Raw genomic sequence first — 112,361 nt, 5'->3', positions numbered from 1 at the left:
AAAAAGAGAAGCATGTAGCTTACTAGAAAACCAAAAACCTACAGAATCCAAAAAGAAGGAAATAACCTCATTATGTCCTGAAGTCAAATGATAAAGGCAAGGAGAAGAATTCAAAGAAACATTATTCACCCAACATTACCTCATTATGCCCCGAACACTATGGGGGTCTTGAGACTGCCTCTCAGAGTACATGGGAGGATGGTTGTACTTCAGATGTGGTCTTGCCAGAACATGCCATCTCAAACCACATAGGGGTGACCCCTTTTTCTATATATAATTAAAAGCACTAATCAGCCTTGCATTGAGGATTCATGGAAGGTAAGTTTTGCTATCACCATTTTTTGAGTGGTTACATAAAATTTAGAACCTCCCTTCTGAACCTCTTAGTTAAGAAATTCTGAGTGATAATTATGACCATGCATTTTGGTCAGATACATTGTGAATTAGTTTTTAATCCTATTTCCTAAGCTGATTTTGCATTGTGGATTGTTTTTAATGCAAATGCAACTGAACTTTGTATGCACTGTGCATTTCCCTAGATTTTGGTAGCACCAGCAAGTCTTGACACCCCCAACCTGCACATAGATAAGGGGAACAACTTTTATACTCCACTTTTTCTTTACCTTTGATGGATGGATATGGTCTATAAACTGGGTTCAGCTTACAATTGCTCTGCAGCTGAACCAGGTAGGAGGGATGCCACCACAATTTTGTTGAGAGGAGCACCAGGGCTTTCACCTTGTCAATTTAGTGAAATCATGCCAAGTTACATGTCCCTGCCTTGATATGGTGATTGTGTGAATTTTTACTTGAATGTGATACTGTTGGATGAGAGATGCTGCCAAGGGATGGGTGTGTGCAAATGGGTGCTGTGTGGTTTAATTATTATCATTGATTCTTCATGCGTGTGCAGACTAGGGAGAAAATCCACTACAGAATCAGAAACTCAAGGAAGAGTTGCATAATTTTGGGTCGTCAATAGGGAAGCCAGAGGTACCCAAGGAAGAGCATGAGAATGCCATTCATCCAGTCTTGGCTCACAAAACTGACTCATCCAAAGATGAGCAGCCAAAAACTTCTCCATTTACTGAGTTAATAATTCCTCAAAGAACAAGGCTGGTGGTGGGTGGAGCTGGAGATCCCAGGGTTAGGCTCAGACCGAATTGAGTTGAAATCTCACCCTCTTGCCATTGAAAATGCTCGAGGAAACTGAATTTTCCTGTGAAGAAATTATCTCAACTGCCTTTGCTGCAGAGGGAATTTGTAGATGCTACTTCTGCATATGCTCTGGAGTCATTGGTCATGGCTAAGAAATGATGTCAACTGCTTTTGCTCAAGCTGGAATGGATTTGTATATGCCACCTCTCTCTTTTGAAAAAAATAAATTGCAGCTACATTTGCTGCAGTGAAAATTTCTACATGCTTATAAGCACTTTATTATTGCAGGCTCCTTTTTTTTTTTTTTTTTCTTATAGTACATTTTATAGCATTGAACATCTCTACGTTCTCTTTTACATTGTGGGTGGAAATTAAATTTTGCATCTTGTTCATGTACAAATTCATGTCCGGTGGAGTTTTAATGCTTTGTTGCCATGGCTACAGGAGGTATCACCAGTCCCATGATCACACTCAAGTTATCTGGCATCCCCAAACTTTTTTCTTTCCTTCATAAAGTTCGCAAACTTTGTCTTTCTTTCCAATTCCAAGCTGCTTTCCATTCTTCAAAAAATTCCTGCATGCATTTTGTTGACACATGTAATTATATTTGGGGAGAGAGAGAGATGAAGGTAGAGGGAAAAAGAACGGAAGCTAACCTCAACTTCCTTCCATGGTGGTGCATCATAATGTTTACCAGGCAATGCAGAGTTTAGAGTGCCACAAAGGGAATGAAATAACAATTGAATGCATTATGTTCCATTCTCTTTTGAAATGCATCATAAAAATGGAAGATGTGGATCACGTTCTTGAAGATGATGAGAATAGAAATCTGGAAGTCATGGAGGTTGTTGATCTTTTCCCTTGCAAATTGCTTGTAGATTGTTTCCATGCGCAAATCTTAACATCTGTGCAAGTGCAAGCCTTGAACTTAATCCGCGTCAAAGACATTTATTAGTGTTTATTACTTTATGTTATCAATCAATTTTTGCAAGGATTTTTAGAAAATAAAAAGTGGGTACAAAAGTGGAGGAATCCCCTATATATGCACATAAATGGACACACATATTAAATTTTTAGAAAAAATTTAATACAAAAATTTCAAAAATACATAAATTTCTCATAAATATATGAATATAACCTTTGAATTTAGACACTCGATTATGTGGCCATCATCTAAGATGCATAAGATGTGTTTCTCCACCCTACAGGGAGGAGAGGAGCTGGAACCATATATATTATATATATGATTCAATGATGAATTTACAATAGCAATAGTCAGAGATAAAGAAGAATAAAAATTATACAGTTGTTCATGGTAGCAATACATCCTTAATATGCAAAAATATTAAAAGTAGGCATTGATTATAAGTTGTTACAAGCAGATCATGGATGCAACATATATGCATGCAGATCATACAACAAAAAACAACAACAATAACAAGCCTTAAAGTCCCACTAGGTGGGGTCAGCCACATCAATCCTTTTCTGCCAATTCACCCGATCGAGAGCATTTTTCTCTGCTAGCTTAAGAACTATTAAATCCTTCCTCATTACATAATTCCAAGTTGTTTTATAACTACCTCTATCTCTTTCAAACCAAAAACAATAACTAACTCACTCCACATCATAGGTGCGCAACTAGGCCTACGTTTCAAATGCTCAAACTATATAAGCTTCCTCTCCTTTATCTTGTCTTTGACCAGTGCTACTAGTACATTGTGTATACGCTCGTTCCTTAATTTATCTTTTAATGTTATACCACTCATCCACCGTAACATTAGCATTTCGGAAACTTTTACTTTTTGTACATGTCATTTCTTAGTTGCCAAACATTCTGATCCATAAAGCATAGCAGACCTTATAATCGTCTTATAGAACTTCCTTTTTAATTTTAAGGGTATTCTACAATCATACAATACGCTTGATACACTCCTCCATTTTACCCAACCCGCTTCAACTCTATATTTGACATCCTCTTCAATTTCCCCTTCCACTTGCATAATAGATCCAAGATATCGAAATCTACTAATGCCATTAATTTCTTGCTTATTAAGTTTAGTCTTCTCTCCAATACTCCTCCTTACATTACCGAAGTTACATCAGTCAAAACAAGGTCTTGAAAGGCACTAACTTCTCCTCTAATCGAAGGTATAAATAGCCACTGTACAAGGTAGGATCCTAAAGTTTAGGATCATGATAGACTAATCTAGGAAAACAATAAATAACTAGATACAAACTAATAATCATAGAGATCCTAGTCTATTATGTACAACTAACAACGAAGGAAACACAAAAAGGAAAGGAGAAAATCTTAGATTATGGACAGAGGTGCAACAACTTGGAGATAATCACTCAAAATGTCAATACTCCCCCTCAAGTTGGTGCATAGATATCACTCATGTCCAACTTGTTGAGACAGCTGTTAAATGCTTGTTTGGACACTGCCTTGGTCAGCACATCAGCAAGCTGGTCTTGAGATTGAACATGAGGAACTTCAACAAGCTTTGCTTCTAGTTTCTCCTTGATAAAATGCCTATCAACCTCAACATGTTTAATTCGATCATGTTAAACTGGGTTGTGGGCAATATCACATGCTGCCTTGTTATCGCAGTATAGTTTCATTGGACTTATCTGCTCAATATGTAACTCTTGCATTAGATTCTTGATCCATAATAATTTGCATACTGCCTTGGCCATTCCCATGTACTCGGCTTCAGCTCTCGATCTAGCAACCACCTCTTGTTTCTTACTTCGCCAAGTAACTAAATTTCCACCTACAAATGTGAAGTATCCAGATGTAGATTTGTCTATCCTTGATTGACCCAGCCCAATCAGCATCGGTATAACCTTCAATATTCAGGTTGTCCCCTTTTTAAAACAGAATTCCCTTTCCTAGAGATGATTTCAAGTAGCGCAAGATCTGGATGACAGCATTCATATGTTCTTCTTCTGGAGAGTGCATGAACTGACTGACCATACTTCGTACATAAGCTAAATCAGGTCTGGTATGTGCAAGGTACATTAACCTCCCAACTAGTCTCTAATAATGTTCCTTGTTAGCATGAACCTGATGTGGATGGGTACCTAGTTTCAGATTTTCTTCCATAGGGGTGCTGGTTGGACTACATGTTGTCATACCAGTTTCTTTCAACAGATCTAAGGTATATTTTCGTTGAGACAGAAAAATCCCTTTCTTTGATCTTGACACTTCAATTCCAAGAAGTATTTTAATTGACCAAGATCTTTCATTTCAAACTCTCGGGCAAGAGGACTCTGCAATGCTTTCTTTTCTTTAGGATCATTTCTAGTCACTATCATATCATCAACATACACAACAAGAGCTGTGATGGCTTCTTTATTATTCTTCAAGAAGAGAGTATGATCTGAGTTGCTTTGCCTGTATCCAATAGACTTCATAAAGTTTGTGAACCTTCCAAACCACGCCCTAGGGGACTGCTTCAAACCATATAGGGACTTCCTCAACTTACAACCTGTTTGCATCCTTTGGTCTGCATAATACATCCAGGAGGCAGCTCCATATATACTTCTTCTTGGAGATTTCCGTGCAAAAAAGCATTCTTTACATCGAAGTGGTGTAAGGGCCAGTCAAGATTCACAGCCAGAGATAGTCGAATATGAACAGTATTGATTTTGGCCACGAGTGCGAATGTCTCCATGTAATCAATCCCATAGGTTTGAGAACATCCCTTGGCAACAAGCCTTGCTTTGAACCATTCAGTGGTACCGTCAGCTTTGTATTTAATAGTGAAAACCCACTTACATCCAGCCGGTGTCTTCCCTACAGGTAAGTCAACCACTTCCCATGTTGAATTCTTATGGAGGGACCTCATTTCTTCATTCATTGCTTCCCTCCATCTAGGATCTTTCAAAGCCTCCTACACACTACTAGGAATAGATACAGTAGATAATTGATTCACAAATGCTTCACTTTCCTTTGACAATCTACGGTAAAACACAAAATTAACTATAGGATACTAAGACTTAGCATTAAGAAGAGGTTCATAGTTTACTCTAGGTTTTCCTCTTGTGGTTCGATTGGGTAGTACCTTTAGTTGGGTTTTAGAAGTTACCTGAGAATCGGACATAGGCTCGGCTGTTTGAAGCAATTGATCAACCGGTAAATCGTGAAAGGGGGAAGTAGTTAACTGAGTAATTGGTTGTACCACTTCTATCTGATCTTGACTATTCTCATCCTCCAAATTGTGCTCATTTGTATTATCTGGACATTCATTGCTGTTATCCAAATATTCAAGGTGTCTAGAGGATAAATAAGGGCCTGCAATTCGTTTCTATTCTCCCCATGAATTGAAGACTCGGGAGTAGAACAATACATGTTGTCCTCGTGAAATGTAAGTGACATATAGCTTGCAAGAAGGGGGGTGATAGCACCGATAGCCTTTCTGATGTTGAGCATAGCCAACAAATATACATCTGAGAGCTCGAGGTTCCAACTTATTTCTCCATGGTGTATGAAGATGCACAAAGGCTACACACCCTAATACTCTAGGTGACAGATTCGACACAGTAGGAGCACTCATAGCCTCATGAAGAACATTAAAAGGGGTCTGAAACTGTAATGCACTATAAGGTATACGATTGATGAGGTAAGCTGCAGCGGTGATAGCTTCAACCCATTAATTGGTAGGCATATAAGCTTCAAACAAGGAAGCACGTACAACTTCAAGAAGGTGACGATTCTTGCGCTCCGCATCCCCATTTTGCTGAGGGGTGTAAGGGTAAGTTGTCTGATGGGTAATGCCATGAACCTCTAGATATTGTTTTAGATCTTGATTAACAAACTCTCCACCATTATCATTGGGGAGAACCTGTATATTAGATTGATACTGGGTGGCTATATTTTGTGAAATTTCAGGAACAATGAACAAACTTCATTTTTTTTATTTCATTAAGCAAATCCAAGTCATATGAGTGTGATCATCAAAAAATGAAACAAACCAACGTTTACCACCAATAGAGGAGGTATTTGTTGGACCCCATACATCAGAGTGAATAACCATAAATGGTGATGGACTTTTATTCATACTTGTTGGAAATGGAACATGATGGCTTTTAGCTAGTTCACAAATGTCACACTTAAAATCTGAAATAGCCAACTGAGTAAAGAGCTTTGGAAACAATTCTTCAAGTATCCAAAAGATGCATGACCTAACCGTCTGCGCCACAACTAGATTTTAGAATTTTGAGTTGTTGCAGACTTATTCACTGAGAAAGCTTGAGCTAACTGATGGGAGCTTGCTGGCATTAGATCAAGATAATAGAGCTTCCCCTTTCTAGTAGTTCAGATGTCCTTAAAAACATAGAGGCTAGGCCAAAAAATCACAATATAATGCAAAGTGAGAGTTATTTAAGAAACAGACAATAAGTTATGGCTGAGGGTAGGAACAACTAGAACAGAATCTAGACTCAAATTTTTAGTAAGAGTGATAGAACCTTCTCCAACAACAGGAGAGGGAATACCATTTGCTGGGGATATAATAAGTTGTTCAGATGGCTTCATAGACTGAATATGATGATTGTCAAAGGTCATGTGTCAGTAGCACCAGAATCAATTATCCATCCACTATTACTAATAGGAGCAAAAGTATGAAGAACCTTACCAGATGTAGCAATTAAAGATGAGGCTTCCTCGGGAGTGTTGATGGAAGGTTTGGCCACTACAACTGAAGCATGGTGGTTTGGTTTTGAGTTCCGTTTGCGGGGTGCCTTGGCAGGATCCCACCATTTTGGATACCCAATTAGCTCATAGCATTGTGACTTAGTATGTCTAGTTGCACCACAATGAGTACAAATTCATTCTGATCTTGCTGTTCCAATTTCATAGCTACGATTATGTGATCTAGATGACTGATTTTGGTCAGTGATGGGACCAGATACTCGATTTAATTTAGGCTTGGCCTGGCGAGCCACCATGGCAGATGACTCAACGTGATCAGGTTCACTATTTAGTGTCGCTCTGCGAACAGAGTCACGACATACATATGCATAGGCTTCTTCAAGATCCAGTATAGGATCCTTCCTGAGAATCTCACCTTGGATTTGTTCAAATTATGCATCCAGTCCATTCAAGAAAATGTGTACATGCAATCGTTCAACTGATTTTCTATAGACGATAACATTATCATGATCTTTCATTACAATCCTATCACGATGAACCACTTCTTGGAAGATTTCAACAACATCACCATAATAGATTGATAGAGGGCGACCGACTTGTTTAGCAGAAAAGGCTCGCTAATTCAGTGAAAAAAGTTGCAATTCATTTGACCCATCATAGAAAGCTTTGGAAAGAGCACTCCAGAGTTCACGTGCGGTGCACCTTCGAATATAGCGCTTCATAATCTCTGGCGACATAGAAGTGAGCAACTATCCCTTAACCTTTTGATTTTCACCATACCACTTCGCATAGGAAGCATCAGTAGTTTGTGGAAGGGATGTTTTGCCTATAATATACTCAAACTTCTCACGTCTTGCAATCTGCATCTCCATGATTTGGGACCATACATCATAGTTGACTTCAGTTAGAATGACGCTGGTTGTGAAACCAGAGTTTTTTGCTTGAACATGGATAATTGGTGCTGAGGTTGATTCAGATTTGTCATTAGACATTGTGCAAAGCATATGAGATTCAGCAATGATATGACTTGCTTCGATACCAAGTCAAAAGAAGGTTTTGAAAGGCACTAACTTCTCTTCTAATCGAAGGTATAAATAGCCACTGTACAACGTAGGATCCTAAAGTTTAGGATCATGATACACTAATCTAGGAAAGCAATAAATACCTAGATACAAACTAATAATCACAGAGATCCTAGTCTATTATGCACAACTAACAACAAAGGAAACAAAAAAAAGGAAAGAAGGAGACCATCTTGGATTATGGACAGAGGTGTAACAGCTTGGAGACAATCACTCAAAATGTCAACAACATCTTATATATTATGTCTTATTCCTACTTATTCTAAAACCTTTAGACTCTAAAGTGGTTCTCCAAAGTTGTAACTTAGATTCCACCCCACTCCTACTTTCATCAATAAAGACAATACCATCTGTAGACAACAAAACAATGACAATGACTGATGACTTGTGAGAACCATAAATGTCGAGAATCGGAGGCGTCAAGGGGAGACTAGTGCTGACAACTACTGTGACGGGAACCAATAATCCTATCTCTCTCAATGACTCTCCTCTCGTTGAATGCATCCCCTCGCCCGTGTCCCTCTTGCCCTTGACCATGGAGAACCTCCCCTCGAAGGCTAACTCAAACTTGAAACCTGTCCTCGTTGACCTCACTCTCTCTTCTTGCCATAACCCTAATCCCTTTCTCTCCTCTTCTCTTCTCCTCTCAACCTTAATACCTTTCCTAGCCGTAACCTTGACATTCTTTCCATCTTTTCTCTTCTCCTGTTCGGCAGCCCTAATCCTTTTCCCATATCTTTTTTCTCGCCTATAGACCCTACCTTTCCTCTTCTTGCTGCATCTCTCACTCCTTACTCCTTTGCCATGGTAGTTGCCCAATGTTCTGTGTGGATTGAGAGGAAATATTTTGACCTGGTTTAAGAAGGCGAGCTTACCGACATTGTTAGACTCATGGTGTATTGTAGAGGTCGCCGCACGTCAATTCTCTAGGACCCTAAGGTGTTCGCCTGGTTATTTCGTGCATGGAAGAGTTTTGGGCTGTGAGTTGAACCTCTTCCTTTTGATTTTGAAGGATAAGGAATACAGACAAAACCCTATCGCTAAGCCTTAAGTCAAGCAAGCATAGTAAGTTCTTAACCCTTATGGAGACAAATAGCACTGGTTGGAGACATCTAGTCTTCCTAGAGGGATTCGATTTGAAGGGATGGAAGAAAAAGTGCATGATGCAGCTGCAGCCATTGGCCAATGCCTGCTCCCTCCCTCCTTCTGAAGCCCAAGGTTTCAACTTTCAGTCCCCCTTCCCTTTGCTTAAACCTAGGGATGTACAAAAATTATAGGAAAAATTGAAAATTAGACAAAAACTGAACCATATAAAATTTTGGTCTTGTTTTTAGTATTTGATTTCGGTTTTCCAATTTTAAAAAACCAATTTTCGGTTTCGGTTTCGGTTATATAAAAAAATAAAACCAAAAAAACCGAATTATGTATTTATTTAAAAAATTGCCCAATTTTTAACTCTTAATTTGTTAATTGTACTACCCACAATTATTTCATAAATTTTATTCATTATAATAATATATACAAATATTTAATTATGGTAGAAAGGGTGTAGGGATTAGAACCCTTTATGCGTGAGGATGAGAGGTTTTCTCCCATGTATTACCGATGTGCGATGGACTTTGGTTGAAATCATGTTCATGGAAGCATGCAGAGAGGCATACACTGCACCCTCACTCTCACTCTCAAACACACACATATCCCCCCCCCCCCCCACTCCCCAAAGCCAGCCATTGCCCAGTGTAACGAACAAAGCTCGTTCAAGGCATTATGCTTGCTGGTGACTGCTTGTCTCGTGTGCTTGGGATGGGTTTCCATCATGTAAATATGTAGGGTTATTTTTCAAAGATAGTTTTTCCCTAGGCTAAAAAAGAGGGTATAACTCCTCAGTCATATTGATGTTTCCTAGTGCCAGAGTGAGAATTAGCATAGAAAACTCTTTAGGGGAGGGTGAGTGTTCATCAACTTGTAAAACTCACTAGCTATTGTCATCATGTTTAGCCTACTTGCCTCCCTCGCTAGACACATTGTTAACGGGGGTGTTAATAATGAATTACATTACTTAAATGTTTACTGCTTAAGTGCCATTGCTTTCATAAGTTGCTTATTGCTTCCGCTTATATTAGCTTGAATGACAATGAAAGTGTTTCATTGGTGAATTGTGGTAAACGCTAGGTTGGCTAATTAAACAAGAGGGCTTTAGCTAGCGCCGCACGGTCCACTCACAAGTGTGAAATATTTGGCCTGTGACACAGTCCCAGCCTTCACCCTTCATCATTCCCCTTAATTTTCATGTCCCACATTGGCAGGCCATTACTTTTGGGGGATCCTTCTCCACCTGTAAAGCCAGACCTCCTCTCCCCCTCCTCATTTGCATTCCACTTGGGCTGCATGAAAACTTATTCACATGCTTGGCCTGCTCAAATTAAAGCACATTTAACAATTCTAAATGGGCCCTAAGTAATAATATTTTGGGGAGGTTCAGTTTGGTTACCAAAAACCGGACCAAAGAACCGTTATTTATTTTAAACCGAATAGTCAATTTAAGGTTCAGTAACAGTTTTCAAATATGAGAACTGACATGCTCCGGTTCAGTGTTCAGTTTTGGGTAAAACCAAACTGAAAAAAACTGAGTACACCCCCTACTCAAACCTGAAAATCAAGAAGTCTTCAGCCCCTCTTTTAGATCCTTTGACTTTGGTGAAACAAACAACATACAACTCATGCCCTCATTGTGCCTGCCCTTACTGTGGCATACCCTTTCAACTGCTCAGCAGAATCGACCAGCTGCAAGGGCCACATGCTAGGATGAAGATTGGAGGCTCACAGTCCTTTGCAAATATTGTTGAGAAGAGTAGGAGCCCCTCTGATTTTGGTATTTCTGGACTAAAGCCAGCCCGGCCCAAGCTTTTCTCTTCCTTTGTTGATCTTGGGATGGACTCGAAGGAGGGTTTTAGCAATTTTTTTGAGGGGGATCTTCTCTTTGGCCCCCCAGCCTTTAAACTTTCTCCACCAGCTGATGCTAATGCTTTTCAGTTCCTTCACTTTCCATGAAGGTCTAGCCAAGGCTGTGGAGTTGGTGGCTGATTTCTGGAATATCATTTCACAGGTCTAACCTTTTCCCTCAACTCATGGCACCCCGAGATACTGAGAAGGAGAACATTCTCTGATTATCCTTGATTCTAGTGGCCCCTTCCCCCCATGGGGCTGTACATTTCAGCCCCAACCCTGCATATATGCAGGACAGCCCCAACTTCGTGGCATTGATCGGTTCTGATCTGGAGACAACACAATATAAGAAGCAATTTTCTGATTGGGTGTTACAGAAGGTGAAATTGGTTAGAAAAACTATTGGGGTATCTTTTGATGAGTTTGAAGATAGGGCTTTGAGTTCGAGGAAATTAAAAAAAAAAAGAGAAGCGAGGAGTCACAACCCAACTCCAATAAACCATGGGCAGCAGCAGGAAATTGGAAACAAATAGGGAGCTAAACATCTGGAATATTTAGTTAATTATGATAAATTGGGAGGAAGTACAGATTTGTTGGATGCAAGTAGCAGCCGGGGTTGCAGGGTTAAATAATGTTAAGGAAAATCATCTCTTGGAATGTGAGGGGGCTAAATGACAAATCCAAATTAAGTGTAATAAGGTTCTTTCTCAAGGATTGGAAAAGTGACATTGTCTGCTCATAGGAGACCGAAGTGGAAAATATGGATCTTTTTTTAGTCAGAGATCTATGGGGACAGGAGACCTGCGGATGGGTTCCCCACCGGTGTTGAGGGTAACGCTGGAGGAATCCTTGTTAGAATCTGAATGTTTGTGAAGATGCTGGATCATTCCATCAACTCCTTTTCAGTCTTGTGTTTGTTCAAAAACCTAGATGACAACTTCCTTTGGACTCTCACCCGGGTCTATGGCCTGGGTGAAGAACCTTATAGAAACATTTTTTGGGCACAGCTCTTGGAAATTCAAAGCCGTTTGGACACTCCTTGGGTTATCGGAGGAGATATCAACATGGTGGTTTTTCCCCATGAAAGAAGTGGAGGCAGAGTGGAGAACAGTTGCATGAGAGAGTTTTTTGGACTCCATTAATGCAAATGCCCTCATCGATCTTCCACTTATGGGTGGGACTTTTACTTGGTCCAACACTAAAGAGCCACCTTCTTTCTCAAAGATCAGCAAATTCCTTATCTCTGCAAATTGAGACATTCACTTCTCCAAAGCCACTCAGGGATTCCTTCCTAGGCCCACATCAGATCACTTCCCTGTTCTTATTAACATGGGAGGCGTAAAATGGGGGCCAACCCTTTTCTGCTTTGAGAACATGTGGTTAAAGCACAACAATCTCAGGGACCTCATTAAGAACTGGTGGTTCTCGCTTCAAGTTGAGGGGTGTTAGAGCTTGATATACATTGTTGGCCCACAACCTAATAACTTAAGCTTTTAGGTAAAGTGGTAATCTAACATGGTATCAGAGATGGCTACCAAGAGGTCTTGAGTTCTAGTCTTGTTGCCTGCGTTTACTGTGTGCGTTTAAAAAATATTATTGTGTTCCATATCATGGGTGTTATTTATTGTGTGTTTATCTCTCCACGTGCTGTCGGGCTGCACATGCGGGGGAGTGTTAAAGCTTGATGTACATTGTTGGCCCACGACCTAATAGCTTAAGCTTTTAGGTAAAGTGGTAATCTAACAAGGGGAATAGCTTGCGGTAGCATCAAAATTGAAGGGGTTGAAAGAAAAGCTCAAGGTGTGGAATAAGAGCACCTTCGGAAATATTTAGGCAAAAAGGACTATCATTCTTGATGGCATCATGGGTCTCGATGAGAAGGAGATGGGTCAAGGGCTTAATGCCAAGGGAAGGGCAAAAAGGGTATTGCAAAAGAAGGAATTTTCTGAGATCATTAGCCTTGAAGAGATCACCTAGAGGTAGAAATCTACAGCCATATGGCTCAAGGAGGGAGACCGGAACACTAATGTTTCCACTAGACTACCAATGCCCATGCAGGCTGAATACCATTTCAAGCGTTGAAATCAGGGAGAACACCTTGGTTAAGGAAGGGGATATCAAAAGGGGCATTTGTGAGTTTTACAAAGTCCTTTATTCTGAAATTGAAAAATAGAGACTTGTTGTGGACAAGATTAATTTTAAATTGTTCAGTCCCTCTACTGCAGAGTGGTTCAAAAGACCCTTCGAAGAAGCTGAAATCCTCCAAGCTGTCAGAAATTGCAATGAAGACAAAGCACCTGGCCTAGATGGTTTCTCCTCATCCTTTTTCAGTCTAATTGGGACACTCTCAGAAAGAACCTTATCTGGCATTTTTGAGGATTTCTTTAGATAGGTAGATTTGTGCGCAAAAGCAACCCCATTTTTCTTACTCTGAATCTGACAAAATTTGGGGCTTTTAATACCAAGGACATCCGTCCAATCAGCCCGGTGGGGAGTATGTATATAAGATTCATGCTAAAGTCATTGCTAAGAGGATCAAAAGAGCCATTCCAGGAGTTATTAGGCATCACCAGCATGCCTTTGTGGCCGGAAGAAAAATCATGGCTGCAGCCCTCATTTCTAAAGAGGTGGTGGATACCCATTAGAGAGTTAGGACGAGCAGTGTAGTGTGCAAGTTAGACATGGAGAAAGCTTTTGATCGCATCAATTGAAACTTTCTTCTTTATCTTCTTAGAAAGATGGGTTTTGGGGAGCAATGGTGCGGTATTGCTCAAGTACTCCAAGCTTCTCAGTGCTCATAAATGGGTGCCCTTTTGACTTCTTTGTCTTCCTTCTTATTCAGTGTGGTGATGGAAGTGCTGAGCTTCATGTTGGAAAAAGCCACCGATAGAGGACTCCTTAAAGGCCTCAAAGTTGGCAGAAATGGAAGATCTTTGGAGGGCTCTCATCTTTTATTTGCGGATGACACCATCACTTTCTGTGAGGAGAGGATGACCCTTTTCACATTTTGAATCTACGATGTATTTTAGTAGCATTTGAGGCCATTTCAGGTTTGATAGTAAATCTTAGAAAAAGTGAAATTATTCCGATTGGAGATGGTTCAGGAGGACCACTCCTTGCGTGTCTCTTAGGGTGCAAATTTAGGATCCTTTCCTATTAGCTCCATGGAGCCAGATTTAAAGATAAAGGAGTTCGGGACCACATTATTGAGAAGTTCAAGAGAAAGCTAGTAGAATGGAAAAGGAATTTTTTGTCTAATGATAGGAGACCTACTCTTGCATAAAGCACCTTGAAAAATCTTCAGGTTTACTTTATGTCACTCCTCCCACTCCCGGTTTCTGCTGCCAAAAGATTGGAAGGGATTCAAAGGAGGTTTCTATGGGAAAACTTGGGGGTAGAATTCAAATTCCACGCGGTCAAATGGGGCTTGGTGAAACAACCAATTGGCTTAAGAGGCTTGGGTTTAAAAGTCCCTTCACATCTTCAATAAAGCCCTTCTAGGAAGGTCATGGAGATTCAAGATTGAGAAAGTTCAACTTTGGCAGAAAATCGCTGCAATCAAATATGGGCATGAGCACAATGGGTGGATCTCTTAGGCTAGCAGAAGACCACATGGCGCAGGGGTGTGAAATACATTAGGAAAGGCTGGAATGACTTTTGCTCCTTTATTAGATTTCAGGTGGGAAATGGAGACAAAATTTATTTTTATAAGGATGTGTGGAGTTATCTGGAGGCTCTTCAGTGTTTCATTCAACACAGCTTACGATAAAAATGCTTGCATAAGTCAACATCTTCAAGCATCAATTCAGGGGTTTTTCTGGAATATCCCCTTTCATAGAAATGTGGAAGATTGGGAACTCCACCAACTCACCGATTTCTACAGTCACCTTCACAAAATCCAGCCTCAAAACACTCACGACCTTCCCATTTGGTCCTTGGACAAGAAGGGTATCCTCACTGACGGATCCTTTTACAGGAAACTTTTTCTCTGGGAGTCAAACAACATTCACTCCCCTTGATCTCAATTATGGAAGACAGCTGCCCTAAATAAGTTTGCCTTTTTTACCTGGGGAGTAGCTCATGGTAAGAACTTGATTCCAGACAACTTGCAGAGAACAGGGTTCTCCTGGACTACAAATCTTTGACTGTGGCTTTGACTCTTATCGAACAACAGTGTGTTCCACTAGATCTGTTGGAGGGGAGCTCTAGGCCTAGAGAGGGATTTTGGGCAACAAAGGAAAAGAGGAAGGTTTTGTCTCTCATTCCTCTCGCAATTTTCTGGTGTGTTTCGCAAGAGAGGAACATAAGAGTTTTCAAAAATTTAATCTCAATGCTGCAGTTCAGCAAAGAGCAGTGGTTTATTGGGGTTACTAGTCGGCATAGTGGACTTGTTGCAATGAGTTTAATGTAATTTTTGATTTTTTTGACACCCTTCAGGGTGGTTGATTTCTTGTATTTTAGATTCACATCCCCTTGATGCCCTCTTAATATATACTTCTTTTACTGATCAAAAAAATCATCTGCAAAAATCAAACACCAAGGGGTCTTGTTTTGGATATTCCTAGTGAGTTCAATCAGTAAAACAAAAAGATACAGACTCAAAGTAGAACCTTGATGTACACATATTATGTCCGGAAAATCTCTAGATTCCCCTCCTACAATCCTAATGCTAGTTGTTACTCTATCATACATATCCTTAATGACCTCAATATATCTGGCTGCATATTCCCTTCTTTTTCTAAAACTCACCATATAACTTCCCTAGGTACTCTATTATAGGCTTTATCTGGGTCAATAAAAACCATATGCGATGAGAATCAATAAGCACCATTAAAGGATCCATTGCATGTTCTAGTTAAGCCTATCACTGGAGCAAGATCCAAGAAGATCAAAGAAGCACTTAATGGGCTGATTCAAGATATTTGGACTTATTCAAAAGCAGGGCACTCCAAGCTTGGCCCAAAGAAAGCTGAAGGCGTAATAAACTTAATCCTCCAAGTTTTTGATGGAGCTGATCTTGCTTAATTGATGGAGTTGATCTTGCTTAATTGGGCAGACTTTCCAAACAACCAAGTAGTTGGCCGATTGACTTTCCAGACAAATTTGTTGGCCATTTTACTTTCCAAGAAATTTGTTGGCTGATTGACTTTCCAAACAAATTAGTTGGCCGATTGACTTTTCAAACAAATTAGTTGGCCGATTGACTTTTAAGACAAATTAGTTGGCTGATTTACTTACCTATTTTGTAGTCTTTTCTTCAGCAATGCTTTATAAATAGCATGCAACCATTGAATACAACACTGAATAAAAATGTGAGGTTTTGTTCCTTCTATTGGTTCTTCAGAGAACTTATGAACTTATCAAGGATTCTTCCTTGTGGCGTTCAAATTTCATACCTTCGGTTCGTGATTTAATTATAATCATTGGGTTAAGGTTTGTTATTTTATACCTTCGGTTTGTGATTTAATTATAATCATTGGGTCGAGGTTCATTACATTATACCTCCGGTTCGCGTTTCATTTATAAACGTTGGGTTGGGGTTTCTATCCAAAATCTGAATTTTAGCTTTCTTGGGCAAGTATTCCAATATTATTTGTTGGGTTTCAACGCGTGTCGATGAGGTTCGCATCATTTGGTAAGTATTCCAATATCGGTTGTTGGGTTTCAACGCATGTCGATTGGGGTTCGCATAATTTGGTATCAGAGCTTGGGCTCTAAAATCAGGTTTACCATCCTTTTATCTTTTGTTTGTTGTTATCATCCTATCTTGTTCCGTTTGTGTTCATTATTAATTGTTCTTGTTTTGTGACGTGTACCAAGTGCCGGGGGGGGGGGGGGAGGGGGGAAGGCATTGGAAAAGGAAAAAAAAAAAAGGAGACGTCAAAAATAAGAAAAGAAAAGAAAAGAAAAATATTGAAGCAACAAATACTATCATTTGGTACTTATAAAAGTTTTTTTTTTTTTTTTGGTCATTTTCCTTTGATTCGTTGTTTCTATAATATTATCTTGCCGTCGATATTGGTTTAAAATACTACACGGATTCGAGGACAAACCCTTTTATAGAGAGGGGGAATGATGAGAATCAATAAGCACCATTAAAGGATCCATTGCATGTTCCAATTGGGCCTATCACTAGAGCGAAATCCAAGAAGATCAAAGAAGCACTTCATGGGCTGATTCAAGATATTTGGGTTTATTCAAAAACGGGGCACTCCAAGCTTGGCCCAAAGAAAGCTGAAGGCGTAATAAACTTAATCCAAGTTTTTGATGGAGCTGATCTTGCTTAATTGGGCGGACTTTCCAGACAACCAAGTAGTTGGCCGATTGACTTTCCAGACAAATTTGTTGGCCAATTGACTTTCCGGGAAATTTGTTGGCTGATTGACTTTCCAGACAAATTAGTTGGCCGATTGACTTTCCAGACAAATTAGTTGACTGATTAACTTTTCAGACAAATTAGTTGGCTGATTTACTTACCTATTTTGTAGTCTTTTCTTCAGCCATGCTTTATAAATAACATGCAACCATTGAATACAACAATGAATTAAAATGTGAGGTTTTGTTCCTTCTATTGGTTTCTTCAGAGAACTTATGAACTTATCAAGGATTCTTCCTTGTGGCGTTCAAATTTCATACCTTCAGTTCGTGATTTAATTATAATCATTGGGTTAAGGTTTGTTACTTTATACCTTCGGTTTGTGATTTAATTATAATCATTGGGTTGAGGTTTGTTACTTTATACCTTTGGTTTGCATTTCATTTATAAACATTGGGTTGGGGTTTCTATCCAAAATCTGAATTTTAGCTTTCTTGGGCAAGTATTCCAATATTGTTTGTTGGGTTTCAACGCGTGTCGGTTGAGGATCGCATTATTTGGCAAATATTCCAATATTGGTTGTTGAATTTCAACGCGTATCGGTTGAGGTTTGCATCAATATGCAAGTCTCTCTTTTTTTCTCTAAATTTTTTTATTAATCTTCTTAAAGGATAAATAGCTTCTATTGTCAATCTCCTAGGCACAAAACCAAATTGATTCTATGAAACCCTCATTTCTAGTTTTATTCTTTGTTCAATTACCCTTTCCCATAGTTTCATCATATGACTCATAATCTTCATTCCGAGATAATTATTACAATTTTGAATATCACCTTTGTTTTTATATAAAGTTATTAACATGCTTTCCTCCATTCCTCTGAAATTTTCATGATTTTTATGATGGTGTTGAATAGATTAGTTAATCATATACTTCTTTTATCCCCTAAACATTTCCAAACTTCAATTTCTATGTTATCTGGTCTTATAGATCTCCCACTTTCCATCTTTTCTAAAGTCATATTAACTTCAAGGACTTTAATTCTGTGAATAAATCTCCTATTTTCAATATTTTCCTCATTTTCCACCTCCAAGTTCATGCTTTCAGTTTGGTTTTCATTAAAAAACTTATTAAAGTATCTCCACCATCTTTCTTTTAGGTCTTCTTGTTTAGCCAAGACATTATCATTCCGTCCTTTATACATTTTAAATCACCTAAGTCTTTGCATTTTCTTTCTCTAATTCTAGTAAAGTTTATAAATGTCTCTTCTCCTTCATTTGTATATACTCTAGTATATAAAATATCATAAGCTCTCGCTATTGGCCTTTTTAGCATTTTTTTCTTGAATCTTTATAGTTTTCAAGGTTTTCTATATTCCTACAACTTTGCCATGTTTTGTACCTTTTTTTTTGTCCTAATGGATTTTTGGCTTCTTGATCCCACCAATAACTTTCTTTATTTGCTTAAGTATCTTCCTTTGGACTTGCCTAAAATCTCTCTTGCTATCTTTATGATAGAGTTTGTCATTCTATTCTAAACAGAATTCACATCTACCTTATCCCCTATTGTCCAATCACACTCTTTGATCATGTTATCTTTGAATTTTTTACTATATTTCTTCCTTCAAGCTCCACCACCTAGTCCTTTTGTTGATTTATGTTGCTCTTTATCTTCCTTTTTCTTTTTTGTGTGTGTGTGTGTGATGCTAGGACTCTATGTTGTATAGTCAAACTTTAACCTAGGATGAGTTGACAATCCTTACAAGATAGACGATCCCCCTTTCTTAGTTAAGAAGAAACCTATTTGCCTTTTATTTTGCCCACTCTTGAAAGTTGTTAAGTATTCTTCTCTTTTTATAAAACGAGTATAATATAAACAAATTGTAAGACATAGCAAAATTTAAAAATGTATCACCGGCCTCATTTTTTATCTCCATAACCATGGACTCCACGTATCCTCTCGTCACCTATATTGTCCTTTCCAATGTGTCCATTCAAATCAACACCTATGAGTGTCTTTTCAGATGCTGGTATCCCTTGAAAATACTACCACTATCTTCCCAAAATTGTCTTTTAATATTTTTTGCTAAGCCTATTTGGGAAGCATACTCACTAATGACATTTACTATCTCTAGGCCTAGAGCTATTTGGATTTTTATGATCCTATCTCCTATTCTTTTAAGATTTACTACATTATCTTTTAGGTCTTTGTCTATAATGATTTCCACCCCGTTTTTATGTTTCTCTTTTCAAGAATACCATAGTTTAAATCTTGACTTTTCAATTTCTCTAACTTTCACCCTTATCCATTTCGTCTCTTGAAGGCAGATTAATTTTCCTTCTAAACATTGTTTCCACTATTTCCATATTTTTTCCCTTAAGTGTCAATATGTTCCAAGTTGCTACTCTAATCCTAGTTTCTTATGCTAACTTCTTAGCCCTTTCCTATCTATATTGACCTAGTCTATTCCTTTGTCCTGGGTGGATTTGGTAAGGATCCATGATATGAGAATCTAAGAAAACTTACTTTGGCTATCAGCTACCTAACGCAACCCTACTCCTTTATCCAGGCTTAGTACCGGCTGAGTGTGCAAAGATAATTTATGTTTCATAGGCAAATTGCAAATATCAAAAGTTTATGTTTTTTTTTTCTTTTTTTCCAGGATGCAAATTTATTTCACATAGACAATAAAGCAAAAAATAAAACCCACACAACCTACTTTAAGCAATCTAAACTTAATTCAAACTAATCTACACTAAAAAGTCAACTAATATCCTCCCTTGCGTCCAGTTCACAATTTCCAAAGCACACCCTACAACTAGATCTAGAAACCACACAAACATCACAATGCACTTAAAATCTAAAGCATGCAATTTTGGCCCTAAATCAAAGCTAGATTAAAATCAAAAACTTGTGCGATAGTACTTTTGAAAAAATTGTATAATCCAAGATTTGCAAGTTTTTTCTTTAGACCCAAAAAATGATAAGTCAAACGCATATGTTAAGCCTACAAATCAAAAACACAAAATCTACTTCACTAACCAAAAATTAAGAACAAATTGAGGGGAAAAAAAGAGAGAAAATATAAAACAGATCAAGGTGGGGAGAAGATCTCATTACCAGCCCAAAAAAAAAAGCCAAACAAATCTGATCGCGATGAATAAGGAAATGCTTAAATTGAAAATCTTAGATAAAAATTGGAGAAAAAAAATTGTAGATTAATAAAAATTTCTTTTGCACGCTTTATGATGACCACATTTTCTTTTTGTAAGCTATTGAAAATCCTATATTACTATCATTCTATTTCCTGAATAGATCCCACAAACATAATCTTAATGTTTTAAGATTACTGCTGGGAACAAATGCTTCTTTATTCTATTCCTCACTTATTTCCAAAGATAAAGTAGTAGTAGTTGTGTCAAATAAAAATTGCACTCAAGTCCTCTTTTTTTTTTGAAGTACAAAACAAGGACACCTGTCGCACCAGGCTCTCAAATTGATTTAAACCAACAAGTGCTTACTGCAACAAGTTACAACATTTGGTGCAACAAAGAGTGAGTGGTCCAGGTTTAGGCAGGTTTAACCAGGTCAAATCAAAACATAGAAGACAATATTGAAAAAAGTTGAGCAAAAAACCTAGTAAAGCGACTTACCGCGCTTGTTGCAACTACACATAAATGAGAGCAAGTCTACCAATTGCCAGTGCAACACACTGCAAGATTCATGTTGTATGTTAAATACATTAAGGTTGTGTTTGGCTGCATGGAAAAAATGAAAAAGAAGAGTCACATTGTCAACCTAGAATTGGGGCTAGTCAATAATATAACAAAAAATTTCAAGCACTATAATATCAGATTGTAAAGAATAAATGAAAGCATGAGATAAATTTGTGTCTCATGCACTACTGCACATAACAGAATGTTAGAAAAACTAGGAATATATGATTGAGATTTTGTGCCCTCTGGAAATGATCTTTCCTAAAACCTAGTACCAGATGAATCATAATTGCCGCCAAATCATAGAGGAAAAAATCTCAAATCTTGAAACAGCCAATGCCAGTCTATTACATATTTACAGAATCTTGTTCTTTTTTCCTCTCCACTGGGAAGAACATGAGGTAATTCCTCGGCTTCTAAGAAAAACTTTGATTTCTTCTCTCCCAACTCAGCAGAGTAAACCCAGCTGGGCACTTCCATAAGTTCATAAGCAACAGAAGAGTACAAGTTTTGGGGTCACTTGTTTAATATTCAAGTAATGCTTCGGGCAACTATTTAGTCTGTTGAGGCTTGATATGGTAACTGAGTGGTTTCAGAGTAGTTGAGACTCCATGCAAAAGGTTGAGTCTAGAGGCACACAAGTAACTATTGATGCTTGCATCTCTTGGAGAATCATCTGCTCAAACTTTTATATGCTTTACTTGCAGATAAAAGTGTTTGGGCTCAAAATGCCACCAGATCAGGTCTGCTTTACGCCTTTACCTGGTTGAAGGCAAAAAAGAATTCTAAAAGTCATGAATGACTAGCATTTCAACTGGGTGTATGGTGTATGCAGAATAGACAAACAACATGGAATGGTATTCATGTCAGCTTGTGCTTTGCCCACTGCTACACCTCTGCTGTCTCCTCCAGTCTTAGTCACTGCCTTCTCCCTTCATGTGCATCCATAATTGCCTTATTACTAAATGGATGATCTCCGACAGCAGATGCATACTATGTCCAGCTACAAACTCCAAAACTGTATTATCAATCTCAATGGCACTACAGCCAACTTCTTTCTTTGAACCAATCATCCTCATCATTTCTTTAATTTCTTCCACGTCTCTCCATCTTCCCTCCATGGCATACAAATTTCTCAACATAACATAGTTCCCATTATTATATGGCTCAATCTTGATTGCCTTTTTTATTACTCTCTCGGCCCTTGAAACATCCTTAGAGTAACAACATGCAAACAAAAAAGAGCTCAAAATGATGCCATTAGCTTCATAAGGCATGCTCTCTATCAGCTTTTCAGTTTCATCCAGAAGCCCTGCCCTCCCTAAAAGGCCAATCATACAGCCATAGTGCTCAATTTGTGGCCTAAGACCAAATACCTCCATTTCTTTAAATTTCATCATCCCTTCCTCCACTAGACCACTATGGTTGCAAGCAGACAAAACACCAATCATCGTTATCTCATTTGGCCTAAATCCATTGTGTATCATCTCAGAAAATGTCTCCAATGCTTCCTTTCCACATCCATTTATAGCAAAACCATTTATCATAGCATTCCAAGAAGCTGCTTCTTTCTTGGGAATCTTAAAGAAAACTCTTCTTGCCTCATCAATATTGCCACATTTGGCGTACATATCAACTAGCGCATTACAGACATTGGCCTCCCTATCAAGCTTCTTCCTCTGAACAAACTGGTGGACCCAATCACCCAAATCTAGGGCACCCAGACCAGCAATAGCTGGAAGAACACTTGCAATGGTAACTCCGTCAGGTTCAAATGGTGTATTCAATTGCATCTCACGAAACAGTCTCAATGCTTCAAGGAGTTGTTTATTTTGGCAACACCCATTAATCATTGCATTCCAAGAAAGAAGATTCTTCTCGGGCATGGCATCAAATAATGACCTGGCAGAATCAACATCACCATTTTCACAGTACCCATGAATCATAGTTGTCCAAGATACTACATTTTTCTCAGAAATCTCGTCAAACAAATTCCTAGCAGAACCTATATCACCCAGTTTGACATAAGCATCAATCATTGCATTAAATGCCGCTGTGTCTTTATCAGGCATTTGATCAAAAAGCATCTTCGCATTACCCGTATCCCCAGACCTTGCATAACCAACAACAACAGCCGTCCAAGAGACTTGGCTTCTTTCAGTCATTTCATCGAACAAGTCTCTTGCACATACTATCTTCCCAAATTTTGCGTACATATCAACCAATGCCGTCGACACAAACATATCAACGCAAAAACCTAGTTTCAAAACATGATTATGCATCTCTAGACCTTCCCAAATGGCCATGTCCAAACCACAGGAATTCGTCAACCAGGTGAAAGTAAAGCTATTGGGAGCAAAGCCTGTGTCCCTCCTGAGATCTCTGTAAAGAGTGATAGATTCAGGGAATTGGCGGATACCCACGTGGGCCTTGATCATGCAGTTACAAAGGAAAGCATCATCTCTGTGAGGCCTCCGGTCGAACACGCTTCGAGCGTAACAGATGCCGATGTGTGGGTCAGCCGCAGCCGCTACGGAAGAACAGGATGCGATGAATTTAGTGAGGAGACAGACATTGGTTTCGAGGGCGTTTCGGAGCATGAAGGCATGGATTTTAAGAAGCGAGGCTCTGGAATTGATTTGGTGAAGGAGGGAGAGGCATCTTCTCTCTATTGGGCTCCAGCGGCTTCGTTTTTCCTGGTCTCTCATGGTAGAATTAGACACTGCTCTTTTTCTTTTTGGGTCATTTTTCTGAAAGCACTGCATTAGATTTTTGAACATCAGTTTTATTAGCTATGTTTCAATTCTGCAATTGGGATGAATAGCGTCATGTGTTGGACAATCAGACAATGCACTTCTCTGCGAAGTGCGAACTAATCATTGCCAGATCAAGTTGGAATTGAATAAGAAAAAAAAAATGAATGAGGAAGATAACAAATTAAGCGACAGATTTAATTTTATTTTACTCAACTTCAGTAGAAAAGTGTAAAGAAATTTTATGGTGCTTTTGATTTCTCTGACAGGCTTTTACTCGGGGGGGTTTAGTGCTTTCCTGTTTATCTATTGTAATGGCATTTGTAACTACTTCGCAATTCTATAAATAGGGAAAAACAAATAGAAGGGAAATGATATTATTTTTGAATTGGAAAAATATTTAAAGAGCATTCTAACTTGAACTCAAGCTTTGTTGTATTTTGAATAGGAAAAACATTTTTATTAGAATTGATTCTTTGTGTAGAATTTAGAACTTATCAATTATAAGATGTCAAATTAGTACTTAAACTCATACAAGTGAGAGTTATATACACTAAAATTCTTTTGGACTCAACTAAGTAGGTGTAGACCAATAGATTCATATAAGTGGGAGTTATGTACACTAAAATCTTGTTAAACTTATTTAATAAAGTCTATGCCAACCCATACTTATTAGTTGTATAGTTTTTAAGTATTAAAATAATATCTTGTAATTGAAAAGTTTCAAATACTATATAAAGGAACTATTTTTTGTAAGTATTTCTCGAACAATTCATCCTAAGTCATATTTAAATTTCAGGAAAAATGTTATATTGTTGACCTTGATTTGGAAAGTACAATGTTCAAATAGTCTAAGAAGATTATATCAACATTTTGGCATTTTAACTATAAACTAAGTTGTTCAATTTTTCAACAAAAAATTTAGGTATAAAACCGGAAAGCAAAATCATCAAAAGTTTAGGTTTCATTTTTTTTTTTTAAATGTGTTAAAAAAACATAGCATAACGAGAAAAAGAAGCAATTTTAATGCTTTCCACGTAAAATAGTTTATTAAGATGGAATTCTTTTCATCTACAACGTGCTTAAGATCAGACCCAAAGGTGGAGTGGAGATTCCATATAACAAAGTGGCAACTCATGAGGGCCTGAGAAAATATAGGACAAGTAAAATTTTCTAGGAGAACAACACAAATTAGTAAAGCTTCAGCGGCTCAAACTCTAATTTCGTCCTGAATACCTACCTTAATACAATTCTATAAATTTTTGGATAAGGCAATATTTTGTCTTGATTACAATCAGGAAATCAAACTGGGAACGAAGTCAGAGTAAGGATGGAATGTGTATACTGTTTCCTTCAGTTGAGCCTAGGTGATTCTCAATCAGGAAGAGTCATTCCCAAAACGACCTTGCCCGAGATCAAGCTTTTGCAAATTCAACCATGCCCACCCATTAACTACATGTTTAGCATGCAACAATAGAATAAAATTGAAAAAACAAAAAAAATGAATCAAATGTATTACTTAATTTGATCATATTTTTTGTTTAAACTTTTATCCATTCTGCAAACCAAACATGTCAGGAGTTGAACATGAATTGTTTATATTTTTTCCAGAGACCATCAAAATTCACTTTTATTTCATTTTTTTCCCCATAAATACATTATTTTGGAGCAAAGATATTTAATCACTGTTCATGGTGATGCTGAAGTTCCAAGTCCTAAAAATGACAAAAAGAAGATATTTTAGGATGGCAATTTGCATGCGAGGATTGAAAGAAATCAAACCCTAAAAGGAGGGAAATAGGGCTTTACGGAGACTGTCTAAACAAGTGCAGTGGGCGTAGCAGATGCCAATGAAGGCAGTTATGCAGGAGACAAATGATCAGGGGACATGGAGGGACTTTTAGACTTAAAATGAAATTATGAAATTTCATGGAGCCAACTTGTACTTTTCTCATCTTTGACACATCAAAATGTGAAAATGTGGCACCAAATCCAAAATCCTGATCCTGTTCCAACCCCAACTCACCAATTTTCCCCCCCAATTTAGCCTGAATAGGCCCCTTGCCCAAGTTGAAGTTTCGAATCATAAAAAAATATAAAACAAATATATTGGACATAAAATAAGAAATTATGTGGCAAATATATAAATTTATAAAATATATATATATATTAAAAAAAAAAAAAAAGTAGAGACCAATTCCATTCTTTTCTTGCACATCACCCAAATCATTAATTTGGGCAACCTTCACAATTACCACAAATATGAGTTGCCATATGGAGTTCCTTCCCCAATGCCAGTGGACCAAACCCCACAAATCTGCAGCAACCTAATCAGCTTGCATAGGTAAACATTGTGATTCTACACAATATTGGATGACTTCATACCAAACGCTGCAGTAGTCTATTTTGCGAAGTAGTGATTCTACACATTCTTTGTAGTGATTCTACACATTTCCAAACTACAGTTCAAAAAATTAAACCACCACTCAAAATGAAACCCTTAGGCCATGCCCAGAAACCTGTTGCACCAAATGGGACGAGCTACAAATAAGGCATTTAGGCCCCTGACCGGAACCTGTTGCAGTTGCATGCACAGGTGGGGAGAGCAAGAAAGATGACATACATGCCACCAGAAAAATAGCATAATTGATCAGGACAGTCCCATGACCCTAGCCGTCCATGTCCATGCTGTTAAAGACTCCACAATGGGGCCTGCAGTACAAATGGCTAAGATCTTAAAGACTTAACCCTAACATTTCACATTGGCATAATCCATCAATTTGATTTGCGTGCTTCAAGGCTTAATAACTCAAAAGCTATTGGAAAAGATAACCCTAATCATGACACTTATAAAAATGCCAATCCATGTATTGGAAAGAACATGGCCACCACCTTTAAAGTAAAATGATATGTTTCCTTGCTATTTTTCTTGAGCATACTCATCCATCAATCCCTACAGCTAACTTAACTTCATCTGACAACAAACCAAAAGGTGCAGATAACTGCATAAATAACAAAATAACAATTGCAAATATTAGGAGAAAAAAATTCAAACTTTTTCTTCTCCATCATATAAGTTTCTGTTCCTTCTTGCACTTTCCTCTTCTTTTTTTTTTGGACAGTTTTGGGTACCTTTTCTCCAACACAGAAGGCATAAACTTGTCCATGAAGCACCTCTCAAATTCATCTACCAATCCCCATGCTAATTGAGCAAGTGTTTCATATCTGAAACAAAGGCTTTGATGCTTGACATCTAGGATGATCAAAAAATGGTCTCCATAACCTTGCTAATACATGGCAGAATGGTGGATCTACTACTAACCCCTGCAGGTACAGCAGTACCCTACTAGTCAGAAGCAGGCTTTTGGTTCCCACAACCCTTCCGATTACATATCGTTCGAAATGGATAGTTGAGGTTGTTACATTTGCTACAGGTCCAGCTGCCTTCTGGTACACCAGAATCTGACTGGTTTGGTCCCTACAAGAATGCATGCAAAACGAAACACTAAATAAATACATGCAATTAAGTATATGTTTAGGATTAGCTATTGTTTTACAAGCTGTGAAATGAACACACTGATACAGAGTTTGTGATCTCAAGCTGCACGTTCATGTAGAAGTGTCACAAGACTAAAGTAAAACTTGATATGTTAGCAGTAACCAAACAGTGAAGCACATTATTCATCATTTTCATTTGCACCATCTATGCCATTTATACCAGTGGCCATTCTGATGCTAACTCAAAAATTTCTTCCCCACCTCACCCACAAAACCTAGAACATTTTAACTTCAATATTAATCCAGTGGGATCATTTAGATGCAACTGGATGGAATAAATGATTTCTTTCCAAATCACAACAAAATATTTGGGAAAGTTTGTGCTATTGGGAATTTGGAAGGAGAAATAAGGATGTGATTTGTTAATTAGAAGAGAAGAATCCAATGTCCATGTGATCACTGTTTTTGGGACTGAAAGGAAGGGAATGTGATAGATTGAGCACGTGGTATCCTCTCAATAATGAAAATAAATTAGGAAACGATATATTGGTAGTCATACTTTTTTCAAAGTTAGAACTATAGTGTTCATCTTCCTCTAGCTGGCTGATTCAGGCTGTCATGCTTTACAAGACTGCCTCTGTAGTACTGGGGGATTTGTTTGGACTTTTCTGTTCCCTTTAGAATAATTAAAATGAACAACGGAACTTCAAAACTCACAACAACGTATACAAATTGTAAAGCAAATGAGGAAGACTTACAAAAGATGGTCTAGGGGCACCACATTTCTTCATGTTGCATGTGGTTCTAAATGCAAAGTTAACATTGTCACATTTGGGACAAACCCAATCCCCTTCAGATAAACCATCTGGCCCTGAAATTATCACAAGCAAAAGAGAGTGTGATTATAACATTCTAGATGAATATGGAATGGCCAAGGCAATGCGTTCTGTCCAAAGGAAACTCAATATATTACCTTCTAATAAAAAATAAACTAAATAAAAAATAATATAATTCTGGCTCCAGCAATCACATAAACAAGAGAAAATAATAAACAAAAGCCAACTCAATTTTGCGATGAACTAAATCCAGCGATGAGCAAAATATTGGTTATATACATACTACATCCAAGTCTGGGAAGGCACATTGCATTATCAATGATTAGAGCCAGTGTTTTTGAAGGATGTATGAGGCGCATCATTATAGTTTTAGCTCATTATTTCATCATAAAGGTATCAGAGTCCGTGTTTCCAAAGGCTAGCTTAAGCCAATGCTACAGTTTCACACTTTCTCCTTTAGACATAAGCCCATAGCAGTAGGCATGATTCAGCATACAGGTCTACTGCTCAAAGACTCACAACTGGATGGTGCTACATATGCTCCTAATATAACTTGTTTGTGTTTTGAGGGGGAAGTACATGCTTAGTTGATGACAGGGTCAGAAAAATGACTTAGCCATCAACCATGACAAAACTGGCTTTCTATTTAGCAACCAGCCTCAATAAATCATATGATGCAGTTATTTTCGTTTTCTAATATATTGACTTTGTTTTGTGGTTTTGGGGCTTTTATATTGCCTTGGACATTTTACATTTAGATCATAATTGTTCAGATTGAAATATTTTGTTTTCTTCGGTAGTTAGATCCAATTGAAGTCATTCCCCACAAAAAAATTGAAGTCCATCAAATACATTTAAAACAAGAAAATAAGGAAGAACTCTCTCTCTCTTTCTCTCTCTCTCTCTCTCTCCCCCCCCCCCCCTCTCTCTCTCTCTCACATATATATGTTGCCTTGAAAATTTTACATTTAGATAATAATTTTTCTGATTGAAATATTTTTTTCTTGGGTAATTATCTCTGATTGAAGTCATTCTCCACCAAAAATTGATGTCCATCAAATACTTCTAAAACAAGGTAAAAAAAGAAAAGAAAGACCTCTCTCTCTCTCTCTCTCTCTCTCTCTCTCTCTCTCTCTCTCACACACACACACACACACACTATATATATATATATATATCATTTTGTGCTATATATTCACACATACATTTTACAAACTGATTTTTTATTTAATGAATTTTTACTATGTTCATAGGTTAATTATTCCAAGCACAAAATGCTCATCTCTCTCTTGAGACCTTCTGTTGCCTTTTGGGCATCAAATCATCAATTGTCTTGCAACATTTGCTAGGCTTTTACAGATACTACAATAAAAGTATCACTTGCCAAATGAAAACGGAAAACGCTAAATGATAGAACTAGAAACTAAGAAGCTAATAGGAAAGTTTATAAACCATAATAAATCACCTCCACGACGTTTACGAGAGGCATTATTATCAGGAATATCTCCTCCAGCCCATGGAGATCCTTGAAAGCCATATCCATATCCATTGATGGTGGGCCCAGAACCATAACCCATGCCTGCAGCAATTAATACACCAATTATTCACTCAAAAAGGTTGAGAGAGAGAGAGAGAGAGAGAGAGAGAGAGGAAATTGTGCTTTAAAGGACACAAACATGAATTTGTGACATCCAGATTTTGAAGAGAATATGATCAACAAGGAATTAGTAGAACGAGTTGAATATAGATTATAGTTGTTTACAATTTTATCACATTCCGAAGATACGATGATACTGTCATGAGTATTGGATAATGAATTTCCTTAGCATTTCAAGTTTGTTTCAAAAGAAAGTAATATGAACTTTTACTTAAAACCCAATATGCCTAAAAATGTGGAAAAAGTAATATAGCTTTAATTCATGTGCAAATATGTGAGTGAAGTCACAGACAGGCATATGCACACCTGGGCATCATCATTTTGATGAGGTTCCCCCAGCCCCCCATCTTCCAAATCTTAGATACTTCAAGTTGCATTGACATATCCATCATAGACACTGATGCAAGCTTTTTCCGGCTTGGATCATCATAGCCCTATGGAATTGCTCTGTTGTTTCACTTTGAACCACAATGACCACAAAAATACGAGAACCGGCAGCATAATACAATGCTTAGGCTGATTCTTAGCTTGGGATATGATCTGTGGGACAACTACCTTGCTTCAAAATACAATTCACATATTGTCTTGTTTGAAATGATCCTTTTTAATTTTTAACAGCAAAAGAACCAACAACTTTGGTTGTCCTAGAATCTACAAGCCATTCACTATCATATACATTTACAATACAAATTGTTCAGTTAGGTGTCCGGGCTTTTCAAATCAACATCCAAATGGACTGCTGGAGTGGCTTTAACTGTACAGCATGCAACACCTTTTGACCTTATCTTGCATTTGAATGCTTTCAATCAAAAAAAGATTTTTTTTGTTTCCAGCAGCATTGTAACTTTTCTTAAGTTTGTACACACATATACTCCTTCCTCTTCACAGTCATCAAGATACAGATTTACGATAAACAACCATAACTAAGCACAAAAAAGATAAACTATGTTTGCTTGGAAGGCCACAGCACACAAGCTCGTGCATGCATACTTGCCCATGCACACCCATTACTGCATGAGCATGCACACACACACACACACACAGCGAGAGAGAGAATCCATTTACCTCCCAAATTTGCAGGTGGAAATGTAGTCATCAGACCATAAGGTCCATGGGCACTCCCAGGTCCACCGTAGTCATATCGCAGTCCAGGCAGGGGTACCGGGGGACCGTACCTGCTGGAGATTCCAAGTGGCATAGGTGGAACGGCTCCAATGCCTCCATAATAATAAGGTAGAGGATTATAAGGGCTAGTAATAGGGGCAGTCTGCAACACCCAGAATAAATTACTTAAATTGCAAGTTATAATCAAACATAAAGCAACTAAGCAAGACAGCCATAATAAGCACTGTTTTTGCCAAGTTTACTGGGGAGAATATAAAAAGAAGCCTATTAGCTTTGTAGGTATCAGATTAATAATAAACAAGTACCATATTTTATGTCTCTCTGAGAAAATGAAGCACAAACATGACACATACCGGTCTATCCACTGGATTAAAATGCAAAATTGCATGTGGTAACTTATAGAATTCAATTGGAAAACTCTTCAAGATTAATCATTTTATTTATACTGTCAGAGTTTTTTTTTGGTTTTGTATGTTTCAATGGTGGTTCTTAGAAAAGGTCAGCATATTCGGGTCTGTGGTTGATGAACTTAACTAGCCTGGTATTGATCAAATGAAAAAAACTATGCAAACTAACTATTGACTTTGCCCAGGTTTTTTAGAATGAAAATGGGAAGGTGATACACCACATACATGAGCACAGTGGAAAATCACAGGGTAGGTTCTTTGAAAGCTCTTTTTTAGGAATTTATTAAAAGGAGGAATATACAAGGGGAAGAAGAAATCCTCCTCAATAAAAGAAAGAAAGTTTATAAAAAACAGAAAAAAAAAAAAAAAAAAAAGCAAGAACAAAACAAAACAAAACTATAACTCAAAATGCCACCATAAGACTAGCAAAGCCAACCAATCCCTTTCAATATCAGAAAACCTCACTCCTCAAAAACAACCAACAGAAAAACACCTAAGTGAGGCAAATAATGAATCTTCTCCCATAACAAAGATAAGTTTAGCTTTTCCCCATAAATAAACAAGCATTTTGTTCGAGTCATAAACCCCACAAAACTGCAAAGAACACAGAAATTCACAAAGCAAGAGCAGCGTTCCTTTTACCAAAACCAGAAAAAGAAGTCGCTAGCAAATCCTACTCTGACTGTGGACAAACTCAATTTTCTCCCAAAAGATAAAAAAGCTTGTTCCATGTATTCCAAGCAAATGAGCAATGCATGAACAAATGTGATGATGTTTTGGAACTATCAAGACAAAGAGCACAGATATTGGGAGATATTGCCTTTGATAATCTGCAAAAAATTGTTGGTGTTAACTCTATTAAGAACAACCAACCAAATAAAGCCTTGATCTTTGAGGGATCTTTGGCCTTCCAATAATTTTATAGAATGGAAAGAAAATAATAGCATTAATCAAGTAATCAAAAAAATATTTGCAAGAATAAATCCCCGAGGGCCGAGCCTAAAGACCACGAACTACTATCCTCCCTAGAGGAAGGAAAGCAATTCTCCAATAATATTGATAATAAAGACAACTCTACAAATGGAAATCCCAAGAATACGAATGACCTTCAAAATTAAAAAAGAAGGAAATAACCTCATTATGTCCCTGAACTTAAACGATAAAGATGAGGAAAATAATTTGACAAAGCAACATTATCCACCCATCACGAAAATGAGTCCGAGAGCCATTACCCTATAAAAAATTAGTATGCAGAATAAAGAGCGGGGTACATCTGAGCAAAACACCTCCATGAGCTTCCCGAAAAACATCTATACCTAAATTAGGATCCCACCCATTCAAATGTAATCCAAATTTATTTTTAATGGCATTATGCATGAGGGAGGACTCCGCTAAGGAAACCACAATAACCATTTTTGCCAAAAGAGCAGTGTTTTAAGACACCAACGTACCAAGACCCAGACACCCTCAATCTAGACCTGCAGACAATCTTTAACAAGATGATCTCTCTAATCCCTAAAACCCCAGACCAAATGAAATATCACATGATCTTCTCAATCTTATTGCCTATCCCCCATTAGAATCTAAAAAATAGACAAATGACAAAGAGGGACCTAGCAAGACAAGCCTAAATAAGAGCAACGCGACCCCCTAGAGAAAATAATGCCCCCTTCGACCCATCCAAATCTTAGAAACTCTCTCCATCGCCAGGCCCCAGTAAACCACAAACTAAGGATTTACCATATACCACTAAACATGACACCTAGACAAGACAAGGGGCCAACCAAAAAGACCACAACACACCAACAAAGCCAACTCCAAAGACCTACTAAATGTCAAACTAATGGATGCTAAACCACTCTTTTCCATATTAATTTTAAGCCCCAAAATATTGAAGAAGTCAAAATATCCAAAAAGAGTCTTTCTTATCACGAAGAAAAAAGAATACCCTTCTCACTCTTCCTACGAACCTCCTCCACTACCTCATTAGCAACAAAAATAGAATCCACAATTTGCCTACCCCCTACAAACACACTTTGAGCCTTAGAAATAGTGTCATCAAACACTGCACTCAACCTATTAGCTAGTAAGTTTAGCAATGACATACACGCTAGTCACTAATGACTAAACTAATAGGTCTTAAATCAGCAATCATAAGAGATCTATTCCTTTCAAGCACCAAAGTGATGAAAGTACAATTAATGCTCTTGCTCAAGATCTTATAACAAATTTACAGTAAATTTCATTAAAGACCTTTAACAAACCCATACTAACCACACCTCAATAATCTTGGGAAAAAAAAGCCATATTAAACCCATTTGGACCCAAAGCCTTATCTCACTCCATCTTGAGCACAGTTGCCTTCACTTCCTCCTCCTTAAAAGGTCTTTCCAACAATCTCACATGACACCTAGAAATGGGATTTTAAACCCTCAATCATAGGGCTAGAAAAATCATCCTCCAAATAAAGATTGGAAAAGAAATTAGTAATCTCATTTGCAACCAAACTAGGATAAAAAATAACCTCATCTTCTCCCAAATCCAATTCCTTCATCATGTTTTTTCTCATCTTCCCATTAGCCAATCTATGCAAAAATTTTGTATTAAAATCGCCTTCTTTAGCCCATTTAAATTTTGCCTTTTGCCTCCAACTCCTTTCCTTAAAAATCAAATCCTCCAACTAATTCTTCAACAAAACCCATTCAGCCTCCTCACTCTCCAAAAGAATAACACCTTCCTCTTTCTATCTAAAAAACCAACTCATGCATAATGAAAGCCTTCTTAGTCCTAATATCACCATAAGCCTCCCTATCCCAAATCTTCAAAGACTCCTTAAGACGCTTAAGCTTCCTCATAAACCTAAACCCTGCCCAGCCCTTCTTTAGATCCACAACCCAAGAATCTCTAACCACAGAAGGAAAATAATCATGATCAAGCCATATATTTTCAAACCAAAAAGGAGAGGAACCCACTTCACCATTAGAACATTCCAACAAGACAAAAAAACGATCAAATGAAGGTCTAGACAACAATTTGGAAAAGATTACAAAACTCATCCTCCTAATAACTGCAGAATAAAAAACATGTCTAACCGACTAGCAACAACTCTCTCCCCACCCATAGACCAAGAAAAAGGGCATTACCCAATGGCAAATCCATCAAACCACAATCCCTAATAAACCTATCAAAATACTGCATACTTGAAGAAAACCTGCTTCCCCCTTTTTCTCCCCTAGGAAACCTAAAAACATTGAAGTCACCACCTACAATCCATATAGGGGACCAAAGCCTAAAACCGCATATGCCACACAACTACTCTAAGAAAAAAGACTAAAAAGTGGGTCTCAAAGGACCATAAACAAACTTGACCCACCATTGACCTCTACCTTTAATATCCACCATAAAGGGAGAAGAACCCAACAAGACTATCAATTTTAGTAAAGAATTGGGTATCCCAAACAACAAGAATGCCCCTCGAAGACCCCTGAGAAGAAATAAACTCCCACTCCTTACACCAACACCCCCAAATACTCTTAACCACCTCCCACCTACATTCTCTAATTTAGTTTCCTTAAGTAAAACTAAATAAGGCGAATGCCTAAGGAACACTTCCAAAATTAAACCCCTCTTCCTAAAATCTCCTAAAGCCCTAACATTCTAACTAATGAGCTTCATTTAAACCCCCCCCCCCTTTTTTTTTTTCACTCCCCACCTTCTCCTCTAACCCTCCCATAATTAATAGAAGAGGCTAACTTACTAAGTTCCTTTTGAACTTTTTTTTTTGTATTTCATAAGTTCTAAGACTAACTCCCATCTTCACCTCATGGCCAGCAGGACTCACTAACTTTAAACCCAAATCCTCTTGGAGCTTTTCCACATCTCTTTTGTCTCTAAAAGACCCAAAGGAGTAGTAGCAGTGACATCACCCTCACTGGAGTCCTCCCCTTGGCAAGTTGGCATACAACATCATTAAAAAAAATAAAATGAATGAGGATGGAAAAAATACCTCTCTGAGAACAAGAAGCTCTCAGATCCTTCAACAGAAGAACATTAACATCGTCAACCACCCTCTCAATAGGCATGGAATCCAGAAATATCAATGGGATTAGGCTCAAGATTAGAAGCAATGGCCAAAGAACCCTTTCCCATCAAGTCTCTTACTTTGGTATCAGTGTTCCTCAAATGGTAAACACTAGTATGTGCTTCTTCACAGAGCTTTATTGGACTATCTTTCCCATATTCTTGTTAATGGAACCAAGGAACATCTTCCAAACTAATTACAGCATTTGACTCATTATCGGTCTCATTCGCAGAATCAGAATGTGGGATTACAAACAAATTATCCTTCCAAAAATCCCATTCTCTACCAGCAATAGATCTATTATCAAGACATTTTCATATTCACACATGCTTCCCATATCTTCATCTAAAACAGAAGAAAAATTACCTTTCAAACCAGACACATCAAAAGAATGCAACCCATTTCTTAAATTAGAAAGCAAAGTGATACAGGGGCAGCATCAAGGTTCTGCAACCATGGAGAAATTAAAAGAGAAGAAGGAAGGGGAAGGGAGGAGAGAGGAGATACCAGGGGGGGAAACTCACGAGTCCATCACCATGAATAGAGTCATCTCGTTCCATAAGAAAGGAACCAGCAGTACGCTTCAACTTGGTGACTAGAAGAATTCATGATGGCATAAACGTATACTTCTTTTGTCAATGGAGAGAGAATAAGAATTCTCATATCCATCATGCTTCACCCTCCTATCAAATAACCATGGTTGGCCCAAAAGAATGTGACAAATTTTGAGGAAGGATATCACATTGCACTGTCTCCATAGTGGAACCAAAGGGAGGGGAGAGGACATACAAGGGGGAAAATTAACGTTTACTTCAATTCAAATCCATTAACATTGCCTCCAACATGGCTTTCATACATTATTTATAAGAAAGCCTCTAAACAAATGAAATTACCCACATATGCCTAAAACTACATTATATTACAAACATACCCCTAGAATACACAATGACTACAAACAAGCCCCCAACATAAATAATCCTAATAAGCAACTACACACACATACTTAAACAACTAAATAACTAAGCACATTTGGGTTTCAGACCCAGTAAACCATTCACCCTATTCTTTGACATAGGCCTCCTAATTGGGTCGAAATGATCCATCCAAATAGCCGCTTCTCGTCCTACATCACAAATAAGAAAGAACTCTTTAATAAGAACTCTCGATTTGGCAATATATCTTTAATCTCTTTCTCTTGATCATTAAGAAGTGAACCAAGAGCTTCAAGCTTCTTTAAAGCGCATGGAGATTCTGGGCCTAAACTTTGTAGAGCTAAAAAAATTACGTACGCCTTTCTTCTCACAAATGGCTTCAGCACATAAATTAAAGCCCATAGTGCACTTAATTTGATCCAACTCAAATGCCATCTGTGCACTTCTCTTTTTTGGGTCTAAGAGAAATTTAAAAAAAAAAAAAAGTTGAAACTAGAAAACCAAGGAACAAATATTACAAAACAGCTATACTCAATCAAAGCAACCCAGTCCTGTAGTAGATTTGATAATGAGAAATGCAAAAAGAAATCATTTGCCGAAACTCTAAGCAACGCGAGAAACACCACCATACCAAAGCGAGTTAAGAGGAGGATCGAAGTTCTTAAAGGTTCTAGGGCGTTTCTCTCCAACTAAATACAGCCAAAGTTGGCCACTGCCATAAACCCTCTCACTACTTCCCCTTTCTAAACGCCTTAAACAGTACAAAATGCCTCTACAAAGGACAAACAATAGTTTTAAAAACCAGCATGTAACAGCCATTACATAATGGTATCGGTGGCTTCCATGATTGCTACAAGGCAATATCCCGGAGGTCCTCTAATTCACAACCACAATGGCTGTTACGGCACCGTAACTGCTGACTGCTGTTATGGGCTGTTACAGAATTACAGTGTTGAACTGACGGAAGTTTTAGAGTCTCTCTTTTTTTTTTTTTGCATTTTTTTCCTCTTTTTTCCCCTTTATTGAAGCTTAGAAACTCAATTTTAAGTTGATTTATTTTTAGTTGGTAGTTTTTTTATAAAATATATATATATATTGGATTTGTTTTCCCTGATTTTTAGTATGCATTTTTTTCAATAACTAGCATTCAAATAAATCCAACTTTTTCTTTGATTAAATTAAATATGTATGTATCTTAAGTTTTTTCAAATTTTTTTGTGTTTTTATGCCTAATTTAGAGACAAAAATGCATTCCTTTTCCACGCAGTTTCATTCTCGTTTAACATATGAACATTATATATATATATATATTGCCTATTTGGATAACCGAATTTCATTAAAGACTACAAAAGTACAAAAGATCGCACTCTATATTTTATATTTCTTTATATTTATGATTTATCAATTTAAACTTCACTATAATCAATAAAGGATTAAAAAGTAGCAAATGAATGCAAGATGACATCTGATGCTTGTAGTATATGCCATATTTAAATTGATTAGAATGTACTAAAAAACATTTGAAGCGTTAGTTTTATAGGATTCTGGTATCAAAACATGTGAATCTATATGTTTTTAACAAATTCACTAATGCAAAAAATAAATTCACCAACGTTACCCATTGGGGAGCTTCTGTGACAACTGCAACGTCACATTGTAACAATTACCATTACATTTACTGTTACCGTTATTTAAACCATGAAAAGGAAACACCCAACTCTCTCCAAAAATGCCAAACAATGTACTCCAGAGGGTACAAGAACAATGACAATGTAAGAACAGTGTGAGCAGGTCTTTCCACTCTTAAAACAGCTAAGACGCACATCAGGCGAAAAAAACCTGCCAGCTCTCTCTTTCTGAAGCATGTCACTGGTATTAATTTTTTCAAAGATTGCTGTCCACAAAAAAGCCTAAACCAGAGTAAACCTTAGGAGGGGCTTTGGCTTTCCAAATGAAAGAGTGAGGAGCATAAAGAGTAGTATATATTTTAAGTTATTGTTCGTAAACACCTGACATACATATAATTGCAATGCTTGTAAACTTTTTTATGTAATATTTTAAAATTTATAACAATGTTGTCCCTATTACACTCAAGAAATTATAATCTATATGTAGCCATAAAAATGACCGCAAAATGAAAACATGGGCCAGATGCCACACCTAATGTTGTTCGTTCTTTTCTATGCTAGACAAAGACAATGATATCAATGTTAAAAATGTTGCACAACCAATCATATTCCAAACTTGTGTCAGACCAACCCCCCCCCCCCCTCCTCCCAAACCCCACATTGGCAGGAACTATACAAATTTTTTTAATTTTGCAGCGAGCTTCAGTTTATATATTCTTAATAAAAGATGTTAATAAGCTCTGATTTGTATTCTTGTATTTTTATTCCAAATAATATATTCGTGCCTTGATTTTTCTCCAAAAAATTGCTAGAAAGAAGGGTTTTCTAATTCAGAGTTTGTTTGGGGCTTTGGTTTCTTATCCTCTCCTAAACTGAGACTTTTTTCCTCTTTCTTAATATATTTCTTTCACCATAAACCAAAAAACAAAAACTTGAAAGAACTAATTTCTAGAATCTAAAGGTGTATTTAATATTTGTCTTTCGCCTATGAAATTTGTTCAGAAGCTCCACCACCTGATAACAACAAACAAACAAAACTTCTGGGTGACAAATGACACACTTGGAAATAATAAAAAGCACCACTAACATACTGGAGTGGTTGGTGGTCGAGGAGCACCACATTTTCCGCGGTTGCAAACAGTTCTGAACCCAAAGTTCACGTTTCCACATTTTGGACAAGTCCAGTCTCCTTCATTCCGTGAAGCTGGCATGGACAAAAGATGCTTTTAGAAAAATTGAAGTGCATAAATGGTAAATGGATTGTATGACTAAAAGATAATAAAAAGTTTAGGAATAATGGAAACCATATAGACAGAAATTCTCTCTCACAATTGTTTCCAGGAAAGTAACCAGTTACCACTAATTTAAATATATCCAGTAACAACAAATCTCCACTATCACAATCAGTTGCACCTAGGTGACTGGGTCAGTAATTTGATTCCAAAATTTCATAGAGATGAGGACTTCACTAAATCCCCAACCAAGCAAGGAAAACAAAAGGCCTATAAATTATGAGATACAAAATAGATCATTACAATAGTACCAACATTGCCTTGCAGGAAGTGATCCACAAATGTAGATAAGCCTAGGCTGACATCAACTTAAATAATGTCAGAATGTTGCTGGCCTTTAATACTTGGCTAAAAGTTAACAACCACCCCTCTCTCTCTCACCAGAATGCTTCTTGCAGTGATTGTCCAACACAGAACACAACTGCCCATCAATTATATTATATTAAGTTATTAAAGAAAAGAGAAGACTCCACCAACACCCCCCCCCCCCCATCAACAGAACATTTCTTGCTGTGACAGTCCCACACATGTTACGCTTCCACCTGTCTAGTATTATATAATATATTAAGTTATTAACAAAAAGCAGAATAGTATTATGGCTATATTTCTAACTAATAAGCTAAAAAAAAATCCTCAATGAGTTGCAAAAGAACAACCCAGGTGAAAAAGCATAATCCGCTCAAAATAATTCATTCTCGTCCCCAAGGGGGCATGCATTAAATCTTGGCATTTCAATGGAGGTTGATGGTTCAAACCAAAAGAAATGGGGGAAGGGATGTAGGCAGGGAGACGAGCTACCTCCCACAGTCCAGCCCAGTGAGAACCTCCAATGCAATCGAAAAATAACGTATTTCATTTTTAACTAAGTGATGAGATGTGAAAGTCAGCAAACATAAACATTTAAGAAACAGCCCCAATAACTTGACGCTGCTTATACTACTACCCAAAATCAATAAAGCGGAGAGTAAACTCATCCAGGAATTCTAAACCATCTCTCTCTCTCTCACACACACACACACAAGCAATTCTAAAAAAATTTCAAAATAAAATAAAATAAAATAAAATAAAAGCAGAAACGATATAACAGGGAAATAGAACAATTAAACTTACAATCGCTCCGGGACCGTTTTGATCCGAATGAGCCACGGTTATCCACCTACAAGGTTAAGATTAGGGCAATAAATACAGCTTCACCAATAAAGAGAATACAACGATGGAAAAAAACAATCAAGGTCAAAATTAGCACAGGTATAGAGATGCAATCGAAGGAGACAATAGAACAACATAAAGGATTGTCATAGACACTGAAATGCTACATTGCATCACAAGATTCACAGCTTCAACAAAATTATGATAATCGTCATACAGAGAGAGAGAGAGAGAGAGAGCACTGACCTTGCTAGAAGCCATCAGATGAGCCTAGAGAAACCAGAGGGAGAGAGAGCCAGAGGGAAAGAGGCAGCTGCGACTGCGAGGCTGCTGCCGTCCGTCTGCCTTTATTTTGTGACGATGAAAACTAAAGCGAAGACTGCAGAGGGAAGACGTAGTTTCATTTTTATGCATAGCACTCCTACGGTACTACCCCCTCCGGTAACAGCAACTCGTGGATGTGTACAGTGGAAAAGATGGACCGTTTATCGTAATAAACAGTGGGCTCCACCTGATGTGGACGGTCGCGATGAGCTGTCCCCAGCTCCACCACCGCAAAACAACAAAACCCTTGATTTGTAAAATGATCAACGGTCTTTCCGTTCGCATAATGAAATTTATTATTTTATTTTATATTTTTTTTGTTAAATCCTCTTTTCTAGTTTATTCTTATTTCATTTAATTTCAGTATTTATTACATTCTCTAATAATAAAATTAAGAGAATGGAATAATATTTATTAATTATATTTATAAGTAGAGATATAAAAATAAATTTATTTAAAAATTATGAATATTAATTAATAACATATATTTTCCATCAACACCCTTGAGTTTTCCAAAGTTGAACTCCATCCCTTCTTTTACTCAAAATTTCCTTAAGATTTAATTTTATTAATGAAATTTATCTTCTATTAGTTAAGAGTTCAACCATTAGGTTATAAAAAATAAATAATAAAATTAATTATCTATTAGTCAACTGTTAGTCAATCATTAAGTAAACAACCTAAATAACGTTAACAACCTAAAAAAGATTAAGAAATATCAACGAATTAACTAGCTAACCCTGAATTAATCAACTCAAAATTGTAAGGACAATCAATTAAATAAAATTTGAGTTGCTTTTTTATCTATTTATTAGTTACATTTTATGCACAAGCTAACTAATATTCATTTTTCAAATTTTAATCTTTGAACCATGAACTTTGAATATTTATTTATATTTTTTTCTGACACTATGTTTGATAAGTTATTACAATTTAAAATTATTATATTATATTTTATTTATTTTTGAGAAGTGATTAGACGATTAATTAGCATGAAAATTGTATATAACAAACATTTCATAACATTGTAATTATCAAACTTTGTTTTTATGATTTGTTATTATTCATTTGTTTCTATTTATGCTTATTGGACACGTTGACTCAAATAAATACCAATTGGATCAATTAACCTATAAATCGGTTAGATGTACAATTCACTTACCAACTTGATTTTCAAAATATTATATTTTAATTAACAAATCTTTCCAACTTAATTCATTAAATTGATGTCATTTTCTTAGTTTATCTTGTTTTAGTTAAATGAAAGGGTAAAAATGTCATTTGATTAAAGTAAAAATTATTTTCTACCTAAACTTAACAGTTAACTAACTATTGACAATGAAAGGTTCATTTTGTCCACATAATTAAATTTCGGTGTGTTTTTTTTATAGTTTTCAAAAATTCAGAGAAATGTGGTATCATATCTAAAAAAATCAAGAGATGTTATTAATTTTACCCTATATTTTTTAGTATTAAAAATCTTTTTACTATGAAACTACTAAATCTAGACAATTGTACAGAGTAAATAGTGAAAACTTTTGACTATCTTATTATTTGTTTAAACAATAAAATCAGTTTACTTTTTCCTATTTTAGAATTTCAATCCAAAAATAATTAATTGATAAACTAATAGATTATTACACTTATTTTTCCACATATTCTTGACTTACTACCTTCTCCAACTCTTATTTGCTTAGTTCAAAAAAACCTTTTTTTAAGAGCTTTAATATTTAGTAAGGGTCTTGACTCAAGATTAGGTGATGACCTGACTATAGTATCGAAGTTGTTCTGGAAAAGGTCATTTAAGATGATTGAATTCCTTTGGTAGTTGGTGGTATGAGTGGTGAGGATGAATTTAGAAACAATGAAAAAAGTATTGACCCAAAGTAACAACATAAGTGTGCAATCACTAGCCAAGTAAGAAAGGTGTTGTATGGATTTCTTGTAGCGCCCCGACCCTCTAGGTGGGTCCGGAGTGCCACTAAACATACATAACATACATCTCTTTGATACCATACATATACAACCCGCCCAGCAAGGGAAAAACGAGTGTTCCATACTGATCTGTATAAACATACACAACGGAAAACATACATCCTCTAAAAAGTTGTCAAAGTATCTAACTGTTTCATATATACATCCATACATAACTAAAAACATAATCTACTATTACAATTCCCAAAAGAGACAGACATTTTCTAACATCTTACCGACTCTGGTAAGGACTGTCTACTGTCTAAACTCAGTCCGACAGAACGCTAGGCTCGATCCCTCGGAAGACCTGAAACAACATTTATATGTTAGGGTGAGACATCTCTCAGTAAGACAGATTATATTATCATCAGTGTGTGGATAGCATGAGAATTCGTATGTACATACACTATTAACATTTAAATACATTTAATTGGCATTTTAAAATCTGTGTTGCTTTATAAATCTAAAAATACATACTGCTTGCTTAATATAGCCCTTTCTATAGTAAATATGCCCATACAAGCCTAGAAGATACAACCTAGTCTGTAGAACTAGCGTCGTCACGCACGTTCACATACTCTACTCTGACATTGTTCCCCTCATGACGGGTTGTGTGGCGCAAAGGCAGGACCTAACATATAGCCGACCGACTATAGTTAAGTCAATATCTATAGTAGTACGATGGTGCCTACCCGTACCCGAAGATGCTACCCACGTAGAGTCATTCGGGATTACTGCGTCAGATGGAGCCCCAGAATTACTACATCGGGGAATACTTTGCCTAGGTCACCAATCGTCTTTCCATATACACACTCTAAGACGTGTGATTGCACCTCTCTACACATATGGCCCCAGCACCGTGCTCATGCATATCTCTGATATACACAAGGCTCTAAAAGCATATATGTCAATTTACATCATAATAAAACTGAAACATAATTCATTTCATAAAACTATAATCATTATTCATTTCATAAAACTGTATAGGACATCACCTGTACAAAATTATGTTAAAATATATGCTAGATACTATCTCAATAAAAACTAGCATATCATATCTATCATAAACTGGTTCGGTAAAAACCGACATTTCATAAGCTCGGCATTTAGTAGTCTTATATCATCTCTTGGCATATAACTATCATATCTCATATCTCAGCATATAGCCATTACATTTCAATATTACAAAAAACCTGCTCATTTAATGTTAATTAAAAACTATACTCATGCCACCCAATTTTCATCTAGTAACTCATAAATAAATCATCTGCTCGAGAACGTAAATACTGTTGTTAAAACTGGGGTATGAATATCTCTAGGTTGTTATTTTACTAAATATAGATATATAGATAAATACGGGAAAATGGAGATAATCAACCTTACTATCTTTGGTTGATTTTAAAACAAGCCTATGGTTCGAAATAACAATTTCCCAACCAGTGAAAATGTTCAGAAAGTCTCATACTATACTTTAAAAATATCATATTTAAATTTGCATGGTTGGTTTCGAAAATAAAGTCGGTTAATTGAACCCTAGGCTTGGAAACCCTAGAAAAGTCGTAACTATATATATAAAAACCATTTTAACATTCCATTCGGTTAGAACTCATAAATAATTGACATAATATAATCCCCTTACCTATTTCCCGAAAACAATGGGCGTGGGTGTGTGTGTGTGTGTGTGTGTGTGTGTGTGTGTGTGTGAGAGAGAGAGAGAGAGAGAGATTTAGTTTTCTTAATGAAAAAGCAAACAAAATTTCCTTTTATAGCCCCCTTGACCCGGTCAAATTCGTTGACGAAGTGGCACCTTCGTCGACGAACCACAAAAGGTCGTTTGTTGACGAAAGAAGGGCTTCGTCAACGAACCTAAACTTGATATTTTCGGACGTTTTGGATCTCTTCGTTGACAATGCTTTAAATTTTGGTGACGAACCTCAGAAGGGCCTTCGTTGATGAGAACTAGGATTTCATTGACTTCTCATCGACGAAGCCTGTTGTTCCTCTTTAAAATTTTCCTTTCCCCTTTTCTTATAAAATTTCAAGGTTCAGGTCTCTACATTTTTTCATGTATATTACAGAAAATCCATTTAACATATTTAATATCTAGAAAATTAGCACATGTATGCATAGGGGGTAGGACCCTTATATTAATTTCTCCAAATATTGCAACTTCAATCAGAATATATATAGACATACAGAAGTGTGCAAGTAAGTATCTTAGTTGCTTGTAATTGAATTTGTGAGCATAATTGAACTAAGGATTGGTAGCATGTGTAATGCCCCGACTCGCCACGTGGGCCTGGAGTGTTTCTATACATACATATCATACATATCTCTGATACCTTACATATACTATCCGCCCAAATAAGGGAAATCGGGTGTTTCATACTGATCTTCATATTCATGCACAGCGAAAAACATAAAGATACATATATTTTCTAATAAAACTTATAAGAGTTTCTAATTGTTTCCTCACATACATCCATACATACTAAAACATAATCTACTATTACAAACCCAAAAAGGTAACCTGGCCAAAGCCCAGCACATATACAGGAACTTACATAAACTATCAAAACATTATACCCAAAATCATGTAGGACCTGAAATAAGATTTGTATATTGGGGTGAGACACTTTTCAGTAAGGGTGATCAAGTTAATATCAGTGTGTGGGCAGCATGCTTTTAGTGCTTTCAGAAAGCATTCATTCTTCATATAATCAAAAATAGTTGTCTTAACATCATACATACATATACAGTTGGAAATACTCATTTCGTTTTCCTAACATAAACACTTCATTCATTTCATAACACCATCATTTACATAAATGTACAGATATGCATAAAAGACACCTCCTGGGACTAACGCCATGTATAAACCCCCGTGGTTAGGCTTGTGCTACCCGTAGGCTAGACTAAGCATGGGGTGATCAACCCAGACAAAGTCAACATTCATTCGCGTCATAACTTCGACTACGCAGGTATCCGCAACGTACTTGCATGCCCCGATTGCCCTACCATGTCTTGAAAGTCCAGCCTTCCAAGTATGGTACACCCTCTAACGAGGCTAATCGGCATAGATCGCTACACCACTCTTGCAGTATAGTGTGGCGCACATGGTCACATTTATAAATCCTAGCAACGGTATCGTGCTCCTAACATAATGGTCCATCAGAGTTCCTAAAGCATATCGTGTAATTTAAGTAATAAAATCATATTTCATAATCATTTCATATAAAACTTGACATGTGACTTCGGCCCTCGACCGTTATATCATACCCGGCTCACAGCCGTTAAACATATACCTAGCCCTCACGGCTGTAAACATCATCCTGTATTTTCACAAGCAGTTCCAGTATATTTTGCAAATAGTTCAATATTTCACTAACATTTATCATTTCAGTTATAACATAATACATACATAGTATTCACCTGCTACACAATCTCGTGTACTTTAAACATAACCCGTAGGCAACCATGAAAATGTAGTATTTATGGTTTAAAAACATAAAATCAGCCTTCCCACCGTTCGTTTGTACTTAAAGTAGGATATCATATATCTTAGGTTTAAAAAATGACCTTTTGAACCGTCGATTTTTGGAACCTCAACTGAAAACATAAATACACTTACTCCATAAACATTTCGTACAGTTCAACGAGATCCTACGAGCTGGAAAAAGGGAGAGAGAACCGAGGTGCACTAGCAGAGAGTTCCCGCAGCTAGAGAGTGAGAGAAAATTGAATCTGAAATTTTAGACAGAAAGGAAGAGAGAGAGAGAGTTGAGAGTATATATAAAAAATACATAATTAACTCTTAAGTAACTTAAAATATCTCCTCCAAGATATATATATATATATATATATATAAATATCTAAAAATATCTCTTCTAAGATATTTATATATATAAATATCTACAAATATCTTCTCCAAGATATATATTATTTTATTTATTTATTTATTTATTTATTATTATTATTATTATTATTATTATTATTATTATTATTTATTTTTGTTCAGGTTACTACAACATGACTAGTTGCTATTATTCCTCTATTTATATGGAGCATTTAAACAACTTCCATGCCTTCTCAATTTTCTATAGGCGTTTGTTATCAAATGTTACAAAGCAAAATACTTCTTAATTATAATCTTCAAAATGGACCAACAACTTTTCTTCATTCTCCTCATCAAGAGTGTTGAACAAAATAATGCTTGTTGAACAATTGCAACCAATTAAAGAAGTTAATTAACACCTTTATTTCCTTTATAGGGTGTGGTATTTTCATTCATTTTTAGGCGATGTAAGCAACAAAATCATTTGCTTTACTTTTCCCTTCAAGACATTATTATTATTATTATTATTATTTTTGAAATGACGGTGTCTGAAACCCTTTGGACACTCGATTAATCCACCCGAATAATGGGTCCCCCTCTCTACCCCAAGACTCGAACCCTAATCATTTAATTAGAAGTGTCTTGAATTTACCACCAAAGCAACCCTTTGGAGGGATCCTTTCATAACATTATTGCATATCAACTCCTAAAACAACAATAGCTTCCTTGACCATATCATTGAGATTGTTATTAAGCTTCCAATTTCTTTTTCCCTTCTTCTAACTTTCTTGAAATGGAGTACTTGAATTGAGTAAATGAGACTAAAGTGGGACTGACAACAACATTGTCATTCTTGAGCTCTTTTTTAGTAACTTCTTAGTCAAAACATCATCTATCTAACAATATTTTATAAATTTTCTCTCGTGGTACTATATTTTTTAAATATTTTGTACAAAAAATCATAATAAGAATATATATATATTCTAAGTATTTTTTTGTAACTTTACAAAACTAGCATTTAAAAGTTAGTACAATGTTAACAAGTTTATAAAAGTGTTATGAAAATTATAGCTTACATTGCACAAACTAGTGACATTACTTTTGAAATAAGCATCCCCAAACCATTTTTTCCACACTCATACTTCTCCTTTCACAATCTCATCTAAAGCCACCATTTTTTTTCTTGTTCTACATGCCATGAACAATGTTTAAATCAAATCATGATATTTTCATCTTAAATTATCAATGTTATGGTTTGGCCTTAAGACCACACCAAAGTAATTTACTCTCTTATGACTTCACAACCAAGCTTCTCAACGTAAAATTTCACCTTAATACCACAAAACCCTAATTTTTAAAATGTTCTCACTTCGTATATATATAATTTTATTCAAGACTTATATTTTTATGCTTTACTAGTTGATCCTATAATACTTTTACATCATTACAATTTATGATTTATGGTTCTCAACCTTGATGCTAAGTAAATTTTGCAAAGTCTTACATCATATGTAGATATCACCATTATAAAACTATGCGATCAAGTAGACTAATTGAGGATAGATGAGTATAATAATCGAGGATAAAACAAATTGAATAGAATAATTGGGGATAGAACAAACAGTTACTTGTGTTAGATTCTAAACTTCTAAAAGTTGATTTATCTCATAGCATAAACAAATCGTTTGAGTCATTATTTTTTGGTAATCAAAATGAGTATTTATCTCTATTTGAATGTTAACCTTTTGTAATAATATATTTCTATTACTATATATTTGATCGCCCAACAATTATATTAGATAAAAAAAATGGAATAATATGTGGATGAACTTGAAATGTAATCAGTGATGAACATCAACGCGTGATTTACAATGACATAGAATAACAATATAGGATTAACAATGACATTAAAATAAAAACAAAACAACAAATTAGAAATGTAGATTTAAATGGAACGAGGGGGGCATATGCATAGATTCACGTCAAAACATGCAAAACTAGTAATGAATTGGAAGTTCCAACATAGTGAAAATTTCTTAATTCACTATCATTTAACCGTTCATGTAATAACCCAAGAAAATATATCAGGTCCTCATCGACGAACACAGGGCATTTGTCGACGAGGGTACAAGAGGGTCTCGTTGACGAGAACATGTATTGTCGATGAGAAGATATCGAGAGACTGTGTTTCAAGTTCTGAATTTCGCCGATGAGGAGATGTTGTTCGTCAACGAACCTCCTTCTTGACCTCGCCGACGAGATGACATGGCTCGTCGACGAAGTCCATGTTATAAAGAGTGCAAACCTCGAATTTTTCGGTAGAAAAAATTCACAGAAACTCTCTCTCTCTCCTCTCTCTACGATCTCTCTCTCCTCTCTCTTCGATTTTGGCCTCGTTAGCTGCTGGATCGACAATCTAAGGCCACCATGACACTCTTGGGAAAGTTCTCTCCAAGTCTGCCGGAGCGGATTGTTGGTGGGACGAAGTTGAAATTCATCCTAGATGCAGGGTAAGATCTTTTATTTAAAGTTTGGCTTTTCAACAGTTGTAGGAAATGTAGTACGCAAAGAAATAGTGATATTTTGTTCTAAGATTTATGATTTTCAGGGTATTGAGTGGGGAGCCTTGCGGGTGTAGAACCTATCACAGTAGGGAATTTTTAGGAGGAATCGGGTAAGAAAAATATGCTATGTTAGGCAATTCTAGTATGTTTTCAGTATTAAGTATATGTTTTTACCAGGTTATTATTCACAACAAAAAATTATACAGTTTATCAACTATGTTTATTATGTTTTAAATTACCGTGTGGCTTGAGAATATAGATATACTATAGAAACATGTTTTACAGTAATTCCTAGGATTATGTTTTACAGAATATACAGACAAGAAATATGTTTTACAACAATTTCAGAATACCATAATTATACAGTTTACAGTACCATGACATACAGATTTACAATTAATTTCAGAAATATAGTTGTTATAGATATACAATTTATTTCAGCATCATGGTTAATATAGTTATTACAGAATCATGGTAAAACAGATAGTTATATACAGAAATGTACTATATAGTATCAGACCCTGATGGACTATTACAACTACAGTTTACAGAGCATGGTACCGTTGCTATATACAGTTCAGAGTGCAACCACGCATTCAGATAATACGTGGTAGATAAGTCGATCGTACCTATGTTGTGGATAGGCTCCCCATCAGATATGGGTTGAGGAGGGCCTATCTGATTGACGGAGTATAGTGGTTTATCCTGGTAGACCAACTAGTGATAAATCCCCCCTCCGGGCCGCACAACCCTGTCATGAGGGATTAAATCATGACATACAACTATCCTTCCAGGGAAGTTTTTCAGTTATTATTATGTATATACAGTTTTACAGAAACAAAGAATATACTTATGTACATTAGAAGTATTATGAGTAGAAACCCAAAATACGGATATGTTAAGCAACATGGATATAGGTGGTGGTTTATATTATTTATACCGTATTTACAGATTCAGTTATACATGATTATATACAATCAAACTTTTATAGAATTATAATTCATTTGTCACATACTAGCAATAACATGTTTCATCTTACTGAGTGTTGTCTCATCTCAATAAATTTACATTTTTCAGGTGATCGAGTTAGGCGAGCAGATCAGGCTCACAGATAGAAGGGGGCTACAGTGCTACCCTACCAGTAGGGTGAGTGTTTTTGGGAAAAAGGGTATTTTTGTGTAGCCCTAGTTCAGTTATGTATATATATTAATTAGGTGTATTTAGCACTTTGGTATTGTATTGTATATGTATATGGTGGTGGATACTTGACGTCAGCTTCTCGCTGTTTAGGTTGATGTTTTATTTCATCAGGAGTTATCAGCGCAGTTTAACTTAATATATAAATTTATAAAATTTTACCGGTCGTTACAGTTCATCTCTCTCTCTCTCTCTCTCTCTCACACACACACACACACACACACACACACCTTATATTTAGAGAGGACTTGGATTTGGATAAAATGTAATATAAAACTGTATTGAAATTTATCCAAATCCACTCAAATCCAAATTCAAAATCTTAAATCTATGCTCACAAATGCAGATATGATACTATGGTCGACGAAATTAAGTTGTATTATAAGCTCTTTACTTTCAAATCATATTACGAAGTATGTCCTAACATGTCACAATAAAACTATATTCCTAAATTGTACTCACTTAATGGGTACTAAAGGCCTCTTGGTGTTTATTGCCCAAAGCATGGGTTTTTAAGAAGATAAACAAAGATTGTATTTGGGAACATGAATTTCAAGTCTTAAATTTGAATTTGTGTGAATTTAGACAAACCGTATTATAAGATTGTGTCGAGTTTCTTCCAAATCTACACAAATCCAAATTTCAAATTTAAAGTCCATGCTCCCAAATGCTACCTAAGGATAAATCATATATATGCAATGTACTATTCATTACTATACATAATGCTCTCGCTTTAGGATTCAGGATTTGGGATTCTGTCAGTGCCATAGAAGATTCACTCAATATTAGGAAATTACTTCTATGGAACAAATTTTTTTTTTAAATGAATTTGGGAAAGAGAAAGAAATGCATATGTTTATGCAAGTAGCAGAACAGCAGCAGCATGGGTTCTCAAATTGAACTGGCAACAAAATAAATCAGGATTATATTTATGAACAATTCGTCTAATTATGCCACTACCTATGGAAAATTGCAAAAGCAAGTTCTACAACCGCCCTGTTCTCAAGCCTGCGGAGATGTGCTCCTCATGACCAAATTTACAGAAGTCAGCTAACATCCAAGTTCTCAATGATTTCAAAATGCATCTGCAGATCAGAAGGCCTATCTGCAAAATAAAATCTCTGATGTACCTGTAGTTTCCCTCCACTCATTTGAGCTGCAGATTCAAGCAACTGCACCAACCTATTTTTTTCATTCTGGATCAGAACTCGCCTTTGGTCACACCATTGCCTTGGAGTTCCATGAAGGACAAACCGAATGCCTTCAGCTCCTTGAACAAGTCGTTTTGATATTCTCTCAATTACATTACCATCAGTGAGATATGCGCCAGCAGAGTTTAGGCCCACGTCCACATAATGGATCTCAGTGACGCTGTTTAGGAGGCTTTCTTTTGAGTTGGGTATGATTTGATTCTCTTCATGGATATTAGGAGGCTCTCCGCGCATCCTCGGTTCTCCAGTGTTAGGTGAAATTCCACTGGATCTGACTTCTGAAAAGCCTAGTTCAGTAACTAGCTGGTTAAGAACAGTACCACCCTTGCTAAATCCAAGGAGGTATGTTTTGCGTTGAGAGAATTGGGACACAGATGCCCCCTTACTGCTTGCTTCTTTCTGTTTTTCTGAAATGACATTCTTTGCCTGCAACATACCGAAGATGGAATGCAAGACTTATATTATTTCTCCCATTTTACTATCTCCGAATTTTTTTGTTTCTTGATTAGATAATCTGGTCCTAAAGACAGTATTTCTAACTCTGATAACCTTGATCCAAGTTCATGCCATAGTCCTTTAGATAGAAATAGGCGTCTTCCACATGCAGAATATGTATTTATGGTTGTTACTAAGCTAAACAATACAAAGAGAGACACAAGAACTTATAGCACAAATTAAATGTAATGAAATATAATGAATTAAAAGAGGCATGGGAACAAAAAGACACTAAACATACCTCTTGAAGACAATTCGATAGAAGTGTGACAGTTGAAACAGAAGCTGGGAATGCAATTGGACTGTACAATTTTGGCTCTCCCCATTGATTCACAGATGGGATAAATTCCTTATAGAGAGCAAAAGGTCCATTAAACATGGGAGCCTCCACAACCCAAGCATTGATGGAACCCCCAAATTTTGACACTAGAATTTCAGCTATATTTTGTAGATCTGACAGCCTCTCAATCACAGGATTCCCAGTTCCTTCAACGCGATCTCCATTGAAGAAGATGGCATTTGCAGACGGTACCTACCTCTTGTATAAAATGTAAGAAATAGTTACTATATCCTTCAAAACGGGAAAAAGGGTAACCATTGATATAAATACAAATTAAACCATCAACACAGAATCATAAATTAAAAATCAAAGGGATAAACAGTTGCATTTTTCGGCTTCTGAGAGAATGGAAAAAATATAGATGTTAATTAGTAACACTGCAGACAGTAAAAAAGTATATCTACAACTGACTGTTTAAGTAATATTATATTATAAGTAGGAAAGCTAGAAAGGATGTCAAGGGATCTGAACTGCTGTGAAACTTTATGTATAACAGAACTCTTGAGGATCAAGTATGGAGAACTTACAGCCAACCTTTTGGAAGTGGGGGAGAGGCAGAGAGATGCTGCAACTCTGCAGTGAGTTATGCCATTAGGGGAGACAGGGACCTTTAAAATGCCACACCAACGATCCATGATTACATGAACTGTTAAGCACGATGGAGAAAAAAAAACCAATTATCGGAGGGGGCGTCGTAATGAATTTGCATAATATAGAGTAATAAAGCTCTCTTGGGTCCTTCCTATGATTGCACCAAGCATTACGATCAGCATTCACTCCAAGGTTGACAGTAAACCAAAAACAACAGCTAAGGTAAAACACAACCCAGGTAATTGTGAGGGAGCAAAAGTAATATTTCTACCTAGAAGCAACATAGTCTGCAATACAAAGGCGTTGATTTTTTTTTTTTTTTTTTTCTGTTTCCACTTGCTAGGAATCTTCAATTTTATTCTCGCAGGATGGATGGTCAAGCACCAATGTCATGCCCATATATGATGGTGTGTCCATGGAATGACTGCTAGCTTCCCATAAGACCAACAATGCCAACAACCCCATCCCATGCGTGCATGCACAACACATGGGGAACTCAACTTGCAACCGTGCTTTGATACCACTTGTTAGGCCTTTAATGCTGTCAGCTCTCTTAGAAGCAACATATACAACAAACAAACAACAACAACAAAACCAAGCCTTAGTCCCACTATGTGGGGTTGGCTATACGAATCCTTCTCCGCCAATTTAAGCGATCATGGACTATTTCTTTTGATAGATTAAAGGATATTAAATCCTTACTCACTATCTTCTCCCAAGTTATTTTAGGTCTACCCCTACCCCTTCTACTGCCCCCCACAGTAACTAAGTCACTCTTTCTCATAGGTGCACTATCTGACCTACGTCGCAAGTGTCCATACCATTTGAGTCGTCTCTCCCTTATCTTATCTTCTATAGGAGCTACACCTAACTTACCACGAATATGTTCATTCCTTAATTTATCTTTCAATGTTATACCATTCATCCATCTAAGCATTCTCATATCAGCAACTTTTACTTTTTGGATATTATGTTTCTTCGTCCCCCAACATTCCGATCCATATAGCATAGCTGGTCTTATAGATGTCCTATAAAACTTCCCTTTCAATTTTAAGAGTATTCTACGATCACATAGCACACTTGAAACACTTCTCCATTTGCATTACATCATCTTCAATTTCTCCTTCAGCTTTCATAATAGATCAAAGGTATCGAAATCTACAAGTACTATTTATTTCTTCATCATCAAGTTTAACTTTGTCTCCAATATTCCTCCTATCATTACTAAAACTACATTTCATATATTCTGTTTTATTTCTATTGTTGTGTGTAATTCCAGCTGATTGCTAATTCTATTTTTCAGATTTTAATTAATTCCAAACCAGCTACAAAAACACCTAAACATAAACCTGTTTATTTTGACGCGAGTGTGTGCTAAGTCTGATCAAGAAAAATATATGTTCACCAAATAATATTCAGCAAAGCATAAACATGCCAATCACAAAGTCACAATCCACGAGAACACATTTACGTGGTTCGGCCAAAAAATTGGCCTACATCCACGGCAGAAACTCACCTCGAGAGACACTATATTAAATCGGCGAAAATAAATACAAGTACACACAGATTTACCCTTTCTTGTCTTACTGATCTCCTCTGGAAATCAGCCCAAGAATAATCCAAGAAACCACCCCTTCGCACCTGCGAATAACCCTAGTTTCTCCCTATATTCCTCCCTGATTTCCCTACAAGAAATCCTCCCAAGAAACTAAATCTATGTCTTTACCTTGCCTTTACCTAAGTGTGCACCTCCGCTGGAAATCCCCAACGCTGAACGCCCTCCTGCCGTGTCCTTCTCTCGCGCGATCCTCGCTCTCCCGTGCGGCTGAAGAAACCAACGGCTGCAGGTGCTCTCTCTCGCAGCTGAAGAACCCTCGGCTGCAGGTGCCCTTGCGGCTGGTGAAGACTCGCGGTTCTGCAGGAAGAAGACTCGGCTCCTGCGCTGCAAGCTCAAATCTGCTTTGTCCAGAAACCATCAAGAAGCAATCCCCCTGTTCTGAAGTTGCCAGGCCCTCTTAAACCCCTGCCCCTACTGTTTTATTATTTACAATACAAGGAAGAGGTAAATTACATCACTGCCCCCCCTTACAAATAAAAACAAAACTAGCCGCTGGATCTCTGCTTGATATGGACGGTCTGGATTCGTTTTCTTAGCTTGACACTCCAACATCTAGTTATCTTAAAGTTTTTAGATTCCAAAACTTCTCTCCATAATTCTAACTCAACCTCCACTCCGTCCCTAATTTCGTCCAATAATACAATATCATCTGCAAACAACATACACCATGGAACCTCCTTTTGAATACTCCTAGTCAATTGGTCCATCACTAAAGCAAAAAGATAAGGATTCAAAGCAAATCCTTGATGTATACCTATGGTAATTTGAAATTCTATAGTTTCTCCATCTGTAGTCCTTACACTAGTCATTACTCCATCGTACATGTACTTAATGACATTGGTATACCTACAACATACACCTTTTTTTTCTAAAACCCACCATAGAACTTTCCTAGGTATCCTATCATATGCTTTCTCAAGATCAATAAATATCATATGCAAGTCTCTCTTCTTTTTCCTAAACTTTTCCATTAATCTTCTTAAAAGATAAATAGTTTCTGTGGTAGATCTCCTAAGCATAAAACCAAATTGATTTTCTGAAATCTTCATTTCTAACCTTAATCTTTGTTCAACTACCCTTTCCCATAGTTTCATCGTATGACTCATAAGTTTAATTCCACGATAGTTATTACAATTTTGAATATCTCCTTTATTTTTGTATATAGATATTAAAGTGTTTTTCCTCCATTCATTTGACATTTTCTTAGTTTTTACAATTGTATTAAATAAATTAGTTAACCATATAATTCCATTATCACCCAAGCATTTCCAAACTTCAGTTGGGATGTTATATGGTCCCATAACTTAACTAAATCTCTTAAAATGTCAGCACAGAGGCCCAACCTATACATACTGCAGGTGGCCTTGAGAAGGGCTTTACACTGCATTGCCGTACGAGCTAAAGCTTGTTTAGGGTATTATGCTTGCCTGTGACCACTTGTTTCGTGTGCTTGAGATGAATTTCCATAACATAAATACTAGTATAGGGTTATTTTTCAGAAATAATTTTTTCGTAGGCTAAAAAGAGGAGTATGACTCTTTGATCGTATTGATGTTTCCTAGTGCCAGAGTGAGAAGTGTATAGAAAGCTCTTTAAGGGAGGATGAGTGTTCATGAACTTGTAAAATTCACTTGTCATTGTAAATGTATTTCGCCTACTAGCCTCCCTCCCTAGACATACATTGTTAACAGAGGTGTTACTTAATGAATTACGTTGTTTTAATGTCTACCGCTTGCGTGTCATTGCTTTCATGAATTTCTTAATGCTTCCACTTATACTTTTTTGAATGACAATGAAATGTTTTGTTGGTGAATTAGGGCAACTGCTAGGTTGGCTAGTTAAACAAAAGTTATTTAGCTAGCGCCACAAGGTCCTTCACAAAGGTGTGAAATAGTCGACCTGTGACACCTGGTATCAAAGCTCGGTTAATTGCTACGTGACTTCAGTTGCCTTCGTTGTGGAATTGGGAAAGCTTTAGTAAATGACCATGCCGACCAATGCCGAGAGAATTGGTGTGCTGGAAACACAGGCTAAGATGATAGCCAACAATGTGGCTGAAGAGATGGCCTAACTTACAGAACGTGTTGATGAATTGGAGGGATCACAAAGACATCAACAAGGTTCGATAGTGGAATTGTCAGAAGACCTTCACCATGCTGTAGAAACCTTGCAGGCTCAGATAGTGGATCTGATTGTAAAGGTGAATGTGGTTCTTGCTATGAGAAACTTTAACACTCCAGAGTTTAGTAGAACCAAGGTACCAGAACCCATGACATATGGGGGTCCCCATTGTTAGTAGGATAGACAACAAACTTACCATTAATTGTTCTACATTTATTTAGGAAACAAATTTTTCAAACCTACCATAAATTGTCGTATAGTTATTTAGGAAACGGATCTGTAAATATCTTTCCTGAATTAGGCGTCAATGCTTAATGTTGGGAGATGCTGTACTTAGGATGCTTAATGTTAAGAGATGTTGTAATTAGGAGATATTGTGATTAAGGGATATATTGTAATTAGGGAACATGACTTCTATATAAGAAAAAGACCACTTGGTTGAGGGTCATCAAGAAAATCTGACATGGTATCAGAGCCCCTCTCTGAATCAACCTCATCTTTGGTCCAATTTTCATGGTTCTAGGCTCTGGTTTTCTGGTTTCTTGGGTGCAGGTTCTGGTTTGCAGTTTTTTGGTGAATTTCGAGAGGTTCTAGTTATGGCTAACAACTCCAACTCAGAAGTCTTTCAAACTCGGTTTCTTGGGAGTTTCAGTTTCAACTTTTTGTCATGGGAAAGAAGTTGTGGGGTCATGTTGAAAGAGTGATCCAGCACCTACTGATCCTACGAAGTTGGTTCAATGGAAGGTGAAAGATGCTTGCATGATGACTTGGATTCTTGGTTTTTTGATCCACTGCTTATAGTCAATTTAAGGCCTTACAAGATGGCTAAATCGATGTGGGAGTACTTGAAAAAGGTCTATCATCAAGATCATTCCGCTCGGCAATTTCAGTTGGAAACTGATCTTGCTGCCTATTCCCAAGGTACACTCTCTGTTCAGGAATATTTCTGTGGCTTTCAGAATCTTTGGGCTGAGTTTTCTGACATTGTGTATGCCAACGTGTCGGCCGAGTCTCTCTCTGCTGTTCAAGCAGTCCATGAAGCTAACAAAAGAGACCAGTTTTTAATGAAACTAAGGCCAGAATTCGAGTCTATTCACTCCAACCTGATGCACAAGGATCCTTCACCATCTCTTGACATGTGTTTTGGAGCACTTCTTCGAGAGGAACAACGTCTTCTTACTCAATCTTCACTTCCGCAAGAGAATGCTGTCGCATACCTTGCTCAAGGCAAGGGGAGGGGTCGAGACATGTGTACGGTTCAGTACTACAGTTGCAAAGATTATGGGCATATTGCTGCCCATTGTGCTAAAAAGTTCTGCAGCTACTGTAAACATAAGGGGCAAATAATCAAAGAATGCCCAACACGTCCTCAAAACTGACCCATGAATGCCTATCATGCTACTGCTACAGGACACACTTCGGATGGGGTAACCGGCGCTTAAATCTTGCTCCAGTGTCACCTTCCACTGCTGCTACACCAGCCCTTACACCAGAAATGGTGCAGCAAATAATTGTAATGGCATTTTCTGCTTTTGGGCTGCAAGGTAAAGGTACTATACCCTCTCAATCTTGGCTTGTTGATTCCGTTGCATCCAATCACATGACCAATTCTCTTGATATGCTTAGCAATGTTCGCAAGTACATTGAATCTTCTAATATTCAAGTTGCTAATGGCCATCTTTTACCGATTACCGGGGTTGGTGATATCAAATCATCAACAACAACAAAACCAAGCCTTAGTCCCACTAAGTGGGGTCGGCTATAAGTGATATCGCACCATCACTTACTAATATTTTTGTATCACCTAGGCTTTCTACGAGTCTTATCTCGGTTGGGCAATTAGTGGATGATAATTATAATGTTAAGTTTTCTCGTGATGGTTGTCATGTGTAGGATCCGGTGTCGGGGAGGACAATAGCGAAGGGGCCTAAAGTTGGGAGACTGTTTCCATTATACTTTTCCATTCCTAGTATCATTTCTTTGCCTTGTACTACTGTTTCCAATAATTGTGAAGTATGGCACAAATGTTTAGGCCATCCAAACAATGTTGTTTTATCTCATTTTCTGAATTCTGGTTTGTTGGGAAAAAAAAGATTCTTCTTTGCCTTATGCTTTGTCTTTTGATTGTTCTACGTGTAAAATTGGAAAAAGTAAGATTCTTCCCTTCCCTTCTTCCAGGAGTAGGGCAAAGAATTGCTTTGACCTAGTTCATAGTGATGTATGGGGCATTACTCCTGTCATATCTCATGCTCATTATAAATACATTCATAGATGACTATAGTCGGTATACTTGGGTATATTTTCTGCGCTATAAGTCTGAAGTCTTTGCTGTTTTCAAATTGTTTCTAGCATAGTTGAGAATCAAATGACCACTAGCATTAAGACTTTATGATCTGATTCTGGTGGAGAATATATGTCTCAAGAATTTCTTGAGTTTCTTCGTCACAAAGGAATTGTTTCTCACCGCTCATGTCCTTATACGCCTCAAAAGAATGGCGTGGCTGAGCTGAAAAATTGACATTTGTTAGATGTTGCTAGGACCTTGTTACTTGCATCTTTCGTTCCTCCTAAATTTTGGGTCGAAGCTTTAGCTACAGCAGTGTATTTGATTTATAGGTTGCCTTCTAAAGTGCTAAATTTCGACTCTACATACTATCGTCTGCATTAACAGCACCCTAGCTTTCTTGACTTACACACTTTTGGCTGAGTCTGTTTTGTGCATCTAACTCCGCATCAACGTCACAAACTCTCTACGCAATCTGTGAAATGTGCTTTTATGGGATATAACTTACCTTAAAAAGGATTTGTGTGCTATGATGCTTCTTCTAATAAATTTCATATATATCTCGAAATGTCGTTTTCTTTGAGCATCAAAGTTTCTTTCCTAGTTCTTTTACATCATCTCCTGCAGTTTCTGTTCTTCCTCACTTTGATGATTTGATATGCCCTTCTAAACGCTTCAAGCCTGGTTTTGTGTATGAACGCCATCGGCCAACTCTACCCCTTCTCAAGTCTGATCTGCCACCTGATCCTGATCCCATTTTGCATCCTCCTTGACGATCTGGCTGTGCTTCTCACCCACCAGATAGGTATGGTTTCCCTTATACCTCCTTCAAGGCTACCTTATCAACTGTGTCAATTCCTAATTCCTAATCACAAGCTGATAAACATGAGTGTTGGAGAAAGGCTATGCAGGAAGAACTTTATGCTCTTCAAGAAAATTGGACTTGGGACATGGTCCTTTGTCCTTCTCATATCAAGCTAATTGGGTGTAAGTGGGTTTTTTCGATGAAACTTCGGCCTGATGGGTCTGTGGACCATTATAAGGCTCGTTTGGTTGCCCTTGGTGATAGCTAAGAGTATGGGGTTAACTACGAGGAGACCTTTGCTCCTGTCGCTAAAATGACCACTATGCGTACTATTATTGCCATTGCAACCTCTCAAGGATGGTCCCTTTGCCAGATGGATGTGAAGAACACATTTCTTCACGGTGATATACAGTAAGATGTTTACATGACACCTCTTCCTGGCCTCTACTCGTCATCGACGTCGAATGTGTGTAAGCTGAAGCGCTCTCTGTATGTTTGAAACAGGCTCCTTGGGCCTGGTTTGATAAATTCCAGGCTACCTTTGGTTTTCTTTCATCCAAAGCTAGTATGATTCCTCGTTGTTTCTTTGTACGACTTCTGTTGGTATCGTTCTTCTTCTAGTTTATGTCAACGACATTGTCATCACTGGGACTAATTCTGCTATCATTGATCAGCTTAGGTAGCATCTTCATGATTCCTTCCATATGAAGGATCTTGGTCCTCTCCGGTATTTCCTCGGTTTGGAAGTTCAGTTTGATTCATCTAGGCTTTTCCTACATTAACATAAATACACGGAGGATTTGATTTCCTTGTCAGGTTTGCAGGACTCCTCTTCAGTGGATACCCCTTTGGAAGTGAATGTCAAGTATCAACGTAAGGAGGGGGATCTCCTTCTTGATCCCACAGTGTTTCAACAGTTAGTTGGTAGTCTCAATTATCTCATTATTACACGGCTTGACATCTCCTTTGCTGTCCAGAAAGTCAGTCAATTTATGCAATCTCCTTGTCACCTTCATCTTGCAGTGGTCCGCCGAATTATTCGATATCTCCGAGGTTCCTCTCACCGTGGCTTGTTCTTCTCTACTGGTACTCTTCGCCTTGTGGCTTTTAGTGATGCTGATTGGACAGGATGTCCTGATACTCGCCGGCCTGTCACCGGGTGGTGTATGTTTCTTGGTGATTCCCTTATCTCTTGGAAGAATAAGAAACATTATCGTGTTTTCTTCGGTCGAGTTAGAGTACCGTGCCATGTCGGCAACGTACTCGAAGATTGTGTGGCTCCGTGGCCTACTTGCTGAAATAGGTTTTCCTCAGTCTACTCTCACTCCTTTTCATGCTGATAATATGAGAGCTATTTAGATCTCTACAAGTCCTGTCTATCATGAGCGCACCAAACATATGGAGGTGGACTGCCGTTCTATTGGGCAAGTTGTCGATACTCGAGTTATCTCTCTTCCACATGTCTCAAGCGACCTTCAGATAGCGGACGTCTTCACCAAAGCTATGACACGACTACATCATCAATTTCTTGTTGGCAAATTGATGCTTCTTGATCGACCAACATCAATTTGAGGGGGGATGTTAGTAGGATAGACAACAAACTTACCATAAATTGTTCTACATTTATTTAGGAAACAAGTCTGTCAAACCTACCATAAATTGTTGTATAGTTATTTAGGAAACAAATCTGTAAATATCTTTCTTGAATTAGGGGTCAATGCTTAATGTTAGGAGATGCTGTAATTAGGAGATATTGTGATATATTAATTAGGGAAAATGACTTTTTAATAAGAAAAGGACCACTCAATTGAGGGTCATCGAGCAAATCTGATATCCATGATGCCAAGGAGTTGGAGAACTTCTTGTTTGATATGGAGCAGTACTTTCGCACTTCGAGGATGGACTCAAAACAAGTGAAAGTGAATATTGCAATGATGTACTTGATTAGTGACGCTAAACTATGGTGGCAAACCATGTACGATGAAATTGGGAATGGACATTATGTTATTGATTGTTGGGCAGACTTGAGGAGAGAACTCAAGGCTCAATTCTTTAATGAAAATGTTGAGTACAATGCTAGGAGAAAGCCGAGATAACTCAAGCATATTGGGTCGATAAGGGAATATGTGAAACAATTTTCTGCTTTGATGTTGGATATACTGGACATGTCGGAGAAGAACAAGTTGTTCTATTTTTTTGAGGGGTTGAAATTGTGAGCAAGAACAAAACTTCACAGACAAAGAGCTCAAGATTTGTCCACCAAACAAGTTCCCGCAAAATGCTTGACTGTCTATGCTGAAGATAATTCCGCTTCATCCAAAGAGAGTGACAAGGGTGGAAACTATAGAAAATCTTTCAAGAAGGGCAAACCCAAACATGGGGGAGTCGACAGCAAGGCGTCAACTTCAAAGAAAGCTCCGTTGTCTCGAGGAACCAACACACCTAATGGAAAGGGTGAAATTTCATGCTTCTTATGTTGAGGCCCTCACATAGTTGTTGAATGTCCTCACAAGTCATTGCTTAATGCCTTAGAAGCATCCATTGTGGAGGGGGCAGTAGAGGATGATGAAAATGAGGAAGATAGCTCGAGAATGGGTGCAATGCGGCTAGTGAACGCATTGGAGAAGCAGGTGAAAGCACCAAAACTTATACAGGCGAAAGGGTTGTTTTTTGTGGACTTGAAGATTAAATGGAAAGAGCATTTGTGCTGTGGTTGATACCGGGGCTACCCATAACTTTACTTCACAAACAGAGGCAAGTAGAATCAACTTATCCTTGGAGAAGGATTCACGAAGCATAAAAGCGGTTAATTCTGTAACCCAGCCTACTCTTGGAGTAGCCAAGCAAGTCATTGTGAAGCTTGGGCAATGGGTAGTGGGCAAGACATTCGAATTTCACAGTGGTGCCACTAAATGACTTTCAAGTCATTTTGGGAATGGAATTCCCGAGAGAGACTAAGGCAGTGTCGATGCCTTTTGTTGGTTCCTTGTGTCTGATAGGAGATCACCTTTGCATGATGCAAATCGATGTGAAGAAAGGTGACGATGAGAAGTTCCTTTCAGCCATGCAACTTAATTGAGAAGAGGTGAGCAAACGTATCTAGCCACGATGGTTGTAGATGAAGAAGTATGCCAAGAGCTAGTGCCTACGACCATCCAAGCTATATTGGATGAGTACAAGGAGGTAATGTTGGATAAGCTACCTCACAACTTGCCTCCATGAAAGGGTGTGAAGCATGAGATTGCATTGTTCCAAGGAGTAAAACCACCTGCTAAAGGGCCATATTGGATCGCGCCTCCAAAGCTAGCAAAGTTAAGAAAGCAACTTGATGATTTGTTGAAAGCAAGATATAATTGTCCTTCTAAAAGCACCGCTTAGAGCACCGATGTTGTTTCAAAGGAAACATGATGGGAGCATGCGGATGTGTGTAGACTACCGCGCACTCAACAAGGTGACAGTGTGCAACAAGTATCCTATTCAATTGATTACCAATTTATTTGATTAGATGAGTCATGCCAAGTACTTCACTAAACTTGACTTGAGGTCAAGCTACTATCAAGTGAGAATAGATGTTGGGGATGAACCGAAGTTGATTTGTGTGACGTAGTATGGGGCATATGAGTTTTTGATGATGTCATTCGGGTTTACGAATAAACCTACGAAATTCTATACCTTGATGAACTAGGTATTTTGTGAGAACCTTGACAAGTTTGTCGTGGTGTACTTGGATGATATTGTTGTCTACAGTTCCACTCTGAAGGAACATAAAAAGCATCTATTGAAGGTGTACGACATTCTAAAGGAGAACAGTTTGTGCGTAAAGAAAGAGAGATGTTCTTTTGTTCAACGGAATATCAAATTCCTTGGTCATGCAATTGAACAAGGTCACATCTAGATGAATATGGAGAAGGTGAGAGTTATTCAAAAATGAAAGATCCCAGTGATAATGAAGGAGTTTTATTCCTTTCTTAGTCTTGTAAACTATTATAGGAAGTTTATAAAGGGGTACTCAAGGAGAATTGTTCCTTAACGGAACTACTAAAGAAGGGTCAAGAGTGGAACTGGAAAAAGAAGTGTTAGGGGGGTCTCTGATGACTTGAAAGATGCCATGATGAGAGATCCGGTACTTGATTCTAGACATCATAAAACCCTTTGAGGTACACACTGATGCATCATAATACACCCTTGGAAGAGTCTTGTTGTAGGAGGGATATCCTGTTGTGTACGAGAGTCATAAACTTAGTGAAGAAAAACAGAAATCACAATTTAGGAGAAGGAGATGCTATTGGTGATACATTGTTTCCGTGTGTGGCGACATTACCTACTTGGGTTAAGGTTTGTGGTGAAGATGGACAACTTAAGTATTAGGCACTTCTGCACACAACAGAAGTTGTCACTTAAGTAGGGATGATGGTAGGAATTCTTAGCAAAATTTGATTTCTCTTTTAAGCACAAGGCAAGGCGCATGAACTAAGTTGCAGATGCACTGAGCAGGAAGGCTAAGCAGGCGGCCTTGCAAATAGTAACATAGTTAATGCTGAGTAGAGTTACCACGACAATGCGGGAGTCATCAAGGAGAACCTAGCCAAAGATCCAGTTACGCAAAACCTTATGAAGCTGACAGAAGAGGGCAAAACACATCAGTTTTGGATGGAAGACGAATTGCTGATGACCCATGGTAGCTGGCTCTTTGTACCATGAGCTGCAGATTTGAGGAAGACACTGTTGAGAGAGTGTTATGATACCATATGGGTCGGACATCTAGGATGGCAACTCACTTTGACATTATTGAAGCAGAGGTATTATTGGCCACATATGCATGATGATGAGGTTGATTATATCATGATTTATTTCACTTGCCAACAAGACAAGGTGGAGCGGAAGAAGATTGCAGGGCTGTTGGAGCCCTTACTAGTACCATCCAGACCGTGGGAAAGTGTGTCTTTGGACTTCATCACAAATTTATCTAGAGTGGGAGATGCATGGTCTATACTTGTGGTGATAGGCAGGTTTTTGAACTAAGGTACCTTTATACCCGCACCAAAGTACTCTTTGGCATAAGAGATGACATAATTGTTCTTTAAGAATATTGTGAAGTATTGGGGTGTTCCCCAAGATATTATTAGTGACTGAGACTCAAGATTCACTGGCAACTTTTGGACAAAACTTTTTAGAATCTTATGGTCACAGTTTGACATCTCTTCGAGCTATCATCCACAAACAAATGGATAGACGAAAGAGATTCAATGGGCTACTAGAAGAGTACATGCATCATTTCGTCAATGCCAATTAGAAGAATTGGGTACAGCTACTTGATGTGCCTTAGTTATGTTTCAATGCCCAAAAGAGCTTAACAACCAACAAGAGTCCTTCTGAGATTGTTACAAGACAACAGCCCTACCTCACACAGTGGATGAGCCATATAGAGGAAAAAGTCCCAAAATGTACATATTCACAAAAAAATAGAGATGGAATGCAGAGATTGCCCAAGTCTACCTAGAGAAAGCTTCAAAGAAGATGAAGAGAGGTAAATTAAAATGAAAACACCCCATGAAAGTTGTAACTTGCATTGAGAGTTGGCAAGAATACTTGGGTGGATCATTTGTGGGGAAACTGGTGTTGCTTACAATGATTTCAAACTTCATCAAGAGTTCATGTTCATCTATCTTCATGGAAGTTACAATTGTCCATCATTTGGACACTAACCAAATTGAACTAGGAGAGTGAAGAAAAGAAAGGAAGAAAATGCAAGGAATATTTTCTTCATGTGCCTATCCCAAATGTTTACTGGATATATTGTAGTTCTGTGCTTTTCGTGCTCATACACTATCCCAACATCTGAACATTATCATAAAATGCCTCCTCATGTTCCTTGTCATAAAACGCCTCATATTCCATAACATATAGCAATTGAAACAATAGCAGTTGTAAATCCCGAACCTAGCATTGAACCTTAATTGGGAAAAGGATTATTTGTATTTGTTGTTCTTGTATGTAGTATTTATCATAAAGCTCATGAAAACAAATCATATAGACTACCCACTAGAATCTCTACTACTACAAAGGAGATTTTCCCTTTGGTGTCTTTTTTTCAAAAATGTCAAATTTATCCTTATAACTACCAAAAAATTATCCTATAACACCCCCTTATTCTCAAAATATCCTTATTATTATGTCAAATTCATCTTTATAACTATTCATAATTATCTCAAAACACCCTGAAAGTATTTATAAGTATTCCAAAATGCCCTCATACTTTTTAATTTTTTATTATTTTTTAATAATTTTTTAAAAAATTTAAAAAATAGAGAATCATGAAGCTTGCAAGTAGTGCGTGCCCATGGCCAGTAATAATAATAATCCCTGGCCTGTTCAGTATTCGGTAGACACTGTAGTTTCTTTCCTATTTACCTCATTATGCAAACATTGAAAAAGTGAATTCCTTTGTAATTTCCTTTCTTTCTCTTTCATTCTTCCCAACCTCCAAACACAAACGTCTTGGTTTCCAAATCCAAAACTTTCGGCTTGACATTTTAACAGACAACTTATGGGCACTCTACAAAAGAAAGGAGACACCAAGATTTTGGAAACGCTAAAACAGCTAATAGCATAATCATCAACCCCAACAAATGGAATGCTATATCAAGAAAAGAACCAAACTATAATCTAGGATCTAACCCATATATATATATATGAAATCGAAAGCCAAACATCAACAGAGGTGTCGTAGAGACTAGAGAGAGTGGCACCTGCGATTTTGGCGTCCGTGACAATAAAACGCACCGTTTTGGCGCCGCCCCTTCACCAAACGCTGACAATTGCGTTTTCCGTCTGCCTGCTCCTCTTCCGTTTTATGAATTCAAATATTAGTTCATCACTTGTGGCTTGTTTGGTTGGCGCAAAAGTTATTCCTTCAATAAGGTAAAATAGCAAGAAAAGAATAGACATTTTTATAACAAAATTTAAAAACAATTATTTTATTTTTATTAAATTTTTTAGACTCATAAAAAATATTACATCATATAAATGGTAATAACATAATTTTTATATAATTGACTCTTATAAATTATCATAACTAATTTATTTTTAGAAATAAACATTTTACAAACCAAATGTAAGGTAAATTTTTTATATATTATTATTATTATTATTATTATTATTATTATTTAAACAAACTTAAAGTAATCTATAGGTGTTGTTTTTGAAAAGTAAATTTAACAATGTAAAATTGAAATGGATTGAAATTAGATAAAATTATTCAACTGGTTAAAATTTATGACTTTATTGTGGAGTATGAGATGAGATTTTTGTGTTTGTATAATAAGAGCCTTCAATAAAAAAATAAATATAAATAAATTATACGTAATTATATCTGAATTTAACCAATTTTAATTTGCAATCAAAATTTTAATTTTTTCAAATACCACTTAAACTTGGGATTCATCGATTTTTTTTTTTGAAAATGTTACTACTTTTAAGAGGTTAGTTTCATCTATGATAATAAATTTTTAACTTAATTTTTCTTTTAATTTTTAAATTTTAAAAAATATTATCAATCAATTTTTAAAATAGTTTCAATATTATTCATTTTGTTCAATTTTTACATTTCTGTATTCACTAGAAGGAATTCTCTACATTTTGTGGCACGTGCGGACCTCACCATAGAGGATATACTAAGTATGTCCTTCCTTATGGCACGATCCACTTGAAAGATTTCTTAAATATTTTAAAATGTCGAACATCCATTTTTCACCCATATCTCTGTTGACATGTCAATAAAACAAAATTGTTACAAGCGAATATGAGTTTTATTTTGGGAATAACATTTTCAATATCACCTATACGTGAAGAGGCAATACTATCTTTGAGACTGTGATCACTCCATGACTCACACCCACTATTTTATTTTAATTTTTTTATTTATTTTGATATATAATCTCATTGATTTTATTGCATCTAAAATAGAGAAATTAATCTACACATATTTTTCCTTTGACTTAAATTTAGAAAAAATAAAAAATTCATAATAAAATTTATGTTAGATGAGGAAATTGAGAAGGTTTGCTTTCTCTTTTTTATTTTCAAGGGAAAAAACCTCTTGTTATAAAAACTCATGATGCATATTTCTTTCAATCTTATAGGGTGTTATTGAAGACACACCATTTAAATCGAATCAATTTCAAAAGTTTTGAAAATGAAAACACATTAGATTTGATAAGTCTTAGACCATCTAATGCAATTTTTAATTTATAATTTTTATATTATTTTTATGAGGATATGTGACACCCCGATTTTCGTAATATTTTTTTAAACAAAAATAATTAAATCATACACATCGGCCATGTCAACAACTCTAATACCACTCACATGACCCGACCCGCATTGGTGTTTACCCTATTGGTTAAATCCCGTTTTGATCATGATAAATACCTTGGTATTTAATGTTTGTCAAGTTTGTGTGTAGATTTATATTATCAGATCATATGCTGGCACATGAGAAGACTTGAAGACTAAAGACCCTGAAAACTCATTGTAATTTATATTTTGTGTAATTTAAGTCTGTAATTTTAATTAAGAAAATGTCTGTAATAATCTGCATATCATGCATATAGGATCTATAAGCTCAAAACCTTAGAGATCACCCTTCGTTCGACCTTCGGGTCAACTGACGTCAGGTTTTTTGGCGTACTTAAAAAGGCCTTAGAAAGACCCTAAGTCCCAACACTTGCACGTAAGAAAGTCCCTAACATCACTTAAAATATCAAGGGAATTAACTAAGGCAAAATTAGACTTAAAATGAAAATCACCGTGAGAGGTCGGGCGACCGAATCCCAGGTGTTCAAAATATCTCGGGCACTCGAACCGGTGAGAAGTCAGCGGGTTGACTAGGTTTCAGGCGATTGAACCTATAATGCATGTATCGCCCTCAGGCGACCGAACCCATGTTAGAGTGCTTTTCACCAACCCGGGTGCCCAAACGTTCATGTACAAAAAGGCCTCGGGCGACCGAAGTGGACCGTTCGGTTAACTAAACTTAGTTTTGGGCACCCGAACTTCGAATAGAATGCTTCTAACTTTTGTTCAATCAATCGATCCTGACTTCGGGCACCCGAACCTTTAAAAATTGATTTTTTGATTAAGTCTATTCGGGCACCCGAACCTCAGACTGGGCACCCGAATCTCTCGGGTTAAATTAATTTTTTACTAAAATTAAAAGGGGTAAATTGGGGTTAATTTTTCTAAACTTGTTTTAAACTTTCCTAATATTCCCATTGAGTCCCCAACAGTCAAAAATTTCCCCTTGCCTATATATACATGTTCATTTGCTTAGATTAACAAGGATTAGTAAAAATAATTAAAGCCAAATTCTCTTAAAATCAAAAATCATATTTTAGCTTATACCACTCCCAAACACTCTAGAACTTTATTTTCCTTGATCTTTCAAGTGTTGTGAGTATATTTAGAGTGTTTGTGCTTAATCCTCATTAGCTCATACTCTCATTTGTTGTGCTTATTGTTTTTATTATTGAGAGTAAAACTTAAAGTTCTTCCACTGATTTTATTTGATAAATCTTGTGTGGGAAGATTTAGAAGGTTGTAGTTCTTGCATTGTCATTGCAAGACACCTAAGCCTATATTTTGTGTGTAATTTTTTTTTTCAAAGCTTGCATTCAAACACTCCTTGTACTTAGTATATTGAGAACATCTTGTTGAGTTTGTTTGAATCATCTTGGTAAGCATATTTGAAACCTTGATATGATTTTGTGATATTCATATACTATGTTTCAAATCTTGCTTTGATATACCTTCTTGATCTAGATTGATTATCTATACTTATTTGAGTGTTTAGCACATATTAGAGCACCGAGCTTATAGTTCATACATGCATAAGGTGCATTGACTATATTGTGCTTAGTGGTACATATTCACTTGTGTAAGAAGTATTTCCGTGTACGCAAAGTTTTGTATTCGTTGTATTCTAGGTGTGGACCTAAAGAGGGAGACTAGTCATGTTGAATAGTCTCGGACTGGCTTAGACCCGGTTAGGAAAGTTAGGTGTGTCATCCAGGTAAGACTTGTTGTATTAGGCGTCACTCCACCCGTTTAAGTGAGCCGTAGTGGAATCCTTGTGCTGGTGTGGCCAAAGCGGGGATGTAGGCATAGTTAGCTGAACCCCGATAACATATCGTGCGTGCATTTTATTTTTCCGTAATTTATTACCGCACGTGTATGTTATATTGTGAATGTTGCACATGATTTAATTTTCGCACGTATTATTTATTTGCGCATTTGGAATTATATAGACAGACCTTAGGTTGTGAATATATTGTTGCTGAACTAGTTGAACTAAGAAGAGAAATTTTTAAATTTCCAATTCACCACTCTCTTGGGAATACACCAAAATTAACAATTGGGTGCTGGGTAAACAAACATTTTATTTATATTAACCTAACAACAGAAGACACAATGTACATACCATCCAAAATCCAATACCCAGAGTATCAATATCCATATACATACATTTCTATCCCATACCTAAAAATAATACAACCCTAAGGGAATCACACCTCCCTGGTCAAAAAACTCACCCTGCATATCAGGGGGTCTTAGCTTCCTAATAACATGAAGCTCTATCACCAGGTCTGTCTCTGTTTCCTGAAAAGTTTAGATAATTTGGGTGAGACACATCTTAGTAAGACGGAATAAATTATTTACAGTGTGTGGCAATACGAGTTCAATTATAACACATTTTACTTTTCAAATCACCAATTCATCTAAGAAAATTACACTAATATATATATATGGTCATAATCATAGAGATATAAAACACAACCTTTTATAAGCTTTAAAACCATTGCTTAAATTCATTCTTACACAACCCATATTTACTAGCGATGTTTTTGAAGATAGGGGAGTAGACCTGGCAAAGCGGATCGGGTCGGATAATTCGTGGCGGATAAGGCGGATTATCGGGTGGAGAAATCATAATCCATATTCGACTCGTTTAAGTGGCGGATTAGGCGGTTTTGGGTCGGATAATTCATGGCGGATGGACGGATAATCCGCCATTCTCAAATATAATTTTATTAATAATTTATTTTGTTTCATAATAATTTAAATTGTATACAACAACTTGCGATTAGTTTGTGTATTAAATTTTTTAGTAATTATTTTAATCATTCAATCGTTTATACTAACTAATAACTCCTGATTCATGTAAGTAAAACTGTAAGCATTAAAACATAATAAATTAGTTTCAATCCAACTCAAAATAGAAACTCAAACTATGTGACTTGTGTGAGTCTATCAAAAATCTAAATTGAATTGCTAGGTAAGATGGATGACTGTTCCTATCATTTTAAGTGCCTAGGTTTAATCCACTAGTATACAAAGTTTTATCTAGATCCTTTAGCAACTCATAAAACTTTTTGACATCCTCATTCGGCCCTGTGTAGGTTCTCAGCTAGTAGTCTCTTCTATAGGCGAGCCTTCAAATTCATTCTAATTGTGCCTATGCATTTGAAAGACCTCAGATAGCATCTCATGCATATCACCAACAATATTTGGGACTTATTGCACTTAACTTTCATTATTTCTAGTAAAACAACTACTAAGAATGGTTCTCCAGTAAAAACAATTAATTATTATAATTTAGATTAATCCCACTGTCACGCACTTTCTTTTTGACTCCACCACCATGCATTTGTCCACTTCACACAAAAGCTTGTCTTTTTATAAATTAGAAATATAGAGTAGATGATTACAACTAGTTGAAATAAAATTAAGTCATAAAAGGCAACCCTATGGTTGTTTAAACATCAAGATAAGTTTGAAGATTTAATTAAATTAATCAGCCAAATGAAGATAGACCACAAGTTTGAAAGATTTATTTAAATCATTCAAATGAAGATGGACTGTATTAGACACAAGAAGAAGAAGGAAAAGAGTATTAATAATGAAAATTACTTGTAATTTGTAATGCTTTTAAGGAGGGATTAGGTCAGAAAAATGGAAAGGATGAATAGGTGTTTGGTGAGGGTTTCGCTAGGCATGTACTCTACAATGAGTATCGAATAAAAATTCTATAACCTTCCATATGTTGCAGGATAATAACAGCTCTCCCACGCCTCATCCTAAGAAAAAATCAAAATCAAAACAGAGACATTCATTAAACCCTACAAATTGAAGGAGGAGGAGAGTAAGAGGAGAAAATACCTGCAAAGGGCTTGAAAGCAAGGGCCTGGAGATAGAACAAACATTTTGGAAAGAAGCATCGTTGCTAGAAATATTTGGATTTTCACTTAGAGAAAGGAGATTGGAAATTATTTTGGAAGGACGGAAAGAACTGGGAAGGTAAGAGGGGCAGTGGGCAGACTAAATAAATTGTTACAGCGTGGAGGACAATACCAGCAGTTTCATGATAGCTGGCGAGGGCCGAATGGGCGAGTGATTGGGCGAGGCTGTGAGGGAAGACCGGGCGAGGGAATCGTGGCTCGTGGCCGTGGGTGGCAGTCGGCTATGGCAATGGTAGTGGGAGTCGTCGTCGTTGTGGGATGTGGTTGCATAGCTGGAATTGAAAATTTGAACTTTGAATCAATGAAACCCTAATAGGATTTGAGATTTGGGACTAGGCTAGCCTAGGAGTGGGAAGGAGGGATTGACAGACTATGGGCAATGGCCCTGTGGCCGTGTGGGCTACTGGGTCATCTGTGTAGCGTGGGCCATGTGTGCACTACCGCACTAGGCTCTCCATACCTGGGCTGTGGGCAGTTGGACCATTATAGGTTAATTAGTAATGGACTTTTAAGCGGATTGGCGGATATCCGCTGAATAAACTCGACCCGACCAACTAAGAAGGCGGATATGAAAATGGAAAACCATATTTGACTCATTTAGCAAGCGGTTGATTATAAGTCGGTTAAAACGGGTCGGATGCGAATCAGATTAACGAATTTTTATTCATTTTGTCAGGTCTATAGGGGAGATTACACGTCCATACATGCAGCTCCCCTCTACTCTGATATCATTTGTAAGCTTACCCGATTAACTCGAGTTCGACTACAACTAATACTCATCAAGGCATTCACCTTACTCAGTAAGCCCCCAGTCCGAGAGTTTTACTTTGCCTCAATTATTTATGTTATGAACTTACACATATTCATTTTACTATCCAACACATGAGTATCCTTGGTTCCCCGTACATAATTTGGGTATTTTTGGACCTCATAAGCAGTGCTTATTAGATTAGTCATATTTTTGTGAGTTGTGTTCACATCTTATTGCCTCATGAGTTGTGCTTATTAGATGGGTCATATTTTGGTGAGCTATACTCACCTCTTGTTGCCTCATGAGTTGTACTCATATGATATACATCTTTGGGCCTTATGAGCAGTGCTCATCAGGTAGGTCATGTTTTGGTGAGTTGTATTCTCTTCTTGTTACCTTTTATGAGCGGTACTCATCAAATGGCATTTTCGGGGTCTTATGAGCAGTGCTCATCATTTAGGTTTTTTCTTACAAGTGAGCCTACTTGGCGTATTGATCAATCTTACAATCTTTATAAGCTATTACTTGCTTGCATTTAAATATTAGAAAAAAGAGAATATCTTGCCCCCGGGCATAGGCTCAGGTGGTAAGGACTTGCGTCAAACGACTTTGGACAAATGTGAAGTCTGAGGTTCGAACCCTGCTTCCTGTAGCGCACATTCGCGATTTACCTCCTACATGTTGGTCGAGGGCACGACTGGCGTAGGTGTGGGATTAATCTGGTGCGTAAGCCCAGGACACCTAGCGATATTAAAAAAAGAAGAAGAAGAGAGAATATGTCATAATATTATAATAAGGTTGCATTAAGTTGATCTAATATAGATTGATTGCAAACCTCTATAATTTTTTCAAGACGATTGATCATTTTTTTTTTTAAATTATCCTTAAATGCTTACGAGCATTGTTCATCAATACTAATGCTATTAGTATCCTAGCTCAAGACCATGGTTCTTCATTATTGGATTTGGGATCTTAAAAACTAATTCTCAATGAAATTTTGGTGCCGTATCCAGAGGAAGTATTTTTTTGTTATTTTGTTTTGCATAATCTTTCTTTGTTGTAGAAGCATTCCAAATATTTTTTTCATTTTTTTCTAGAAGACTAGAAATTGCTCCATTGGTACCGTTTGTCTCATGAAGTGACATCAGCTTGCATTGATTGAATTGATAAAGGTGAGTGATCTCCAAAAGCTTATAGGAATCAAAATTATGAGAGACGCTCGTGATCATTATTAGTTCAACCCTTCTAACCTTCCCATAGACAGTGTCAACTATTGTAGCAAAAAATTAATCGAATTAACCAGATTAACCACGACCTCGACACCTACTAAGAATCAAGAAGAAGAGGCTTGGAGGACCCGAAATGTACTCCGAAGGATCATCTGATGCCTAAGTTAGGGAATACGAACGGATTGAATTATTGCAACAGTAAAAGTATAAGTGGAATAAGATGTCTTACTTATTTTTAGAGCACCCCTTTTATAGTTGTTAGGCGTGCTATTATTAAATTCAGTATTAATGGTCAATTGTTTGGATGGGAGGTTATATTTTGATTAATGATGTTTTTGGGAAAATAATTATGGTGTCATGATCTTTGCCTCTAGTTAGTGTACTCCATTGAGTTTGTTATTGTTAGGGTCAATGTGGAGCTTATTAGTATTTTTTATACTATATCGATCAACTACATTTTTGGCACTAACTAGAAGTATGTTATTTTGAAGTTATATTAGGATTAATAGATTACTCATATTATTAATTAATTAATCTTTGTTCTACTTTAATTTAGAGCTAGCTAAATAGGATTTGCTTTTAAGGTCTAGGAATTTGTAGGAATATATGTAAAAATCACTTAAATTTAATTAAATATAATTAAATAAACTAAGAATACTCTTATCCTCTATTTGGACGGGTTTTAAATTAATTTGAAGTTGTATAGAATTTAGTTAAGATGAAATATAAAATTATATTGAAATTTGTTCAAATCCACTCAAATCCAAATATAAAAACTGGAGGTCATGATCCCAAATGCAGTGTGATAATAAACAATATCGCCTACTTATACAAATCGAAAGAATAATTATCCCAAAAATCCTAACTAACGCCCTATAAACAATATAATATAAATTCTATTAAATTAGTTGACTTAAGCATTCAAGATCAAGGCCGATCCTCCAAAGCGCCCCAAGCCTCATTTAATTTAATACATATCCACAACCACTGCATGAATTTATGAGACCTTGGGTGAATTAAAAAGAAAATTGAAGATATTCTTCTTTTTTTTTTTTTTAGATTACGTACCGGGTATCCACGTGTCCGTTTTACGGTCCACGTGACTAATCCTGAAAATATTCTTCTATTTGATTAAACGGACTTAAGTTATACTTATGGAGAAAAAAAAAGAATTACCATGCAGAGAGAAAGGGGAACTTTTATATGTAATTATATTATCATATAGAAGTACAAGAAGCTTTCATCAGCATAGCTATTACTGGCTGTCCAGGTTCTCTTTTAAGAACCTTAATTTATATTAATTACAACATTAATTATGTAACCATATATTATGATCATAGGAAAACATATATATATATATATATATATGGCCACAGTGTTGAACACAAAGGCCAAAGCTCCTCCCCTCTTTATTGCTCAAATGAGTACTGCCTCCATCTCAATGAATGCTGCAAGGAAATAAGTGAAACGAAATTAATTTTTTTCTTTTTTGAAAAATGATCTAATAACTACACTTACCTTGTGTTTTCCTTAAAGTAGTAACAATTAAATCCAATTTAAAAAAAAGTTACTATACAAATATATGCATAGCTAGCTGCATGCAAATTGATTGATACGTCATTAATGAAGAGATAGCTAGAAAGGCTCCCACGTGAATTTGTCGGGGATTTGAATGGTCACGATACCCTTATTTAAGGGAGTAACTCACATGTCGCAGTTGGTGCGAGTAGAGATGGGGATATCGATGGAGACGCCACACTTGGCAGGTAGTGCGGCGGCTACATCCTCCTTGATGCTCGGGTAATGACTGGCAGCTTCCTTGATGCATTTGCATGCAGCCCGCTTGTCATCGGTGGTTCGGGCGAGTCCCTTGAGGCTTACCACCCCCTTGCAACACGCCGGTGATGGAGCACCGCCTGCGGTTAGGTAGGGAAGGCAAGCGGCCAAGGAGAAGTTGACTTGGCCGCAGGTAACGGCGCCGTGCCCTAGCTCGGCTGCCATCACGGCCACCGCCATCGCCACCAGCACTGCCACCAGCACTGACAGAACTCCTCCTCCCTTCATCTCCAAGAAAGTGTTTTTAATGGGCTGGGCTCAATTTTTCTGGGTTTGGTAAGGAAAGGCCCATGTGGGGGGTTATATATAGGGCTCAAAAGAGAAGTGAGGGTTATGGGCATGAACTATATTGGTTATAGAAATTTGGCTTCACTTGGGTCATGACTCATGAGTGATGCATAAAAAAAGTTGCATCACTATAGCCTCTGCCTCAATTGACGAGCTCATTTTTGTTCATTTCTTGTTGGTATAACCGATTTTAATTTTGGAACAGGAAGGCTGCGTTTGGAAATTGGAAGATATATATGGTAAGAACTTCTTGGGACAACCTAGCTTGGGGATGGCCTTGGGCCTTGGGCCTTGGCTCAACCAATTAAGGGTAGGTCTTAATGTGACATTTAAATTGGGCTAGAACAAATCACTTGGCCTAGAAACTTCAGTTTGATTAATGATTCAGGGAGCCAACATTAATTTTGTCCTATAGAAGTCCCCGAGGTCACTAGGGGTCTCCTAAGTTTTTTATTTTTATTTTTATTTTATTTATTTATTAATTTTTTTCATTCCCCTTAATTATAGATGATCGTGTGAATGCAAAGATCGAGTTCAAATTTTGACATCAACATAAACCTTGGGCTAACTCATCGCACATGCACAGTTGCCTTGACCAATGTTGACAACCTTTTATACTATCCTTCAAATTTTTTCTTTCAAAAATATTTGACTGTTTCATGCAATAATCCAGGGTCTTAAACAATCAAAGCAATTCCTTTAATTTTAAATCCTAGTTTTGATTTTTGCTTCTTTGGCTTTTAAAAAATTCAACCATCAGTTTTCATTTCTTCTCCTCTCTTTTTTTTTTCTTAATAACTATTTGGGCACCAGCTTCCTACCTGCCTTTACACTGCTCTAGCAACAGCTTCTTAGCTGCCTAGTTATCTACCTTCATAATTTCTAAATTCTCCACTGGTCTGACAAAAAAATGTTTCAATATTAAATTTTAAGATGAGAGTTTTGCAAGCCAAAAATGTTAGGAATGTTAATATAAAGCACTAATTTAATAATATTGCAAGCTTGCAAGCCTATTTGGAACTTGAAAAATATCAGTAAAAGAGAGAAAAAATATAAAAAATTTCACTTCTTCATATCTGATTAGTTTAAATCAAAAATTTTATTTACGGAAACGAAATGAAAATATGAAGGAAAATTTTCCATTATATATTTTTTTCATATAAAATATCATTAAAAATAAAAATTACTCTAATATAACTAAAAATTAAGAAAAATTTAAAATTAATGATGTGTAATATTAAATTTTTGTTTATTGATTCGATATATTTTTTTTATTTTCTTTTTCATTTTTCTTAGTAACCAAACATGAAAAAGAAAAATCTTCTTATGTATTTTCCTTTCCTTTCCTCAATATTTTTTGAATTCCAAACGTATTGTAAGGAAAGCGAGAATATATATATATATATATATATATATATATATATATATATCAAATCTACAAACAAAAATTTGATTTTACACATTACTAATATTTGATTTTTCTTAATTGCTAGTCATATTAAAATAATTTTCTTTAGATGAGATAGTATTTGATATAGAGTGAAAATGCGATGGAAATCAACTTCCTTCTTATTTTTATTCTTATTTTTATTTTTTATTTTCCCTTTTCTCAATATAAAATCCTTAATCCAAATGGGCCTTAAGAACAAGAATAGACTATGGGGAAGAGAAGAGACTAAGACGAAGGTAAGAGATCAAGAGCCCAAAGAATTCAGTGGGAGTTGAGGAAGAAACTTCAAAGGAAAGGAAGACTTATAGATGAAAAGAAAGAAGAGAGTGAAAGTATCATGTAAGAAAGGGCAAAGGTGCGTATTACTATTTGTTAAAAGTTATGTAACACTGAATTAAAGACTACTGATATTATTAATGGAGCGAAACTAGAAAAGGGCCTTTACATATACTCTCATCCACCCTCTTTATATATTAATGTGATAGCAATTACAAAGGGTTTAATCTTACTCTACTGATTGAATCTAAAGATAATTAGATTAACATCGGAAGGATAAGATTTCAAACATTTTAAATCCAATCTTCAACTGCTAACAGTCTTCATCCTCGCAAGGCTGACCATATATTTAAAAACAAACAGCAAATGATCACTGAATGAATCATACATCAAAACCATCCGATCTATTTAGGTCATTTTCTCTTCGTAAAGAGATAACAGGAATTAGTTTCACCCTGGACAGAGCAGAAAGAGATTATCTCTGTCGGTCTGTCCTATACTTGTCATGGAAAGATACATGCCTACATGTGTGTGTATCCAATGAACATGAGATAATATCAGTATTGTTGTACCATCTGGCTCTCTGTATAATCTACTCATGTTTGTCCTTTATCATCATCGACAATACGACCCTTGTTTTACCCGATGCATGCCTGCTGACAGCTTGACAAGGGGCATATCCAGAACCAGCGGGTAAGTGCTGGAAAAATGTATAGCATTGTTGTAAAGCAGTTACTAAGGGTCTCTGCCTTTTTCATCCAATCTTTTCTTGGGCCTTCAATCAGTTTCCTGGCCTTTAATTTTAGCATCCAAGACAGCTCTGTGATAAACCAACGTAACAGTGGATGAGTACATAAAACAAAACATGAAAGTATTATTTCCTCATATCCCAATATAGGCAGAGAGTTCATCTTACATATTCCTAATGAAAAACCATTCTTAGGACTTTTATCACATTCACTTGCACAAAATGCTATCCGGTTCTATTGTTGCATAGAAATAGAAGCCTGATCATGCTGCTTCGGTGCTCTTTTTGGGATTTGCAAGGGCATATTTACCCAAAACCAGACAAGTTACATCAAGCTAACAAGAATATCCCCTTAAACAAATTGTTCATTTTCTTTCTTATCAAACCCACATTGTACTATACAGTCTATGCTTCATCAAGAATCTCTCTCGCTCTACAGCTATTCAATAAAAAAGAGAGAAAGAGAGATACTATAATTGTTTAAGAATTGAAGAAAACCATGTCTTTCTGTGTATTTACTAAAGAAAAGCCAGCATCCAATATTCCAATAACTAATAACAAATGATACATTTCTCCACAATCACTTTTCCAGTCCAAATAAAATACAAACACTCATGAAAGGGAACTTTAATTTTCATTTTTCTCCAATCAATTGTCTTGGAGCCATTTCCACACATCCTCCCGTGGCATAATCACCATGGATTTTAACTCAAGTCCAAACATCAAAGATACTTATTAAACAGGATATCTTAATGTACTTCATTGTTGAAGTAAAGAGTTCAGCTTCTTTTCAAGCAATTTTGCCTGTCGAAGAGCATCCAATGCCTCTGCTTGCCTTCCCAAGTGCTTCAAATTTACTGCCTTTAACTTCTCTGCCTTAATACGTTCCTCCAGTTTTGCAGTCTCTTGACTAGAGTTTTCACTTTTGACTCTCTCTTGGTTAGAATTTTCACTTTCAACAGTGGGTTTCTCAGGCACTGATTTTTCAGGACCTTGTGATACAGTATTCACATCCTGGAATCCAATTGCTCTCAAGGAAGACATAAGTTGGGGATCCAGAAGATCCTCAACACCCACATCATCTACTGGTTTTGCTTTATTCACAGAAGCCTTTGTGGCATCAAGGGCAGATGACTCTTCCAGTTGGGCTTCAAGTGCCTTGGCTAATTCAAATTCAGCTTCTGCTTCATCCATCCGGCCTTCCCTACGCAGCTTCAAGGCCTGACGCTTGTGGCCAAGAGATTCCTGTTGCAACTTGAAACGATCTCGAGCCGACAATGGTCTCAAAACCACATTTGATGAAATGTGCTCAGTCTGCCCGCCAGCAGTAACATTAGAAGTAGAAATTGACACATCACTGGCACTGATGCTGGGCTGAGGATTGCTTTCCTCTATACTCTTCTCCAAAAGCTTTGCCTGCCGAAGTTCCTCTCGAGCATCTGCCAAATTCCCTTCTCTTTTCAGAGAAACTGCCTTTCTTTTATGAGCCAGGATTTCCTGCTGAAGGGAATTTAGATTGTTCTGAGAAACACAGCCCAGAGTTGGTTTTGCTTCTACAGTTTCAACCACTTTATCCTCCCGCTTTGAATTTGCTTCCACATCAAACTCTTCATCCTTCCACCCTAAATTTTTCAGCATTGAGAGCAGTGATGTGTCTTGCATATCTTTTTCTGTTACATCATCCCCATCCCCTTCATCATCTGCACTTTCAAGGGGAGATTTAGAAGTCACATTTGCTTTGTGGGATTCAACAAGAATTTCTTTCTTTGATTCTTCCATGTCTGACACTTCAGCCTCCAATCGTTTCGCCATTCTCAGCATTTCCTCTGCTTCCTCAATGTCTCCTTGACGTCGAAGAACAAGGGCCTTTCTTTTCAAGCCTAATAGTTCTCTCTGTATTTCAGCTTTACTTCTTCTAGATGGTCCAATTTGGGTACTAGAAGGGTTCTGGACAAGAGAAGAACTAATGACCTGCACAGGAAGACTATCACTTTGTCTAGAAACATTTGACGAAAAGCTATCAGCTTCATTATCGTCCTGCCAACCCAAATTCTTTAGAAGCGTGAGGTATCTTGGTTCATGCATGTCATGATCTGTTACATCCCCTGCTTCTCCATCATCTGCATTTATCAGACTACTAGAAATATCAGCATGTGTATCATTACTAACGTTAGCAGGTGCAACCCTCACATTTGAAACATTATCCATCTCTTTGAGCTGCTGCTCAAGAACCTTCCCTTTCTTTAGTTCTTCTTCTGCCTCATCAATCTTTCCTTCCCTTCTCAAAGCAAGAGCCTTCTTTTTCAGGCCCAAGAGCTCTCTTTGTATCACTAATTTACTCTTTGGAGCAAATTTAGGATCCAATTCTTCTTTTTGAGAAGCATTTATGTCATATACCTTATCAGAACGTGATGGTTTCTCAGCAGTTTGATAGTTTGAATCCTTCTGAACAAGTTTTGGATTGTCTGCAATTGAGCTGTTTCCTTTTGAAACAGAATTGTCTAGGTCCCTTTCAAGTATTTTTGCCTTCTTTAGCAGTTGCATTGCCTCTGCAGCATTACCCGCCCTTTTTTGATTTACAGCGTCCCTCTTTAAAGATTGAATTTGACTTGATACTGCCCCTCTATCAATAGGAGTGGACTCTGAAATGATCTCCTCTGGTTGATTAGAATCTTCAGTCCATCCCATGGATTTTAATGCAGCTGCCATTTCTGGGTCATCCAAATCCTCATCTGTCACTTCAAAATTGTCCACACTGAAATCATCACCAACACCCACGAGGTGGTTTAAATCAAAAGCATGAACTGGATCATACCCAACTGACAGATCATCTTGTTTATCAACATCCATACTACGAATTAAAGAGGATATCTCATCATCAGAATCTTCAGCCTCAGCCAAGAATTCCTGTTCCTCAAGTTGTCTTTCCAAAATTTTAGCTCTCTTTAATTCTTCCTTAGCTTCAGCGAGCTTCCCTTGACGCTTAAGCAAGAGAGCTCGTTTCTTTAGAGCAATGACCTGTGTCTTGTCCATGCTATGAGTTCCATTATCAGGATTAGACTTTTGGGAAAATTCTCCACGAAGAGTGCAAAGTTCACCCTCTAAACTCATACTAGTTGGTTTTTTATCTCCATCATGAATATCGGCATCAGACCACCCCAGTTCTCTAAGTTCTGCAGCAAGTTCATCCTTTTCTTTACCCATTTGAGGAGAATGCTTATTTTTACTCCCAGGTTCTTTTGTGACATCTTTGACTTTCTGAATTTCCGCAATGCTGCTGGATGACAAAGCCTTCCTACGATTTTTTCTCAATAGTAGTTCCAATGCCCCAGCCTGCCTTTCAAGCTCCTTTCCTCTCTTAAACGCTTTTAAAGCTTCATTGGCTTTCCCTTCCCCTTTCAGAATTTTATACTTTTTCTTTTCATCCAGAGCTTGTTGACGCAATTCCTCAGGACTAGTAGATCCCATCTCACCCATTGCATGATTAGGCTCATCCATAGAGAGACTCTTAAGCACCTCTCCCCCATTGTACTGAGTTGCAACTTCTTGAATATTTGAGCATGAGGCACCGCTTGTTGCCCTTGGAATACCAGAACTGACACTGACGGCAGATTCCTGCGCTAGTGAAAAAGATTGTTTTCCATCCTCACCAAGAATCTGGTTTAGAACTTCATCTTCATACTTCGGTGTCAGTCTTGAACCACCTATGGATAAGACCATCAACACATAGCAAGGAAGATAACTTTAAAAAATGCAAGGTCGCAAAACACTTTTGCATTTATGCTAATGGAAACAGCACGTCAGTCTGGCTAGAAGCAACAAGCATAAATTAATCAATCAATTAATTTGGAAACAAAAATTCCATCAATCAAAAATGCTTCCAATCATTCCGCAACAAATGCATCAAGCTCTTGTATAACAGCTGTGCTTCAAATTAGCAATATAGTTATGTACTAGAAAAAAGCACTCACCACCTGAAAATATAACTCCAACATTACCCATATACCACCATCCGTATGCAATTCTTCATTAGTTTTTATGCAGAAGTATTTAGTACAGAAAATTAAATCCAAAATTTTCTAGCACACATTATGTAACAGATTTAGTTCATGGCATAAAACAACTAATAGGATGCTAATCCTTATCCTTTGTTTGGTATCACTGTAAGGGCCAGAGATGGTTAAGTTGGACAACTTGATATGTAATTGATATTTTTTGCCCCGCAATGAAATTATTATATCCATTAGATAATATATCCCATTTTAAAATCAGCACTCTCTTGCATAAAACACCAAAATTACTACTCACGAGAATATGGCAGTTGGGAAGTCCAAGATGGAATATTATTCACATGAAAACAAGGCTATTGGGAAGTCCAGGATGGATTTGGGTTAGGTAAGAAATGCCTTAACCAGAATGACATAACATTTAGGCTTGAAAACGTAAGCAAAATTCAATCCTTTATCGTTTTGGTCTTTGAGTCGATCCATCAATTTCAAAAAATAATAAAATTTCCTGCTATTAAAAATATATTTAAAATTCATAAAAAATAATAATAAGAGTAAAAGAATATCAACTAAATATTTAAATTGAGAAGAGCTAAATATGGAAATGGTCAATAATTAAATTAACCCAAAACAATATCAATCAAAATTATTTCATGCCATAAATACAATAAGTCACAAAGAACTTAAGTATGAAACCCAGATTTATCGATATTAACAAGCAAGCTTGGAAAATATTTACCCTAAATTCAACTTCAGGGCCAACCCATCAAGCTAATGAAAATATAAATACTATAACATAATCAGAAAAATATTCCAATAGCTAATAATACTACAAAAAATAATGGCATAATATGAATTATTAAAACAGCAATTGCAGACCAGTCAAGTCTTACATGTACCTCTTCCTACCCTACTTTTGTGGCCATGTCGCATCTCAAAGCGTGCTGCCTCTTCTAATTTTTTACAGGGTTCACAAATACGAACTGGTGAATCACCTTGTCCACGCAAAACCATTCTATGCAGGGTACAACTACTGCAAAATAGGCCCCCACACCTTCGACAATGATGCTGAAAATCCAAAAAACAAATTCTTAACAAGTATTAAAGACAAAACAAATTCATTAAATGAGCAAAAATCTTCTTAGAGGACTTAATAAGGGTTAATAAATTTGACTAAAATGCACAACACGAGTCCCAATTGTTTCCGAGTGATGGTACTATTCAGAAGCACAAGCACTTTAGGGTACTCAAGGTTCCAATCCTGTGCCAAAAATAGCAACATGACAAGAAGTTGGTTAATTTAACCATCTATAAGTTTCAGTACAGAAGGATAAAACCTCATTGAAATTGAAGTATTGAAAAAGTTCCCAAGGTTGGCACGGAATATTGGCCATCGCCTTGAAGATCAAAAGATCCATAAAGTTGTCTTCGTAAAACACAACAGCAGAATGTTTCCATATAATATTATAACCCTGAACCACGACCTATTAACCATGTAAGTGACTAAAACCAATTGTAATCTAATAAAAAAACTCCAACAACAGTACATGCTAAGTATAAGAAGAAACAAACAACTATTAACAAAAAGAATCCACAGCTACAACTACACATCTATATATATGTTAGAAATTTCTGAAAAAAATAAATTAAAAACACAAATTCACACTTAAGATAACCAAATTGATATTTCTATGTGAATGTACTGTTAAGATTTGATTAAAATGAATGACCTAACTTGAAGATAGGTCTCTTCCACTATTTATAATACAAATTAAATACATTCTAATGACAATAATACCCTTACTAACTCTTACTAATTAACATTCTAACGCACTCAATAATAATAATAAAATACATATATAACCTCTAACACTCCCCCTCAAGTAGGAGCATAAATGTCATATGCTCCTAGCTCGTTACAAATGAATTTAACACGAGCAACCCCCACCACGTTGGCAAACAAATCAGCAAGCTGCATGTCCGACTTCACATAAGTGGTTGTAATAAGCTTCTGTACAAGTTTCTCTCAAAACAAAGTGGCAATCAACTTCAATGTGCTTTGTTTGCTCATGAAAGACCAGGTTGGAGGCAATATGAAGAGCAACTTGATTATCACAGATCAACTTCATGAGTTGAGAATGCAAAAAACCCAATTCTTCCAACATGTTCTTCAACCAAACAAGTTCCCAAGCAGTGTGAGTCATAGATCTATATTCTAATTCAGCACTTGACCTTGCCACCACAGTTTGTTTCTTACTTTTCCAAGAAACCAAATTACCACCAACCAAGATATGATACCCGATGGTGGATCCCCAATCGGAAGGCGATCCAGACCAATCTGCATCTGTATAACCATGGATATAAGTGTGACCATGGTTACAATATAAAAGACCTTTCCCAAGTGCACCTTTGAGATATCTCAAGATGTGAATTACTGTGTCCCAATGACTTGTCCTCGGAGAATCTAGATATTGACTAACAACATTTTTTGCAAAAGATATATCCCGCTGAGTAACTATGAAATAATTCAACTTTCTAACAAGTCTCCGGTATTGTTCAAGATTAGGTAACAAATCACTCATATTCGACATTAAGATCCATGGGTATATCAACCGATTTAGATTCCAATAAGCCAGTTTCATCCAACAGATCAATAACATACTTCCTTTGTGACACAATAGTTCTGATACAAGATTTAAATACTTCTATACCAAAGAAGTATTTCAACGGTCGTCGCAAATATTTGGTCTAAAACTTAATCTGTAGAAAAATTTTGAGATTCTGAATACCTTTATCATCATCACTGTAATAACAATATCATACACACAAACAACAAAAAGGATCCTACCCAATGAAGTATGAAAATAAAACACGGAATGATCCACGACACATCGTCGAAGACCAAATTCAAGTATTACAGCACTAAAACGACCAAACCATGCTCTAGGAGACTGTTTTAAACCATATAAAGCCTTCTTGAGCTGACACACTAAGCCTAATTCCCCTAAGCAACTAACCCAAGTGGTTGCTCCATATAAACCTCCTCCTCAAGGTCACCATGCAAGAAGACATTTTTCACATCTAGCTATCGTGGAGGCTAATGACAAGTAGTAGCCAAGGAGACAAATAGATGTATTGTTGTAAATTTGACAACCAAAGAAAAAGTATCAGAATAATCCAGACCATACACCTAAGTGTATCCACTAGCAACAAGACGGACCTTTATACGAGCCATAGAACCTTCAGAGTTGACTTTCACAGTGTAAACCTAGCGACAACCAACCACAGACTTGTCAAGAGGAAGAGATGCCAAGTCGCAAATACCATTGTCATGTAAAGAATTCATCTCTTCAACCATAGCATCCCTCCACCTAGAATTGGCTAAGGCTTCCAAAACAGATTTAGGAAGGGTAGTAGATGATAGAGCAGTAGCAAAACAATAATAGGAGGGTGATAAGGAATCATAAGAAACATAGTTGGAAATGGGTTGTTGATTACATGTGTGTTTACCTTTCCAAACAGCAATAAGAGGATCAACATCATAGGAAGTATGATCATCAGACGAGGAAACCAAAGGCGTGTTAGTAGAAGCTAAAGGGGACTCTCCTCCTTAAGAGCCGCCATCATGAATACACCTGCAAATTAGGATGAACAAGATGATAAGGACTCGAACTACATAGAGACTCGGATGGTTGGTTGGGTGAGGACAACAATGTACAATCTGGAAGATTAGGCAAAGGAAGAGACTCATTGAGCTCATAATCGTTTAGTGATTGGGTGTAGTAGTAAGGTGTAGACTCAAATAAGGCAACATCAGCAGAAATAAAGAAATGATGCAGCACAGGACTATAACAACGATATCCTTTTTAAGATATGAGTAGCCCAGAAAGACGCATTTTATAGCACAAGGATTCACATTATCCACCCCAGAAGAGACTCATTGAGCTCAGAATCGTTTAGTGATTGGGTGTAGTAAGGTGTAGACTCAAATACGGTAACATCAACAGAAATAAAGAAATGATGCAGCATAGGACTATAACAACAATATCCTTTTTGAGTATATGAGTAGCCCAGAAAGATGCATTTTATAGCACAAGGATTCACATTATCCACCCCAGGAGTTAGTTGATAAACAAAGGACACACACCCAAATATATGAGGGAGAGAAAATAAAGGTGACTTAGCAAAAAGAATGGAGTAGGGAATTTTGCCACTAAGAACAAAGTATGGAATTCTGTTGATTAGATAACAAGCAATAAATACAACATGACACCAAAACACTTTAGGTACATGCATTTGATAAAGTAAGGTGTGAGTGATTACAAGAAGATGTCTATTTCCCCACTCTACAACCCCATTTTGTGAAGAGTGTGGGCACAAGATGATTGATGAACAATACCAAACTGAGTCATATAAGAAGTGATTTGTGCACTGGAAAACTGTTTCGCATTATCACTAAATTGAGTCTTTATTTTAGAACAAAAGGCACAAAATACATGAAATAACTCAGAAAAATCTTTCATTAAATATAACCAAGTCATTCTTGAATAATCATCCACAAAGGTTATAAAGTACTGAAAACTAAACTTGGACACAACCCTATTAGGACCCTAGACATCTGAATGAACTAACATAAAAAGGTTTGCAACTCGTTTATTGACTCAGGAAGCGAAAGAAACACAATAATGTTTTCCCGACTGACAACACTCACAATTGAGACCAAACACAGAACTCAAACTAGGAACAAGACATTTTAACTTTTCCAATGAAGGATGACCTAGGCGACAATGAATTTGAAAAGTGTGGCAGCAGTAGTGCAGGCGATAGAAGGAGATAGTGGCTCAAAGTGAAAGAGTCCACTAGCTTCACGCCCTCCGCCAATTGTCTTCCTCGTCTTCAAATCTTAAATAACCACAAAATCAAGGAAGAATGTCACTGAACAATTCATGGATTTAGTAATTTTTCTAACAAGCATAAGGTTGAAAGGAAATTTAGGAATATATAAAACCGAAGGAAGAGAAATAGAAGAAGTGGAATTTACAGTCTCAATTCCCTTGACTGCAATGGTAGATCTATCAGCAAGAGTAACAAAAGGTAAATTTGCAAGATATGGAAGAGTGGAGAAAAATATAAGTATACTTGTGATATGATCAGTGGCAGGAGGGTTTATGACACAAGAGCTAGGACAAAAAGTACTAGATGACAAACATACTTTGTGATTACCTATTTGGGCAAGAGATGCAATGGGAAGAGAAGGTTGTTGTGATGCTTGATACTGCTAGAACTTGTAATACTCTTCCTCTAACATCGATACAGCAGGTTCCCCCCCACTCGACCCCAAAGGTGAGGAGTCAATGGTGGCTGCATCAGCTGCCCCCAAAGGTGAGAAGTCAATGTTGGCTGCATTGGCAACATGTGAAGGTCTACCGTGAAGATCCCAACACCGTTCAATGGTATGATTATTTTGTCCACAATGAGTGCACTTGCGAGGAGTACCTATTATTGACATTTTAAGTCCAATCCCATTTTGATAATGACAAATCACTTGTTTCTTACTAGTGCATTTAAGTACTTGAATAGGTTTACATTTAAGCACGTACATATGGTAAGGACAAAATGGAAGCCATGAGGGACTTAAAGCTCATATATTCTAGCGTATTCCATTGAAGATTGAAGAGCAAAGAAGAGAAGACATATATTATTTTTTGTGTAATGCATTTAGATTAATTTGTATGTGCATGTCCTACATGATATGATGCCAAGTTCAATAATGACCATAGATTGACCCTAGGAACTAAAACTTTTCATCGAAAACCTCTTACTTAAAAGTCATACTCATACAAAAGGTTTGAAATGTTTTTGAGGTCAAAAGATGGCTAAAACTCATATTTTCAAAGGGCTCAATTGACCAGACTCACAAGCCCAATCGACTGGACTGAGCCTTGGCCAGAAATCATATTTTTGTTAAGGCCCAGTCGACCAGCCAATCCCTTAGGTTAGTTTTGTAAAGCCCCAGTCAACCAGCCTCCTGAAAGCCATTGAAGCCCAGTCGATTGGCCTTCATACGCTTGAAGCCTAGTCAACCGAATCATAAGGCCTGGCATGCCAAACCTCGCGAATTTGAAAATCGCCCTAGGGCCAGTCGACCGGACCATGTCCTAATCGATCAGACCTCTTGGGTTTAGGCAAATTTGAGCTCCAATGGTTAGAAATTTTGAAAATAAAATATTATTTTACACCCCAACAGTCATATAACGGCTATTTGGGGACTTTCTCTATAAATACCAAGCCCAAAGCATTTGAAAAGGTGGTTGATTATATCATAATATATTTTTCATTGTTGGGTACTTGTTTTACAAAATCAAAGCTCTTTCCCACTCATTTTTATTGCAAAAATCATTTGAGAGCAAACTCTAGTTTTTCTCCTACACTTTGTTTTGAAAATATTTTTTTGAAGAAATCATTTATTGGGCTTGAGTCTTTGAAGCATTTCATTTACATATTCTCTCAAATCAAAGAAGCCTTTACTCTCATGTACTCATTCCATTAAATATATTTTTGAGAGTAAAACCCTAGCTTCTCCAAACAATTTTTATTGCAAAAATCTTTGTTGGAGATTTGTTTTTTTTTTTGCAAAAAAATCTTTGAAGCGCTTATCATATACATTTTTACTCAAAGATCATACTTTCATATTTATTGCAAAAATTCTTTTGAGAGAAAATATCCTCAAACTCTATTGAGCCTATATCTTATCATTTGAGAGTGCATTAGGTTTTTCATTGTACAACTTTGCTAATTGAACAAGCACTTTATTTGTACGCAAAATTTCGATTGTATTTGTATTCCTGCGGTTTGGGTATTGAATCATGCTGGTCATGGGGTATCGCCTGGAGAGGTAGCTCCGCCTAGAAGGAGCGCACCAAGCGTGGGGTATCAATTGAAGAGGATGGCTCCATCTTGTAAAGAGTGTGTAAAGGGGGGCTCCACCCTATAAGGAGTGTTGTAAGTGGTTTTGCTCCACCCGGTCAATGGAGCAAGATAGTGAAATCCTCAAGCGAGTTGGCTTGGGGTGAGGACGTAGCCGGATATAGCCGAACCTCGTAAAAATACTGAGTTTGCACTCTCTTTTCTCTTCGCTCTTTATTTTTTTGTGCTTGTATATATTTAATTTGTTGTTGTTGTATATGTGTTGAATATTTGCATACTTAAATATTTGTGAGATTTGTGATTGCTTAGAAAAACCCTAGGCTTGCATAATACTGATTTTGTTTTAAAATTAGGGGAATACTTGACCTAGAATTTTTAAATATCCAATTCACCCCTCTTGGGAATACACCATAAATCACATTTGGTATCAAAACCTTGTTACAAAAATCTTAATTGTATTTGTTAAAGATCACATGGCTCTTGTTGGTGTATCCCCATTTTGTGAGGGACAATCCTTTACAAACCCTCCATTGTTTTGTGATGTAGATTACACCTCGTGGAAACAAAGAATGAATATCTTTATAAAATCAATGGACTGGAGGGCTTGGAAAGTGATGATTAAAGGGAATTTTGTGCCTATGAAAATTGTCAATAATAGTGAAATTCCCAAGTTAGAAAATAAATTGAATGAAAATGATATCAGTTTAATGCAAATTAATTCTAGTGCCATGAACATGTTGTGTTGTGGTTTAGACATTAATATTTTTACTGAGGTCATGACTTGTTCTAGTGCAAAGGAAATGTGGGAAGAGCTAGAAAAGAGAAATGTTGGAACCAAAGAGAAGGAGACCACCATTCCGGAAGATTCAAGCTCAAATGATCAAGAAGTGGTAAATCATGGGCTAATAGCCTTAATCAATGAAGAGGTATATGCTTCTCATTCTACCTCTATTGATGATTCTTGTGTTGAATCCTACAATATATCATGTGATGAATCATTTGGTAAATTTAATGATAATTCTGTTAATGATCCATGCAATGATTCATGTAATAGTTATTATGATAAATCTTATGATGAATCATGTGATAAATTTAATGATGAAAGCATGCCCTCTTTTGAGAAATTGGAAAATGCTTTATTTAAAATGCATAAGATTCCAATTAGGATGTCTAAGAAGAAAACAATCGTGGAAAATGAAAATAAAAGCTAGGAAAAACAATTAGAAGATTTAGAAGAATATCATGCCACCTTAGAAGAGAAAAAGATTGAGAAAATTTTGAAAATCACTTGCCTGGAAAGAAAAATGAAAGATAACTCAAATAAATCCTTAGGAGTTAAAAGAAATAATTTTTTCAAAAAGGATTTGAGTTCATCTTATAAATCCCATAATCATGCCTCATCAAGTAAAAATAGGTTCAATAAGCCAAATCTTTCACACAAAAATAACATATGCTCATATTGTGAAAGAAAAGGACACATTCAATATACTTGCCCATTCAGAGGTGCCAGAGGCAAAGATAGGAAGATGATATGGCTAAACAAGAGAATCAACCCCTTGGGACCCAAGGAAGAATGGTTTCCAATAGGAATTACATAATTGTTTAATTCTTCCTTAGATTTTAGGATGTTATAAAAAGAGATAGTGATAACTAAATGTGTGGGAAGTGGTCCATGCTTAAAATGTCAAATCATAGTATATGCATTCACTATACTAAGAACTTTAGAGAATTAAGTCAGTATGAAAATTCAAATGATGTATCCAATCCAGTCACTCAACATATATGTGTATATATATATCTATATATATATATATATATATAAAATGATTTGGTAAAATATGGAAATATTGGCTATAGCATGCTAAACTTGAACTGAAAAGGAATGAGTTAATCTGTGCTTGAATGGGACGTTAGTCTCCACATAATTCATATCATTCCTCCGATATGTTCAAAGTAAAGGTTAAGGGTTTAACTGGCTAAAATTTCTAGAACCTTATATTTTTTAGATGAAAAACATAAATCATTAATTCTTGAATAAAATCTTGGAAGCATGCTGAAGTAAATCCACTTCCAAATGGACAAAGATATCTTTACTTGATAAATATCTTTTTATGCTATACATATTGCTTAAATTTGAATGACTTAAAATATAGCATATTTTGTCCATCACTTAGATTTGAGTTTTGGGGAATTAAGCCTATACTATATATATCATCCATCCCTAAACTCATTATGGAGCTTTAATACTTGATCACATTCGGGAGCTTTTTTAAACTCATCCCCATGGTTAGTAAATTTAGTCACCACTGGTAATTCAGATTATCAAACTCTAACTGGTGATTCCTTCTCAAACCTAGTTGTAAGCACATATTATCATAATCATTTCTTAATCTGCCAATGCTTACTAAAATCCCTTCACGTTTAAATTAGAAGCATCTAATAAGGGATTCAAAGTCTTTAGTAAATCAAAGCATTTCCTCTGTGCTTAATCTGCAATAGCTCTCAAGCTATAATCATGAGCATCCCCTGCCAAGAAATACATGTCTTATATCTTGAAAGCAAATCATGGGAGCTATCCAAACCGGAAAAGCGTCATTGGTAATTCGAAACTAGTGATAAATGATTTAAGTACTAACGCTCAAACTTGGAGGACCCGTCTTGGTGTGGGTTCATCCTTGCGGAAGTAGAGTTGTTTAGGGTTCCTACAATTTTGGTTGTTGATCACCGTAATCCATTTTGTTCATTCAACACCCAAGGTTCGCCATGGTCGGGTGCATGACATTTGAGTTGTTATGAACCCTATCGGTCATGCTCACGTGGATGGGGATGAAACACCTTAATGCACAACTTAGTTGTGAACAAATGAACATCTCTTCAGTTCCTCCAGGATTTGTGTCACGTACATCCTTCACATTGAGAAGGTTGAATAATAGTGAAGAAAGTGTAGGCTTATGACACTGAAGTAACATTTTTTAAGACTTTTGGTCCTCTAAGCCTAAGCACTCAAAGCCAAAGCAAACCTATTGAAAATTTATAGCACTTGGCTGAAAATTTGAAGAATAAAAAGAAGAAAAAGAAGAACATGATGAGTGGGCTGCATACCTGAGGGGGAGCAACTCACTTTGAAATCTCTATAGCTCTGAAAATTAGTTTTTCTCACTATCTTATCTTGCTTTATGCTTATATGCCTCATGTGAGGATTGCAATTGCTATCCATATTGTACTGAATGCTTAAAATTTCTTTGATGGTTGATAATTATCTTTTAATCTAGTATCATGAACTATTTTGAGCTATACTGAATTGGTTGGATATAATGGATTGCATGCTTGTATGGAACACCATCTACATGGTTGATGCAGAACTTTATGACCTGCATGCTGATAATTATTTAGGAGAATTGCATGCTGATTGAACTGAATGCCACTTGCATGGCTGATGCAGTGACTTGTGAATTGCATGCTATAGAGAACTATTAGGTTATTTGGTGCATGCTTTTGTGATTTGCATGATGGAAAAATGATCCATTTACAGCCGAATTTTTTTTTTAAATGAGTAAATGATAAAGGCATATTGAACTTCATTCATAAATACGCATTGCATATGCTTGGTAAAAATTCTTTGCATGAGAACAAACAGGAGAGCTGAACTCCATTTAAATCATTCTTTTGGACTCATATGCATTATAGTTTCATTTCTTTTTTTTGCTATCATGAAAACCATGAACATCATATCCTGTTTTTATGGATTTATAAATTGATATGGCTTGTTGTTGGATTTATGGACACTTTGCATGTCTTAAATATGAATTTTTTTATGCATGTGTGTTCTAGTGTAATGATTTTACTGATTGAACAAAAATGGCTTGATCATTTTTCAGTAAAATGGTTTTAAAATTGAAAATGCATCCATTGCGTCTAAGCTTGTACTCAAATAAAAAGGGGGAGCTTTTTTGAAATTAAAATTCCATTCCTTTTGCGCACACCCATCTTTGGCTTCGATCCTTGTTTTTAAGAGCTTACTATGGCTTGAATGTTTTGGCAAATAATTTTTATTGCTCACAATACATCTTAAATGGAAATGTGTTGCTTAGGCACAATTATCCTAGGCTTTGCCATATGATCTTGCCTTACACTGTCTAATATTTAGGATATATACGGGTTGCTTTTTCTGGTTTTAATATGAAATGTTCATAATTGCTTACCAGAAAATTATTTAAGCTTGCTTGACTTTAGTATTAAATTTATTATATAGCAAGCATACTCCCCAGCACTTATTAATAGCATCAAAAAGGGAAAATATTTTACAAAATGAATTTTTTTGGGGGGACAAGAACTGATTTTATAAAATATAAATTTCGTTTTCTCTTGCTTCAGACTTAAAGGCATTCATGACACTTGCTATTTGTTATATTTCTAAAATTCAAATTTTTGCATTGAAGTTTAAAAACCTTAAGGACTTTATTGTTTATATGACATTCTTGAAAAGGGCATTTCATGATTGACTCGTTGATCACATATAGAAATACATGCTAACTAGTTAGACTGAAATTATGCTCAACCCTACACTTAGTTACCATAAGCCTTATGTTTTGAACTCCAATTTTTTACAGGTCTTATGTAATATCAGAATTGAAATGGTTTGTGAGTATTTCTAGTCTAACCATGTTTAACATGTCTTTTTAAACTCAAACGGCAAGCTATACTGTTTTTGTGCTCACAATGACCAAAATAATTGGGGGAGCTTCTCAAGCTAAGGGATTTTAAATGCTTAAATGCTTTATGTTTAGCTTAGTCCTTTTGTTGATGACAAAAGGGGCCGAAGGATCTAAGCAAAACCAAAATATAACTTGCATTCTCCTGACTTTTTGTTATTCACAATTGGTATCTGAGCTATATTGTTAAAACTAAATGCATGTTGATTTGAAATGTCTTCTTTCTTGTATATGCCTGAACTACATCATAAATCTTTAGATTGTGCATATTCTAAAGGGAAGTCTTTTTAGGCTTAACCCATTTTGCTCGTGTTTGTCATCATCAAAAAGAGGAAGATTGTTGACTTTTTGAATCCAGTCCTGTTTTGATAATGACAAATCATTTGTTTCTTACTTGTGCGTTTAAGTACTTGAATAGGTTTGCATTTAAGCACGCACGTGTGGTAAGGACAAAATGGAAGTCATGAGGAACTTAAAGCTCATATAATCTGGCGTATTCCATTGAAGATTGAAGAGCAAAGAAGAGAAGACATATATTATTTTTGGTGTAATGCATTTAGATTAATTTGTATGTGCATGTCCTACATGATATGATGTCAAGCTCAATAATAACCATAAAATGACCCTAGGAACTAAAACTTTTCATGGAAAACCTCTTACTTAAAAGCCATACTCATACAAAAGGTTTGAAATGTTTTTTAGGTCAAAAGAGGGCTAAAACTCATATTTTCAAAGGGCCCAGTCGACCGGACTCACAAGCCCAGTCGACCGGACTAAGCCTTGGCCAGAAATCATATTTTTGTTAAGGCCTAGTCAACCGGCCTTATAAGCCCAGACGACCGGCCAGTTTTGTAAAGCCCCAGATGATGGCCTCCTGAAAGCCATTAAAGCCCAATCGACTGGCCTTCCTATGCTTGAAGCCCAGTCGACCGAATCATAAGGCCCAGCATGCCAAACCTCGCGAATTTGGAAATCACGTCAGGGCCAATCAACCGAACCATGTCCCAGTCGACCAGACCTCTTGAGTTCAAGCAAATTTAAGCTCCAACGGTCGAAAATTTTGAAAATAAAATATTATTTTACTCCCCAACGGTCATATAATGGCTACTTGGGGTCTTTCTCTATAAATACCAAGGCCAAAGCATTTGAAAAGGTGGTTGATTATATCATAATATATTTTTCATTGTTGGGTATTTGTTTTACAAAATCAAAGCTCTTTCCCACTCATTTTTTATTGCAAAAATCATTTGAGAGCAAACTCTAGTTTTTCTCCTACACTTTCTTTTATAAATATTTTTTTGGAGAAATCATTTATTGAGCTTGAGTCTTTGAAGCATTTCATTTACATATTCTCTCAAATCAAAGAAGCCTTTACTCTCATATATTCATTCCATTGAATATATTTTTGAGAGTAAAGCCCTAGCTTATCCAAACAATTTTTATTGCAAAAATCTTTGTTGGAGAATTTTTTTTTTTTTGCACAAAAATCTTTGAAGCACTTATCATATACATTTTTACTCAAAGATCATACTCTCATATTTATTGCAAAAATTCTTTTGAGAGAAAATATCCCCAAACTCTATTGAGCTTAAATTTTATCATTTGAGAGTGCATTAGGTTTTTCATTGTACAACTTCGCTTATTGAAGAAGCACTTTATTTGTACGCAAAATTTCTATTTTATTTATATTCCTGTGGTTCGGGTAGTGAACCATGCTGACATGGGGTATCACCTGGAGAGATAGCTCTGCCTAGATGGAGCAGACCAAGCGTGGGGTATCACTTGAAGAGGAGGGCTCCATCCTGTAAGGAGTGTGTAAAGGGGGGCTCCACCTTGTAAGGAGTATTGTAAGTAGTTTTGCTCCACCTGGTTAATGGAGCAAGATAGTGAAATCCTCAAGCGAGTTGGCTTGGGGCGAGGACGTAGCCGAGTACAGCCGAACCTTGTAAAAGTACTATGTTTGTGCTCTCTCTTCCCTTCGCTCTTTATTTTTCTGTACTTGTATATATTTAATTTGTTGTTGCTGTATATGTGTTGAATATTTGCATACTCAAATATTTGTGGAATTTGTGATTGCTTAGAAAAACCCTAAGCTTGCGCAATATTGATTGTGTTTTAAAATTAGGGGAACACTTGACCTAGAATTTTTAAATATCCAATTCACCCCCCCTCTTGGGAATACACCATAAATCACACCTATGCCTCATCTGTCTCTACCACTACAACCACTCAAACCACCGCAATAACTTTTGCGGTTATTTGGTAGACAACTAGAATCACCATGTGTAGCAAAGGTTGTCCTCTCAGAGTCAGATGCAAAAGTAAGAGAATGCGTGCTAAAGGAAGCACAATAAACAACAAATGATGGCAGCTCGACACTACTGAGTATCTAAGACTAAGTTGCCTCAAACTTAGGCTTCAATCCGGCTAGAACACGAAAAACTGTCATCTGTTCCCTCAACTTCTGCATTCCACAAATGTCAACAGTTATAGGTTGCATGACGTTAAGCTCCCCATTGATACGCTTCATCTCTCCAAAATAATCTGCAATACTCCCGCTCCTTGTTGAGACTGAAAGTATTCCTAGGATAAATCATACATGTGTAATATTACTAGGATATAGAAGTTCGATATAATCCCAAATCTCCTTGCATGTATTTAGATGCATACACATCCGTGCAATTTGTGGCTCCATCGAATTCCAAAAAAGAGAAGCAATCAAGGCATCTTCCTGAACCCACACGTCTTTTCTCTTTTAATAAAAAAAAAAAAATCAGATTGGAGCAAGTGGTCGAATTTCCCTAATCTTGTCAAATAAATCCGATAGCTTTAGACCATTGAACATAGTGCTTTCCATTGACCTTTTGAGTCGCTATTTGAGGCAACAATGTAGGAAACAAATTTTTGGGATTCATAGATTCCATACCAACACTTACAAATCAGCAATCACACCAAAAACAAGAAGAAAAATCATAACTACTCAGGACAATCACAAACTATGTGAAGCACCGACACAACAATAGATAATGGGAACAACTCACCAACGGATATAGCACAGCCACAGCACTCACAAATCAGCAACCACACCAAAAACAAGAAGAACAATCAATAATTGGGGCAATCACAAACTATGTGAAGCACCTACACAACCACAGATGAGTTGAACAACTTATCGAGGAATATAGCACTGTCACAGCCTCACAACTGAACATACAAACGCTGCCACGGCTCCAAAAAACTCATAAAGAAGCCTTCACAAACCCTGAACAGAAATGAACGGAATACTGCGAGTGCATGGTCAAAGAAAGTTGAATTTTTGAGCAAAAAACTGGCCAAACAGCTTGGTAATATAGCCTAAAGAAGGAATCAGAGTATGGCAGAGGAAAAAAAAAAAGGCAAAAAAAAAAGGAAAAAAGTGGCCCTAACTTCACTCATGCACCGGGGCGTGGGGTCAGCCCTGCCGGCATTTGGCCGGTGTGTGAGGGCACGTGGGGTGTCCTCAGGAAATGGGATTTTGTGGGGTGGGTTGTTAGGGTGGGGATCTATTTATGGATATGGTTGGATTTATGAAATAATATGGGATGGAGGTGGATATGGAAAAGAAAAGCTGTGGGAATGGTGTTTTCAGGCAACGGCAGAGGCGAATAGGGTTTAGGTTGGATCATGCTCTGATACCATGTTAAGATTTGATTAAAATAAATGACCTAACTGGAAGATAGATCTCTTCCTCTATTTATAATACAAATTAAATACATTCTATTGACAATTATACCCTTACTAACTCTCACTAATTAACATTCTAATACACTCAATAATAATAATACTAAATTCTAACACATTGAATAAAAATAATACTAAAAGATATATATAACCTTTAACATGTACATGAGAAGAAAAATAAGAGAAAACAAAACAAAATTAAAAGAGAGAGTAAATATGAAGATAAACTCATTTTTTAGGGCTTCATCATCAATATTCCAATATAAGCTTTCTCCTGGTCACACATCAAGCCCTTCTATAGGCTTTCTCCTAGAACTAAAGAAGGAAACGATTTCTAGGAAATAATATCAAATCCATAAAAACTAGACTAGCACATAAATGTAAAATATTTAAATCACAAAAAATCCGAGATGATCATAAAGAACCTAGATAATCGTAAAGATTATATTATCTATAAGCCTATGGTTGATACAATGATCTTTGAATTTGAACCCCATCAATTCCCCCACGATGAGAGAAACGTGCCACAGAAATATGGATATACTACTCTAAAGATCCAGATCTCGATGACACAACTCATCCTCGATAATCCATGTGGAGTCAAAAGCAAAGTAGTCCACTTCACGGGATACTGCAATGCCCTCCTTTTGTAGATGCAACATGCTCATTTTTTAGAATGCTCTCTACACAATCTATAGAAGAGGGCAAAAGAGATGGAAGCACCGGAACTGGACTGATAGAGAACTGCTTCACAAGGTGAGATATCTCTATGCAAAAAAGGCAGCTCAAAGGTGCCTTGGTATGGGGTTAAGTCCTCAACATTGAAAATAAAATTGCTGTGCATATTGGATGGTAGGTCAATATTAAAGCATTAGGACCCAAACAACAAAGAATTCAAAAAGAACCAGATGCATGGGCGTGTAACTTCTTAAAAGAATGCTAGGATAATGCAAGGACAGCGGGACAGGCACCTGTCATCACATATTTACCCTCAGTAAATTTGACACGCTTGCGTCAACGTCAGTAGCTAGCTTTTATTGTGCAGTTTTCATAGTAGTTCTTTCATCTAAATCAGCATGGTCAAGGGTATGTTGGCCAGAAGACTCAGCTGACAAACATGGCCAAGCATCAGATGGCAAGGGAATAACATCAATAAGGTAGCCAGGGGAACAACCATTGACAACTTCAAAAGGACTCTTTCTAGTAGTAGACATACACTGGATTATTATACGCAATCTCTGCAGTAGGTAACAAAAAATCTCAGGCTCCATGCTTAACCCCTACTAAGCACCTAAGTTGCTCAAACTACAATTACCCACTTCAGATTAGCCATTCCTCAGCAGCTGAAAACTTTAACCTTGTCAAAAAATTTCCATAGGGTCTTCCCAAAGTAGCTAACAAATTTCACATTATTGATGTGCACAACCTGTGGAGCTGAAAATTTTCAAAAGAGAAGTGCTGGCCTATGTGTGAAGCATAACTTCACTGGTTTCACTGCATGGAATGAAATGTCCTATTTTTTACTACCCCTATCAATTACCACAAAAATGGAATAATAACCCTAATATTTTTTGGCAACCTAGAATAAAGTCCATGCTTAGAACCTTCCAAGGTGTATGAGGAAGTGGAAAAAGAGTACATAGACCTTCTTAACCTTGGCTAATTGGTAAGTGCAACACTGATAGACAATCCTAGCAACATCTTTCTTTCAGGAGAGCCAATAGATCCTATCCCAAACCAGAAGTATTGATCTTATCCCTACCGAAATGGCTAGCAGAATTGCCAGCACGCAACTCCCAAACCAAAAACTCACACAAGTACCAGGAATGCATAGTCTAGTTCCTATTAACAAGTAACACGATTATCATCTTGGACTCTTTGGAAATGATACCAAAGTCGGCACATAATTATCCTAGATAAAGATAACAGTAAAGGCCCTCAATAAGCATAAAGACCCTGCATTATGTTAAGACTATGGTAGACACAAAGATATAGCTGAGTGTGATTCTGATCATGCACTCTCTGTTTGGTGATTATAAAAAAAAATGCCTTTGCAAAAGATTCCGGGCCCAATGATATTTATGCTTTATTTTTCTTGGTAGCACATCCTACAAGAAAGTTGCTTATGCTCGACCATACACATTTCATAGAAGATGCACAAAATGACTTCATAACAAATGAGCAAGTCTTTTGTACTGAATGTTCTGAGAATATTTAGGAAAATTCAGTCGAAAATCCATAGATTATTCTAATAAGCGAAAATGTGGAGTAATCAGGTACATTAACAAAGCTGACCAATTTATATTGGAACAACTGAAATATTGGAACTAGTTGACTGCTGAATAATTTGGGCAAGTTCCAATTGCAGGGGTGAAAAAAATGGCAATAAGGTTAAACTACAATAATGAATTTTCTATTTCAAAGTTCTGATACTTCTTAAAGATTATGGAAACACAAAGAAGTTCGAGAAAGATGAGCACAACCATCAACTATTTCAACTAAACACCCAAAATATTGGAATATCTAACGCAGGAATCCTTTATTGAAACAAAAGAAAAGTTAAAGGACGCGTGAAGAACCCCAAATGCCTACTAAGCACAGGGAACCGATTGACGGACTCTTCTCAAACCTTAGATCATCCAATTGATTAACAAAAGAAACGTTCTGGGTTTCTCTCCAATAATCCATGTTTACAACGAACACCCAAAATGATTAAATAAATCAAGAAATTAGCAAATTATGATGATCATATAATAAAAATTATAACCCAACAAGATGAACTTTGAGGCATGGGTTTTGTTATAATACGCATGAAGAAGGGAAAAGGAAGATGAAAGTACAAACCTTGCGATTGATGAAGGTGAACTGAGAAGAACATCCCTGGCAATGAGAAGCATCAACCACCCAATTATTCCCCTTCAATGATGGCTTTGCAGGCAACCCAATCTTCTCCAACATCTTCTTCTTCTTCTTACCAGAGATTTGACGAGGAAGGGGAAGTAGGAACAATATGATTTACAGACGAAGCCTCTTTATTATTTGCAGACCAGAGCTTCTAATCGGTCCTACCGGTTCGGCAACTTTCTGAACCGAACCCGAGCCAAAGTACCAATAGAACGGTTAATTTACGGTTTGGGGTCTTGTTTATACTTAGTAAACTAATCGATCCTACCGCTTCGGCAACTTTCTGAACCGAACCTGAGCCAAAGTACCAATAGAACGGTTAATTTACGGTTTGGTTTAAATATCAGATCGGAACCCAATAAGATCACCTTGCACAGAAAAAATTATAAGCATTGATCATAATTTGGTCGATTTTTTAATTAAATTTTACACCTGAACTGAATTAGGTGGTCTATACTTAGTAAAATCTAAAGAAAATCTTATTACTTTGTACCAATTTAATTACAAAATTTGTTCAAAGAATTTTTGTTAGAAATATATTTGCATCTTCCTTCCTAAAACGAATTCAAAATTTATAATGTCTTCTCAATTCGGTTTAGTTTTTTGATTTCAGAAAATACAAAACTGAAATCAAATCGAAATATCCCATTTACCAACCTTTTAACTGAATTAAATGACAAAAAATCGATCAATTTTGGTATGATCCGATCAATTTCATCAATTTCAGTTAGTTTTGTTACACCCCCTAATTACTTAGGCTTAACCATTAGAAGCTTCATTGTCACCGTCAACAGTCTATATATAATATTTTGTATTAGCAGCTTCATTTATCTATAAGATCAAGATGTAACCTCACGTGGCGATGCAGAGTTGAGAGAGGCAGCTTAGTTCTTGAGTTTAGATATGGTATGGTTGGCCACATACTATATTTGTCTAAACTATCCATAAGATGTAATACTTGTTAATATACTTATATAGTTATATGTACATCGATTTAGTTTGGATATTTGTCATATCAAAATCAATAATTAAAATCGAATCAGGAATTGAAAATCATAAAAAATCTAAATTGAAACCGAACCGAACAAATTGACGAATTGAATTTTCAGTTCGATTCAATTCGATTTTGTGCTACCATATTTATGATAACATATTTATCTATATTATTTATTTTAGCTTTTGTTATCAGTTTTTAATTATTGTGATAATATCTACAAGCTTTTCGATTCTCAACACATTTAATGTTCAAATTTCATTTTGTAGATTAAAATTTTGTGAACAAACTTTTGATTAAAACTAAAATAAAGAAAAATATTCCTGAATTTCAAAAGTTTTGAAAATAATAAACATCTTCAAAAAAATCACTTATTTTCAGCCTTCGTGTACAATATATTTATTTTTAAATTACTGAAAAAGAGTTCAAATATAATAATTAAGTAAAAAAAATTATAATTGATTTATTTTTATTTTGATACCATTTAATTTGCTTTTTTTTTTTTGAATTTTTATTATTGAAATCATATTGATTCATTATTATTTGATCCAATAACAAAAATAAACACAATTCAATCCGGTTTTTAGTTTATTTTTATCAATTTCATTTTTTTGTTGTTTAATAAATGGGTTGCAAATTTTAACTTTTTGATTTTGTTTGTAATAGCTATTTTTATATTTTTTCGTTGTGATATCAACAATCCTAAGGGCCTATTTAGTTGTGGAAAACAATTTTTTTTTAATGTTTAGTTTTTAAATAATTATAAAATACTAATGTACTTTTTAATTTTCTAAATTTTTTATTAAAGAGATAAAAAAGATAAATGATTTGTTTAATTGTGAAAAATATTTTTATCTTGTATTTCTAGATTGTCAATAATTACATTCTTTTTCAAATTTTCAAAATTATATAAGAAATTAAAATTTCAAAAATAATGAAAAGATATTTTCTAACTTTCCTATACATTTTAGAAAATTAAAAACAATATGGCCTTTTTGAAATTATTTTTCAAATTAGAAATAAAAAAATAAGACTATTTTGTACGAATGGATTGTGATGACCCAAAAAAAAAATATATATATATATATATATAAAATTAAAGTACAATAATAAAATAATAATAAAAATGGTCATTAAGTTAATATCAATACAGAAGTGTTTTTCTGTAGGATCCTTGATTCCATGTTTGATGCCTAAGAAAGACCTTATCTTACCGAGTGCTCAGAGACCATTGCGGCTCAATCGCTCCCTGGAGGTCAGCCTGGTCAAAATGAAATTTCATAGGATAAATAAGATAGACACTGTTTGTACACATAAATAAGTATATATACATAAAATAGTGTTTTAACAGACATAATTTGTAAAAATACATAATAAGATGATAATAATATAGGTATCATATATGGAGCCCACAAGACTATGTGGGGTCCACATGAGTCCTGGAGTCACAAGACACTGTTTATATACGTAAATAAGTATCTAAAATCATGTTTTGACTGATATAATTTGTAGAAATATATGATAAAATAATAATAATATAGATATCCTATGCGGGGCCCACAAGACTGTGTGGGGCTCACATGAGTCCCGAAACCGTATAGAGGTTTACACGAGTCTCAAAGCTATGTAGGATGCATAAAATCGTATAAGAGTTATTTGAGTAACGTAGGATCCATTCGGGTATCGAAGTTGTGTGGGGCCCACATAAGTTTTCAAAATTTAGATTTAATTCTTGTTCAAAAATAAATAAATACTAAAAATAGTTTAAAAGTAATAACAATGATAATAATAATGATAATAATGATTAAGAAAAATAATAAAATAATTAATTAATTAGGTAAGTGGTTAATTGAAAATTTATTTAATGAGAATGGTGGCAAACACTCCCACATGGCCTCCATCCCTATCTCATACTCAACCCATACCTTACCCATCCCTTGCCCATTCTTTAATTTTAAAAAAATTATAATTTCACCCATCTCCCCACACTTTTATAAATTCCATTTCTTCCCCAAAATTTTCCTATAAATAGGAAGCTCTCAACCTTCATTTTTCACAATAATTTTCCAATAAAAGAGAAGGATTAGTGAGTGAAAGAATTTGTGGTAGAGAGAGAATTTTTGAATAAGTTCTCGATCACCCACTCTTTTCGATCTCATTTTTAAGAGATAGTTACAGTGTTCGTAAGGAAGAAGGTAAGTAAATTTTGATTATGTTAGTTTTTTTTTATTTAAAATTCATACCCGAGTTTATTTTATAAGTAAATTTCAATTATGTTAATTAGTTCCACAAAATTTTCATGAGTTTATTTTTACGTATATTTAATTATACCAATTCTATCTTTAATATACTTACATCTATTTTTGGGTTAAGAAATATTTTAATCCCTTCGAGTAAATTTTTAGCATTTCTTTCTATTCAAAAATAAAATTATATATATTTTTAACACAAAAATTGTGTGGCATGAGTTTATTTCTACGTTACATTTTTTTTTATGAAAATATGAGTAAAGATGAGATTTTTACGATATTATTTTAAATTGCATAAATTATAATAAGATGATTTTAAAACCCCTTATGACAACGAAAGTTCAAAGTTACAGATGTTCGGTACCGTAGCTTAAAGTTTATACGGATCAGAGTGCACCCACACTGTTTATAGAGTGGTTATTTATGTTAGTGGATTTCTCCTGAGTGCACGCCCGGTTTCGGACCAGGACTTAATAAGGAAAATCTCACTTAAAGTTTACGTACGTTGATTTAGTTTAGCAGGCCAGCCAGGTAAGTCCAGTCTTCGTACCGCACAACCCAGTTATGGGGGTAAACATGACTTACGACAAACAGGCCTAAGGGTGATTTTTATAATATATGTTTATATATATTTAATTACATGTACAAAGTTACTGATGATTTGAAGGAAAAGTGTAAGTTTACGTGAAAAGGATCATTTTGGTGCTTAAATGATGATCTAAGGAAAACGTATAAGGAAAAGTATATGTATGTTTATCATTAAATATTTTTACAGTTTTAAAGTTAAAAGTTTAATTTAACAGTTATAGTATATAATTATAAAATTTTACTGTTGTAATTATTGACAAAAGTTTTATACAGAAATTTTTAAATTTATATTTATTCTAAAAGAAATTTTGAAGTTATAATATTAAATATTGTTTTACAAAATTTTTTAAAAAACTCATTTTGACCACACACTAATAATAATCTTATTTACTTACTGAGCGTCGTCTCACTCCAATCATATTTTTATTTCAGATAACTCTGAAGAGCATGTTGGAAATCAGGCTTAGCAAGCATGCGGGTGGGGATAGAAAAATAAAGATTTGTTTAGAAATATTAGTATGGTTTCAGATATTTATGTTTGTGTAATTTTTCTTCTTTTGAAATAAACGATTGTAATATGGATAATTAGCGCTTTGATTTAATAAAAATTAAGTTTATTTGCTTCCGTTGTAAATTAGTAGTAAAAAGTTAATATCTCAGCCCCTCGGGGTTGGGGTTTTACATGGATAGTGCCAAATTTTTTTTATTTTTTTAGTGTCAAAACTTCTTAGTTTTATAAAACTAAAAAACAAGTTAGATTTTCGGAACTATTTGAAAAACTAAAAATAAAAAATAAAAAAATATTTTTCATAACCAAATTCAGAGTAGACATAATTTTAGGTTATTACATATTTGTTTATTTTTTACAGTAACTAAAACACATGGAGCCAAATTTTATTTTATTTTTTTGAAAAAAAAAATGAGAATACAAACTCTTGATATTGACTATTATTAAAAACTTAAAAAAAACTGTTTTTAAATTTTATGTAAATTATAACGCAATATGACAGAATTTTTTTTTTCAACTTCTAGGAATATATAACAATTAAAATAGGATTAGGCATAGTCATAGTTGTACCTAAAATGAATAGAAGTGCAAAACTTCACTACACATAAAGTCATGAAATATCCTAAAGCCAAAAGCCTGAAAATATAAGGTCATGATTGTAACGCCCAATCTGAGTCTGTCAGGGAGCACTGCGTCTCTCCTCGTCCACCTGGACTAGACAATAGAAAGGTAGGCCTTATCAAACTAATGACTTACCCCACAGACCAACACGTGTCCTTTTCAGTGTGTTTTGTCCTCACTCACACACTTCCTGAGAAAACTTCCCAGAAAGTCACCCATCCCAAGATTACTCCAAACCAAACACGTTTAACCGTGGAGTTTTTATGGGAAGACTCTCAAAAAGAAAGATGCACATTGTTGATATGAGTAGTAACATCTAATCCTTTTAAACCTTTCTTCCACGGGATATCACATTCTCCCCCACTTACAAAATGCAACGTCCTCATTGCAAACCCACATTTCCAAACCTAGGCGATGTGAATCTCATCACACTTCCGACTAGGTAATGACTCTGATACCATTTTGTAACGCCCCAACCTGGGTCTGTCAGGGAGCACTGCATCTCTCCTCCTCCACCTGGACCAGACAACAGGAGGACGGGCCCTATCGGACTAATGACTGGCCCCACATACCAACACGTGTCTTTTTTAGTGTGTTTTGTCCTCACTCACACATTTTCTGAGAAAAATTCCCAGAAGGTCACTTATCCAAAGATTACTCCAAGATGCTTAACCGTGGAGTTCTTATGGGAAGGCTCTTGAAAAGAAAGATGTACCTTGTTAATATGAATAGTAACATCTAATCCTTTAAGTCTTTCATTCACGAGGTATCACATTCTCCCCCACTTATAGAACGCAACATTCTCGTTGCAAATCCATATTTCCAAACTCAGGCTATGTGAATCTCATCACACTTTCGAGTGGGTAATTGCTCTGATACCATTTTATAACAGTAATAACCTAGAAAAAAAATTAAAATTAATTAATTAAAATTATTAATCAATTAATTTGTTAAACACTATTAAATTAATGTATTAAATAAACAAATAAAAAGAAATAGTAAGAAAAAAAATTAAGACTAACTATTAATTAATTAATTAAACATTATTGAATTAATTAAATAAATAAATAAAAAGAATAGTGTGGAAAAGGAAAAAATTGAAATAAAGATATAAAATATGTATATATATATATATATATATAAGGTTATTATATAATATAAGTTAAAGTAAATATATATATATAAATTAAAATAATATATATTAAATGTAATAAAATGGATTGGATTTCGTTTTGAAATCCAATTCCATCTTCTTCCTCTCTGCATCTTTCTCAATCTCTCTGCGTCCGTCACTTTCCCTTTTCTCTGTCTCCGTCTCATTCCTCCGTCCTCCTCCTCTCTCTCCTCAATTTCGTCGGTCTAACGAGCACCGATCGGAAAACAGAATGTGTCATTGGATTTCTAGCTCCGCCACCAACATTTCTACTAAAGCGGATTTGTCGTGGGAGCGACGTAGGCACCATTCCTAGAGTAAGGTAACTTTCTCCTAATTTATCAATTTCTCGTTAAATCTACTGTTAAATCGACGATCAGACACCACCACGGGGTCCTAGTCATGATCGTCGTCATTTTGACATGAGTAAATTTCTAATTAGGGTTTTCTAGGTTCCACTCCAAAGCGAGAGTAGGATTTGAGAAATTTGGCAAATTAGTTATATTTGAGGGTATAATTATTTATTTGGTATTTAAGGGTCTATAAAATATTAAAATAGTATTTTATTTAGAATTGATTTAATGGAATTAGAATTTTTGATTCAGGGTCCGAGTGAGCGTCGTAGGTATTTTTCGGGGTCCTTGTTGGCGTAGTTCAAGAAACTAAGTAAGAGAAAAAATATATATTAAACCAAAATTTTTATGAATTTAATGGAAAATGAATTGTGTTATATATACATGTAATGTCTCGGTATGAATTTAAAATGTCAACCATTTAAATTATTTTTTTTTACGAATTTAGGACTGTTTATTAGATAGGTATATGCGAAAATGAACTGATGAAAGTGAAAAATATTTTCAGGATAATTATGTAAGAAATGAAAATTGTATTTTCATTAATTAAATACTAAATGTGGGTTGACTTAAATGCAACCATGTAAACGTAAGACAGCTGAAAGATAGCCATGTTAGCATATTCTAGCACACTTCTATATAGATTAACTGATGACAGCTGAAAAGAGATGTAGACTAATTGATGATGGCTAAAGACCAGCTGTAGTACGAAGGAAATGAAATGAAAATGCAATGTGATGACAATGAAATGATAAAGGAATGAAATGACAAATGTGAACGATGTAATGTTGATGATTACGTAAAGTGAAATGCAATGCAATGTTTAAGCTATGAGCATGAACATATGTATATGATTGAATAATGACAGAAAGAATAATGCATTATGATATTAGAAGTATTTATGTATGTAGAACATGTGACGTTTGGGCGGGGCACACTCTTCACCTGAGGGCTTGTTGAGCAAGGCGAGTGCACTAGTAGTTTTAAATGTGGTAGGTACTAGGGCAGAGGGAACATACTTGTATGGGCGGGTAGATTTCCCTATCCTTATGACGTTTGCCAGTAAGCTATTGTTGAACGGTGTGAGTACGAGATTAATTTATCACTTGAGGGCTTACTGAATAAGGTGAGTGCTCTAGTATGCTTTAGTAGTGACCTTAGGGTTACCTAAATATCAGAGTAGAGGGGTGCTACTTGTATGGGCGGGTAATCACCCCTATCCTTGGGTAATCTCGTGGGTTAAATCTTTTGCATGTGTTTGGTTAGGATCAGAGAATTGATTTCAGAAATTATGTTAACGATTTTCAAATGTTAAATAATATGTTGTTATGTAAACTCATGTCAGCCACACACTGTTTTAATATATTATTTCTTCCCTTATTGAAATGTGTCTCACCCGAATATAAATGTATCTTTTTAGGATTTCCTCGAGATCGAGCTTAGGGAATCTCGAGGGTTTTAGCCTTTTTGAGAATCATAAAAGAAAAAGCGTATATAATGATAATACTTTGGGGAATGTAAATATTTATATTTTATGTCTTTATGTTTTAAGTTTACTGAGAAAGGAATGATTGTGAAAAATGTTTTGGAAGTTATGTAGATTAATGGTAATGCAGGTGTTGGATGGATAGTATGGATGTTATATAGGGGTAGTAAACTCTAGTATTATGAATTATGGTTTTTATATTAAATGGAGATTATGTTTATGTTTTCCACTGCATCTATCATGGATTATGAATTATCAGAGATTTTATCAGGTATAACGCGCCGAACCCGGGTTTAAGGATTCGGGGCATTACAATAATGCCCCAACTTGGGCCTGCTAGGAAGCACTACGTTTCTCCTCCTCCACCTGGACCAGACAACACGGGGTGGGCAATGTAAGAACCCGAACCGTGATAGATAGGTTTAAATAATTAAGAGAGGGGTAAAATTGGTATTTGAACATGCTTCGTCGACGAAGCCAAAGTTCGACGACGAAGGCCATGCATCTCTCGTCGATGAAGTTCAAAGGCTCGTTGACAAGGAGAAGCTGAGGAGTTTCAGGAACCGGTGATAACAGGGTTCGTCGACGAATCCTCTGTCTCGTTGATGAGAGGACTATAGAGCCTCGTCGACGAGTACACCATCTCGTTGATGAAGACACTCAAGTCAAAGGGGCTATAAATAGAATTCTCTTTACTTCTCAACTAAAAAAACTCAAATATCTCTCTCTCTCTCTCTCTCTCTAGAACTCTCCCTACTCTCTATTTCTCTAGATTTCTTCATCGTTCGTCGTTAGAATTATGAATCTGAAGTTACCACGAGGATCATGGAAGGATTCTCTACAAGTTCTACGGATCGGAATCCCGTTCCGGAGATTTTCAGGTTTTGACATAAAATCCAGGTAAGGCTCTGTTTTCAAATTCTGATTCGGTAGTTTTGTAGGGAACAGTGTTGTGAGTATATTCTATACTGTAATTTGTAAGTTTTGGAATTCGGTTCGCTGTTTAGGAGCCTTAGAGTTCGGGATTGGCTATTCGGGGAAAAGGTAATGGGAATTGTGTTTATATCGGTTATTTTTGAAATCAGACTCGGTCGAACTGTGGTTCACGGTTCTGTGTGTGTTTTGGTTACTCATTTAGGGGGATCTAACGGGAAAAACTATGGGTTTTTCATGATTACAGTTTTGGGAAAAAGGGGGATCACGGGCTGCATCCCTGGTTTTGTTGAAAACCAAACGTATATGTTGATTTATACAATGTTATGGGGATGGTCGTGCCTTGACTTGTTTTAAACTGTATATGTTTGGAAAACCATTATTTTAGATTACCAAATGGGTGTGGTTTGTTTGGTTATATGAGCATGCATGTGTGTGTATGATTGTTTAAATGCTAGTAGGAACGCGGTTCCTAATTGTTCTAGATACTGAGAGTGTCTAACTCTATATCCGAGGGGGTATGAAATCACTGGCCATAGGTTGGTAGAGGTCCAGCTCTATATCCGAGGGCGTGAGCTTATTCCAGCAGATCAGGCTGAAGGGTGTGGATCCACCAGTTAGCGGCGGTACGATACCATGGGAGTAGGGGACTAGCCATGTGCCGGTGGTGCTGTGTTAAACGAGTTGGCTACGGGCCAACGCCGTATGTCACGGGCTGGCTTTGGGCCGATGGGTGTGAAGACACCGAGATTGCTGATCATGTGTGTGTGTGCTTGTAGGCACTGTTGTGAAATTAGTACTGGACTGCATTTAACTGCGTGTATGTTGTATCATGATAACACTCAAATGCCACACACTGATATAACTTGTGTTCTTCCTTACTGAGAGGTGTCTCACCCTTGCTGTACGTACATTTTTACAGGTCCTTCGAGTAATCAGAACTAGCGTCCTGGTGTAGGGAGCGTAGTAGCCGGTGTACTACGGTTAGCGCTTGGGTAAGTGCTAGGACTGTATTTTGGTGGGTTTCCATTTTGAGATGTATTTGGGCACCCGATTGTATGTTTTGATAGAGCCTGTTTCTGCTCTTGTATATACTCTGGTATGGTACTGTATATATATAGAATGACCTTTTCCGCTACGTATATTCTGTTGTGTTTGGATGTGTTTAGGGTACCTGGGAACCCCACAGGGTCGGACCCTCATCCTTTGTACTGTATCTTAGGATGTTTTATCGGATACAATGACAGGTTAGATTACATTTTCACCCTCAGGTCCAATTTCTGGGTTCGGGGCGTGACAACTTGGTATCAGAACTAATCAGGTCGTTAGGTCTTATAGACTTGGTTAGGCTTAGCTGTGAGTACATACCAGAGTATAGGATGTTGGATATGGGTAGAGTTGGTTGAGGGTTGTTCGGTTGCTAAACTGGGATTTGTTGATGGTATTCCGTGTTTTTCCTAAGATGACGATTCCAGTAAAAGCAGGGTAGATCATTGATGACTTTCATGTCAGTGTGATAGAATAGACCTAGACCTGGCAGAGAATAGTTAACACGATTAGTGTAGATTATTGTGTTAACTGTATGTGTTATAGGGATACTAATAGATTCCTATTGTGATGCAGCATGGAGCCCAAGGATAATGACCTGGGAAGTGGCTCCGAGGAGACTGCAAGTGATGAGTCTCCTTCTGTGCCTCGGGGTTTGACGAGGCAGGTTTTACGGGAGATTGGGCGGAGTGTGAGGAGACGCGAGGGCTCTCCTACTACTGCGGGGTGCACCATTGAGAGGTTCACACGCATGCATCCTCTGACATTCTCTAGAGGACCTGACCCAATGATAGCAGAGGATGGGTGGAAAAGACTGAGAGGATCTTAGAGGTCCTACGCTGCACGGATAGGCAGCGAATCCTTTATGCCACCTTCCAGCTATTTAGGGAGGCGAGTCAATGGTGGACTGCAGTGAATCTGCTGGAGAAGCAGAGGGGTGGTCCTAAGGAGATGAAGTGGAGCCGTTTCAAGGAAGTGTTCTTTGAATGATACTTCCCGGCTTCGGTACGTGATGTGAAGGCGGATGAGTTTTCTGCTCTAACTCAGGGATGTTTGATGGTGAAGAGGTATGCGGTTCGGTACATAGAGTTTTCTTGCTTTGCACCATGTTTGATCTCGAGCGAGTATGAGAAGACTCGGAGGTTTGAGAAAGGCCTGAGGAAGGATATCCGCAGACTGGTGGGTATGCTTCAGATCCGTGAGTTCTCGGTGTTGGTGGATAAAGCCACGATGATTGAGACCAGTATCCGAAAGGATGAGGTGGATCAGGAATCGAGGAAGAGGATGGTACTTTCTGGTTCTCAGATAGGTTCTCGTCAGGGATCGTGGAAGAAGAGGAACAAGGGCTCGGGCTACCGTCAACATGTCGAGCGCCAGGATTCTTAGATGAGCCAGACTAATGGACGTTGTATCAGATGTCACAGATGGCACGAGAGTAAGTGCCGGTCATTTGGGGATAATTGCTACAACTGTGGCCATTCAGGTCACATGTTTCGTGATTGTCATACACCGAGGCAAGACGTGCTTGCATCTAGTGTGAATTGAGGGAGCAATCAGATACCTTAGAGAACCGTTCAGATGAATACAGCTTCGGCCAAAGTATACTCTCTTACTCTAGCGGACGCTGAGCATGCAGGGAACGTGGTGACAGGTACCTTATTGTTACTTTCAAATAAAGCTCCTGTTTTGTTTGATTC

The 112,361-nt window shown here is 36.5% G+C and overlaps 5 protein-coding genes across 9 annotated transcripts; all 5 read right to left on the bottom strand.

Moving 5' to 3' along the window:
* Positions 1-20,980: 20,980 nt before the first annotated feature.
* LOC131166957 (pentatricopeptide repeat-containing protein At2g44880-like) lies at positions 20,981-23,937 on the bottom strand. The gene has a single exon (XM_058125628.1). The coding sequence runs from the start codon at positions 23,649-23,651 to the stop codon at positions 21,786-21,788; it is 1,866 nt and encodes a 621-aa protein (XP_057981611.1). The 5' UTR covers positions 23,652-23,937; the 3' UTR covers positions 20,981-21,785.
* A 2,580-nt stretch (positions 23,938-26,517) lies between these two features.
* Positions 26,518-40,689, bottom strand: LOC131166956 (ranBP2-type zinc finger protein At1g67325-like). Its single transcript, XM_058125627.1, has 7 exons — positions 40,476-40,689; positions 40,191-40,236; positions 38,880-38,992; positions 30,681-30,882; positions 29,424-29,537; positions 27,881-27,993; positions 26,518-27,102 (listed from the first exon to the last, which is right to left on the bottom strand). Exons 1-7 carry the CDS (start codon positions 40,488-40,490, stop codon positions 26,971-26,973), a joined length of 735 nt encoding a protein of 244 aa, XP_057981610.1. The 5' UTR covers positions 40,491-40,689; the 3' UTR covers positions 26,518-26,970.
* Positions 40,690-51,025: 10,336 nt separating this feature from the next.
* LOC131166955 (uncharacterized) lies at positions 51,026-66,511 on the bottom strand. The gene is made up of 4 exons (XM_058125626.1): positions 66,338-66,511; positions 52,697-52,815; positions 52,071-52,361; positions 51,026-51,760 (listed from the first exon to the last, which is right to left on the bottom strand). Exons 2-4 carry the CDS (start codon positions 52,802-52,804, stop codon positions 51,170-51,172), a joined length of 990 nt encoding a protein of 329 aa, XP_057981609.1. The 5' UTR covers positions 52,805-52,815; positions 66,338-66,511; the 3' UTR covers positions 51,026-51,169.
* Positions 66,512-75,050: 8,539 nt separating this feature from the next.
* LOC131166954 (non-specific lipid-transfer protein A-like) lies at positions 75,051-76,205 on the bottom strand. The gene is made up of 2 exons (XM_058125625.1): positions 75,573-76,205; positions 75,051-75,312 (listed from the first exon to the last, which is right to left on the bottom strand). The coding sequence occupies exons 1-2, from the start codon at positions 75,926-75,928 to the stop codon at positions 75,303-75,305; spliced, it is 366 nt and encodes a 121-aa protein (XP_057981608.1). The 5' UTR covers positions 75,929-76,205; the 3' UTR covers positions 75,051-75,302.
* A 2,744-nt stretch (positions 76,206-78,949) lies between these two features.
* LOC131166953 (uncharacterized) lies at positions 78,950-100,859 on the bottom strand. Of its 5 annotated transcripts, XM_058125624.1 has the most exons (4): positions 100,673-100,711; positions 83,657-83,730; positions 83,363-83,537; positions 78,950-82,166 (listed from the first exon to the last, which is right to left on the bottom strand). In XM_058125624.1, exons 3-4 carry the CDS (start codon positions 83,481-83,483, stop codon positions 79,222-79,224), a joined length of 3,066 nt encoding a protein of 1,021 aa, XP_057981607.1. In that variant the 5' UTR covers positions 83,484-83,537; positions 83,657-83,730; positions 100,673-100,711; the 3' UTR covers positions 78,950-79,221. The 5 variants fall into 5 exon arrangements, with proteins under 5 accessions (XP_057981607.1, XP_057981602.1, XP_057981603.1 ...); XM_058125619.1 differs by lacking the exon at positions 83,657-83,730 and having other exon boundaries at positions 100,673-100,859; XM_058125620.1 differs by lacking the exon at positions 83,657-83,730 and having other exon boundaries at positions 83,369-83,537; positions 100,673-100,859.
* Positions 100,860-112,361: the final 11,502 nt, after the last annotated feature.

The sequence above is a fragment of the Malania oleifera genome, chromosome 10, assembly GCF_029873635.1.
Source record: "Malania oleifera isolate guangnan ecotype guangnan chromosome 10, ASM2987363v1, whole genome shotgun sequence".
Taxonomy (NCBI): domain Eukaryota; kingdom Viridiplantae; phylum Streptophyta; class Magnoliopsida; order Santalales; family Ximeniaceae; genus Malania; species Malania oleifera.
The sequence above is the reverse complement of the archived record's forward strand: the minus strand, read 5'-3'. Positions and strand labels throughout refer to the sequence as shown.

Bases quoted from the DNA above. Each gene is read 5' to 3' on its own strand.
- LOC131166957 (XM_058125628.1), bottom strand. From the start codon at position 23,651: ATGTTCAAAAATCTAATGCAGTGCTTTCAGAAAAATGACCCAAAAAGA.
- LOC131166956 (XM_058125627.1), bottom strand. The intron at 38,993-40,190 runs GTAAGTTTAATT...TGTCCATGCCAG, and splicing joins AAAACGGTCCCGGAGCGATT to CTTCACGGAATGAAGGAGAC. The intron at 30,883-38,879 runs GTATGTTAGTGG...TGGGTGTTGCAG, and splicing joins CTCGACCACCAACCACTCCA to ACTGCCCCTATTACTAGCCC.
- LOC131166955 (XM_058125626.1), bottom strand. From the start codon at position 52,804: ATGGATCGTTGGTGTGGCATTTTAAAGGTCCCTGTCTCCCCTAATGGC. The intron at 52,362-52,696 runs GTAAGTTCTCCA...TACAAGAGGTAG, and splicing joins CCACTTCCAAAAGGTTGGCT to GTACCGTCTGCAAATGCCAT. The intron at 51,761-52,070 runs GTATGTTTAGTG...GGTATGTTGCAG, and splicing joins TATCGAATTGTCTTCAAGAG to GCAAAGAATGTCATTTCAGA.
- LOC131166954 (XM_058125625.1), bottom strand. From the start codon at position 75,928: ATGAAGGGAGGAGGAGTTCTGTCAGTGCTGGTGGCAGTGCTGGTGGCG.
- LOC131166953 (XM_058125619.1), bottom strand. From the start codon at position 100,786: ATGTTGGAGAAGATTGGGTTGCCTGCAAAGCCATCATTGAAGGGGAAT. The intron at 83,538-100,672 runs GTTTGTACTTTC...TTGGATTTTCAG, and splicing joins TCACCTTCATCAATCGCAAG to CATCATTGTCGAAGGTGTGG. The intron at 82,167-83,362 runs GTAAGACTTGAC...TCTTATCCATAG, and splicing joins TAGGGTAGGAAGAGGTACAT to GTGGTTCAAGACTGACACCG.